Genomic DNA, 144,179 nt, shown 5'->3' on the forward strand with positions numbered 1-144,179 from the left:
ATTGGAAAGTGGAATTAAATTGTCTCATTTTATACACTGTGATTCTCTTACTACAGCTACCGTCCTTGAAATAGGAAAACACTTTCTACTCACTTGGAAGAAGTATTGTGGCATTTTATTTCCTTCCTTATAATCTGAGGTATGCTCTGATCTCCCTCCTGGTATAAAGCAAATAACACACTGCATCCTGTTTTTGTCCAGGAACTGTTACTTGAAGTTGCCAGGAGTTTTCTGTCAAAGAGTTCATGTTTTCACTGGAGTTCCTAATAACTGCAAAGAAGACAGAAGGAGAAAATTAAAGCCTTTTGTGTTTGATTAAAAAAACAAAGAACTGCTAGTTGAAGAACGTGCCAGTAAAAACTTATAGTTGTAGACAATATTTGTCACATTGCTTCTGATTACAGTTGCAGACTGCAAGAGTCATTTCCTGTGAAGTGACGTGTTTTGCCACTTTGTCTTTATTTGTGGTTTTATCTGTAACCGGAAGGGTAGACTTGGTTGCCATAGAGACAACGCTCAACATAGGAGTTCAGACACCAAATGCAGTCAAGCCTTCTTCACTTCTACAATGTCATTGCTTTTGGAAAAAGAGTGAAGGCGACAGAAGAGCAGATTTTTAGAGCTGTGTTTTTCCAATCAGTGAGGTTACCGCCCCTCAGGTAAGGAGTCAAATGCAGAAAACAAACTTCTATAGCTTTGATTTTAACTGGTACAATAAGATGATGGTTACAATAAGATATAGGATAGCAAAAACCACATAAAATGTAAAGCATGACCCTTTTTCCTTTTCTTGATTATTAATCATCAATTGCATTTTATTTTGAAATATCATCATTGCAGGTAGAATTTTGGATATTTGAAAGGTTGCTCTCATTAAAAAATACAAAATTCAATATGCAAATGGATGTAAAAAAAGTTTTTGTATCTATTTCAGTTTTCATGTCTTTTACTTTGATTTGGATAGTTGCACTCACAAGAGGAATGAGCTCTCTATTAGCTCTCCTCCATGACTCAGACCACCGAAAACCTGCAGCTTCAGCCTGGAGATGTTGAGGCGCATCTTAAAGGCGATGAAACCTTACAAAGCACTCGAACCAGACCAGAGCTGTGGAGGCCTCCTGAAAGCCTGCAGCCGCTAATTGTTCTTTGAATTGTTCAACCTATACCTGGTTGAACATTTTATCCCTACCATCTGGGGATCATCCATCATTTGTCCTGTTGCTAAAAGGAATAATCCCAAGTTCAGTAACTATTACGGGTCGGTAGCTTTAACATCTCTGGTCATGAAGATCTTTGAGAATCTTGTTGTAGCCCAGCTGCAGGCCGACACTTGCATGCACGCCGACCCCTTTAATGTGCATACTGGCAGCAGAGGGGGGGGGGGGGGGGGATTTGGAAAAAAGCCCAGGTTTCACGTTAGAGTGGTTTTATGTGGACTTCTTAAGTGCCTTTAGCACTCTGCAACCACACCTAATGGAACGTAAACTGCTTCCGATGGACGTTAACCCTCATCTGATCCTCTGGGTCATGTCCTTCCTGACAGCGAGACCTCAGTAGGTCAGAGTAAACGGCGACCTCAGCTCCGTCAAGACAATTGTCACAGGTGCTCCACAAGGCTCTGTGATTTCCCCACTTCTCATCACTCTTCTCACAAATGACTGCAGAAGCTCAACCCCAGGAATTATATAGATAAAATATTCAGACAATATCATCCTCATGGACATCATGAATACAGATGTGTTGCAGCATGAACACATTCTCTTCGTAGTTGCTTGGTCTTAAATGTGTCAAAAACCAAAGAAATGACCGTTTGTTTCCACCATGGGCACTCCATCATGCACAAACTCTGCTGATAATGAAATAATTGAAAAAGTCCACTCATATAAATACCGTAAATTCCGGACTATAAGCCGCTACTTTAATCCTGTGCTTACAGCCCTGCAGCTCATTCAGTGACGCGGCTAATTTGTGGATTTATTTGGCGGCCACCTTGAACGTACTTTTGATCTTGGAGCTGGGGTTGAATGCATAATCCAACTCCAAGCAGCAAGCCAATTATTTATCTACACACCATCATTATATTATTAAATATGTTTAATTTTGCTTTAACAACCTGTTCATTGTTTTGAAACAGCATTTTAAAATTGCCATGGTTGTGACATTTCCTTAATAAAGAGAAGAACCACACAGGAGATGATAACTTTTGTTAGACTTTTGCAGAAGGAGAATCAGTCTGTGACAGCACGAGAACTGGCTCAGAGGAGTTCTGCCTTCCTAGTGCATGGACCTTCTTTTTATTGAAAACTGAAGGTTGGAGGCATGAATGTGGGTCATTTAATCAGGAACAACAGGAACATCATATTCTTCTCTAATCAGAACTTTTCAGGTCATTGCTTTCTTATTGGAAGGTAGAACTCACACAATCATGTTATGGTGATTATAGCGTGTAAGCAAATGATAATTACATAACTAAAAAAAATATAAAAATTTTTCGCGTTGAAATTATTATAATTTTATGGCTTTTTTCAGAACCTTGGATTTCAAAATCACTATTTTCCATAGTATCTTTGTTTTTATTTCACATTGCTGTTTTTCAGAATGACTTATTTATTTCATGATGAGCTTTTTCAGCAGAATGAGTCTGTCTGTCAATCAAACCAAACAAGGTGGAGGCAGTTTTGTGATTGGCTACTCCTTTACTCAGACATAAGCAGCAGCACCCAAACTACATCGATCAAAGTCGCTTCGGCAAATGTGACGGAGCAATGCACACCCCTCAACACTAGGGTGAGTATGCACCTCAGCACATCCACAGTGTAGTATCTTCAATGATGAGACATTGTTGGTTTAGGTTGGCTCTTTATTCCACCATTATTACAACTCTTTTACAACCAGAATGCAGCGCGTGCTTATCCTTAACAGTGTAACATTCATGGCCTTACAATGAAATCAGAATTTTGTGATATGAACAATAACTAGTCAATATGCCACATTACCTCCCCTTTTAACTGGGACAATTTAACAACATCAATTTCTTCAAAATAGACCAAACAGGTTTCTTACAGTCTGTCCTAACGTCATTAATCTCAAAAAGAACTATTTAAATATCAAGTTTGAAATCTAAGGGGACGTTTAATTTCACGTTTTGAGCGTCTCAAAACCACTGGCTCAGGTGACTGGTTAGGAAAATCTCCCTTTTGTGGGGAACTTCTACAGCTCGTCTCCACTTCCAGACTTGCTTCTTTTGTCGAGACCACTCTGTCTCCCGCAGGTACAGCTCGCTCACGTAGCTGATCTCCATGTCGTCTGTGAACTGTGCCAGAATCCCGCTCTCGGACTTCGTTGGAAACTGGACCAGTCTGTCGCACCACCATACAGGGAATCCAATTGTGACCCCCACTCACAGTGCTACGCAGATACACTGCATCTTCCACTACAAATGAACGATCTGCTGCACTGTAATTATGGCAGTCTTTATGGTGATATTGCCTCTTCCTCACCCGCTCCTTGGTGCACGGCTGCAGAAAATCAAGCCTGGTACGAATGTCTCTGCGCAGAAACAGATCAGCAGGGGACTGTCCCGTGGTGCAGTGAGGATTGGATCTGTACTGCAACAAAAACAAGGAAATCTTTTCATCAATGCACAGATGAGTATGAGCCAGTCTCTTCATTACAGCTTTAAATGTCTGGACATATCGCTCCGCCAGACCATTTGATGCTGGGTGTCCTGGTGCACTTGTAGTGTGATGAATCCCATTCATTTTCACAAAAGTTTTGAACTCTGCTGATGTGAATGTAGTTGCATTGTCAGTCACAATTTGCTCTGGCAGTCCAAAAGAAGAAAACAATCTCCTTAGTCTTGTGATGGTAGCCTGGGTGGTGATTTGTGACATGCGAAATACTTCCAACCACTTTGTGTGTGCATCGACCACTATCATGAACATGGCACTCATGAAAGGTCCAGCAAAGTCTATGTGCAGTCTTTTCCATGGTTCTCCAGGAAACTCCCATGGATGTAGGGGAACTTAGCGGGGGGGGGGGGGGGGTGTTGGTTTGTCCAGCCGGCATATCTCACATTCTCTGCAAAGACGCTCTACATCCAAATCAAGACCATACATATTTACGGGCTAAGGCTTTTGTCTTGACGATGCCTTGATGTCCTACATGGATTTCTTTTAGGACTCTCCCCATCAGCTTGGTAGGTATGACAACCCTTGTACACCAAAGCACACAACCTTGTTCTGTGGAAAGTTCATTTTTCCTCATACTGAATGGCTTTAGGTTTTCGTCCTGTTTCCCATGCTAACCTTCCATCACGTACTTGTAGACTCGTGACAATTCACTGTCTGTACGTGTGGCTTGTGCAACCTGTTGTGCACTAAGTGGTGCCTCTTGAAGATGCTCTTCCAACAGTGAGTGAATTAGCGCTGAGGTTCCTGCTGTTCCATGATCACTAGTTTCCGGTAAGGGAACCCGGGAAAGACCATCTGCATTGCTATGCTCTTTTGACTTGCGATAAACAATGTGGTAGTCGTAAGCAGAGAGAATGATTGCCCACCGTTGGATGAGTGCAGCTGCCAAAGTTGGTAGACCTTTATGTTCACCGAACAGCGTCACCAGGGGGCGATGATCAGTCACCAGTGTAAAGTGTCTGCCCCACAAATACTGGTGAAATTTCTTCACACCATAAACCAGTCCCAATGCTTCTTTTTCTATCTGAGAATATTTCTTCTCAGCTGGGCTTAACGTCCGAGAAGCGTGGGCCACAGGGCGTTCTTCGCCATTTTGCATTGTATGCTGGATTACTGCTCCGATACCATATGCTGAAGCATCACAGGCCAGAGTGAGTGGGAGGTAAAGGTCATAATGAGCTAGAACTCGGTCACTTGCTAGTAGTTCCTTGCATTTAAGGAAAGCAGTGTCTTGCTCTTCCGTCCATTTCCATGTCACGTTTGCTTGCAGCAGTTTGTACAAAGGTGCTAACACTGTGCTTTGTTGCGGTACAAACCTCCCATAGTAATTGTATAATCCCAGGAACGCCTGTAACTCGCTGACATTGGTAGGGGCTGGAGCTTCGTGAATGGCTCTCACCTTCTCTTTTGAGGGTCTGACCCCATGCTCATCCAGTTCATGTCCCAAATACTCAATCGTTTTCCTGCCGAACGCACACTTTGAGCTTTTCACCCGCAGTCCATATCCTGTAAGAGTTGTAGAACTTTTTGCAGGTTTGACAGATGAGCCTCCTCTGTATTTCCTGTGACCAGCAGATCATCCAGGTAAACGACAACTGGTAAATCCTTCATCAGATTGTCCATAATACCCTGGAAAATGGCGGGTGCTGAGCTGATTCCAAAAGAAAGTCGATTGTATACATATAGTCCTCTATGAGTGTCAAGTACAACCTGCTGATAGGCTGCAGCCAAATCTATCTTGGAAAAGATTTTACCACCACTAAGGGTCGCCAACAGCTCCTCTAAACGTGGTAAAGGATATGACTCGGTCTCTATTGCTTGGTTGACTGACACTTTGTAATCTCCGCATAACCGGAGTGATCCATCTTTTTTTTGTACGGGCACTATGGATGCTGCCCATTCACTATGCTTCACTGGAGAGATTATTTTAGCATCTTCCAGTCTTTTAAGTTCCCTTTCAACTCGCTCTTTCATAGCAAATGGAAGTGGCCTGCTTTTTACAAAATTTGGGTGGCACATCAGGTTTCACCACTATTGCTGCTTTTATGTCTTTAAGCATGCCTAGCTCATCTGCAAAAACCTCTGAGTACTTTTCCAGCACCTCAGTGAGTGACTTACATGTGGGTGAAGTTAGCGATTTAATCTGCTGCCAGTTTAGACTGAACTCCAATCTCTGCCACACAAAGTTGATCCACCCCCTTTTACCACTAACAAGGATAACTCTTTGGTCTCCTGTCCATAGCTCACTGGTACTGTAATTTGACCTAAAACGGGGATGTGACCTCCATTGTAAGCCTTGAGTCTGACTGTTGCAGTCTGCAGTGAAAAATGTGAAGATTTCTCCTTGTACTTAACTTGTGGTATGACACTCCTGGCATCTCCAGTATCTATTTCCATCTCTAACTCTGTGTTAGCCACAATAAATGTCTCCTTATATAAGTCGATGTCATCATTTGTTACGGTCAGAATGCTAAACAGTCCTAGTTCAGCAGCATCTTCCACTTCCACATGTTTTGTGTGGTGAAGTGTTTTTTCCCTTGGCATTTTGTTTTTCTCTGCTCCCAGTTTAAGCTTTTGAGCAAAATGCCGTCTTGATGTGCCCCATTTTCCCGCAGTTATGGCATTTGGCATCCTTAAAATAGCACTCATTTGCTGTGTGGTTTTTTTCTGTTGCAGCTGTAGCAGTTTCTTGTCTTGTGTCGCGGCTCCACCTTGTGGACATTGGCTGTTCCTACACTCTCATGTCCAACCACCCGCAGCTGACGGGCTTCTCTATCCGCTGTTTCCATATTTAAGGCAATCTCAAAAGCTTTGGTGAAAGTAAGGTCGGTTTGTGAGAGTAATCTTCGCTGGCAAGCCTCATTGTTTATTCCACTCACAAAACGATCACGCAGTGAGGAGTCCAGGTTGGCACCAAACTCACAATGGGCTGCACTCCTTTTCAACTCCGCCGCATACACTGCCACCAGCTGGTCGTGCTTCTGATTACATCGGTTAAAACGAAATCTCTCTGCCACCAATATCGGCTTAGGCTCAAAATGTTCCTTTAATATTGTAACAATCTCATCAAACGTCTTGTCCTTAGGTTTACTAGGCTTCACCAGATTCCTTAGAAGTCCGTAAGTGGATGCGCCCATAGCAGCGTTGCCACTCGTTTTTTGTCGGCTACATCGTTAGCTTCGAAAAATTGTTCGATCCGTTCCACATCCGCCGACCATGGCTCACCGTCTGGCTTGAATTCATCAATTCTTCCAAATAGGGACATTGTGCTCACTAGCACCGTCACCGAGTGTCTCTCCCTCCGGAAACCAATAGGTTTTAGTCCTCGTCGCCAGTTGTAGTATCTTCAATGATGAGACGTTCTTGGTTTAGGTTGGCTCTTTATTCCGCCGTTATTACAACGCTTTTACAACCAGATGCAGCGCGTGCTTATCCTTAACAGTGTAACATTCACGGCCTTACAATAAAAATCAGACTTTAATGAATAATAATAATAATACATTTTATTTGTATAGCGCTTTAAATGGCACACAAAGACGCTTCACAACACATGAGCAAAAACAGTTAATAAGAACAGAGCTAATATAATAAAATAATTAATAAAAACATAGAAGACAGATTTAAAGATTAAAAGCTATTTTAAATAGATGAGTTTTAAGTGATTTTTTAAAAACTGTGAGGTCAGAGCAGTCTCTGAGATGTTGGGGCAGAGTGTTCCATAGGGTTGGAGCAGCAATGGAGAAGGCTCTGTCTCCCCAATTTCGACGCTTGGTCCGACAGGGGAGAGACAGAAGGTTAGCATCGGACGAGCGCAGAGAACGGGAAGGGGTGTGACGCTGGAGGAGATCGGTGAAGTATGTTGGGGCCAGGTTATGAAGGGCTTTGAAAGTGATGAGGAGAACTTTGAATTTGATACGCTGATCGATGGGGAGCCAGTGAAGGTCTTAAAGGACGGGGGTGATGTGTTCACGGGAGCGGGTGTGTGTGAGCAGACGGGCAGCAGAGTTCTGAATGTATTGCATCTTATTTATTATTCTGGAGGGTGTACCAAGGAGTATGCTATTGCAATAATCTAATCGGGAGGTAATAAAAGCATGAATGAGGGTTTCAGCAGCAGCAAAGGAGAGGGATGAACGGAGGCGGGCAATATTTTTCAGGTGGAAACAGGCGGACCGAGTGATTTGATTAACATGTTGTTCAAGTGATAGATTTGTGTCAAAGAGAAACCCAAGGTTGCGGATGACTGGTGACGAAGAAAGCGTGGTGTTATTGAAATTTAACTGAAAATTTTGTGTGGATTTTGTGATGGTTTTGGGGCCAATTATGATTATGTCGGTCTTATCACAGTTGAGTTTGAGGAAATTGTGCTCAAGCCATGTTTTGATGTCTGTTAGACAGCGGGTGAGTGTGAAATAAGTGGTGGAGCTGATGGATTTGGTGGAGATGTATAGTTGTATGTTATCAGCATAACAGTGAAAATTTAAGCCATGTTGTCGGATGATGTCACCAAGGGGAATGAGGTAAAGGATGAAGAGGAGTGGGCCAAGCACTGAGCCTTGGGGAACACCTTGCAACAGAGGAGCTGTGGAGGATGAGCAATTGTTTCCCTTGATAAACTGTTGATGGTTTGTGAGGTAGGACTGAAGCCAGGATAGAGCAGAGCCAGTGTTGTTGAGACCGTTCTTGAGACGGGAGAGCAGGATGGAGTGGCTGATGGTGTCAAATGCTGCAGTGAGGTCCAGGAGAATTAGGATGGAGAGCTGTCCAGAGTCGGAGGAGAGGAGGATGTCATTTGAGACTTTGAGCAGAGCTGTTTCAGTGCTGTGTTGTTTCCGAAAACCAGATTGAAAGGGTTCAAACAGATTATTTGAGTTTAGGTGTGATTTGAGCTGGGAGGCAACCACTCGTTCTAGTATTTTGGACAGAAATGGCAGGTTGGAGATGGGACGGAAATTTGCAATATTGTCAGGGTCAAGACCAGGTTTTTTCAGGATGGGTGTTATAGCTGCCAGTTTGAGAGACTGGGGCACAGTACCAGAGGACAGTGAAGAGTTAATTATTGTTGTGATGAGTGGAGAGATGATATGACAGCAACCTTTTACAAGGGTGGAGGGAATGGGGTCCAGAGTGCAGGTGGAGGCTTTGATAGCTATCAGCTGCTTGCCGATTTCCACAGAGGAGACTGGAGAGAATTCAGAGAGCTCCAGACTGGAGGAAGGGGCTAAAGTTTCTGGAGGGGGGTCTGGATTAGGAGTGAGGGAGCTGTAGATTGTGTCGATTTTGGATTGGAAGTGGGACAGGAAGGAGTTGCACTTTGCCACGGTGAAAGATGAAGAGGAGTTATCATTAGGCTTCAGGATTTTGTTTATGGTGGAAAACAAAGTTTTTGGATTATTGGAGTTGGTATGAATGATGTTGGAAAAATAGGATGACCGGGCAGTATTGAGGGCATTCTTGTACTGGTGAGTGAAATCCATGTACATCTGGAGATGTACAGTTAGTCCTGTTTTGTGATGTAGTCTCTCAAGCTGTCGTTTGCGGGATTTCATGGTGCGGAGTTCAGTAGTGTACCAGGGTGCTGTGTGGGTGAAGGAAACATTTTTCGTTTTAGTGGGAGCCAACTGATCAAGACAGGAGGAGAGGGGGCTATTGTAGAAGTTTACATGTTCGGTAGGATTGTTAGACTGGGGAGGAGGAGAGACGGACAATTTAGCAGCAAGGGAGGCTGACAGTACATCAGGAGAGACAGATTTGAGGTTACGAAAGGTTATTTTACGCTTGATTATAGGTGCAGGGAGAGAAAATTCAATGTCCAGGCTTATGGCTAGGTGATCGGATATATGAAGATTTTGACTGGAAAGATTGTAAACCGAGATGCCAGTTGTGCAGATGAGATCCAAAATGTGACCATGAATGTGAGTGGGGAAATCGACATGTTGAATGATGTTAATACACTGCAGTAAATCCAAGAAATCTGAAGCAGGTTTAGATTGTGAGTCATCAATATGAAAATTGAAGTCACCAATAAGGAGGATGGATGGTGACATGGAAGAGAGTTGGGTCAGAAAATCAGTCAGATCAGAGAGGAAAGTGGCGTTTGGTTTGGGAGGTCGATAGATTACAGCAGTGACAAGGGGGGTGGGGCCAGGTAGTGTTATGAACAATAACTAGTCAATATGCCACACACAGTGTGACCAGATCTGGCAGTTTTGGTTCTAAATTTGCGGGTAAAAATGGCTTTGGGTGGTTTTAGGGCCGGTTCTACGTTTATTTTTTTCTCGTGAAAATATAGTTGTGGTCTAGGCTGGGAGGCTGTTGGAGTGCAGCTAATGTATGTACTGGAGCTCCGTGAACGCACCAGGCCGCATGTGGGAGGAGCTACCAGCTACTGATTTTAGCCTGATGGCTACATGGAGAGTGGTGTCTGTGTTTATCTCAATTACAATGCATGGTAGACACACAGAATGTTGAGAGATTAGGTTTTAATTTTGAAGCGTTCTACATGGTAATCCTGTCTATGAGATCATCTCAGCTTCAGCTCTCTTGATGACGGCGGTTTTTCCGTCTATCTGACTGAGTTTGAAAGCTTCCTGTCCCGCTTTAACCTAAGAGGGGAAAAAAACCCAGAGGACCTGATTAATAATAATTGTCTCGATGAAAATAGAAAAATATAAGGTTCAGGAGTCCCGAGCAGGCTGGCACTGCTTTTGGGTCTCTGTCTGGCCGGCAGCTCACCTCCCGGGAGCCGCCACAGTGATGGCGTGTCAGGGAAACTTCTATGTGACGACAGACTGGATCTGTGAGCACAGACAGCAGAGCTGTGTTAGCCACACAGCAGATAAGAGCTCTGAGAGAATAGAGGGAGGATTTTCGGATAAAACCTGTGCATTTTCCAATGCAAAAAAACATTTTGCATTTTCATTGATCCGCGGTCATAGAAGGTTTTCTTGTTGGGTCTGACGGTTTTCAGATGACTTTTGGGCTGGAAAACTGGGACACTATCTGGTAATCATGCACAGAGAACAAGAGTCTGGAGTGTTTCAACTGGAACTTCAAAACGTGGACATCTGAAAGCTCCTCTGTGGTTCACATGAATCCTCAAACTACAAAAATAGAGTCGTCGATGTTTGCATCTTCAGCAGCAGACAGATAGTTTGTCTCTATTTGATTTTCTAATGTCAGCAAAGTTGTGCAGATGTTGCATAAATATGTCATCTTTCTAACTGGCACACCACAGAGCAGGTATCTAGGAATACGAGTGGACTTCCGCTGGCATGGCGGTTAGAGCGACACGCTTTAACTAAGCTCACCAGAACTCGCCCCGGATTGTTATTAAAATAATTACTTTGGGACTGAGATACTTATCATAAGTTTTTCCAATTTTTATTTTTTTTAATTCAAGCAAACCTTCCAGTGTGGCTGAGACGGTGTTTTAACCGTTGTGCTATCCTAGGCACTTTAACATACCTCTAAACAGTGCTCTGAACCTTTTTTCTTCAATGATTTGTGATCTTCACTGGTGTCCATGGATTACATGAAATCTTTCCACCTTTATCCACCTTTGTCATGGTGGGGAGAACACGTCAATGTAAGGGTGGGGTCATCTAAGATAGCACAAGGGTTAAAAATGAAAAAGCCGACGCTAAGCTAGCAACAGCGCCACAGACGAGCACCACTGACCACGACTACACACCGATGGAGGCAGGTAGTAATATGAAAAGGAAACCTGCTCCGAGTACCCCTACTAAAGCTTCAGCTCCCCCTTCCAACATGAAAACTGTTCAAGAGTCTGCTGTATCTCTGAACGAAACTCTAATCACCACCATTGAAAAATTAACCTGCAGAATTGAAGACTTTGTACATCAGCTAAAAGAAAACTCTGTCATGGTGGCAAACCTCCCGACTCGTGGAAAAGAATGCAGCTGAAATCAAAGAATGCAAGCGGAAGATTATAGAGATGGAAAAAGAAGTTCCACAACTTGTTAAATGAGCTAAAAGAAAAAGTAGCTGAAATGGAAAGATAAGAACGGCGATGGAACCTAAAAATTCAAGGATTAAAAGAAAGAAACGTTGAGAACATCTGAGATGTCATCATAGGAATCCTGACCCAGATCGCTCCTGATTGGAAAGAGAAGATGGACATGGTGGTGGATTCAGTTAATCGGTTGGGGAGAAAGGAGGAGGGCCAACACCGACAGGTCATCATACAATTTGTTATGGGACACCACAGAGATGCCATCTGGAGAAAAACCAAGAATTGTTAAACCTGTAAGAATCTGGGAATCGTCTTCAAGGAGGATATCTCCAAAGCTGACAGAGAAGCTCGAGTAGCAGCCTGGCCGAAGATGGAAGAAGCTCGAGCAGTGGGGAAACACATGTCCTACAGACGACCGGTGGGCTACATCAACATCAACCCTAACCCCCAAAAAAAACTGCCAATCAAGCTTTCTGCCTTTCATCAACAAGTTTTATTGCACTGGAAACTAATTTATAAGCATAACTTTAGTCCGCACACCACGACTCTCTGGAACTGCCGTTATGTGTTACGGAGGAACAAATCCTTGTTTTACAATAACTGGCTGACCAAAGGGATATGGTCTGTTCTGCATCTACTGGATCATTCTGGAAACATTTTGACGTTTGAACATTTTAGTTCTAAATTTCAATTATTTGATCGGAAACAATATGATGCTGTGATCAAAGCTCTTCCACGATCGTTGATCCAATTATAACAAAATCTACTGTTAAACAAAGTTCAATTAGAACTTCCTTCACTTTTATTGGATGGGCAGCCGGTTACAATGACAGAACTCTCAAACAGCTTCATACGCAGACTGTTTGTGAAAGAACTCTTCCAAACATCTCATCAGAAAAAAAGCATTTCTAAACACTTCTCTAAAGAAGAAGTATTTAAATTAAGGTTGAATTACTTAAAATTTTGTATTTTACCAAAAGTAAAAGACATTCATTTTAAAAATAATTAGTGATGTTTACCCATCCAAGGAATTTTTGAGACTTCGTTTTGGGTTTTTTTTTGTTTAAAGGACGTTGAGACTGTGGATCTTTTATTCTTTAACTGTGGAGTTATAAAAACTTTCTGTGAAGAGTTCTGCTTTTGGTGTTCTTCCAAAATTGCAATGCCTGTTCGTTTAGACGCAAAAAAAATTTTTTCGGGGTGCTATAATCTCATAGACCAGAAATTATTGTTCTTAATGTCCTGAAATTGCAAGGAAAGTTTTATATTCCCAAAAATAAATATTGAATATCCAACCACTTTTGATTACATTTCATAAAGAGCTCTGGGGGGTATTCCAGAAAGGATGTTATGCTAGCTCCCACGGTAAGTTTGATAACCTCAGTTTTCAGAGGTATGTTTCAGGGTAGGTCAAGTTGCCATGCCAAATCATGCTCTGAACATAAACTGGTCTGGAGCAGGTTTTGTTGAAGGTTAGTTTGTTTTCAGAGAGGTGAAGCAGCATGGCGTGTCCATTTGAAGATGATTTAGTGGATGAAGAAGCTCAGATAATACTTTTTCCACCATGAGAGGGTGATAAGACCATGTATGGATGTTGGAAAGATAAACTTTTTTACTTTGATCTAACTTTTTATTTTTGCTTCAGTTAGGATAAATCATTTTTTAGTTAAGTCAGTTTAAAAATAACACGTAGTTTTCAGACAGTTATTTTACTTTTATTCAAATTAATTCAACTAAGTAGGTATAACTTTGGTGCTGCTGTTAGATCGGCACCGCAAGGGATTGTGGGATACCATTCCCTTTGCCTGTCTGGACGGTTTTTGGTTTAAGTGTGGGTTTTTGGCCAAATGTGTTAAGTTGTTTTGCTGTTTGACTGTGTTTTGCCGAGTTATTTTGTCCTGTTATGTTTAAGACTCAGCACCATGAGTGAGAGGGAGGGAGAGTTTGTGTATAGATAGCACCTCTATCACTGATTCTGATAGTGACAGTGATGGAAAGTTCCTGAATGAATTTATGAACTTTGTACATATTATTTGGTCCTTTTCATTGTTTTAAAAATGAGTATATCTGCCGGCTCAAACTTAGACGTATGAGAGATCAAGAATTATAGGAAATTAAGATGGCAAAAATTTTAATTGAATTGGAGTAATATGACATTTAGTTAGAAAAATATGTAAATTTTAGTTGAATAAACAATTATTGAGTTTTATAGACGTAAGAAATTAGGTTGAATAAATTTAACTCAATTACTTGTTACCAATAGAAGTAATTCATTTAAGCTGGCAAAATTGGATAAGTCATATATATATGCGTCACAAGGAAAATGGAAATAGATTAGAAACTTGTGCGTTTACTTTGTCTGTTCTTCTACAAAAAGCAGAAACTCTTTCTTTTGCTGATGCAGCTGTATTACTTTTTTGATGGACGTATAATCTTTATACGCCGTCATTAAAAGCTCAGACTCCATCTCACTGAAGTGTAGCGCTCTCTTTTTTTTCACCACGCGTTTACATGGTGACTCCGGAAATCGGCGATCTATTGAGAATAGCCGCGGTTACATGGGCAAAATATCTTGATCGGATCAATGGTCGGGTTAAAATTCACCCGTGCACATGGGCACAGAAAACCTTTTTTCGATTAGAAGAAACGTTCACATTAGCCGCGGTTACATGGGCAGAATATCTTGATCGGATCAATGGTCGGGTTACAATTCACCCGTGCACATGGGATCAGAAAACCTTTTTTCGATTAGAAGAAACGTTCACAACGTTCTCTCTGTGTGGGGTGGGTGGTGCTGGGCCTGGGGTGTCGGCGCCTCCGGGGGTGGGGCCCCTGGGCTGGGTGGGCCTGGCCCCCTTGTTGGGGGGGGGGGGACGGCTGTTTGACCACCGGGGGACAGTCTACCAGCTGTCCCCAACTTACCCCCTTCCTCATATAACCTCATATTAGGGTGAGGGGGTGGGGGGCTTAGCCTGCGATGGGCCTGGGGGGGGGTTACTAGGCAGTGGCCCCCCCTCCTATGGTTGCCGTATGGAGTGGCCCCCCCCTCTTTCGGTTTTATTTGCACCTTAGACATGTAGGGCCCTTGGTAGGGGGGGTGCTTGGACATCACTGCCAGCAAGCAGCAGATGTCCTCCTAGCACCCTACCCGCCAATTTTAACCGCACCTTAGACATTTAGGGCCCCTTGGTGGGGAGGGTGAGGGGACGTCACTGTGAGTAATCAGGAGATGTCCCCTTAGTGCCCTACCCGCCAATTTTAACTGCACCGCCCTTAGTACACACACCCCTCCCTCCTCAATATATACATCCCAACATAAACACACGGTTGGTCCCTGGACCAACCGTGTGTAAACTGGCGGCTCGAGCTCTGCTTGGTTCTCGTGAGTCCGGCAGCCGCTAACCCAGACCGGCCGGTCGGCTCGCAGTCCGAATTCTTACACATAACAAAACAACAAAACGCACATGTAACAAAGCACCCTCTCCTCAAACACATTAATAAATCCAGCTGTTCTGCTAAGAGAGGTTCACTCGGTCCACTGGCACCGGAGCCCGAACGCAGAGCTCGGGTGCTGGTTCCAGACGTCAGTGGGCACGCAACCCCCCCCCCCCCCCCCCATCTCCCTTGTGAGCGGTGAAAGAGAGGGGAGAGCCAGCGGGGTGAGAGCGGGGCGAGAGCGGAGCAGCGCTTTTCACTGGGCCTCCGCAGAGCAGCTGGTCGGTCCCGTATGCGCTCCAAAGCTTTCTCTCAGCGAAACACCGTCCATGCATGATGTAAACCAGGGCAGTAGTGACACACGATCGGAATGACCGTTTACATGCACCACGATCGGATAAACGATCGGTATAACCCACCTATCTCGATCGGAAAGAAATTCTGATCCGAACGAGTCTGATCGGGGAAGAGTATTCCGAACGGCGCGTTTACATGACGCATTTTCTTTCCAATCAGGCGTTCATTCCGATTACTTTTGCCCATGTAAACGCGGCTGTTGTGACACTTTCGGTCGGAATAAATCATTTGGGCATGCGCAGTAGTGTTAAAAAATCCCGGAAGAGGAAATAGGTCCCGTTGTAAACAAACAGCTGCCACATTCATTTATGCAGCAGCTCGGTAATAAACAAGACGATCTTCCAAAAATGCTTTTATTAATGTTATGAATATTATGAAGGGCCTGTTCGCTCATCATTTTATTTAATCCGTGTGATCAGTGCTTTTTTTGTGGAAGAACGGAGCTGGAAGAAGGGTTAGGACAGACTAACACGGGCTAACAACATTAGCCTTTGATGGACACAAATCCAGGACCATGCGGGAAAAGCTGCAATCTGCAGCTTGGCTGCACGTAGATGTCTGGGAATAACATCAGTCTTTATTTTGTTGGGACACAACTGGAAACACAAATCCACGTGATTGTTTGAACAGTTTCTAAGGACTGAGCGACATTTATTTCTGCTCTGAAAAGTTCACACATCGCCCCAAAGCCGTTGTGTGAGCTGACGGCCCGAGCTCTGCTCGGACGCGGCTCTCCTGAGTCCTGCAGCCGCTAACCCAGAGCGGCGGGACGGCTCCCAGTCCGAAGTCTCCCACACATAACAAAACAACAAAACACACGTAACAAAGCATCCTCCCACCCCTCAAACAGAAAGTTATTAATCCGGCTGCTCTGCTCACTCGGTCCACTGGCACCCGAGCCCGGAGCTCCCTCGTGAGGGGTGTAAGAAAGGCGAAGAGCCAGCGGAGCGAGTGCAGAGCTTTTTAACAGGGCGTCCGCAGAGCAGCTGGTCGGTCCCGTATGCGCTCCAAAGCTTTCTCTCAGTAAAAGACCGTCTATGCATGACGCAAACCAGAGCAGTAGTGACACACGATCGGAATGAACCGTTTACATGCTCCACGATTCGGATAAACAATCGGTATAACCCACCTATCTCGATCGGAAAGAAATTTTTATCCGCACGAGTCTGATCGGGGCAGGCTATTCCGAACGGCGTGTTTCCATCCATCCATCTTCCTCTGCTTATCCGGACCGGGTCGCGGGGCCAGCAGTCTAAGCAGAGATGCCCAGACTTCCCTCGCCCCAGCCACTTCCTCCAGCTCCTCTGGGGGACCCCAAGGCATTCCCAGACCAGCCGAGAGTTGTAGTCTCTCCAACGTGTCCTGGGTCTTCCCCGGGGCCTCCGCCCAGTGGGACATGCCCGGAATACCTCTCCAGTGAGGCGTCCAGGAGGCATCCGGACTAGATGCCCGAGCCACCTCAACTGGCTCCTTTCGACGTGAAAGAGAAGCGGTTCTACTCCGAGCTCTCCGAAGGTGACCGAGCTTCTCACCCTATCTCTAAGGGAGCACCCCGCCACCCTATGGAGGAAGCTCATTACAGCCGTTTGTATTCGGGACCTCGTTCTTTCGGTCAAGACCCATAGCTCATGACCATAGGTGAGTCTTGGAACAAAGATCGACCGGTAAGAATAGAATAGAATAGAATGGCTTTATTGTCATTGTGCATAGTACAATGAGATTTAAGCATCACCATCAGTGCAAGAACAGTAAGGAAGGGAAAAGTAGTAAAGATAACATTGTAATATAATAAAATCAAACAAGCAAACAAACAGTATATACAAGTGTGCAATATAAGCTGTAAAGTGTATTGGAGAGTGCCGAGATAATTGTTCAAAAATTGCGTATGAAAAAACTGTGCGTAGACATGTCAAAGTGCAGAGGTGGCAATGAGGTAGATAGATGACACTGTGGACAGTTTGTGGACAGAGTTAACAGGAATATATTTTTTTTGTTTTTTTTGTTTCTTATCTGTGCATTCGGGAATTGAGGATTGTTATTGCCTTTGGAAATAAGCTGTTTTTTAGTCTGTTCGTTTTGCTTCTGATGCCTCTGTAGCGCCTCCCGGAGGGCATCAGGTTGAACAGGTCTGAGCCGGGGTGTGAGCTGTCCTTAATGATGTTCTGAGCCCTAGTGAGACAGCGCGCAGAGTAGATGTCCGTCAGGGTGGGGAGAGGGCACCCAATGATTTTCTCAGCTGTCTCTACAACTCTCTGCAGTCTCTTTTTATCCGCGGCCGTGCAGCTGCCGAACCAAACAGTTATGCAGTATGTGAGCAGGCTCTGGATGGATGACTGGTAAAAGGTCAGCAGCAGGTTGGTTTTAATTTTGTTCTTCCTGAGGACCCTCAGGAAGTGCAGACGCTGCTGAGCCTTCTTGATGATGGCGGTGGTGTTGGCTGTCCAGGAAAGGTCTGCAGAGATGATGATGCCGAGGAACTTGAAGGTGTGGACCCTCTCCACATGCTCCCCATTAATAAGGAGGGGGGCTGGGCCCGCGCCATGTTTCCTGAAGTCGACTATGATCTCCCTGGTTTTGCTGGTGTTCAGGGTGAGGTTGTTTTCTGAGGACCAGGTTGTCAACTTCAGGACCTCCTCTCTGTAGGCAGACTCCTTCCCCCTGGGAATGAGTCCGACCACCGTGGTGTCGTCGGCAAACTTTATGATGCAGTTGTTGTTGTGGGCTGGACTGCAGTCGTAAGTGTATAGGCAGTACAGCAGGGGGCTTAGCACACAGCCCTGTGGGGCCCCAATGTTCAGTGTGCGGGTGGAGGAGTGGTGGGGGCCAAGTCTCACAGTTTGTGTTCTGTTTGTGAGGAAGTTGTTAATCCAATTGCATGTGAGGGGTGGGAGGCCGAGAGTGAGCAGTTTATTGCAGAGTCTGTCCGGGATTATTGTGTTAAAAGCAGAACTGTAATCCACAAAGAGCATCCGGACGTAGCTCTGCTGCTGCTCCAGGTGGTTCAGTGCGGAGTGGAGAGCCACGGCTACGGCGTCCTCTGTGGATCTGTTCTTGCGGTATGCGAACTGGTGGGTGTCCAAGTCAGTGGGAAGGTGGTCTCTGATGTGCTGGAGCATCAGCCTTTCAAAGCACTTCATTATGACTGGTGTGAGGGCCACTGGGCGATAGTCATTGAGGCTGGTGGTAGGAGATGTTTTTGGCACAGGGATTATGGTTGCTGATTTCAGGCAGGATGGTATTGCTGCCTGGGCCAGGGAGAAGTTGAAGATATTTGTGAAGGTGGGGGCGAGCTGATGGGAACACGCCCTGAGCACTTTGCCTGGAACTTTGAGAAATTGAGAGCTTTGCTTTTCGGCTCAGCTCTCTCTTCACCACAACGGACCGATACATCGACTGCTTAACTACTGACGCCGCTCCGATCCGCCTGTCAATCTCACGCTCCGGTCTTCCCTCACTAGTGAACAAGACCCCCAGATATTTAAACTCCTCCACCTGGGGCAAGGACACTCCACCCACCGAGAGATGGCAATCTACCTTTCTCCGGTCAAGAACTATGGCCTCGGATTTAGCGTGTTTACATGACGCATTTTCCTTCCGATCAGGCAGTCTTTCCGATTACTTTTGCCCATGTAAACGCAGCTAATATCGTGCATTGACCCAGGGTTACCAAGTGGAGCGTAATTACGCTAACTCATATCCAGTCTTTTAGAACCGACATACCCAGAGTAAGCAAGTTCAGGCGGATTTCAGCCAGAGTTCAGGGTTACAGTCAGGGTAGTTTAATCATGCTTCCTGGAATACCCCCCTGTTTTTATTTTCAATCCCTTCATTATATGAAAAAGAAGAATGGCTTGAAATTGCTTAGTTTTGCTCAGAAATACAAACTTAATGAGGACCCCTAACCAGTATTAAACTATTTTGATGGATCTCTGTTCTTTTATTTTATTTATTTATTTTTAATTTTGTGTGTGTGTTATGTTCATTCATTTTTTCTATGTTTTTATTTTTTTATGTTTATATGTTATGTTCGGCAAGTGTGATTGCTATTCGAGGTAATGTTGATTATGTCATTACTGTTAGTTATTTTATGTATGATACCTCAATTGTCAAAGTTTTGGAAAAAATATAGAATAAATAAACATACATGTATGCGCTTAAAAAAAACTATGAATACGAGTCGATTTCCATGGATCAGCCAATGTGCGTTTAGATCCCACCCACTTTCACTGATTGACAGACAGACTCATTCTGCTGGAAAAGCTCTTCATGAAATAAATAAGCCATTCTGAAAAACAGCAACGTAAAATAAAAACAAAGATACTTTGAAAAATATGTATTTTGAAATCCGAAGTTCTGAAAAAAGACTTAGAATTATAATAATATACAACATTATTAAAATTAATCATTTAAAATGCTGTCTTAAAATAATGGACAGGTTTTTTAAGCAAAATCAAACACATTTAATAATAAAATTAATAATTTAAAATCTGTGTGCAGATTTTTCACAATTTCATGATCTTTTTATATATCTATGATAGATTTATTGAATGATTGTGTATTTGCAGAGGGTCATATTTATTTAATTATGAACAGTTTGAGACTCCATATATAAGTAGCCAACTTTGAATTTGAATAAGATGACTGGTGCATAATTCCAGGCCTTGGATAGTATATCCTCGTTCTACAAGTCATCCACTATCACCTCACACAGTCTTGTGTACTTTTACTGAATAGTTTTCAAAATACTAGTAGGCCAGGTTATCAGTAGTATGAATATATTAATACGTGTATAACACCATTTTAATAACTGACAGTACAAATATGTGAATAAGGTTCACATGGTTTTGTTGGGGGGATTGTTTTTTCTTTTGCATTTCTATTTTAGTAGTACAGTATTGAGAACAGATCAGACGTTTTAGTGTGCAAACATGAAGGGCTCCCATCCCGTGTGGTGCAGGCGCACGGCATGTCTCTCTGCTGCCCCCTGTAGGGTGAAGCGGGAACAACCCGCAGGAACGGCACATGGAGAACAGTCACTTCCCGGAACCGCAGAGGTTCGGTATGAGCTGCTGGAAGACATAGAAAGAATGGAAGAAAACTTTTGTCCCATGAGCGGAGAGTTGTCGTTGTTTTCTTGAGGACTGGTGTCGCTGCGCTGAAGCTCTGGGCTGGTAGAAGAAGCAGATCCCGTTTTTTTCTGACTTAGAAGAAGAAAGCTAAGTTGGATTCTTACATCATCATACCACAGCTGCACGATGGATGCAAACACGTAAGTAGACCTGCTGTTGCGCAGAAAAAGCATAGCTGATGTTGGCATGATGGTCGTAAATGTAGTTTCCAGTACGACGCTGAAGTTGGCTTCCGATTCACAGCTTCCGATTCGCGAGGGCACTAAAAGGAACATTCCGCTGCATTTTTCGCACTAAGATCACCTAAAACCGGGTCCTGTAAAACTACTGGACCTAAATTGCTCAAACCTGGATTGAACTATAATTTATATAGCAAAAAACGCATTAAACACAGTTTCTGATCTGTGGAACCTTCTTCTGATTTGTGAAAATGTGAAATAGGTTGATTTTTATCGCATTTTTACGCACTGTGTGAGTCCACCTCAGACCAGGTCCTGTTCCTGACATTTTGGGGGACATTTAATTTTTAATAATTCCTTTACATTTTTCTATTTTTTTTAACCCTTGTGCTATCTTAGATGACCCCCCCCCTTGCATTGACGTGTTCTCCCTACCATGACAAAGGTGGATAAAGGTGGAAAGATTTCATGTGATCCATGGACACCAGTGAAGATCACAAATCATTGAAGAAAAAAGGTTCAGAGCACTGTCTAGTGGGTCTGGATGACCCAACTCCCAATGTTAAAGTGCCTAGGATAGCACAAGGGTTATACAGGATTTTATTATTGTGTTTATTTACAGAGCCATAATAACATATCACCTGGGTGCGCAAAATCACTTTGTTGCATTGAACAGACTCGGCACAGACAAAAGCTGACACTTTTACTATGGACTACAGGAACCCAAGAAGGCTGACGAGGCAACATCAAAATCTCAGACATCAACAAAAGAAACTGGAAAACAGATGTCAGATTGGACACTTAGGCTACGTTCACACTGCAGGGCTTAATGCTCAATTCGGATTTTTTGAAAAAATCCGAATTGTTTGCTAGACCGTTCACATTTCCAAGTAAATCCGAACTTTTGTGATCTCCAGTGTGACCGTGACACGACCCAAACGAGACCCGCATGCGCAGAAGCCAGAAGAATACTCAACGGTGAACGACGTCACTCGTTTGCGGAGCCAACGTTAACAATGGATGTCAACAACAGTGTTGTCAAAAGCGGAGCTCTTTTTGTAATATTAAATTTATTTTCACAAAGGAGCAGCACAATTACAATCTTCTCATTTTAAGAAGGCATTGGAGTCGGGATCGTCTGTACCCACTGTAGTGGAAGAGGAATGTGTATGTGCTGGGGCCGCGCGCCCGCGTGTGTGCAAGCGCGTGCCGCGATAGAGAATAGGGGGGGGCAGTGTGGGCGCGCATTCATGTTGTGTGTTACGGAGGACGGTAATAAAAGAAGGTTTCCCCCAAAATAAATGCTATGGACTCTTTATTAACCCGTTCTGGAGAATCTAAGGATCAGAACAGGGAGGAGGAGGAGGGGGATTGCCTGGGTCCCCCGCGCTTCTGAGCACGGTCAAAGGGGAGAAAGAAAAAAAAGTTATCGCGGTAAAGGTTCAACACCACGCTCTGCCATTTATCTGGAATTTTTTTCAAAAACCGCCCAGTTGCGATCAGAGCCCTGGAGTTTGGCCTGAAAAGAGCGATCAGCCCAAATATTAATCCAATCGGTGACCTCTCTTCCCTTCTACTGACTGATCTCAGCAGCATCGTCCACCATGGTTGATGTTTACGTTCTCGTTCCCGCCTACTTCAACGCAAAATGATGACGTTTGTTGCGTGTCGATGACGTACAGTTCGGAATCAAGTCGCCTGGCCGGTCAGACGGCGGTCGCAATTGAAAAGATCGGCTACAATTCGGAATCAGGCCGGCAAACCCACGGGGCCTGGGTCGCATTTGAAAAGATCGGATCTGTGTCATTCAGACTGTCATGAAAAGATCGGAATTGGGCCGCTTAGGGGCAAAAAATTCGGAATTGGGTCGTTTCAGCCTGCAGTGTGAACGTAGCCATAGTTATGGTCAGGGTTAGCATGTGCCCCTGATTTAAGTTTTAGTTATTGTTAAAATTTTTCATGGTTTGTTTCCTGATTTACTTTAAAGTTTCTGTTTTGGTGTTTTGCTTTCAGTTGTCCTTCCCTCGTCCTGATTAATCTTCAATTGCATAAAATGCGATAAAATGATACTATTTCACACAGCAGTTTTTTTAACAGGACCTGGTCTGAGGTGGACTCAGTGCATAAAATGCGATAAAAAATCCCTCTATTTCACATTTTCACAAATCAGAAGAAGGTTTCACAAATCAGAAACTGTGTTTAATGTATTCTTCACTATCTAAATCATAATTTAATCCAGGTTTGAGCAGTCCAGGTCCAGAGTTTTTGAACAGGACCTGGTCTGAGGTGATCTTAGTGCGAAAAATGCAGCGGAATGTTCCTTTAGTGCCCTCGCGAATCGGACGCTGTGAATCGGAAGCACACTTCAGCGTTGTTTCACGACAGGTTCCTGAGTGAAGTGGGTTTCAGGCTGAGGGTCTCGCACACCTCCAGCAGACGGAGATCCACGCATCTGTCTGCCCCCCTGTGTGAACTTCCATTCCATACAAACTCTTTTCTACCACATAAAAAACTATGTCGATCTTTTTTTAAATCTTTAAGCTGTATTGGAAAAAAATCTTTTTGCGATTTCTATCAGTTTAAGTCTTTAAGTCTCTTTAGCTGGAGGTCAGAGGAGAATCCAGAATCAGCGGACATCAGAAGGAGGTTAAATTTACAAGTAAAACAGTCTTTATTACTGATCCTAGAAAATGAACGCTTTTAAGATCTGGATTAGCAAGATTTTAAAATCTGTGCAGACAGAGGTGGTATGTGAAAGGCTCAAATGGGGTGGGCTGGTGTCTTCTCATGGTGTAATTACCCCTTGTGCTATCCTATGACCCCACCCTTACTTTGACGTGTTATCTAGGGATGGGTATCGTTAAGGTTTTAACGGTACTACTACTCTTATTTATACTGCTTATCGATCCGGTATTTTAATGGTATTCATCGATACTATTTGAGGACAAAAAATAAATAAATAAATAACAAATTAAGAACATAAAGTGTTTTATTTCCTCATTATACAGCAACTTTTTTTTAACAAAACTTTTTACTTTATACATGATAATAGGGTTGTGCCGATGGACGATACCATCGTCCATCGTGATGGGTGACTGACATCACAATGGAGAGACACCATCGTGATGCCACGCCCCCGCCACGCTGCGAGTCTGCACCATAAGACGCGGTTACATGTGCAAAATATCTTGATAAGGATTATTGGTCGGATTAGAATCCAACCGTGTAGATGGGGCCCAGAAAAACGTTTTCAGATTATAAAAAACATTCACATGGGTCACACTTTCGGTCGGAATAAATCATTCGCACATGAGCAGTAGTGTTTTTAAAAACCGGAAGAGAAACGTAGTTCCACCGAGCGGCTACATACGTCAGCTTGGTATTATACAACATGATCTCCTAATTGTGCTTTTATTAATGTTACGGTTATGAAGCGCCTGTTTGCTCATTATTTTAATTTTATTCCGTGTGGTCAGTGCTTTTTCTGTTGAAAAACGGAGCCGGACAGAAGCCAGGATTAGCAGTATGCTAACAACATTAGCATGAACATAAAATCCATGCGTGAAACGCTGCAATCTGCATCCTGGCTGCACGTAAACATGTGGGAATAACATCAGCCTTTATTTTGTGTGGACACGACTGGAAACACAAATCCACATGATTGTTTGAACGGTTTCTAAGGACTGAGCGGCCTTTCTGCTTCGAAGCTTACACACTGCGTTAGCTATCGCTCCGAGCTCTGCCCTGACACACACTTTTACCGGGAGACCCGGTTCTAAATTCCGGTTGCTCGTTCACGTAGAGCTGCGGGACAGATCACAGTCCTAAGTCTCCCACACGTTACAAAGCATCCTTACTTCCCCTAAAACACAAAACTGTAAGACGGTCGCTTGCTCCACGGGTCCACTTGACTAATCAAGTGCAGGACCGGACCACTTCTTTTCATTTTGTTTATTTTATTTTTTTTAAAGTCACTTCCCTTAGTTTAGACTGGATTATCGCGGATGAGTCATTATTTTGGAAAAATAAAATAAATAAAGTAATAAAGTAAAATAATGAATAATATTTATATAATAACAACCCCCCCCAACGATATCATCGTCTGACTGCAAACATTGTCAACTGCCAATTTAGGGGAAGTCGCCCAACCCTACATGATAATGTTACAATACAAACCTGGAACGCACGAGGATGTGCTAGACCAGGGGTCTAACCTGTACCTCTCAAAGAGCTATTTGGATCAGTTTCCCACTGAGATGGATAAAGGTGGAAAGATTTCATGTAATCAATGGTAGCCAGTGAAGATCACATATCATTGAAGAAAAAAGATTCAGAGCACTGTCTAGTGGGTCTAGATGACCCAACTCCCAATGGTAAAGTGCCTAGGATAGCACAAGGGTTACATGGGGTGTTAGAAAAAAGCAATTTCTGCAACATATATATATATATATCTATATATATATATATAGATAGATAGATATCTATCTATATATATCTATATATATATATATGTCTGTTGCTGCCAGCAACATATAAAAACGCAGATTGCAGTGTTTTGTAGCGGACTCGGATATGAACGAGTGATGCACGGCGGCTAATAGGTTAATGCACTCAGCGTCAACCAAAATACTATCGGCAAAGTGGGCCAAAGTTCTGCAGAACCTCCCGGCAATGGATTCTAGATCAGCGACCTGATGGATCAGAGTGATGTCCACAACACTCTGCAATAAAGCCAAAAAAATCAGCTTTAGTTTATTTCCATGTGAGAAAGCGTGGATGCAGCGGTGCAGTGCTGATATGCAAACAAAGCATCTTTGTCACATTACAGGAACTTTCCTTCACCCTGTCATGCTGCCTCATCAACCCACTTTATTGTTCCTGGAAAGAATTAGTGTGTGTGCCCCACCACACACTTTATTTTTGAAGCACCATTCAGCCTCCTGAACCATTTAAAAGTACTGGAGAAGCTGCATTTAATTCAATTCAATTCAATTTTACTAGTACAGCCCAAATTCACAACAACAGTCGTCTCGATGGGCTTTGTAGACGTAATTGAAAAAGTAATACTTAAAATCAAAAGGATCATGAATACATAGAGTTAAATTGGAAAATACTAAAATGAACTAACTAACTTACTAAACTAAACTGGACATTGCTGCCCTTAGACCTCCCTTGGCGGTAAGGAAAAACTCCTAAAAAAAACGGATTCCGGAAAAAAGGAAGAAACCCCAGGGATGTAAACATGAAGGAGGGATCCTCTCCCATGATGAACAGGCGATTTACCAGAACTCTTAGAGAAGAATTAACTTATCTAACTCTACAACTACATATTTGAAGTCCAGCAGACGAGCTTCATCCAGATGGAGTTGGGGGGACGGCCGGGGAGCGAGTCGAGCCGAAGACAGGATCCACAGCCAGGTGTAGGAGCAGTTGTGGAGGCGAGCCAGAGCCAGGAAGGGAGAGGGAAAGAGGGACAGTACGTGAATCGCACTGCACCGAACAGAGGCATGGAGACCTAAATGATAAATAAATGATCAAGAATAGAGAAGGAGGGTAGAAGTAGATGAGAGAAGAGGACAGAACCCCAGTGAATTTAGCAATGCTAAAAATTAAAAGCGCTTTATTTCCCCAATCATACTTTTTACAACCTTATTGGTTAAGGCACATTTATTCAAATTTTTTTTTCATATACTAAAATGTATTTTGTGGTGTAAATCAGGCAATGCTGACAGTTCCCTTCCTATATTTTAAGTTACCAAAAAACTTAACATTTGGATCATTAAACAAACTGAATTTGACCATTTTATTACAACGAAAGACATATTGAAATTCAGCTTGAGTTTTTTCCAAGTCATAATTAAAAAAAAAAGACAAAAATGTTTTCCGATACAATATCGGGATACGTATCGTATCGCCAGACTATTGCCAATACACACCCCTAGTAATTTGTGGTTTTCTCTCCTGGTGTGATTGGTGAGGTCTTCTTGTGGTGTAATCGATGACGTATTCTTATGGTGTAATTCGTGGTTTTTTCTCTTTGTGTGATTGCTGATGTCTTGTCGTTGTGTGGTAATTGGCGTCTGCTTGTGTAACAGGTTCAGTATGGTCGCCGATGTACAATTAGGAGGACGAGACTCCCAACTCCGGTCACTGTGTCTTTATTGCCTTCAAAACAGCGCAAGAAAACACAGCATTAGTCGACAACAAGAGTGCAGCTCCCCATATGATAAAAAGGAAAAAAAAGGTGCGATCAAAACTGGCACAAAAGAAGACAACAAAGAAAAAGATAGTTGAAAATAAATGTAAATGATTCTACAGCAGTTTCATGTCAATAGCATCAACTTTTAACATATTTAAGGAGCTAATACCAATCTTGCAACAACTAACTTACAATATTGGGAGACCGCAGAAAACACAACTCACCAGTACAAACTGCTCATTCAAACTGAAAAGGAGGGGCATGGTGAAGGGAGGGTGTGTCTCACTAATTACCTTCCCTGCGCAACAGGTAACAGTGTGGAGCTAATTTATTTAATAAAAGAATTGGAAAATTAACAAAACACATATTTGTATAATGTGTTAACTCGGAATAAAATACTTTCAAAATTAAATCATCACTGTGAAGTTTTAAGAATTTTCATACATAAAAATCAACTCGCTACACTTGTTGTGTGATTGCTGGTGTCTTCTCATGGTGTGATTGTTTATGTCCTCTTTTGGTGCAATCGGTGACATCATCTCATGGTGTAATTGGTGGTTTCCTTTCTTGGTGTGATTGCTGTCTTGATGTTGATGATGTCTTTTCGTGGTGTGATAATTGGGGTCTGCTTGTCGTGTGATTGCTGATGTCTTCTTGTGGTGTGAAAATTGGTGACTGGTTGTCACGTGATTACTGATGTCTTTCTGTGGTGTGAAAATTGGTGTCTGCTTGTCGTGTGATTGCTGATGTCATTCCGTGGTGTGATAATTGGTGTCTGCTTGTCGTGTGATTGCTGGTGACAAGCGGGTGAAATGAGCTTCCTCCGTAGGGTGGCTGGGAAGAAGCTTGGTCACCTGGAGAGAGGTCTGATTAGAACATCTTCTCCTTCACATAGAGAGGAGCCAGTTGAGGTGGCTCAGGCATCTGGTCCAAATGCCGCTTAGACTCCTCCCTGGGGAGGTATTTTGGGCATGTTCCACTGAGCAATGCCCCTGGGGAAGACTGCTGGAGAGACTATGTCTCCCAGCTGGCCTGGGAACGTCTCAGGGTCCCCCCAGAGGAGCTGGGGGACGTGGCCGGGGAGAGGGAAGTTTGGGCATCTTTGCTTAGAGTGCTTCCCCTGCTACCTGGTCCCAGATAAGCGGAAGAAGATGGATGGATGGATGGCAGTGGCTCAGGCGGTTGAGCAGGTTGTCCAATGATCAAAGGGTGGGCGGTTCGATCCCCGCTCCCACCAGCCAAAATGTCTTTGTGTCCTTGGGCAAGACACTTCACCCTCCTTGCCTCCAGTGTGGCTCCACTGGCATGTGAATGTGCATGAATGTCCAGGTGATGGTCAGAGGGGCCGTAGGCGCGAAATGGCAGCCACGCCTCTGTCAGTCTGCCCCAGGACAGCTGTGGCTACAACAGTAGATACCATCATCAAATATGAATGAATGATGGACACACTGTAAGCACTTTGTGCATCTGGAAAAGCGCAGAAAAATCCAATTATTATTATGAATGAATGAACATCTTCTGAGTGGGTTTGTTTGGCTCTGTTTATTCAGGGGTTGCTTTATTTTGAGAAATTCATATTCTTTCTTGAATATAAGCTGCACTGTGATTATATTTGCATCATAATAATTAAAAGGAGATTAACTTTAAGACCTTGTTGAAGGGTTTGTTACATTTTGTACTGTTGGATCTATTCCCTGGGCCTAAATGTCTACTTAAATCCACTTTAGTTTTATGTTCAATTGACCGGAACCAAGGCCCCCAGACTCTTTCTATTAAAGTTTCCTTCTTTCCTTCTATAGCCCTCTGCATTTATCCTGACTTGGTACTGGCACACACAAGTTCTGGATAGTTCCTGCTCCTGTTTGCAATTAAATTGCTTTTTTTTCCAGGACTTTCATGGAAGAAATGGAAGAATGCAATCAGACAATTTCTCTGGACACCTTCTTTCATTTTTCGCTCATTCCAGCTGTAAGTTGACCTTTGATTTAACTTCTTAAAATCAGAAAGCAAGAGTAACAAATCAGAAAATGGTGACGTAAGAACCTTAAACTGCTGAACCTTGTAGGTAATTACTTTTTTTTCTGAGGCGTGATTAAATGTTGATTCATTTTGCAGCAGTAATAGTTTATGTAAAGGATGTAGAGTGGATCCACAGATGATGATTACTAGGGCTGTTGCTGTAACTTTATGTTCGTGGGGGGGGGGGTCATATGTTCACCAGGTGCTGATTGCAGGAGTGCTGTCATTCCTCCAAACTCGAGGCCGTGAGCTCTTCATCGACAACAGGGTGCCCTTCCTGGGAAGACGTTTTGCAGTGGTGGTGTAATTTGAAAGCAGCAACGATTTTTAAAAAGCCTTCAATCTTTTAGAACTTAGAGCCCCCCTTTAACAATTTATTTAAATAAAAACGTTCCCAGTGGTTTTTTAATTATTAATTCAATTTAATAATTATGATCAGGAAGTTTTTAACCAAAATCCCACAAACTAAATGTCTTCAAAAATCAATATTTCATGTTTATCTGAAGCCTCTGTTTCCAAAATCTCTCTACATGGGTGTGGCCATTGGTGCTGAGCTGAGTATCCCTGCCCTCTTTCCCCCCCTTCTGCAAGCTGTGTCTTGCCTGAGTGAAGAGCTTGACACAAGTGGGGGGGGGCACAAACGTCACCGACTGACTGTCTCAGAAAATGTGAAAATTGTTGAATTCACTTGAACAGCAAGTCTGAAAAAAAAATGTTTTGTTTCTTGGACATAGTAGTTTCTGCAGAGCAGCAGGAGTTTATAAGAAAATCACCTCAGAGTCCTTGGAGGGACTGTTGGTGCGGTGTGAGCCTGCCTTCATTTCCCTACTTCCCCCTTTTTCGACACGTTCTCCCACTAGCTTACAGCCCCTCACACCCCAACCTAACATTAGCAGCACAACAAAAACAGTGAGCGGGAATTTAAAACATGTCTTTGAATTTATTTAAGTACAAAAGCAGAATAGATACTTTGAAGACCCACTCAGATGAAAACTGCGTTTTTTGATGTTTTTGATGTTTTTGACATTTTTGATGTCAAAAATGTCAGCTGCAATATTGCTCCCCATTGTTGTTGCACTGGTAGTGTTGGCTTGGCTTACTCCCCACCACCAGTCCCGCCCACAACTCTGAGGTGAATTTCTAATGAACTCCTGCTGCTCTGCAGAAACTATGTCCTAGAAAACGACACATGGCTTTAGATTTTGGTTAAAAATGGCAAAATCATAAATAAAAAACCCCCGGGAATGCCTTGAAAATTAGATCAAAAGAAAATTGGAGTGGGACTTAAAAGAAAAACTTCCAGAAATCTTTATGGTCTCATCTGTGCTGTTGTGTAATCAATCTTTCAGATTTTTTGATGTTTTGTCTTCTCGATGACGCAGGCCTTTGGACACTTTGAGCAGCTTCAGTAACCGCTGGTCCTACGGCTTTGCATTTGGTGCCATGGCAAACATGGCATTTGTGTTTTTTCGCCAAGAATTCCGGCCTTTTAAACTTCCTTCATGGGCAATAGGTACCCAGTTAGGTTTTATCACCACCTCAGTGTACAGGCGGCTTGTACTAATTAAAATGAATGCATCTTTCCCTGAATATTCAGCTATAGAAATCCTGCTTGGAGCTTTAGAATTGGGGCTGGTGTATTTCCCCTTTTTTGCCTGTCTGTCAACACCATTTCGGCTGCCTGGATCGGTGATGGGCATACTTTACTCTGTGTTCTGGTAAGTATTTCTTATATGGGTTTCATAGTTCACCACTGTGTGTACCTTATACAATTAAAAAAAAGAAAAGATGAAAACATTTCAAATGTGCTCCTTTCTAGGATTGCCATCACAGTCTGGGATGTAGTCACCTGTCCTAACGTTTGGGTGAAGGTGGGTGTGTGATCAAGCATTATTTGGTATGTGTAGTGCCCCCCCCCCCACACCAACTGCACCCCCCTCAAAAAAGTTTTACACTTCACATTTTAGTTTGGTTTTACCATATTTTTACCATAATTTGGCTATTGATCGCAGGCCATCAAAAATAAATATTTTTTTTGTGAATGCCATCAGAAAATAATAATCCTCACAGAAAAGTATGTCACTTGATTGACATGCAGATCGACTATTTGAACATCCTCTGAGACATACGTCACTGCACATGTGTGTTTAACTACACTGCCTACCATCATCTGCGCGCACGGTCCCCAGCAGAGATCTACTCTTGCCCGCAAGAGCGTTTATTGAAACCCGAGCCCGTGCTTCCTCGATTGGAATCCAGACAGAGACGCCCCATTTGACCCAGACGTCCTGCCACGGCGCCTGCTGCCAGCTGTGCATTATTACCCAGCAGAGTAGGCTTATAGTCTCATCTTATTACTACATCGTGTGATGGCTAAGAGCAGCAGTGACAGTTAAGCTGGAACCGAGGGAGACATTGTACAAACAGAAGATAATTTTGTTTCCGATTTGTTGGATAACGCGCAGCAACAGAAGTCTGTGGACAACGAAGGACTCCGACTCGGCAAGGATAAGCTCACTTAATTGACAGGCAATCTTGCAGATAACTGGAAACAAAGATTTTTTTTTTTCAAATTTGTTTTTATTGCAAACAAAGAGAGAGTTGTTACATACATAAAATACAATGAAACAAAGATATACCGTAATTTCCGGGTTATAGAGCGCACCCGATTACAAGCCGCACCCACTAATTTTCACGTATTAAGCTTGCGTCCTACATACATAACCCGCGTCAGTGTACAAGCCGCATGCATTACGCAACGCCGTCAGCCCGACAAAGCACGTCCTGACTCCCAGATTGGGTGCAAATGTAGGAGTAGAAAGCCTTGCGTCAGCTCATTAACTTGAATACACCAACATCTGCCAAACAGCAAGGATGTCACTTCTGTTCACAAGTTCCTCAGTTATGTTTTTTTGTTTTTTTTGTTTTTTTACTCATTGACAATTGAGGTATCATACATAAAATTACAAACAGTAACCATATAATCAACATTACATCCCTCAGTTATGATGAGGACATTTACCTCCGCGATTCCCCATTTCCCATGAGTCTTAGGGGCTAAAGGCGGGGCCAATGCCTGCCAATGCCTGGGTCGCCACACTGTTGTACGTGTTTAAGAATGAGCAAGGAGCAGCATTGGATGGAGGGGCGAACGGGGACAGCTCTCCTTCCGCTTGTGTCGGGGCAGCAATATGGTAGGAACAGGGCTGGTTAAAAAAACACACCAGTAAAATAAAGCAGCGGCAACTGAAAAGCGCGCGCCTCAGCGCGGCGCGTGCGTCAGAAGTTTCTTTCCACAACAAACACTGTTGCTCCGGGGCTGCCTATGCGCTCCGCGCTCGCCCCGCGCGCTCCTTGTCTCCCCTTCCTATCTTCTCCGACACCCCTGGCCAGGGCGGCTCCAGGGATGAGCGCTTCGTCCCCATTGCGCCGGTGGACGGAGCGAATTGTATCTGTGCAGAGCAATCGGACTTAATACTTTACGTTTTGTGGATGCGTTGTTACGTGTGGGAGCCTTCAGACTGCCATCGGTCCTGCAGCTCTATGTGAACGAACAGCAGGGGAACTTCTCTCCAGCTCACATGGCGGCTGTGGGGCAGGATGAGCTTTTCAAAGTAAAATTTCGCTCAGTCCCTAGAAACCGTTAAAACGATCACGTCAATTTGTGTTTCCAGTAGTGTCCCGAAAAAATAAAGGCTGATGTTATTCCCACATATTTACGTGCAGCCAAGCTGCAGATTGCAGCTTTTCCGTCACGCAGCTGACCGGCTTTTCCAAACCCGTTGGTGATGGTGGATTTTTTCACGCTGCTCTTAACGATTGCTTTTAACTTGAAAGCTGCATCATATTGTAGTGGCGATCACGTGCACGTTGGGTCTAATGGCACCAAAGGATTCTAGGATGCGGCTGGGCATGCGTGTTTCTTTTTGTTGAACCATGACTGAAGTGTCTAATGTTAAAAATTATTAATTAAGAAGAGTTGGAATGTTTTAAACTATAAACTGGATTGTGATGGGTTGTGATGGTAAGGGCGACAGTGGCTCAGGTGGTTGAGTGGGTCGTCCAATGATCGAAGGGTTGGCCCTGCTCCCACCAGCCAAAATGTCTTTGTGTCCTTGGGCAAGACACTTCACCCTCCTTGCCTCCAGTGTGGCTCCACTGGCGTGTGAATGTGCATGAATGATCCCGGTGATGGTCAGAGGGGCCGTAGGCGCGAACTGGCAGACACGCCTCTGTCAGTCTGCCCCAGGGCAGCTGTGGCTACAACTGTAGCTTACCATCACCAAGTCTGAATGAGGAGTGTATGAATAATGGACACAATGTAAGTGCTTTGATTGTCTTGAAAAGCGCAGTCCATTATTATTATTATAAAATGTGAGGAGGCCTCAGGTAGAATTCTGAGTTTGCCAAAGTGATCTAAAACCGGACCCCAGACAGAGAAAAATTTGTCCCTCGATCCCCGAGCTGCATATTTACAGATACAAGGGAGTTGCAGTAGTCTAGACGAGAGGTGATGAGACTGTGGACTAGAATGGCTGTGGAGTGAGGACTGAGATAGGGGCGGAGACGGCGGTTGTTTCGGAGGTGGAAATAGGCCGTCCTGGTGATGCTATTTATGTGGGCAGTAAAGAAGAGAGTGCTATCGAGGATGACACCCAGACTCTTAACTTGTAGGGAGGGAAGGATGGAGCAGTTATTGAAGGAAATGGAGAAGTTAGGGAGTTTATTTAGGGTGGTCTTTGTTCCTACGATGAGAAGTTCAGTTTTGTTGCTATTTAATTTAAGGAAGTTTGCAGTGAACCAGGATTTTATTTCAAGAAGGCATTTGGAGAGGGAGGCAGGTGGAAGTGGATGTTGTGTTTAGGGAGATATAACCAAGGGGGAGAAAGTAAATGATGAATAGCAGGGGCCCTAGGACAGAGCCTTGGGGCGCACCTGTGGTAATTGGAACTGTGGGAGAGGTGAATGACTTTAATTGTATAAATTGCGTGCGGCCTGAAAGATAGGACTGGAACCAGCTTAGGGGTAACACAGTGATGCCAATGGTTGAAAGTCTTTCCAGAAGGATGGGGTGTGAGATTGTATGAAAGGCAGCAGTCATATCAAGTAGAAGGAGGATGGAGGCTAAACCAGAGTCAACGGCAAGTAGAAGGTTGTTAGTAATTTTAAGGAGGCCTGCTTCTGTACTGTGAAATTGACGGAAGCCAGACTGGCGTTATTCATATAAATTATTGGAAGAGAGGTGGGTGTGGACTTGACAGGCGACAGTTTTTTCAAGGATTTTTGCAACGAGTGGAACATTAGAGATTGGGCGGTAGTTATGGAGATTGGTGGGATCAGAACTTGTTTTTTTCAGTATGGGGGTGACAGCTGCAGTTTTGAGAACAGGAGGAACAGTTCCAGTCTTAAGGGAGGCGTGAATGATGCTAGTAATGAGGGGAAATAAAGAGCGGAGAGTAGCCTTGACCAGAGAGAGCAGTGGGAATTGGGTCAAGTTGGCGAGGATAAATTCTTGACAGTCTTACTTTAGAGAAGTGAGCCCTATGTATAATAAACTGTATTATATTTAACTCGGCACAAGAAGTACTGTGGTTAACTTTCTGTAAGGCCCTGTTCCATACATTATCATCCAAAATTCGCCCAAGCTCCTCCTCCCAGCTACCTCTTATTTTCAGAAGAGCTACGCTGTCATGAAGTGATATGCAGTCTTTGATTTTGGAAATTAATCTTTTTGAATTAAGTGGGCACTCAAACACCTCATCTAACATGGAGACTGGAGGTATGTTAGGGAAGTTAGGGTCATGCTGCTGAAGGAAGTGACGCACTTGAAGGTACCGAAAAAAGTGAGAGTGAGGCAGATTAAATGTGGATGCAAGATCATTGAAGCTTGCAAATATACCATTTAGGTACATGTCCTTAAAGTTTATAATACCTTTCTCTTCACAAATTGTGAATGCGAAGTCTGTCTGACCAGGGAGAAAAAGGTGATTTTTGCGTATAGGACTGGTGGTAAGCACTTGAGTGAGTCTGTACGTCTGTCTGAATTGAAATATAATTTTAAAGGTATTTGTAACTATAGGATTGTGTGTAATATAGTGTGAAATGACACAGGGGAGAGTACCGTATTTTCCGGACTATAAGTCGCACCGGAGTATAAGTCGCACCAGCCCAAAAATGCATTATAAAGTAGAAAAAAACACAGATAAGTCGCACTGGACTATAAGTCGCATTTTAACTTTCACAACCTTATATGACACAATCATAGCAGACTGTTTATCTAATAATTTCACAGTAATTCTTTCTCAAACTTATTTATTTATTCCTTTCATGAAGCATCATTGGCTAACTAATACTCTGTTTTCATCCTGTATTTGTAGAAACAGTTTTCACTTTTATTGCATTTCTGAATCTATGAAATCATTGGAAAATAGAATATTATGTTGTTAGCCTTCAAGATCTTACTGTAAAAAAAAGTTTGCTGATTCTCTGAGTCACTTAACATCCTCTTAACACTTAACATACCTCATACATCAAATTGACCCAGAAACATCATCTCTGTTCCTCACAAATGAACATAACAGGAGGGTTAACAATGTATTTATTTCAATTTATTTCTAATATAAGTCGCTGCGGAGTATAAGTCGCACCCCTTGCCAAACTATGAAAAAAAGTGCGACTTATAGTCCGGAAAATACGGTAGATCCAATTAGGGCTCTCAGAGTTGTGGTTTTACAGGAGGAGGCTTCGAGTCGACACCAGTTAATATCAGAAGCTTGGAGCCAATGCATAATTTTTTTAATATTAGAGGCCCAGTAGTGATGACACAGGTTTGGTAGGCCTAAGCAACCTTGATGTTTAGGTCTTTGTAATAATTTTAAACAGACTCTTGGGTTCTTGGCGCTCCAGATGAATGAAGAAAAGCTTTTGTCGACTGATTTAAAAAAAGATTTAGGGATGTAGAGGGGGATGCACTGGAACAGGTAAAGGAATCTGGGAAGTATATTCATTATTATACTTTCCCTGCAAAACACAGGTTAAGAACTTCCCTGTTCTTCGGGTCTGTCTTAACCTTCTCCAGTAAGGCAAGGAAATGTTCTTGATACAGACTTTGCAAGTCTCTTGTGATATTAATTCCCAAGTACTTAAAACTGTTTCTGGACATCTGAAATGGTAAGGCAATGTCTTGTAATTGAAGCGCTAAGATGTTGAGAGGAAAGCACTGACTTTTATTGAAGTTTAATTTATATCCAGATATAGGCCCAAACTTCTGTAGGACATCAATGATGTGGGGAACAGTTGGGACAGGGTCAGAAATATACACTAAAAGGTCATCTGCGTATAAGTAAGTAAGTAAGAAAGTAAGTAAATTTTATTTGTCACAGGTTAAAATATGTATTTATACACATATAAAATATAACAAATATATAACGAAACTCTGAGCTCTTCCCCTCCCCTGTGGATGCCTTTCATTGAAGTTGATGATTTAAGGATAATAGATAAAGTTTCTATAGCTAAAGGAAATAAGAGAGGACTAATTGGACAGCCTTGTCGTGTTCCTCTGAATAACTGAAAATACTTGGATTGTTTGCCTTTTTTGATCCCAGAAGCTACAGGAGAAGTATACAAGAGCCCGATCCAGGAGATGAAATTTGGCCCATATCCAAATGTTCTTAGACATTCAAATAGATATTCCCATTCAATCCCGTCGAAGGCTTTCTCTGCGTCCAATGAAACAACCACCTCAGGTACCCCAGTGGACGCCAGAGAATAAACGGCGTTCAAAAGACTACGTATGTTAGTGAAAGACTGCCGTCCAGAGATGAAACAAGTCTGGTCAACTGAAATAATATTATGTATTCTTGGGTCTAAACGCCGGGCTAGGATTTTGGCAAAATTTTTTACATCACTGTTTGAAAGGGAAATAGGACGGAATGAGCCCCATTCAGAGCTATCCCTTCCAGGTTTAAGAAGGAGAGTGATGATAGCTTCAGTAAGTGTTCTTGGAAGTGAACCATGGGAAAAGGAGTCGTTGTCGGGCTAGAAAACCTTTTGAAAAACTCCAGGGGGTAGCCATCTGGGCCAGGTGCCTTTCCACTTTGCATTTCAGTTATTGCATCAGTTACTTCCACCAGTTGCAGTGGGCGTTCAGTCTTATTCCTGTGGTGAGGTGTTATGCTTGGGGCATTGAGATTATTATTTTCACTGTGGGCATTTTTTATTCTGATTTATAAATATTTGAGTAAAATGAGGAGAATGTAGCATTTATTTAATCTGGATCCATTGTTAAGACAACATGGGATTTCCTGATTTGAAGAATTTGTCGACTGGCTGTTTGTCGTTTAAGTTGGTGTGCAAGGAGACGACCTGCCTTTTCCCCATGCTCATAGTGAGAGACATTAGCAATAAACGTTCTGTTTTAGCTGTGGACAAGAGATTATATTTAGTCTGGAGGTCGATCCTCCTTGTTACGGTTCTGGAGAAGGGGCAGTAGCATATAATGAATCGACTTTGTTTAATGATGATATGAGCTGGTCTTGTTCAAGCCTCTGCGACTTATTGAGTCGAGCAGTGTATGAGATTATTTCACCTCTAATTCCAACTTTTAGAGTTTTTCCCAAAGTAATGATGGAGTGGCATCTTTTTTATTTAATTCTACATATTCGTCAATTTTTTTAGCAATGAATTTACAGAACTCGCTGTCCCCTAGTAAGGTTTTATCTAGTTTCCAGGGGGAGGCGACATTTCCATTGTAGAGACATTTTTAGGTCTAAAAGCACGGGGGCATGATCTGATTCAAGTATAGTTGAGTAATTAACATCAGAAACCAACGGGACAATGCTTTTATCAATAAAAAATAATCTATTCTGCTAAATGAAGGATGTACAGGTGAGAAGAAGGAGAAGGAGCAACCTTGTGGGTAAAGAGGTGCACCAAGGGTCAACACACCCTGTTTGTTCCATAATAACTGTTATAGATCTAGCCATTCTTGGTTGTTTTGTGGGTTTGGGATTTGACCGGTCAAGTTTAGGATCAATTACGCAGTTTAAGCCACCTCCAAAGATTATTTTGTGCAAATTTATATCAGGTATTAGTGAGGTAGTTTTCGTTATGAAATTCCCCATCGTCCCAGTTGGCAGCATAAACATTTACCAAAACAACAGGTTCATTATAAAGGACCCCGGAGACCATTACAAAGTGACCTTGTGGGTCTGATATGATCCTGGTAGGCCTGAATTGAATTTTTTGTGTACCAGATGGCAGAGGCCCTGGATCTAGAATTAAAATTTGAGTGGAAAATCTGCCCAATTCACGATTTTCGGAGTCTGATCTGATCCTTGGAGAAAAGCAATTTCACATTTTAAAGATTTGAGATGATTAAAGAGTCTTGCTCGTTTTACAGGACCATTTAGCCCCCTCACATTCCAACTAACAAACCTCACACCAGCGTGTCTCTTATCAGCGCTCATTTATAGAGAGAAAAATAAAATAAAAAATAAATGAGTGAAGTGTTATAACAAAAAGGAGGAAATATAGGAAGATATACTATATGGCCTTGCAGAGAGTTTAAAAGCTTGTTGAGGCTCCTGTAAAACAACAATTGCAAGATTCAAACGTAAAACCAGAGGACACTTGCACAACTGCTGGTCGTGTGTAAGAATGTGCAACCGATTCTAGGACTAAGCATGACTGTAAAGCTAAACCTAGTTAAAAGTGTTTGCAGTGACATCATCAAAATTTGATTTAATTTGATTTTTTTAAAATGGTTTATGTCAAGCAATCAAAAAAGAATAATGCACAAAACAATCATCAGTTATACATTTATACAATGACGAATCAAACTTAGGATAATTACACATATTAATACATATTGCTTGAAAGGGAGTGGAAGGAAATAAACTTACATATTCCCTCCCCTTTTCTATTATAACCATTTTATTACATGATTTATCATTATCTGGTTCATAACTTTATCAGACAGAATTAAAAATCCTGAAATATCAATAAAGCACATGACAAAGATGAATTACTTAATTATTATGTAAAAAAATAACTATTTCAGAAATAAACATGGCAAATGCAGATCAGTTATCCAAAATATATGCGGATTAGGTTACTTATTAAAGTCGTGTAAAAGATTAGAAAAAATAATACTATATCAGTAAAATAGATCTAGTTTTAAAAGTTCAGATATGTGCAAAATTATGTTATATTAGGAAAAATCATTGATACATTTTTGGAAGAAGTGGCAAATGATAATGGCCCTGCTCATAAAATTGTACAAAGATTGCTTTGAAAGATTATGATGTTTACCTGGAGTGCTTAGATAAAAGCGTCCCTCCTGTTGTGCATCCCTATAGTATTCGTATTTGTGATACGAAGAAATCTGAAAGACGAGCTATCACGCATGGAGAAACTTGAGCTCATCAAAAAGATAGATGAATGAATGGGTCAGGTGACTGGTAGTCATACAAAAGAAAACAGGTGCTCTAAGAGCATGTCTAGACCAAAGAGACTTAAACAAAGCAATCAAAATGGAACATTTCAAGTTGGCAACCAGAGAAAAAAATCATGGCACAGTTTGCTGAAGCTAAGTGGTTTAGTAAACTAGATGCCTCGTCAGGGTTCTGGCAGCTGAGGTTATAAGAAGAGAGCTCAAAACTTTGTACATTCAACACGCTTGAGGACAGGTACAGGTTTCTTCACTTACGATATGCAACTTGATTTTGAAGTCTATCACAAAACTATACACATGATCTACAAACACATTCCAGGAGTAAAGACCATGATGGATGACATCATTGTCTGGGGAGCTACTCGAGAAGATCATGACAAAAGACTGAGACAAGTGTTGGACAAGACAAGAGAAGTCAATCTGAAACTAAAAAAAGACAAATGCGAGTTTGGAGTGAAGACACTTACCTTTGTGGGAAACGTCGTCAGTGAACAGCGAGTGAGGCCGGACCCAAAAAGACGTCAGCTTTAAACAACGTGGAATGCCATGCAGCAAAGATGAAGTTCCTTGGGTAACCTATCTGGTCAAGTTTGTCTCACAACTGGCAACCCTGAGAACACCCCTTAAGAGTCTTCTTGAACAGAAGAAGACACAAGAACCTGGGCTAAAGTTCCATGATTCAGAGAAGAGGACCAGCATTTCAGTGGACGCGGGAGTTTCTAATCATATTTCCAATTACATTGTGAAGCAAAATGCTTTTGGGAATATATATATCCAACTTAAATGAATTACTTCAATTGGTAACAAGTGATTGAGTTTATTCAACCTCATTTCTTATGTCTATCCAACTCAATAATTGTTTATACAACTCAAATTTACTATTTATCCATCTAATTGTCATTTTACTCCAATTCAATTTAATGTTTATCCATCTTAATTTATTGTTTTTCTTGAACTCTCATATGCATAAGTTTAAACCCGCAGGTATTCTCATTTTTATAACATAAAAATTAGTGACACAGTGTGGATTTGCACTGTGTTCAATTAGACAAAATTCTGATTACTTTTATTCTGATTGGACTTCAACTCTTGCAAAATTATTCAGCACAAGGGGTTTGGTCATCCTCCTCTCCCTCCCTCTCACTCATGGTGAAGAAAGAATTAAACACAACCGGACACAATGACAAGGAAAAACACGGTAAAACAGCTATGCAACTAAACACATTTGGACAAAAACCCACACTTAAATCTCAACCCGTCCAGACAGGCAAAGGGAATGGTATCCCACAATCCCTTGGGGTGCCGATCAAACAGCAGCACCAAAGTTACACCTACTTACTAGAAATAATTTGAATGAAAGTAAAATAAATGTCTGAAAACTACGTGTTATTTTTAAGGTAACTTAACTAAAAAAATGATGGCGGAGCATTATCTGAGCTTCTTCATCCAACAAATAATCTTCAAATGGACTCGCCATGCTGCTTCACCTCTCTGTAAACAAACTAACCTTCAACTAAACCTGCTCCAGACCAGGTTATGTTCAGAGCATGAGTTGTTTTGGCAACTTGACATACCCAGAAACATACCTCCATTTCTGGAACCGAAAGCTGAGGTTATAAACTTCCTTAGCCTAAAGTCTATCGAGGTAACTCACATAATTTGCTTTCTGGAACAGAGCCCTGTTCCTCAGATTCATTCCTGATTGTATCCATCCTGGTCACTCCCAAAGAGAACCTCACAATAAGCACTATCTAAATAAATCATATTGCAAAGGAAATGTGGTTTAATGGTTTGCCAATAATGTTCAGTGGCCAAAGCAATGCTGTGCCTTTAATTTCAAAGGCTTTTATTTCAGACGCTTACATCATACATTGCTTTGCTGCCGCTTACCATGAGTGTTTCAGCAAATTGCAGATCTGAACTCTGTTTAAATTCGATTCCTTTTCTCTGCAGTCTTTAGTGTTGAGTGGTTTAGGAGTTAGATCAATAGATCTATGACTATGATCTATCTATGAACTATAGATCTATAGACATGACTATGTGGTAGAAGGAGGAGGAAGGACACTGCCTGAACAATGTAAGAGATGCAGAAGTAGTTTATGGAGTGTTGGGCAGTGGAGACACCTTCTGTGGACTAGGTCATAAGACTATAAAGGTTAAAAGAGTAGAAGGTTACAAGGTTTTAAGATTTAAAGTTTTAAAATTATAGGTGTTATCAAGTTATCAGCTTATACATGTTATATGATTTTAAGGTTATAAGGTTATAGGTTTAAAATATTATAAAGTTAAAATTTATATAAGTTATAAGGTTAGATTATAGGGTTATAAGTATATAAGGTTATACGATTATAAGGGTATAGGATTAATGGGGTGTTTAAGCTTTAGGGTTACACAGTTATAAGAAAAGGCTAAATGGTTTTAAGATGTAGGGTTTTATGGTTGTAAAGGTTTGAAGATAAGAAGATTATAAGATTAGAAGAAGTTAAATTATTGTCTGCATATCCCGTCAGTGGTCACCACAGTGACTGACCTCACGATGGAGAGACACCATCGTGATGCCACACCCCTACCTGTCACGGTTTTAGGTTCTTTGCCTTTATGTTCTAGTTGTTTTATGTTCGGGCCTGTTTGAGTTACTTCCTGTTTTATTTTGTAGCATTTCCTGTTTTGTTGTTGTCTCAAGTTTTACCTTTCCCCATCGGTCCTGAGTGTTTCCACCTGTGTCTTGTTCCCTTGTATGTATTTAAGTCTTGTCTTTCCCTTTCCTCCTGTGCTGGTCCATATTCTCCTCTTCCCCAGTTTTGCGTGTTAAGTGTTTCGAGTTTCGAGTTGTGGTTTGCCTGCTTTTGCAGTGGTTTTTGGTTTCCTTAGTTTAGTTATTAAAGCTCCTGTTTCCCTGCAACCTCCTGCCTCCTCTCCTCTCTGCACCTGGGTACTCCCTCATCCTCTCCCCGTAACACTACCACGCTGCGAGTTGACACCATAAGCCGCGGTTACATGTGCAAAATATCTTGATCGGATCCATGGTCGGATTAGAATCCAACCGTGTACGTGGACCCAGAAAAACGTTTTCCGATTATAACAAACGTTCAAATCGGTCTCACTTTCGGTCGGAATAAATCATTTGCACATGCGCAGTAGTGTTTGAAATACCGGAAGGGGAAAGGAGTTCTACTGAGAGGCTACATACATTGATATCTGGCAGCTCCGTAATATACTAGATTATCTTCTAAACGTGCTTTTTGTCATGGCGTCGTGGACGTGGCAGACCCAGTTGCTGAAACCCGGAAGTAAACTCTCGACCAGAAATAGTTTGTAAAGAGTATTTAATTCTCCAGGGGCTTTACAGAGTCTCCAAGAGAGCGTAGCTTGAGAAATCTTTGGATGACGCTTTGACGTCCCAGGAGCGCGGCGGACCGTGGAACCTGAGGAGCGTAATGTGGGGGAGCCGAGGACGGCGGGACCAACTTGAGGTGGAGCAGGACGCCGAGGACGGCGGGATCGATGTGGAGCGAGGCGTGGGCGCCGAGGACGGCGGGACCAGCGTGGAACGTGGAGAGGAGCTCAACCGCGGGAACCAGCATGACCAGTGGGAGATGAACCTGAAGGTGAGTACAAGCGAGGTAAGTAACAACGTGACTTGACAAGGTTTAGAGAATACTAAAGGGCCAGACATAAGCACCGGAGTAAGTATAACAAACTGGCGCTGGATACTGGAGAAGACAACCCTTATGAAGGCAGGCAGGAGATGAGGAGATGCAGGACAGCTGGTTCCAATCAGCAGAGCAGGAGCAGGAGTGCTGGGAGGGGGAGGTGGCTGACACAGCCACCATGACAGTACCCCCCCCTCAACGACCGCCTCCAGGCGGTCCAGGACGGCGATCCGGGTGGGCCCGGAAGAAGTCGTCCAGGAGGGAACGGTCCAGAATCAGGGAGCGCGAGATCCATGAACGCTCCTCCGGACCGTACCCCTCCCAGTCCACCAGGTACTGGAAGCCGCGACCCCGGCGGCGGATGTCCAGGATCCGACTAACGGTGAAAGCAGGAGCGCCGTCGATGACCCGGGCGGGAGGCGGGGAAGCGGATGGCGGGCAAAGTGGACTTTCCTGAAAGGGCTTGATGTTCGAGATATGGAACGAGGGATGTACCTTTAAAGCCGCCGGGAGCCGCAGTCTGACACAGGTTGGGTTAATGATTCTCTCAATAGTATATGGACCAATATAGCGGGGCGCCAGTTTACGAGAGGTAGATTGCAGGGGTATATTCTTGGAGGAAAGCCAGACTTTTTGACCGGGTTGGTAGTCGGGACCCGCTCTCCTGCGACGGTTGGCGATCCGACAATTACTGTCCCGTGTACGCAGGAGAGCGGCCTTGGCCTGGCGCCAAACGCGTTGAACGCGTTGGAGGTGGTGTTGCACAGAAGGGACGGCCAAATCCAGTTCATGAGAGGGGAACAGAGGTGGAGAATAACCGAGAGAGGCTTCGAAGGGTGACATACCGGTGGCAGCGGAGGGATGGTTATTATGTGCGTACTCAATCCAAACGAGGAACTTGGACCAACTGGACGGGTTCTGGGCCGCCAGACAACGGAGTGCGGCCTCCAACTCCTGATTTGCACGTTCAGCTTGGCCGTTAGATTGGGGGTGGTATCCTGAGGTCAGGCTTACCGTGGCGCCAAGAGCAGAGCAAAAAGAACGCCAAACCTGGGACACGAACTGGGGTCCCCGGTCTGAAACAATGTCTGTGGGTATCCCGTGATGCCTGAAGACCTGGTGAACTAGAACGTCAGCCATTTCGGTGGCCGTAGGAAGTTTAGGTAGGGGAATGAACTGAACGGCTTTGGAAAAACGATCGATTACGGTGAGAATAACTGTATTACCTTGGGAAGGAGGTAACCCAGTGACGAAGTCTAATGCGAGGTGGGACCAAGGGCGCCCGGCGACGGGCAGAGGGTGGAGGAGGCCGGCGGGAGGTGAATTGGAGGACTTAGATCTGGCACACACCGTACAGGCGGCGACGAACTCCCTGGTATCCTGCTCCATGGAAGGCCAGAAAAACCTGCGTCTAATGAGATTTAGAGTCCTTTGGACACCCCCATGGCAGGATACCCGGGACGCGTGCCCCCACACCAGGACATCGGAACGGAGTGAGGAGGGAACATACAGAGTGTTAGCGGGGGGAGGAGGATGGTCGGGTTCTTCGCCTTGGGCCTGCTGGACACGGGTCTCGATATCCCAGGTGAGGTTACCAATGACACATGTGGGGGGTATGATGGGAACCGCCTCATGATGATCGTGGGCGCTGAATATTCGCGAGAGGGCATCAGGTTTTACATTGCGACTACCGGGACGATATGTGATGGTGAAAGTGAAGCGATCGAAGAAAAGACACCAACGGGCCTGACGAGAGTTAAGGCGTTTAGCTGTACGGAGATAAGCTACGTTTTTATGGTCGGTCCATACAATGAAGGGATGCTCAGCCCCCTCAAGCCAATGACGCCACTCCTCCAGCGCGAGCTTAATGGCAAGGAGTTCGCGGTTGCCCACGTCATAATTTTGTTCCGCGGGGGAGAGTTTACGCGAGAAAAAGGCGCATGGCTTGAGTTTGCCTGTGGTGTCTTCACGTTGAGAAAGGACGGCTCCGACCCCAGAATCGGAGGCGTCAACCTCCACGATAAATTGACGTCGCGGGTCGGGTTGTATTAGAATAGGAGCAGTGACGAACATTCTCTTTAGGGTCTCAAAGGCATTTTGAGCCTCTGGGCTCCAAATGAACGGTTGATTGATGGACGTGAGTCTGGTGAGAGGGGCGGCGAGACTGCTATAGTTCCGAATGAACCTTCGATAAAAATTAGCGAAACCAAGGAAACGTTGCAATTGTTTACGTGAGCTGGGAGTCTCCCATTCAGCGACTGCAGAGACCTTTGCCGGATCAGGACGGATGTTGCCGGCTTCAATAATAAAACCGAGAAAGGAAACGGTGGAGACATGAAATTCACACTTCTCGGCTTTAACAAAAAGTCGGTTCTCTAGGAGACGTTCGAGAACCTGGCGTACGTGGAAGGTGTGGAGTTCAGAATTAGGTGAATAAATGAGAATGTCGTCGAGATAGACAAAAACAAATCTATTAAGAAAGTCACGGAGGACGTCATTGACTAGGTGTTGGAAGACTGCTGGGGCGTTAGTGAGCCCAAAGGGCATCACCAAATACTCAAAATGCCCAAGCGGGGTGTTAAACGCAGTCTTCCATTCGTCCCCCTCCTTCATGCGAACCAGGTGATACGCGTTACGGAGATCCAATTTCGAAAACACACGCGCTTCCTGAACAGAGTCTAAGGCGGAGCTGATGAGTGGCAGGGAGTATTTGTTTTTAACAGTGATTTGGTTTAACTCACGGTAGTCGATGCAAGGGCGCAGGGTCTTGTCTTTCTTCTGGACGAAGAAAAACCCTGCGCCGACGGGAGAGGATGAGGGGCGAATATGACCTGAGGCGAGAGACTCGTGAATGTATTTCTCCATAGCGAGCTTTTCTGGACCGGACAGATTAAATAAATGGCCCTTGGGAAGGGTGGCGCCATTTAGTAGCTCGATGGAGCAGTCGTAAGGTCGGTGAGCGGGTAAGGCACCCACCTTACTTTTGCTAAAAACAGCCTTGAGGTCGTGATAACAAGGGGGTACCTTGGAGAGGTCGATTTCTTCTGGAGTGGAATAATGATCAGGGGGAACCGCGGGGATGGCGGAGCGGAGGCAGTTGGCGAGACAGTGAGTGCTCCAGTTGGTGATGTGATGGTTCACCCAGTCGAACTGAGGGTTGTGACGGCGTAGCCATGGAAATCCTAGAATGACAGGAGACTGAAGAGATTGCATAATATAGAATTGGGTGACTTCATGGTGATTGCCGGAGGTGATGAGATGTACCGGCTTGGTGCGGTGGGTGATGCGTGTGAGTAGCTGGCCACCCAGGCCTGCCGCTTTGACAGGGTGATCCAGCGGTTCAATGGGGAGACTGAGCTTGGACACCAGTAGACAGTCAATAAAACTCTGTTCAGCTCCAGAGTCGATGAGAGCTCGACATTCATGTGTGCGAGATTGATGAAGTAATTTGACAGGTACATAAAGGAAATTACTTTCCTGACTAGCAGTAGGTGAAGCCTCCCGCGGCCTGTCTTCTAACGGGGGGGCTCTTGAGTTTAACCGCAGCGTGCATTGTTGTACATGGTGACCAGATTGACCACAATAAAAACAGGTACCCTCCTCCTTGCGTCTGCGTCGCTCCTCAGGGGTGAGTTGGGAATGACCGATCTGCATCGGTTCCTCTAAAGAGCGGCTGATGTTTTCTCGTGGGTGGAAGGAAGATGGTTCTGACCTGGGAAGCTGAGGGGCAGAGTTAGTAGTGGTCTTCTTTTCAGAACGAGTACGTTCAACCTGTCGTTCCCGAAGCCGCACATCCGAACGTAGGGCCGCAGTGACCAGCTCCTCGAAGGTGCGAGCCTCGGGCTGTGAACATAGATGGTCTTTGATTTGGTCGTTCAACGACTGGTAAAAAATCCCTTTAAGGGCAATGTCCGGCCAACCAGCCTCTACCGCTAGGATACGAAAGTCAATGAGGTGATCACTTACAGATCGGCTGTATTGTTTTAACCCCAGAAGGCGGCGAGTAGCCTCCTCTGCTTTGCGGGGTTGGTCGAAGACCAGGCGAAACTCCCTGATGAAGCGTTCAAAAAGCATTTGGAAAATGGGGTTAGCTGATAAATAGGCTTGGGCCCATTGAAGGGCCTTACCTCGTAAGGAGTTAACTATCAGCGTTATTTTACAGTGGTCTGCGTGGTAGTACCGCGGGGCCTGCTGAAAAATTAACTGACACTGCAGCAAAAAGCCACCACAAGCGCTTACATCACCATGGAAGGGCTCTGGTTGCAGACGAAAGTTTTCCTGGGTCCATAACGTGGTGGCTTGGTGGGAGCTCCCGGCTGCGGAGGCTGAGGAAGTTGAGCTGGAGTTAGTTGACTGCTGGCTGGTTAGTTCAACCAGAGCTTGAGAGATGCTATCCAAGCGGTGAAACAGATCTTGCTGTGCAGATGCCATCTGGTGGAGAGTTTCAGCTTGACGGCTGAGGGCTGCGCCTTGATGCGTGACGGCGAGGCGGAGTCCCTCCGGGTCAGCTGGGTCTGGGCGTTGGCCAGTTTGTTCTGTCATGGCGTCGTGGACGTGGCAGACCCAGTTGCTGAAACCCGGAAGTAAACTCTCGACCAGAAATAGTTTGTAAAGAGTATTTAATTCTCCAGGGGCTTTACAGAGTCTCCAAGAGAGCGTAGCTTGAGAAATCTTTGGATGACGCTTTGACGTCCCAGGAGCGCGGCGGACCGTGGAACCTGAGGAGCGTAATGTGGGGGAGCCGAGGACGGCGGGACCAACTTGAGGTGGAGCAGGACGCCGAGGACGGCGGGATCGATGTGGAGCGAGGCGTGGGCGCCGAGGACGGCGGGACCAGCGTGGAACGTGGAGAGGAGCTCAACCGCGGGAACCAGCATGACCAGTGGGAGATGAACCTGAAGGTGAGTACAAGCGAGGTAAGTAACAACGTGACTTGACAAGGTTTAGAGAATACTAAAGGGCCAGACATAAGCACCGGAGTAAGTATAACAAACTGGCGCTGGATACTGGAGAAGACAACCCTTATGAAGGCAGGCAGGAGATGAGGAGATGCAGGACAGCTGGTTCCAATCAGCAGAGCAGGAGCAGGAGTGCTGGGAGGGGGAGGTGGCTGACACAGCCACCATGACACTTTTATTAATGCTACGGTTATTATGAGGCACCTGTTCGCTCATCATTTTAATTTTAATCTGTGTGGTCAGTGCTTTTTCTGCTGAAGAACAAGGCTGGAAGAAGCCAGGGCTAGAAAGGCTAACACGCGCTAACAACATTTAGCTTGATGAAGCTAAATGTTTGATGAACTTAAAATCCATGCGGGAAAAGCTGCAATCTGCATCCTGGCTGCACGTACATATGTGGGAATAACATCAGGCTTTATTTTGTCGGGACACGACTGGAAACACAAATCCAGGTGATTGTTTAAACGGTTTCTAAGGACTGAGCGACATTTCTGCTTTGAAAAGCTCACACACCGCCCCAAAGCCGCATTGTGAGCTGACGGCCTGAGCTCTGCCCGGAAACACACTTTTACCGGAAGAACCGGTTCTCCTGAGTTTGGTGGCTCGTTCACCTAGAGCTGCGGGACATATCACAGTCTGAAGTCTCCATATAACATAGCGCACACGTTACAAAGCATCCTCCCTTCCCCTCAAACACAAATCTGTAAGTCTGTCTGGTCTGCTCAGACTCAGAGACACGGTCGCTCGGTCCACCTGACTAGTTCAATGCAAGAGCAGACTACTTCTTTTCTATTTTGTTTATTTAGTTATTTTTGTTAAAGTCACTTCCCTCAGTTTATACTGGATCATCGCGGATGAGTCATTAGTTGGGAAATAAAGAAAATGAAGTAATAAAGTAAAATGACGAATAATAATTATATCAAAACGACGATATCCCCCCCCCCCCGACGATATCCCGATGGTTTACAGCAAACATTGTCAACTGCCAATTTAAGGGACATCGCCCAACCCTAATTATAAGGTTAAAATATTTCAGGATTATGAGATTATAAAGTTATAAAATTACAAGAATTTAAAACAAGATTTTAAAATTAAAAGGTCGTAGTTGCTAGCAGAAAGACAACATATAATGTTTTAAGTTGTGTGAGTGTGGTTGATAGAGATAGACACAATGAGTTGACATTAGCTTATATTCAGATGCTTTGTAATGTCTTTGTCTTTATTTAGGGTGACAATTGCTATAAAACTTTCCTAAAACATGATTTCTTTTTAGGATTTTGCAAAAAGAGAGAGGATCATTTTCCAGTGGCCCTCCATTCTGTCTCTCATCTTCCTGCTGGGACAATATCTTCACCTGCTTCTCATAGACATCCGGATTCGATTAAACCTGGCAGAAAAGGTCAGTTTAACTAAAACTACTTGGTTTCTTAGCTTTCAATCAGTCTCAGTTTCTCACTGGCATGTTCACTCTGACACACTGACCATCACTTTCACATATATGTAAAGATTGCAGACAAAGTAAACAGATTTATATTTAGTGGAAGACTTCTTTTTTGTTAGAATGGTTTCTAGCAATGGACGGTTAAAAACTGGATAACCTGTTTACATTTGTTTTAAATGAATCCACATTTGTTACAAGCATGCATTGGTGGGATGAACAGTTGAGATTCTGGTTTTTGCTCCTGCAAACTTTGCCAAAACCTCTCTGCCCCACACATCACAGGAAAAGGTTACTCTATTAGTGCAACAGTCAGGAAACAGTTTAAGATGAACTGCTTTGGATAATTGCTCCTACAAAGAAGTAGCATGCCAAAGACAAGTGTCTTTAAAGCACTGATCCATGTTTGTCAAATGTTTTGGCAGGAATCAGACACCCTGGTTGTCACACACCAAGTGCAGCATGTTAAGAGGTTGCTTGGCAGAGGAAGCGAGCAAAGGTAAGGCAAAACGACGTAGTGTTTACATCAACTGCACACTTTAAGGGTTGATTAGCATCTTTATAACTCTAAAATCTAGGTCACATATACCAAAATGCCACCACGCAGCAACCTAAGCATTGCATATGCATTTTTCTGTTTTGTGAAGCACCTTGAATTACTTTGTGTACGAATTGTGCTATACAAATAAACTTGCCTTGCCTAAATGCAAGTTTTTCAGCAAATTCGGCAGGTGGACGCGTGGCAGCATCTGTAATTGGAGGCGGCAGTCACATTTTGGCTCACCTCGTGGTGACTGCAGGGGTTTTAGCAAAAAACTTAAGATCAAACGGCGACTGGATGATTCTTTGACAACGGTCAGTGGCTGCCCAGGCACATTGGAGGTCGCATGGTGGCAGCTCAGTGATAGGTGTGGCAGGAAGGCAGCAGCGATAATTGGCTGATAGGATGGTGTTTAGCCTGTTCGCTACATGGAGCTGTGTCTGTCTGTGTATATCTAATTTACAATGCATGGACGACACAGAAGATATTTAGAGATCAGGTTTATTTATTTAATGAAGTTCCGCCAAATAATCTGTAATCACGTCCCCATATCTGGCTTCATGCGATCATTCAGCGTCTCTCCCGGTGCTGAGAGCTGCACTCCTGCTGTGGCCGCTGATCTGAATCACAGCTGACTTCTGCTGTGTTTCTGTGCCTCTGTGCCCCCATATGTGTGCAGCTTTTTATATACCCCCAGGCTACAGGGCGGCTGGTGGCCGGTGGAACTTGATTAATGGTAAATGGTAAATGGTGTATACTTATACAGCGCTTTTCTGCCTACAAGGCCCAAAGCGCTTTACAGTCACAGACTGTAGACCGCCGGTCGCCTACCACCAGAGGCAAGGTGGGGTTCAGTGTCTTGCCCAAGGACACTTCGACTCATGGGCGTGCAAGGCGGGAATTGAATCTGCAATCTTACGATCATGGGTCGACCAGCCTGTACTGTACCAAGGTACAGGGTATGATATGGACAATCGCCTTCTGGAGACGTTTACGCATTGTGTAATCAGACCTGCTGGCGGTTGCTGATCCGGCTGCCCCTGCCCTGTGGCCGCCTGATTTTGTAACGAAATCATCCCCACCTGACTACCGGCCACCTGACTGCTGCTGTCTACATTGATGACCACACCAACCATTTTTCAAAGAATCGGGTTGTGGCAGCTAATCTTGAAGGTTCTGTTGCTGCCCTCCCATCACGCTGTGGCAGTTGTATATGTGACCGTAGCATAACAGATCATGCAGCAGATATGTTTTTGTTAACCTACTAAGTCTTTGTTTTTCCTGAATTTACTCTAGAATCAACCTCTGTAAAGCATTTTCTTTATTCTAACCTTTTATTTAACCTTTGTTGAACAATGCAGGGTTGGTTTTTGTGTTGCAGTAAACCATTCAGCTGGTTCCAGAGATGGGTGTATGAGTGGGACCCCTTCTTCAAGTTCCCAACTCGGATCATTGGCACGGTCATCATATCCGTCATAGGCCTGTACAGGGTAACTTTTCATTCTTTATTCTAAGCTATGCATTCTCTGAAGTTATGACTTTGTTGCTAGTTTTAGAAAAACATAATAACATCTGTGATCTTTCTGCTGTAGCTGACTTCTGAAGACCTCTTTTGGAGTTATACTATCTTCGATTTTCTTTCAAATCTCTATGACGAAGCATGGTATGTGGAGTTCATGGAAGTTGTGAAAGGTGAGTTGTTACGTCTAACCTTTTAGGGGGTGGATGGTGATTGGGGGCATTGATCTGTTTGTTTAAATGCAGTTAGCAGAGCCAGTCTGTCGTAGGTCCCGCGCTTTGGTCAAAAGTTTGGCTCTTCACAAAACTTTTTCATCTCCTAAGAATGTCTTATGACACACTGAGTGTAAAGAAACCAACCATAATACTTGTTGTGGCAAAACCCACAACTGTTATTATAGTAACCTTTGTTGCTGTTGTTCCTGCTCTCTTCAGGTCATGGGCCAGTTCCCCCATGTAGTTTTAGACTTTTGCCTCGTTGTTCCACCAGGGGAGATCTTTCATGGATCTTGGGGTGAAGGGAGATTGTACATGATCTAACAATTGGTTCACCAGCTGATCTCTTCTTTCTAGGCTGCTTGAATGTTGGTTTATCCCATTCTTGGCTGCTCTTTGGTCTTGGTCATGGTGGAAAGGTTGCAGTCTGACTTTTACAGGGTGTGGACTAGTGTTTGTGACATAAATAACTTGTTTTAACAGGTGACATTAATATAGGTAATCAGTGGAGGATAAAAGAACAAGTGACTTGCTAAATTTCTCTTTTTGTCTTTTCGGCCCTTCTGTTCAGGGGTTGCCAGTCGCCACAAGGAATCATCTTCCTCCTCCTAACCCTGCCTTCTGCATGGTCTCCTCTAACACCAGCTACCTTCATGTCTTCCTTCACTGCATCTATAAACCTTCTCTTTGGGTTTCCTTTAGACTTTTTGCCTGGCAGCTCTAGACTTAGCATCCTTCTACCAATTTAATATACCTGTCCATCACCATTGCAAACAGTAAGGGGCTCAAAGCTGATCCCCGATGTATCCCACCTCCACCCTGAACTCTTGTGTCACCCCTACAGCACCTCACCACTGTCTTACAGCCCTCATACATGTCCTGCACTGTTCTAACATACTTCTCTGTCACTCAAGACTTCCTTATACCAGTTCCTCTCTGGACACCCTGTCATAAGCTTTCTCCAGATTTGCAAAGACACAGTGTTGCACCTCCTCATTCCACCACCAAGTCTCCATATCAACTTTCTTTCCTCGTGACACACCAAGTACACGCCTACCTGTGTCCCTAAAAACATTAGATGTAGTTATCCAGTCATCTGGGAGGACCTCCTAACTACCCAGAGCCTGTTTCTGTTCTTTTTTCAGCTTCCACCGGTTTGTCTTCTTCTCTGCCTTTGCCGTTTCTTTCTTCATCTTCTTCATCACCTGAGTCATCCTACACACCACCGTCCTATGCTGTCTGGAAACACTCACCTACAACTGCTTTGCAGTCACTGATCTACAGATTACACCGTCTGCACAAGATGTACTCAATGTGAGTTTCTGCCTCCAATCTTATAGGTCACCTTATGTTCCTTTCTCTTCTCAAAGAAGATATGCACTAGAGCCATTTCCATCTTCTTTTCCCACCTGTCCTATGTATCTCTCCTTGATACCAAACCTGCCCATCACCTCCTCATCATCTCTGTTTCCTGCACCAGCATGTTCATTGAAATCTGCACCAATGACAACTCTAGAGGGATGCTTATTATCACTTCATTAAGGTCCAACCAGATTTTCTCCTTCTCCTCCAGCTCACATCCTACCTTTGGGGCACACCCCTCCAAAAAAATGACCCATCACACCTTCCATTTCTATCTTTAGACTTATCACTATCTGACACTCTTTTACTTTCACAACACTCCTAACAAACTACTCCTTTAAGATAACTCCTGATCTATTTCTCTTTCTATCTCCATATTGATAGAACACTCTCATATCTTTAAGTGGGATAGTGACTAGAACCAAATAATTTTTGCCTCATTGCATGTACCTGGTTCCTGGGCCCAGTCATACAAAAGACCTTTTTATTTAGAACGTTTGAGAAATATTTCCTCTCTTTTAGTCAGAAAAAATGACATTGTTAATAATCACTGAAATTTTGCCACATTAGGATCAAAAGGTTTTTTAAATAATATCAACACCCTAATGTGTTTCTTCACTTTTTTAACCCAAAGTTTCACAAAGGTGAAGTAAACCTGGTCGATCTAATAAAAACCGTTTACAAAAAACATAATATTCAGTAAAAGTTTAGATTTGGGAATTGAATTACAGAAATGAATACCCTTCCATAAATATAATGTGAATAGTTTACTATCCCAGAGTAAAAATCACATTCATAAAGCACAGACCGAGTGTAATCATTTTTCAACCTTTTTTTTAAGTTTCATGGTTTGCCGCCACCATCTTGACTTGTCTCACTTCATGCGGCTACATTCTCCACATCTTGGCGTGTTACAGGTAAAAAAAAGAAAAACGACCACATTTCTAATTAAATTGCATTTCCCTTTAACCTCATAAAAGCATTGTTGTCATAGGAAGCATCTGAGGAGATTTAGGACTGGACAGAAGAGCTTTCTTCCATTGAAGCTTCAAAATCCCAAGGCTGCTTTCTGTTTAGTAAGTAAAAACACACAGAAGATAAGTTGGACCAAATTTCAACAGCATGTTGGGTGTCCATCATGGCGCAGAGGAAGAGCGGTTGACCACCTACCGATGGGTCCTTGGGGGACGCTGAACCCTACATTGGCCCCAGTGGCCTGGTTTGTGCCCCACATCTCACTTTGTCCCCTTCAGTGTGTGAAGATGAATGGATGTGTGGCTTATACCTAGAGGAATGAATGGTGGGAAAGTGCTGTGATTGAGACTGAGACAAAATACTGAGTCTAAAAAGCAAGTCTTCGTTCTGTTCTTCTGTTCACCTCTGCTGCATTACTGAAACCATTATTTTAAAGAAAGCCTGTTTGTTGTCCCTCACACAAAGGCAGCTGGTTCTGATTGGAGTGTGGAAGAAGGACCACATTAGGCCGATTTGGGCTTCTCTTCCTTCGTTCATTTATTGGGATTTTTCATTTATGTTGACTCTGATGACCCTGCTCTGCTGCACTTCCTTCTTCCCTTCCTTCAGTCTGCTGTCTCAGGTCAAGTCTGTTAGAGATACCCAAATACTGTTGAATGAGCTTTTTGGATTTGTGCATTGCAGCTGTGGGACACTTCACCACTGAACGTTTGACTGTTGCTTTTAAAACAAGTCTTAATATCCATTTTTAAAGCTGACAAAAACGTTTCGTTTTTTAAAACTTGTTTATTGATGTTTTTATCTACACTGAGTGAAAACTATTTGTCAGTGAAAGATTCTGCAAGTTGAGAAGATAACAGAGAACTGTAATGATCTTCTCTTCCTAAAGAGGAAACGTTCCTGCTTGTTTTTAGGAGCTAAATACTTATGTTCTGCATATTTTACAAATGCATTCTTTAAAAATCCTTCAAAGTTCCAGATTCACCTATTTTCACATTCTGCCTCTCACTATAATGAACATTACACACCAAATTCCTATTTTAAAGGGGAAACATTTACAGAATCAGTGACAGAGAAATCTCCCTGTTCCCCCAAACCATTTGTTTTTCCTTTCTGCGTCGCCTTTTGTTTTAATTTTTAATGTACAGCACCTTACTTGACTATGCTTGTTTTATCCGGCCATATAACTAAAATAAATTCAAACTGGCCTTACTGCTGTTTTACAGCCAGACACAGCATCTCTTAGTATTGTTTTTTTTTTTCTTTTTTTCACAGGCTTCCATTGCTCAGTATTCTGGATGCCAGATAGCATTTACTTTGTGGGGTAAGATTTATTTTTTAGGAAAACTATGTTAACAATTGATTTTCTTCTTTAGAGATTCTAAAAAGCATATTTTTGTTTGTTTTCAGGCTACGTTATTGTCCATGTTGTCCTTTTCTTGTTTGCTGTGACTTTTGCATATGCATTGGTTATTCCCATCAAGAATGGCATGGGGCTGTCCCTGCTCCAGACCTGGGGCACCGGAATGTAAGGATCCTTCTGTTACTGAGGTTTTAATTGGATAGAAAACCTTGTGTGAATTCTGTTGTGCATTTCAGACTGAATATCGGGCTGATCGTGGCTTTAAAAGCTGCTCAGGTAGTTTTCGTTCAGATCTTCTTCCTCCAGGACAAAATCTCTCCCACAGACAAACAGAAGCCTCTGTCTCTGAACAACAGGTAGGTCAAAACTTTCTGATTTTTTAAACTCATAGAAAAGTGAATTACCGTAGCTGATCATGATAGGAAAATTATGTTTACTAAAGCTGAGGAACAGAATTCCTCACTCATTAAGTCAACCAGCTTTTCTAGGTTTAGACACAGAATAAATATTGTGATATAAATACAAGTTTTTCTAGTTTATCTCCAGGTTGGTCTACATTATGTTTTATTCCAGTTCATTCCAACTTTGTTTTATTGAATTTCTTTATACACATTTGAGAATATACACTGTTTGTTAGAGTTAAGAGTTTTGCAACATTAATACAGCTCTGTGTTTCCCACATCCCTCCCAACCCCAAACATATCCACATCCAGGTCATGCGTATACATACTTTCTCCCACACTCACACACACGCACGCACCACACACACACACACACAACGCCCTGCCTGATAAATAAATGTGCAAATCAATGACAAATGAAACTAAATTAAACTTGCAAACATTTGTGATTGTTACAAGAATTTGGAGTTAACTTCCCTTTTTCTCCTGAAACTTCCACTAGCCATCAATATCCGCACATTTACTGTCATTCACGTGTGCAAAACACAATGAAATTCTAAGAATCTTTTCCTGGGTGGCTGCCTGAATTTTGTGGCAAAACCTGCCTTCTTCCTGATTTTGATGGGGCGCCATCAGTGACCAAACTGGTATCATGTGACCAATTCATTCCAACATCGTCCAGCGTAGTAACTGGAGTGCTGACTATGTCATCAACTGTTGTTGTGTCCATCAACTCCAGAAACTCCGCTGTAATGGTCTCTTCAACAATTCTAAATAATATTTACAGTTGTATTTATCAGTGATGTCGGTGCTTTCATCAATAGTGACTGGAAATACAATAAATGACTGGATTCCTTCATTTGGCGCCCTCAGAGATGTTGTATCTATAATCATAATCCTTGACAGACTCATGTTGGCATAGGTCAGCTGCTTTTTGGGCACAAGCCTTCAGCATTTTTCCACTATTTCAGCATCTGAAAATGGTTTGGATGTTTGCACCAACTTGTCTGCAATACAGTAGCTGTCACTCCTCCATCACTGACGTCACTGACAGCTGCAGTAAAAGCAGACAGTTGTTTTTTGCAATTCTAAAGGAGAAGAAACACATAACCACAATGCAAGAAAAAAAAATTCTGTACTTTGAAAAAACTAACTGCTCATGTGAGATTTCTGCTCTTTCGTCAACCTTTGTGGTTTGGGGCACGCTTCCTGTTTTTCAACAACAGCTCCCCTTCATTGGGTGCACAGCCTCTGCAATAGGGTATCTTAAAACGTTTTTGGGGTTAGGTAAGAGTTAGGGTCGTTTCTTCACAAAATCTCCAATGTTTAGAAGGATGAGGTTGTGGACCGAGTACCAGCTCAAATAGAACTGGTGCATGATCCGATATGGCTATTGTGTTGTAATTTAAAGTTTTAATTCCAGAAACCAGTCTAAGATCAATGAGAACACAATCTATGCATGTGTAAGCTTGGTGGATATGGGAGAGGATGGAGAATGTTGTCGTAGTGGGATTTTTGTATCTCCACGGGTCTATCAGCCCTAGTTCTGTTTTAAAGAAATCAAGAACACAAAATGACCTGGTTGGTGGAGCAGTCTTAGTGGAACATTTATCCAGTATAACATCTTGTACTAGATTAAAATCTCCCCCAATAACAAGGTGGTAATTTTCATATCCTGAAATTATGGAAATGAATTTCCGTATGGAAGCGTCATCATCAAAGTTTGGCCCATAGAAACTTGCCAGCACCACCAAAAATCACTGTTTATTCCCTGATACAATAACAAAGCGGCCGTCTGTATATACTATGATTTTGTGTTGCTCAATTAAAACGTAATAAGAATAAGTATAGCAGATCCTCTGCCTTGGCATTGAATTTTGAATGGTATATTTGAGCAATCCAGTTTCTTTTTACACACATTACTTCTTTTATACGCAGGTGGGAAAAATAATGTCACCTTTAGCTGTTGCAAGTGAGTAAAGACCTAACTGGCTTTAATTGAAGTTCCAAACCCCCCACATTACAAGATATAAATCCAAGAGTGTTAGCTAAACCTTATGATGTGTTGAAGTGTTTGTAAGCAAGTTCTGTGGTAGGCCGGCACTGGAAGATGGAATATCTGATTTTATGGAACGAGGCAGGGGGAGAAGAAAAAAAGAAAGGAAAAAACAAACAAACCCACACAGTAACACACAAATGCTGACAATGACACTGGACCTGGATCCCCAGGAAACAAAATAACATCTTGAGTGTCCATTGCACTGCAGGCGTGGCCTTCACCCAACACTATAAACATAGAAAAATAGTAAAAGAGAAAGAAGTAAAAAAGGGCTTCCTGTCAATAAAGACTCACAAAAGTGATACAAGAAATATTACTGTATGCAAATGCAATCCAACAAAGAGAGAAGCAAAACAATCCGAGAATTACCTGAAAAGACAGTTGAAGCTTCTTCCATCTATCTCCATCCATCTTCCTCCACTTATCCGGGACCGGGTCACGGCTTCAAAATAAACTTTAATAATTATAATAATAAACTTTAATTGTATAGCACCTAACAAGATAAAAAAATCACAAAGTGCTTCACAGGCCTTTTATGTAGAACGGTGCTTGGCTCTTAAGAGCTGTGTGTGTTAAAACCAGGATTTTAAAATGCACTCTGTAGCTGATGGGGGGCCAGTGCAGCTGGATTAACAACGGGGTGACGTGTGAAAACTTAGATGATTTAGTTAAAAGCCTTGCAGCAGTGTTTTAGACAACCTGGAGCCGTTTAGAGATTTTTTGCTTAAATATGTGGAGATGGAGTTGCAGTAATCAAGACAAGATGATATAAATGCGTTGATTAGCATCTCCATCTCAGAACGTGACACAATTGGACTCAGTTTTGCAATATTTTTAAGATGCTAAAAACGAGCGAACTAGTGACCCGACGTGAGAATCAAGGGATAAAATCGGGTCTCAATTTACCCCGAGGTTCCTGACAGAGGGCTTCATACAGGAAGAAAGTGGACCGAGCCCCTGGACGATCTGGGGGAGGCAACTATCAGGAGCAGAGACCAGGGGCCTCATTTATAAACGTTACGTACGCACAAAAGAAGGCGTACGCCACTCTCTACGCAATAGTTGATATTTATAAAAAGCAAACTTGACGGGAAAATGTGCGGTCCTTCACGCAAGCTCTGATCCAGGCGTACGCACAAAAACGGATGAAATGAGAAACGGCGACGCCGTCGGCAGATGGAAGAAACACGTGAAAGTCAAAATGACAATACTGCCTCTCAGAAATAACATGAAGACTTCACAAAGCAAGTCTTACAATTAACAGCCTACATGAACACCCGTTTGATCGATCAGCAGTGAAACAAACAAAAAAAATCAAACGAAAATTACAACAGAAATTCAAATGAACACTTATTTGCAGAAAGAAAAGTGAAATTGTCATGGCTACAGAACACTTTTCGAACCCAGATGCTGGAACCCAGAAGAAACACAGCGGGAGGCGAGCGTTGGCGGGTAAGAGTTTTAATACGAGGAGCAGAGAGCAGAACGTGAGCAGGTCCAGATGTCGGTTCCGAACTGGAAGACAGAAGTTAGCGGCGTCACTGGTGGATTTCTCCGTAGGCCGATGTTGACGAAGGTGGAGACACTTGATGAGGCAGAGGCTCGTGGTGGGACCGCAGGAGAGGACAGACTGATGAGAACGGCTGGGAACTGATTCGAGCGACCACTCGTGGTACTGGATTCCTGAGGGTGAGTAGAGAGAGAGAGACAGGTTTAGTCACAGGCTTGACGTAGCGAAAACGAACAATAGCTTGACTTGACGACCAACTATGCACCATCAGGGGCAACGGACTGGCGAAGACTGATGATCCTGTGGCTCCTTATGAAGGCGGATGAGGTGATGAGGTAAGTGGTCGCAGGTGTTGAGAATCAGCAGCCAAGCGGAGAGGAGAGGGGGAGGAGGCCGACAGAGGCACCATGTCAGTACCCCCCCCTCAACGACCGCCTCCAGGCGGTCAAGGGCGGCGATCAGGGTGGGCACGGTAGAAATCCTCAATGAGAGAGGGGTCCAAAATAAACGAGCGGGGAATCCATGAGCGCTCCTCCGGACCGTAGCCCACCCAGTCGACCAGGAACTGGAATCCACGACCCCTCCGACGGACGTCCAAAATCCGGCTGACGTCATAGGCCGGAGCGCCGTCGATGACCCGGGCGGGCGGTGGGGAAGTGGACGGCGGGCACAGAGGACTGTCCTGGACTGGCTTGATCTGGGAGATGTGAAACGACGGGTGGACCTTCAGGGCTTTGGGCAAACGAAGACGGACACAGGTAGGGTTGATGAGTTTGTCTATGACGTAAGGACCGATGAATCGGGGAGCCAGTTTCTTGGAAGATGCCTGAATGGGGATATTGCGAGTAGAGAGCCAAACCCTCTGACCTGGTTGATAGTCGGGTCCCACCACCCTGCGACGGTTGGCGATCCGGCAGTTGCTCTCCTTGGTGCGGAGGAGAGCGGCCTTCGTCTGAGTCCAGACGCGTTGACAACGCTGGAGGTGATGTTGGACGGAAGGCACTGCCAGATCCAACTCCTGGGATGGAAACAGAGGTGGTGAGTACCCTAGGGCGGCCTCAAAAGGAGAGATCCCGGTGGCAGATGAAGGATGAGTGTTATGGGCGTACTCTATCCATACCAGGAAGGTGGACCAGTCCTTTTCATTCTGTGCCGCCAGACAGCGAAGAGCTGCCTCCAGCTCCTGGTTCGCTCTCTCCGCTTGACCGTTCGACTGGGGATGATAGCCTGACGAGAGACTGACCGTGGCCCCCAAGGCCGAGCAGAAGGCCTTCCACACTTGTGACGTGAATTGGGGGCCGCGGTCGGAGACAATGTCCATAGGGATGCCATGGTGGCGAAAAACATGGTTGACCATCAGGTCAGCAGTCACAGTGGCCGTGGGGAGTTGAGGAAGGGGAATGAAGTGAGCCATTTTCGAAAAACGATCAATAACAGTGAGGACGGTAGTGTTACCGTGTGACGGGGGAAGACCTGTGACGAAATCCATGGCCAGATGGGACCAGGGTCGATCGGGAGTGGAGAGTGGATGAAGCAGACCTGCCGGAGCTGAGGATGAAGATTTCGATCGGGCGCACGTGGAGCAGGCTGCGACATAATCTCGCACGTCCTTTTCCATGGCAGGCCAATGGAACCTTTTGCGGATGAGGTTAAGAGTCCGGTGAACCCCCCCATGGCAAGCCAAGCGGGATGCATGCCCCCAGGTGATGACCTCGGACCGGAGATTAGCTGGGACGAACAAGGTACCCCTGGGGACAGGAGGGTGGTCATCATTGTCTCTCAGGGCTTGGAGTACCTTGTTCTCGATGTCCCACGTGAGGGCTCCGATGACGCAGGTGGAAGGAAGGATGGTGGCCGGGGCGCGTTCTGATGGACTGTACTTTCGGGACAGGGCGTCAGGCTTGATATTTCGGGATCCGGGTCTGTAGGTGATTACAAAATTGAAGCGGTCAAAAAAAAGACACCAACGAGCTTGCCTGGAGTTGAGTCGTTTGGCTGAGCGGAGATAGGCCAGGTTCTTGTGGTCTGTCCACACGATGAACGGCTGTTCTGCTCCCTCCAACCAGTGACGCCATTCCTCCAATGCCAGCTTGATGGCAAGTAGTTCCCGGTTGCCGACATCATAGTTTCTTTCTGCTGGTGATAGTTTTCGTGAAAAATAAGCACAAGGTTTTAATTTGTCAGTTGAGGCCTCTTTTTGGGAGAGGACGGCACCCACACCGGTATCAGAAGCGTCCACCTCGACAATGAATTGACGAGATGGGTCAGGTTGGATGAGGATGGGTGCGGATACGAAAAGGTCCTTCAGTTTGTCGAAGGCTTGTTGGGCTTCAGTAGACAAGGCAAAGGGATGAGTAGTGGAAGTAAGGCGTGTGAGAGGAGAAGCGATGCTGCTGTAATTCCTGATAAATCGCCTATAAAAGTTGGCGAAGCCTAAGAACTGCTGAAGTTTTTTCCGTGTGTCTGGAGGTGCCCAGTTGGCGACGGCCTCTATCTTAGAGGGGTCAGGTCGGATGCGACCTGCCTCGATGACGTAGCCGAGAAACTGAACGGTTGGAACATGAAATTCGCATTTCTCGAATTTTACATAGAGTTGGTTTTCCAGAAGTCTCTCAAGCACGAGACGTACGTGATGTTCATGCTGGGCCTGATCATGGGAATAGATGAGAATGTCATCAAGGTAGACGAAGATGAAGCGATTAAGGAAGTCACGGAGAATGTCATTGACCAACCGCTGGAAGACTGCAGGGGCGTTGGTGAGGCCAAAGGGCATGACCAAATATTCATAGTGCCCTAAGGGGGTTTTAAATGCAGTCTTCCATTCGTCGCCTTCCTTGATACGAACCAGATGGTACGCATTGCGGAGGTCTAATTTCGTGAAGATACGGGCTTGTTGAAGAGAGTCAAAAACAGACGTGATTAAAGGCAAGGAATATTTATCTTTGACGGTGATCTGATTTAGTTCGCGGTAGTCGATGCAAGGCCTGAGTGTCTTATCTTTCTTAGCCACGAAGAAAAAACCAGCCCCCACAGGGGAGGAAGAGGGTCGTATGTGACCTAACGAGAGCGCTTCCTGGATGTACTGTTCCATGGCGCTTCTTTCGGGACCGGACAGGTTGAACAGCCGCCCCTTAGGTAAAGGAGCGCCAGGAAGGAGAGTAATGGCGCAATCGTAAGGTCTATGCGGGGGAAGAGCGCTAGCCTTAGATTTGCTGAAAACTGCTTTTAAGTCGTGATAACAAGACGGAATGGAAGCCAGATCTACTGAGGCGGGACTCTCGGTATCTATGGGGGGAACACGGGGAACAGCGGACAGTAAACAGTTTGCAAGGCAATAAGGACTCCACTGAGTGACAGATCCCTGAGCCCAGTTAAATTGGGGATTATGTAATCTGAGCCAGGTGAACCCTAACACTATGGGGGTATGGGCGGACTGGGTGATGTAAAACTGAACTGATTCCCTATGATTACCTGACGTGACGAGGAGAATGGGCTTGGTGCGATGGGTAATACGGGACAGGTGTTGTCCCCCGAGGCCCGAGGCTTCAATGGGGTTTTCTAGGGGCTCTGTGGGGATAGACAAGTGGTTAACCACACGAAAGTCAATTAAGCTCTGTTCCGCCCCAGAATCTACGAGGGCCCTGAGATCATGAACTTGGCGATCGAGGCATAACTTGACAGGTAAATACATGAATTCTTTACCAGAATCTGTGGCAGATAACTCCCCTCGCGGCCTGTCGTCTAGCGAGGGGCTGGGAAGTTTAAACGAACTGGGCATCCCGAGACTAGATGGCCTTTAGCCCCGCAGTAAAAACAGGCTCCAGCTTCGCGTCTTTTGCGCCGTTCCTCTTCTGACAGCCTTGAGTGGCCGATCTGCATGGGTTCCTCCATAGTCTTGGAGGGGACAGCATACAGGCCTGGATCGATCGGTGGAGCGTGGATGGACTTGGTCGGGGGACGTGGAGCCGGATGACCTCGTTCTTTTTGGCGCTCACGTATCCTAACGTCCGACCGGAGAGCGGCGGACACTAACTCCTCAAAGGATCGTGCTTCCGGTTGAGAACAAAGGTGGTCTTTAATTTGTTCATTCAAGGACTGGTAAAAAACGCCTTTGAGGGCCACATCGGGCCAGCCAGCTTCAACCGCTAGAATGCGGAAATCGATGACGTGATCGCTAACAGCACGGTTCCGCTGTTTGAGCGCGAGCAGCCGCCGGGTTGCCTCTTCCTGTTTACGAGGTTGGTCGAATATCAGGCGGAATTCGCCGAGGAATCGCTCGTAAGACAGGTGAGAGATGGGATTGGCAGAGAGAAAAGCTTGGGCCCACTGGAGAGCTTTACTTCGTAGAGAATTAATGACAAGGGTGATCTTACTGTGGTCGGACTGGTAGAATCGGGGAGCTTGTTGACATATTAACTGGCACTGCAGCAAAAATCCTCCGCAGGCTTCCACCTCCCCGAAGAAAGGTTCCGGTTGGAGTCGGATGTTTTCGGTTGCGGACGGCACTCCGGAAGCGGAAGGAGCTGGGACGACAGGAGTATGGACTGTGGCAGGCGAAACCTGGGAAAACTGGCTGGTTAGTTCATGTAAGGTCTGGGTCATACCATCTAGGCGATGAAAGAGATCCTGCTGGGCAGCCGCCATTTGCGACAGAGCGTCCGCTTGACGTCCCAGCATAATGCCTTGTTGGGAAACGGCTAATCTGAGTCCTTCTGGGTCAGCTGGGTTGGGATTATGGCCAGTCCGTTCTGTCATGGCTACAGAACACTTTTTGAACCCAGATGCTGGAACCCAGAAGAAACACAGCGGGAGGCGAGCGTTGGCGGGTAAGAGTTTTAATACGAGGAGTAGAGAGCAGAACGTGAGCAGGTCCAGATGTCGGTTCCGAACTGGAAGACAGAAGTTAGCGGCGTCACTGGTGGATTTCTCCGTAGGCCGATGTTGACGAAGGTGGAGACACTTGATGAGGCAGAGGCTCGTGGTGGGACCGCAGGAGAGGACAGACTGATGAGAACGGCTGGGAACTGATTCGAGCGACCACTCGTGGTACTGGATTCCTGAGGGTGAGTAGAGAGAGAGAGACAGGTTTAGTCACAGGCTTGACGTAGCGAAAACGAACAATAGCTTGACTTGACGACCAACTATGCACCATCAGGGGCAACGGACTGGCGAAGACTGATGATCCTGTGGCTCCTTATGAAGGCGGATGAGGTGATGAGGTAAGTGGTCGCAGGTGTTGAGAATCAGCAGCCAAGCGGAGAGGAGAGGGGGAGGAGGCCGACAGAGGCACCATGTCAGAAATATCCGTCTCGTGCCTCAATGATTACCGGCCGGTCGCTCTGACACCGGTGATCATGAAGTGCTTTGAGAGGATCATCCTGAACCACATCAAGGACATCATCCCTGCTACTCTGGACAGTCATCAGTTCGCTTACAGGGAGAACCGATCGACAGAGGACGCAGTCTCACTAGCCCTGCATGCTACCCTGTCCCACCTGGAGCATCCTGACACCTATGTCAGGATGTTATTTGTGGACTTCAGTTCAGCCTTCAACACGGTGATCCCGGACAAGCTGACACTGAAGCTCCACAACCTGGGTCTGCCTGCCTCCCTGTGCCTCTGGATCAAAGACTTTCTCACCAACAGGCCCCAAGTGGTGAGAATCGGGGACTCAACATCATCCACTCTGATCCTGAGCACAGGAACACCACAGGGGTGTGTCCTCAGCCCCGCCCTCTTCACTCTGTTCACCCACGACTGCTCCGCTATTCATTCCACAAATCTGGTTTTAAAGTTCGCCGACGACACCACCGTAGTGGGTCTCATATCCAACAATGATGAGACTCACTACAGAGAGGAAGTTCAGCACCTGACAGGATGGTGTGCTGACAACAACCTCATCCTGAACACCTCCAAGACCAAAGAGATCATTGTGGATTTTAGAAGGACTAGAAAGGTGGCACACACCCCCCTCCTCATTAACGGGGAGGAGGTGGAGCAGGTGGACCACATCAAGTTCCTGGGAATCCACATCACATCTGACCTCACCTGGTCGCTGCACACATCCCACCTGGTGAAGAAGGCTCAGCAGAGACTCTTCTTTCTCAGGAAGCTTAAAAGGACTGGACTTTCATCACAACTTCTGGGGAACTTCTACAAGGCAACCATAGAGAGCATCCTCTGTCTGAGTGCTACGGTGTGGTACGGGAGCTGCACCGCTCAAGACAGGAAGGACTTGGCCCGGGTGGTGAAAACCGCACAGGAGATTGTGGGAGGACCTCTCCCACAACTCGACTCAGTGTATGACAGCCGGGTCCGACGGAAGGCTGGTCGTATTGCTGCAGACCCCACCCACCCAGGACATAACCTGTTTGTACCTCTTCCCTCTGGGAAGAGATACAGGAGCATCAGAACTCACACAAACAGACTGAGGAACAGCTTCTTCCCAAGAGCAGTGAGGTCCATCCACCCCCCACCCCCCCCACACATCACACAACTGGGTCAACGAAACCGCCCCCTCCCCCCAGACTTAACATAACCCACTAACCCCTGTCAGCACACAGCTGACAATGCTCTGACTCTATTTTAAACTGTGTGCAATATTCATGCTGTATGTGCAATATCCATTCTAATGTGGAATACCCACTCGTGCAATATTCACCCCACTCTACTGTACAGTATTTAAGTATTTATGCCTTATATAGCTCCTTATTCTTATTTTATTTTATTCTACCTTTTTTATATCGAGAGTTGCTGGAAAAAATTTCATTGTGCTCTGCAGAATGATAATAAAGATTCTGATATGTTCTGCAATATTGGCATGTTGTGCAATTCATCCTCATAAATAATACAGTTAACAGAACGAAATAATGTACAAAACTGATATTCTTGTTAATGTGTCCATCTGGCGGAGCAGATATAGGTGCAATTAGATAGGTAGATAGATAGATAGATAGATAGATAGATAGATAGATAGATAGATAGATAGATAGATAGATAGATAGATAGATAGATAGATAGATAGATAGATAAATTGTCCACTGGGGAAAGTTGTTTTCATAGTAAAAAAATTTTTTTCATAAGCTATGGAATTATGGTATTCATACATATGCCTTTAGTTTGTTTTATTTTTGATAAAACACTGTATGGCGTATGTCTCAACCATTCAGAAAGCAACAAGACATTACATTTGCGCTGAACAATTTCCCATTTCCACGTCGATTATTACCGACATCCGTAGCTTGTCAGATGTAATTAAATGGAGGGAAATAAAATGCCCCGTCACAATGCGTAATGACGCACAATGGCTGATCTTGCGCTCTTAGAAGATGTGGCAAATGGAAGAATTTGGAGTGAACGCATCTTTAGACAGCAAGAAGACTTGCTGGCAAACGAGGACGACTGGCTTATGAGCCGGTTCAGACTTCCTCGAGCCGTCCTGTTGGACCTCTGCAGGCTTTTGGGCCCGGCGTTACAGAAGAGCACTCGGAGGAACCACGCGTGTCACCCGGTGCATCTGGCGCTCCGGTGCCCCCCGGTGGCAGAGACACTCTGGCGATGGAGCGCTAGACGTTGTTCTGCCTCGACTTTGATTGATGTCCGACCATTTCTTTTTCATTTCGGCCACGGTCCGAGGTTGTGAGGCTACAGCATTTACGGCGTCTGCCACCGTTTGCCACTCACGTGCCTTTACGGCATTAGTAATGTCCACACTGTGCCCTCCAAACAAAACTTTTCTCCTCTTTTCCAACTCGCCAACGATAACTTCTACTTCACATTGAGTGAAGTTAGTTTTTTTTAATTTCCTCTCTGTGTTGCCATGATTTCCCAATCAATGAATATTCATTTGTGGGCGTATCACGGACTATTTATGGGCAACTATGGGCGTGTCATGTAACCGCAAAAGCTGCGTTGCATTTAGAATCGGTTGTGATTTATTAAGGGAAAGATGCGTAGGATGTGCGTGCGCACGGTTTTATGAATCTGAATATTTCTGTGCGTACGCACGTCCTATGTTTCATCCGTACGCCACTTCTGACGCAAATCCTACGCAAAGTTTTATAAATGAGACCCCTGTACCTCAGTTTTGGCTTCATTTAGGTGGAGAAAATTATCATTCATCCAACTCTTGACTGAATCCAGATCAATCCAAAACATCCTGGGGTTTTAAAGACACATAAAGCTGAATATCATCAGCATAAAAATGATAGGAAATATTATTAAAAGAACTTAAACTATGCTGCAAAGGCAGCAGATATAAAATAAACAATAAAGGTCCAGGAGTGAGGGAAGCAGAACAGGACTTAAACTTTGAGAAAAACAACAGAAACAGATCTACCAGTCAGATAAGAGGAGAACCAATTTAGAGCAGATCCGGACACCCCAACCCAGTTTTTTTGCCTGTCCAAGAAGACGTAATGGTCAACAGTTTCAGAGGCTGCGGTCAAGACCAGTAGCAGTAACACAGATGGACTGGAAGACATCTTTGAGCAGAGATGTTGGCAGCACATCGAGAGAGCAAGAAGATGACTTCATTGTGCTGACTAATCTGATTAGCTCAGGGAGAGAAACAGGTGATAACATGTCTAAAATCACAAGCCGAGGTAGACTAGGAACAGAAACAAGACCAGCAGTGTGACACAGAGAGCTTCCCACTGATCTGACTTTTCAATAAAAAATTATAAAAACTTTTCACAATCATCATGTGAATGAGTGGGAACCGCAGATGGACTGGGCACCACAATACCACTAATGGTGTTGAAAACCACCGTTAGGATTACCTCTGCTTTTGGAAATGAGATTGATGAAGTATAGAGCCCTCGCATCTTTAACCGTTGTGCTATCCTAGGCACTTTAACATTGAGAGTTGGGTCATCTAGACCAGTGGTCCCCAACCACCGGGCCGCGGACCGGTACTGGGCCGCGGGACACTTGGCACCGGGACGCACAGAAAGAAAAAATAATTTCCATTTTATTGTTTTCTTCGAAAAAAACGTTTTATTTTAAAATTAAACCCAAACAACCACAATGAGCAAAAAACAAACTTTGACAAGTTGCTTTGACAAGGGAGAAACGATCCAATGAAGGGACAGAAGAGGAACCTGCACCCGCTAAAAAAGGGAGATCTGCCTTTAATAGGCAGCGGTAAACGTGCCTTGCGTTGCACCTCAACACGCCCCACCCCCCACCCCCCACCGCGTAGACAAAAGGGTTGGGGACCTCTGATCTAGACCCACTAGACCAGGGGTGTCAAACATACGGCCCACGAGTTTATTCCGGCCCACACATGAAGAGTCAAAATCACAAGGATGTTTAAAAAAGAAAGCAAGTTTCTAGTCCATTCCTGTGGCGAGTTATGATTTTTTAAAGAAATAACCGAAATGCGCAATTCCGCCACTAGGGGAGCAAAAGAAAAGCTTAACAGGTGAAACAACATAACTCTGCATGTGCCAAAAACGAAACCTAACAGCTCTGTGTCTGGGTAGGCAGTAGTTTGGTTCCCTGTGAGCCTCACCACTGAAGGACGATCAGTAGTGACACCCCAATGACCAAAATGTTGTCAAAAAGAAAAAAAGGTTGAAGTGAAGTCCTGAGCTTTCCAGGAAAATGGAAAGCGTTTTATTTGTTCACGGAGCTGAATGCAAACCTGCATGCTTGGTATGTCATCAACAGGTTCTCCAAGAATATAACATTCAGCTCCATTATGAGACTCTCCACAAAGAAAAGTTTCACCATCTGCAGTTAAGAAAAAAAAGATTTAGCAAATATTAGCTGGACTGATAAATAACCACCTGGATTTACTGCAGCCGTGATGTCAGTGATAGAGCAGTGAAAGCTAGCTACCTTATTGCAAACAAGTTGGAGCAAACATCCAATCCTTTTTTTTGATGGTGAACTTATTGAAAAATGCTGAAGGCTGCAGAAGTCTTGTTCCCAAAAAGCAGTCGACCTTAAACATGAGTCTGTCAAGAATTACAACTCCAGATTCAACATCTCTGAGGAAACATGGGCAGCCATATGAAGGAATCCAGTCATTTATTGTATTTTCAGTCACTATTGATGTACAGCTGTACATATTTATTAGAGGTGATGAAGAGACCGTCAAGTGGAGTTTCTTGAGTTGATGGTCACAACAACAACTGATGATATAGTCAGTTCTCTAGTTACTGTGCTGGACGATGCTGAAGTGAACTGGTCACATGAAGTAATTTTGGTCACTGATGGCGCCCCATCAAAGGTCAGGATGAAGGCAGGTGTTGCCACAAAATTCAGGTAGAAACCAGGAAAAGATTCTTATAATAATGAATGAAAATAATAATGGACATTTCATTGTGTTTTGCACACTGGAATGACAGTAAATGTGTTTCTGCAAATGTATTTCTGATTTGAATCCTGATATTAACGGTCTTGTGAAGTTTCAGGAGAGAAAGAAGGTTAACTCCAAACTCTTATGTTCACAAATGTTTGCAAGTTTAATTTAGTGTAATTTTGTCATCGTTTGGACGTTTACATTTTAGGAAGATGTTTCATATTTTTTGTAGCCCTTCTTGAATTTATTATCAGGATTGCTTCAGTGTCAGATTTAAAATATTCAGGCTGTATAAAATTGAATAAACCGATATTTTTTAAAGTGAAATTAATTTTATATAAGATCCATTGGCCTCTGTGAATGAATGTGTAATAAGAAATGATTAGGCTACCATAGGTTAAAAGGTTAATTGGCAACTCTAAATTTTCCATAGGTGTGAGTGTGAGAGTGAATGGATGTGTGATTGAGGATATTCTACCCTGCGACAGACTGGCGACCAGTCCAGGGAATAAACGGTTAAGAAGATGAATGAATGAATAGGCTACCATGTTGGTTGAGGCATGTTTTCCAATTGGGTAAAAAAACAAGAATAAAGCTGTTGTTTTGCCTTTACGCTACTGGTCCGGCCCAGTTGAGATCAGACGGGTTGAATGTGGACCCTGAACCAAAATGAGTTTGACACCCCTGCACTAGACAGTACGCTGAACCTTTTTTCTTCAATGATTTGTGATCTTCACTGGTGTCCATGGATTACATGAAATCTTTCCACCTTTATCCACCTTTGTCATGGCAGGGAGAACACGTCAGTGTAAGGGTGGGGTCATAGGATAGCACGAGGGTTATTGGGGTTCTTGGCATCTTCAAGTGAAGCTAGCCGCTTCCAATCCCCCTCTTTGGTCACAATGAAAAGCCTGGCCAGGTAGCCGAGAGGGGGCCTGAGGCCTAAGTTGAGCAGCTCTTTCATAACTCCACGATAGGCAGAACGTTGCTCAAGGACCTCCGGGCAGTAGTCTTCAACGATTTGTGGGATTTTTGGTGATGAACCAGCAGGGGGCGCGGTGTAGTGGTTAACCGCAGCCCCCCCCCCAAAGAAAAAAAAAACCCACAAAATCCCCCAGCAGCTGCATCGGAAATAAATACAATGACAACGCACTATTCTTTATTAACAAATAACAGTAACAACTAACTACTACCTATCTAACTAATTAACTAACTATATAGGTGTTGTAGATTGACTGTGTGTGTGTGAGCGCTGTCCGTCTTGTGTAGGGGGGGGGGTGTTGATTCTTCTACAGCGGACCGCTCTGGAGCTGCAAGCGAGTTTCACCTGTGCTCTCTGGTACAGATATCTTCTCAAATATTATGTATTGCCCAGTAATAAACAGACTGCAGACACTTTGTCACCCTTCCGGCAGCCATGAAGCCTGACACCCATGAAGAAGGCGGGGCAGGAGGCTCCGCCTTTATTTATACAGACACGTAACGTTGCGCTGCACAAAATAGTTCCCAAACAAAACATGTAGTGATATTCATGGAAATCTAACAGTGCACATTCATGTTTGGTGTTACGGAGTGAAGGAGAACAGTAATAAACACCCCCCCAACACAAAATCCTCCAGCGGGCGGCCATGTTGTGCACTCAAGAACGCACGCAGCTTGTAATGGAAATGAATACAATGGAAATGAATGGTTAGAATGCAGTAAATTTGTCGTATTTCCTCCTAAGACGGAAACGTCTGTTGTAGAATGAGGATGTGTGTGTGTTTTTGAAACCGCGCGTGTGTGTAAGAGTGAGCTGCGTGCCAGACGAGGCTCTAAGAGGGAGTGACAGCCGCACGCAGCGCAAAAGGTGAGAGGCGCAGCGCACGGAGTGTAGGAGAAGATTAATAAAAGGTTTTCCCCAGAAACCCTTGAAGTCTGAACACAGGACTAGCAGAAAAAGTAAATTATCAACAAAGATGAATGTGTTCAATGTTTTTTTTATAGTTCCAATCACGCACCAAATGCAAAACTTAAAAAAAAAAAAAAACTTTAAAAAAAAGTGATGAGGTTATCCTCACACCCCTAGTTATAAGGTTCACTAGTTTCCCATAATTTCAATAAACCCGACTTTAAAAATAGTGCATTTCTATGTCCCATAGTCCACACCATGAACTATTCTAATAGCTTTTTTTGCATAAAATTCAAATACTGTAGATTTGTTTTAGTATTTCCCCAAACTTCAACACTGTATTGTAAATGTGGTAGTATTATGGATGAATATATTGGTAGTCCACCAATATAGTATGCGTTTTTTCCAACAATGCTACACTTTTAGCAAGTTTAGCTCTGACTTGCTTTATTTGTGGCTTCCAACTTATTTTGTCGTTCATAATTACTTCAAGGAACTCAGTCACTCTTTCCAGAACATAATTATCAATAGGAACTTTTATTTCTAAATCTGCAGGAATGGGGTGATTTCCAAAAATCATAATTTTTTTTATTTGAAATGGTTTATTTCAAGCAATCAAATAAGAATAATACACAAAAAACATTCATACAAAGACAAATCAAACTTAGGATAATTAGACTTATTAATAAATATTGCTTGAAAGGGAGTGGAAGGAAGCCAACTTATATAATCCCACCCTTGTTCTACTGTAACCATTTTATTACATGATTTATCATTATCTGGTTCACAACTTTTATCAGACAGATCTTTAAATATCAATAAAGCACATGACAAAGATGAATTACTTAATTATTATGTAAGGTCTTCGTAGTCCTGGTTTTTCTTGGGGGCCAGGGTCAGCTCTCTTTTTTTGGATAGCCGCCGTCAGCCCCCACGTGTCCGTGCTGTAACCCAGAACCGGAAGTTTGAGTGAGGGTTTATTTTTGTCAAACCATTGTTTCAGTTTCCCCATTTCTTTTTTTTTTTTTTTTTTTTTTTTTTTTTAACTTGTTCTGTCCAACAGCTGAGCAAACAGATTAGAGCTGAAGGCTTTTTGTGTTGGACAGGTTTTACTATCACAAAAAGAGGTTATATAGCTTCAAGAAACTAGAGTGTAGATTTGTATAAACCCCTTTTTGTCGTATTATTTTTTATTTATTTGTTACATTTAGTGTGTGTGGGGAGGGAGAGGGGAAGAATGTGAGGGGAGGGTGGAAGAGAGTAAAAGGAAGAAAGGTGAAAAGGTGGGGGATACAAGCACTGATTTGACTAAGTTATTAATTTAAGCTGTAACAATTATACCAGATCTGCTGGAAAGACGAATGTTACATCAAAGGTGAAAATCTGACACTAAGATGAGCGAGAAAAAAAAACTGTCCATCAATACACTGTAGGTAAGGAGGAGGGATGAAGCAGACAGGGAGCAGTGTGCACGTGCACGTGGGGGTGGAGATACATGCATGCTGCCGACGTGAACCGTGTGTTCATAAAGGGAGCCAGATCCTACCCAGCCAGACCAGCCAGACCAGGAGAGGGGAGGAGAGCCCCCCAGGCCAGAAGCCCCCCCAGCATCCGGACCCAGGCAGCCCGGGAGGGGAGGAGGAGGGGACCGCCCACCCCACCAGCCAGGCACAGAGAGGGCCCCCCTACAGGGGCCCCCCCAATGCCCAGAGGCACAAGCGAACCCAGTGTCCGGCCCCCAGGCCACAAGACAAGAGCGCTTAGCCGTACCAGGCGGCAGCCATGGGGGCCACCGGGCGCCGGACACCGAGACAAAGGCCAGGGACGAAGCCAGGGCCCCCGGAACCCAAGAGCCGGCCACCACCCGACCGGCGCCCCGTCCCCGCAAGCCAGCCCAGGCCCGCGACCTTAGCAACCCAGGAATCGCCACGCACCCACAGCCACAGCCACCCCCCTAAAACCCTACGCACTACCACCCCCCCCGCCATAATATCTGACCCCCCCTCCCCAACCCTCTCAGTGCCCTCCCCTCTCTGTGATGGGGAGGGAAAGCCCCAGAGGGTCCCAGCGAGCCAGCCCCCAGGTCGGTCCTACCCATGCACTCACACACACATACTCACAATCATCTGGTTACCCTCCCTACCCCCGCCGCCAAGCAGCAACCCCCCCCCCCAGCCGGCCGACCCCCAGCGCCGCATGCCCGACCCCTCCCGCAGCCGACAGGACACCCATAAGCCCGGCCGCCCCGAGAGGACCAGGCGGGTGAAGACCGGCCGCCCCCCCCCGACCCCACCCATGTATGGAGGTGTGGGAGTGCTGTGTGTGTGCTGCAGGTAAAATAGGAGGTCACCAGTGTGGGGGGATCCACCGCTGCCAAGCCGCAAAGCCCCCCACTCCGGAGTCCCTCTGTGAGTGGTGTGTATTTGCTGTGTGTGTGCTGCTAGCATGCAGTGTGTGTGTCTACAGAGGAAGTTAAAATTGTGGGGGGGCCAGCGAAAGGTGAGCACGGATGTTTCACCGTGCCCCCCTCCACCAGACCCTCTCCACAAGGCCCTAGATGAATCAGAGTGTCTAATATGCAAGTAAAAAGCGGGGAGGAGGGCGGGTGCCAACGAGAACCCAGAGAGGGGCATCCCCAGTGAGCCCCGCCAGCATACCCCTCCCATCCAGATCCCGGGGCCCTATGTGCCTGTGTGCAATATTTGTTTGGGTGAGAGCGGGGAGGAGCGGGCGGATGGGCACAACCGGGGGAGAAGGCTCCCCCGAGCGACCGGCCCCCCAGCCGGCCGCGGTAGGCGCCCCCCCTCCCAGAGCGGCCGGGCAGCCAGAAACGCCAAGCCAGCCGCAGTTGGAGGCCAGATCCTCGCGGCGCCGAGAGACAACCAGCAAGGAAGGGTCCCGGTGCCAGAACGGGGGGGCAGGGGGTCCAGCCCCACCATTCATACCCTGGCCCCCCTAAGGACTAGCACACTGCCCCCCCAGGCCCCCCCCCCCAAAAATAAATAAATAAGTAATAATAATAATAATAATAATAATAATAATAATAATAATAATAATAATAATAAAATAATTAATATAATAATAATAATAATAATAATAATAATAATGAAATAAACCCACCCAAGTGAACCCATTAACCCCTGCTGTGACTGCGGCGCCGACCCCCGGGGGGCCAGGCCACGCGCCAACTACCGGCCACGGGCGAAACACCGGCCACGGGCAGACGACCCCAGGTCCCAGAGCCCCAAGCCCCCCCCCCAGCCCCCGCCACGGCGACCAGCCACCCAGCACGGCACCCGGCCGCCGTTCCCGGTCAGCCACACTGCCTACCCTGCGCCCAGCAGGCACCCGCCCAGGAACCCCTGCCAAGTTGCCGGCAGAGTGTGCGCCCCCACCACCACCCCACCCAGGCAACCAGAGCCCCGAGCCGGGAGAACGACAGGCCCGGCAGAGCCCACCCCCCCAAACCCACCCCGGCCCACCCAACCAGCCAGGACCCGGCTCAACCTATCACCATCCCACCCCCACTAGGTGATGTGACTAACCAGCTGGAGCCAGGGAGAGTCTGAAGCCGACAGGTTTTTTGTGGAGGACATTATCTCTGAACTAATATGCTCTGACATGAGGTTTCTGTAGTGGTTGATGCTAAGATTATTTTTAGATTTCCAGTTTAGGAGGATAGTTTTCTTTGCGATACATACAGCGGTGAGAACCATATAAGCCTTGTTAGATTCCATGTTGATGTTATTCAGGTCACCTAATAAGCAGAATTTGGGGCAAGCAGGAATCTTATGATTAAACCAGATTGATAAATCCTCACAAACCTTACGCCAGAATGATTGGACAGGTGGACAGACCCACAGGGCATGCAAATAGTCGTCTATGTTGTTACCTATGCACTGTGTGCATGTAGCAGACTGATTGAGACCCATTTTAAATAACCTCTGTCCGGTGTAGTGAGTTCTGTGGAGAATCTTGTATTGAATAAGTTGCAGATTAGGGCTTTTGGTCATATTAAAGGCATTCAAACAGATCTGTAGCCAAAATTGATCACTAGAATTCAATGATAGCTCAGACTCCCATTTTGTCATGGGTAAGTAAATGGTTTCATCTATGTCTGATAACATCTTATAAATTTTGGAGGTGAGTTTGGGATTTTTAAGGTCCATGAAATGTGTTACTGCAAGGGGAGGGTCTAGGTCTATTTGGGTCAGGCAGTATTTAGTGCTTATAGCTGATTTAAGCTGCTGATATTCTAGAAATTTGTTTATATTAATTCCATAGGTTGAGGATAACGTTGAGAGGGACATAAATTTTCTATTCTGAATTATATGCTGGAACTGCTCGATTCCTTTGTTCTTCCATGAAGCAAAATGAATCATGTTTTTGTTAAACAAAATGTCAGGGTTATTCCAAATGGGGGTAAGTTTACATGGAAATAATGTGAGGTTGTTTTTTTTAAGAAAATCCCACCAGGCTGTTAAGGATGAGCTGATGTTTAAACTTCTGAAGCATTTGTGTTGTTTAATTTTAGAACTGAAGAAAGGTAAATTAGAAATATCTAGGTTATCACAGAGATTTTGTTCAATGTCTAGCCAGGATTCATCCAGCACACCAGGATTCAGCCATTTTTGTACATAACACAATCTGTTCGCGGAGTAGTAGTCCTGGAAGTCTGGAAGGCCTAGTCCTCCTCTATCTTTAGGTTTTTTAATAGTTTTTAAACTAATCCGTGGGGGTTTACCTTCCCAGAGGTATTGGGAAATGAATGAGTCTAATGATTTGAACCAAGTAGTTGGAGGTTTGGAAGGAATCATTGAAAATAGGTAGTTAATTTTTGGGAGAATCATCATTTTTATGGCTGCAACTCTCCCGATTAGAGAAATGGGTAGAGTTTTCCATCTAGTGAGATCAGCCTCGGTTGTTTTAAGTAGTTGGGTGTGGTTTAGCTTGAGTAGATCAGAAAGCCTAGAGGAGATATTTATACCTAAGTACTTTATGTTGCCTGTTTGTATTTTAATAGATGACGGATTTAGATAATTGCAATTAATTGGTAGAATTGTGCTTTTAGACCAGTTTATGGAGTATTCTGAAACTGAGGAAAATCTATTAATTAGGGAGATGATTTGGCAGATGGAAGATTGTGAATTAGGAGTAAATAGTAAAACATCATCTGCATAAAGACTTATTTTGTGTTCTAAATTTTTGGTTTGAATGCCTTCAATGTCTCGACTTTGCCTAATTGCAGCAGCTAGAGGTTCAATAAATAGTGCAAATAAAGACGGAGATAGTGGACAGCCTTGTCTGGTTCCTCTTTGTAAATTAAAGCTTGGAGATGTTTGATCATTTGTTCTGATACGAGCATTAGGAGAGGCATATAGTATTTTAATCCAGTTAATAAATGATTTTCCAAAGCCAAATTTGTTCAGGGTGGCTATTAAAAATTTCCAGTTGACCCGATCAAATGCCTTTTCTGCGTCCAGTGACAAAATGGTTGCTTCTCGGTTGTTGATGGTTGTATAATCTATGAGGTTGATTAATCTGCGCATGTTGGTAGATGAATGTCTACCCTTTATAAAACCTGTTTGGTCAGGATGTATTAGAGAGGGAACTACCTTCTCCAGCCTTCCCGCCAAAGCTTTGCAGATTATTTTAAGATCTGCATTAATCAGCGATATGGGTCGATAGCTGGATGGTGATGTGGGATCTTTCCCAGGTTTCAGAAGTAAGATTATATTAGCAGAATTCATATTTGGAGGTAGATAATTGTTGTCCTTAATTTCTATTGTCATTCTGAGAAAAATGGGAGCTAAGATTTGCCAAAACTCTTTATAAAATTCTGCTGGGAAGCCGTCTGGTCCTGGGGCTTTTTTACTAGGCATGTTGGTTAATGCTTTATGTAGCTCTTCTTTAGTAAAAGGGGACTCCAGGGCTGTGATTTGTTCCTCTGTTGGTCTAGGCAAATCTATGCTATTGAGAAAACTGTTGATGTCATTGTCAGAGGGATTAATTTGGGATGAGTAGAGAGATTGGTAAAAGTTTTTAAAAACTGAATTTATTGCAGCTGGATCATGTGTTGAATTTCCTGTTAGGTCTATGACTGATGAAATAGTTGTCTTCTCTTTGTTTATTTTGAGTTGATTTGCCAAATATTTCCCAGATTTATTACTGTGATCAAACCTCTCCAAGCGTAGTCTCTGTAATAAAAACTGTGTTCTTTGATTAGTTATTTCATTTAATTCGATTCTTACTTTCCTTATTTGTTGTAGAGTTTGTTCATCCGGAGAGTTGCTGTAGGTTTCCTCTAACAGTCTGATTTTTTGCTCTAAATCCACTAGTTTAGAGTTTTCTTTTCTTTTTTTGTGGGATGAGAAGGCGATTATTTTTCCTCTCATGACTGCTTTCCCGGCCTCCCATAAAAGGCACGAGGAAATACCTGGGTGGTCATTATTTTGAAGATATGAGGACCATTCTTTAGCAAGGAAATCTATAAAGTTAGGGTCTCTGAGCAACGATGTATTGAACCTCCAGCTCCTTAATGAAGGTGGTGATGTTTTGTTTTTAAGAGTCAGGGAAACTGGTGCGTGGTCGCTGATAGTAATGGGGTGGATCTGTGCTTCCGTAGCTATGCTCAACAAGGAGCTGTTAACCAAGAAATAATCTAGCCTGGAGTATGATTGATGAACTGTGGAGAAAAAGGTATAAGTTCTTTTCGTGGGGTGGAATAAACGCCAAACATCACAAAGACCAAAATCCTCCATGTACTGTTTAACAGTGTTTGTGGATTGCCAGAGTCTAAGATTTCCTGTGTTATTTAGCCTATCCATCTCTGGATCTAAACACATGTTGAGGTCACCTGCAATGATTAGCGATTTGTCTGTATGTTCAGATAGCGCAGAGAAGAAGGAATGAAAGAATTTAGGGTCATCTACATTGGGGGCGTACACATTAGCTAAACACAGCTGCATATTTTGAGTGGAAAGAGTGACTATTATAAATCTTCCCTCTGGGTCTATGACTGTACTAGTTTCTGTGAATTTAATTTCCCTATTTATCATAATTGTTACTCCTCTCTGTCTAGAATTATAACAGGCTGAATATACGTTGGGAAAATCTGCTGTGGCGAGAATATTCACTGAGGAACTAGACATATGAGTTTCTTGAAGAAACGCAAAATCAGTTTTGAGATCTTTTAATTTGCTCATTACTTTCAGTCTCTTCTCTCTGGTTCCAGCTCCGTGCACATTCCAAGTAACTAACCTTAGGGTGGACATGCTGCTGTTGAGGTGAATGCTAGAAACTGTATGTTGTTGATGGAGGCAAAAATGAGTATATATGTACACATAATTGTGTGCTTGATGTTGCTATGAGGCTTAATGTGTAATGCACAGTGCATGTGATGTAATGCTGGACATCCTGAGTGTCTGAGTGTGTTGTGCAGATCAGTACTATTGTAGAGTGGCTGGGTTATGTGGCAGCTTAGGTGAGGGGGAGGGAATAGTGTGTGAAAAAAGAAAAAAGGGAAAGGAGTGCAGAGGGGGGGATAAATAAGGAAACAGGGAGGGTAGAAACAGAACAAACCTATCATAAACAGGCTTGAAGCTGCTGAGGAGACTGGTGGTGATTTTACCTAAAGTGGAAACCTTTATGCCCCGTGAGTTATGCCCAGTGTGTCACATATAAGCATAAACTAACACCTGTGCAGAGAGTGTAAAGGGTGTGGATACATATCTGGTTTAGAAGAGCCAGGGAGTGACGTTTGGGTCGCGATGGAGCTGTCCATTCACATAGAGTCGGTCCACAGATATGACAGCGCGGGCCCCTTCGCTCAGAAATTTCTTCCTGATGGGGAACAGGATCCTTCGGCGCTCCAAGATTTCTTTGGGGAACTGATCATCCATCCTGAAGTCGGTTCCCCGGAGCTCCCTGCCACGGCGCCTCACCTCTTCCTTCTCCTTGTGAAGGACAAACTTGGCCACGATGGGTCTGGGCCTGCGGTTCCCAGGTCTCACTGCTCCCATGCGATGCACACGGTGAAAGTTTATGGTTTTAACTTTTTCCTCTGGAAGCTTTAGCTGGCTTTGAATAAAGTTTTTAATTTTTTCCTCGGCGTTTTCTTCTGGTGTTTCTGGTATTCCCATGACCACTAGGTTATCTCTCATGGATCTTGATTGAAGATCCAGAATGGACTCCTTGATCTTCTTATTTTCTTCAGAGAGTTGGCTCATTCCATCAGTGATGGACTTTACCGACTCCCTCAGCGCTGAATTCTCCGCGGTCAGGGTTTCCACTTGTTTTTGGGAAAATTCTAGAGCATCCTTGATCTCTTGAAATTCCCGGTGAAGAACTTCCAGGAGGGAAAGACGGCTGTCGAAGCTGGATAGTTTGGCATCAATGCTAAGAAGCATATCCCACGCGTTAGATTCAAACTCCGTCTTCGGTGGAGAAGCTCCCGGTGATTCTTCGGGTCGGCTCCGCTTGGTGGGGGCGGCTGGCTTGGCTGACTGAGGGGTTTTTCCCATGACGAGACGCTCGTATTGCTCGTCGATGTAGCTTGTCAGGCTGTCCAGATCCTCCTCGCTGCTGCAGCTCTCCAGGACGTTCGGAGTTTACTTTGGAAAAAAATCGGGGAGGGGAATGGCACTGGGACGGTGTATTTATCCCAAAAAAGAAGAAAAATAGAGAAAAAAAGATATTCCGCTGGCTTGTTTGTTGTTTTAGTTTCCCAGGATTAAATCATCTTATTTTCCACCAGGTCTCGAGCCGGTCCGCGTCACAGCATCATGCTAACCCGGAAGTGTGTCCTCAACCCGGAAGTGTGTCCTCATTTCTGTGTTTACTATTTTTACTACTTCACTGAGATTCTCCCCTGTACATATCATACTTGTGTCGTCGGCATATAAAAGGTATTTGAATGTATTTGACACCATGTGTATGTCATTAATGTATAGGATGAAGTGTTGGGCCTAATATTGACCCTTGTGGTACTCCACAGCTTAAATTTAGCAGGGATGATTTAAAATCTCCCAGTTGTACAAACGGTTGTTTGATGCGGGGGCTTGATACACACAAGTGGAAATGATGTTACTCTGTTTCTCCATATATATTCCATGACATCATCAATACAGCCAGACATTGTCTCTACATCTTCGTGTTTAAGACTGTTGTGTATGTAAAGAGCCAAGAGTGAAAATCAAAGTCCTAAATCTCCAAACTGTCTTTTTTTCACAGGAAGGCATTCAGTTTCTTCAGCTACTTCTTTTTTCTCTACAATGTTGGAGTGGGTCTCACCGCATGCATACTAAGACTGCTGTTGAACATGGTCATTGGAACAGCACTGGTGTCTCGCATTGACAGAAGCATCATGCAGAAAGGATATGAAAGGCTGGATTTAGGTGAGACACAACAGACCGAAAAACATGTCTGGACCATGTTTAGAACAACTATAATGAGCATTTAGTTAAAATCATAACAACAATAGAATATTATTCCATGTTTGCTTCTTAAATCTTCCTGGATTGGAATTCCTAACAAAGCTGGTTACTTTGTAAAACACTGTATTTTTCTGTTCTTGTTTTGACCGTCTTTTTCAGGTCACATGACATGGGTGGGGATGATCTTTGCTGATCATTACCACAACAACCCTGTCATGCTGTGTTTCTGTCAGTTGCTGTGGTCCAACACTGTGAAGGACCAAAGGAAACCTGCATATTCCTTACTTCATAACACTACGTCTGGTGAGTGTTTTGCAGAGTGACTTACATACCCAAAAGATTTCTGTTTACTTGTTTGTGTTAAAATCTTTATCATCTGTCATACCCACAAGTCCCAGTTGTCCTTACGGTGGATAGGGGCTGTCTGCAGATGAAAAATGATCAAACTTTTATGAAGCATCCAAGTGATCCGCACCAAATGTTAAAGTTGTGGAACGCGCAGTGAACTTATAGCAAAAAAAAATATTCTTGTACATTTTTTTCTGGGGGTGTGCTGCGGGCGACAGGTCCTAGTGAACACTTATTCAGCACATAGGAGTAAATAGGCAGGAAGTTGTTGGGACGCAGTTGTTATTGTCATGCCGTGCTTACGTTCAGCCTGTTAAAAATGAGGAAATTAGACAATCAGAGTTTTTGTGGTTTACAGGCACTTTTGTATCATATGCACATCCTGTGCAGCAGCAAAACAGTACTTCATAAGTTAGTGTAACTTCCTGTTTTGATTTAACCATTGTGCTATCCTATGCACTTTAACATTGGGAGTGGGGTAATCTAGACCAGTGGTCCCCAACCTTTTTCATGCCACGGACTGGTATGACATATATATATATATATATATATATATATATATATATATATATATATATATATATATATATATATATATATATATATATATATACTATTAGTAAATGTTTGTTTATTAGTTACATGTTTATTTGTACATTGTTGTTTATGTACTGATGATTAAAAACTACACAGTAAGATTACACAAATATACTTTTGTGCTAATAGATATGGCGTTTTATTACAGAGACAGAAAGCAGCGACTATCGTATGTCATGCTCTGTTGTAAACCGTGCAATGCGGGGAGCATGGGCGGCATGGCATTTCAAAGGCGCTGATGGCTCCGTACGAAGCGCGTGCCATGGAAAAAACACAGCTTCCTTCCCTTTGATTGGCTGGTGGATTGTTTAGAAGTACTTTTTTTTTTGTTATTGATCTTTGCTGGCCTGCGATCTACCCTCATGTCCTTGAAGATCGACCGGTCGATCGCGATCGTCGTAATGAGCCCCCCCTTATAGACTGATGTTCCAGAGAATCGGGCAATTTTTCAAAATTGAACGTCTTTCAGATTCCGAAATAAATAAAATGGAAGTAATGCAAGTTATTTAATCTTTCTGTGCGGCCTGGTACCAAATGACCCACAGACCGGTACCGGTCCGTGGCCCTGGGGTTGGGGACCACTGATCTAGACCCACTAGACAGTGCGCTGAACCGTTTTTCTTCAATGATTTGTGATCTTCACTGGTGTCCATATATAGCATGAAATCTTTCCACCTTTTTCCACCTTTGTCATGGTAGGGAGAACACGTCAATGTAAGTATCGGGTCATCTGGACCCCATAGGATAACGCAAGGGTTAATGAGGACCCAAGTTAAGGCACGTACAGGGTATGAAAAAGTTATTGAGGAGAGTTACATAAAATGTCCAAAGTCCAATTTAAGACTGCTGCTACGTCCTGCTGAGCTTGTGAGGAAGCGTGACGTCACAGACGGGGGGGAGGATTTTGTGAGAGGTGAGACAGCCGGCTCCGTGCATGAAAGACAAGAGGAGAGAAGCAGACAGCTTCCATGAGTGCCTGGCAAAGGGAGGGGCAGGCTCCTTACATGAACGTTGAGCGTTGACAGACACAGGCTCCTTGCGTGAGAAGCATGTGGGGCCAGTAGGAACAGAAACGCAATCTGTGCGCTTAAGCCTGAAATGCAACTAGGAGAAGAGTCATGAACTGGTAGAGAATGAGTGGACACACCCACCTCATACACCCACTTCATGTACCCCGGGGCACATCTGAAGCCATTCATTAGTCAGGGAACAGGTGAGTGGGAGAACAGCGGAAATGGCCATGTCCTGACACTTCCATTATCCTTACAAATACTTCACAATACATTGACATTAAATGGTACCTTCCATTTTCATGGCGTCCCTTGAGGTCGCAGTACGAGCCTCAGCTTCAAGACACACATGTTCCCCTCTTGAGATTCAGCCTCTCCTCTCTATGACCCTCCACGGACCTGGACAACCGAAAAACCTGCAGTACTTGTACGGATCAACCCCCTGTCCTGGTGTGTCACAGGAACAGGCAGACAGCTGGTTCCAAGTGCAGCAGGTTTATTAGTTTAGCTAATAAACTAGCTTAGCTAATATGTTAGCTTATCAGGGTCAGGCAGCAAGGTTATAATAGTTTCGGATTTTTTATTAGTTTTAGTTTTTATTTCGATTTGAATTTTTGTTTTTAAATTTATTTAGTTTTAATTAGTTTTTAGAGGCAGCTTTACTAGTTTTTATTAGTTTTTATTTTTTGAAATTGCTTCGTTTTAGTTTAGTTTTTATTAGTTTTAGTGTTAGTTTTAGTTTTTTCTTTTTTTTTGTAAATTAGGATATTTGTCAGGTGCATGATTCAAAATCACAAGAATAAGTGTTGTATAATAAAAACTCAATCAAAGATACATTTTGAAACACTTATTATTCAGAGGACACAAGGACAACCATCGTTAAATTAAAATACAACAGCCGATAACAGCATTACGTTACCTGCTCTCGCTTCTTTTTCGGGGGAGGGCGGGCGACAAGCTTGCTTGTCTAGGTACTGTTGATTTGGGTTTTTGTGTGCGCTTTTTAGATGTACTTTTAGATTCGTAGGGTTTTTCCCTTTGAGGAGCGTTCCACAAATTTTGTCTCCTGCTTCGACTACAAGGCACTTACTTTAGTTTTCAACGCTGTTATATTCAAAAAAGTCCCAAATAGGACTCTCCCGCTTTCTCCCAACTTTTAATGCAGCCATCACGCTCATGTAAATGTCTATGACCACGCTAGCCGGCAGTGTCTGACAGACATCATGTGACGTCACAGACAACGTGATGCCGTAGGGGTCAAATACACAGTAAAACTAGCAGCGTGAAGTAAATAGATTTTATTTCAACCCAAAAGACTTATGTATTAACAAAGACGAAAACTAAGTATTTTTTAGGGGTTAATATTAGTTAGTTTCATTTCGTTTTATACACACAACAAACAGTTTTATTTAGTTTTTGTTTTCTTTTTAACTCTCGTTTTTATTTTTATTTCAGTTAACGAAAATGTTTTTCCAGTTCTAGTTTTAGTTTTTTCATTCGTTTTCGTTAACTATAATAACCTTGTCAGGCAGGGAGAGGTCAATAACAGGCATAAGATCATCAGAGGGGAGACGGGGAAGACCAGGCGAGAGTCGGGGCAGGCGGCAGTCAAACAGAGTCCGAAACGGGGTCAGGAGATCAGGTCCAGACATAACGCTCGGTAATGAAGGCAGAGTGGCACAAACACTACTTTGCCCCGAGTGAGGCTCTGTGCAGTGCTTAAAATATAAGAAAAAGAGGGAAATTCAAGTCTTCATAGAAAAAGAAGTCCAGTATTCTAGAAAGAAAACAATCAGATTTTTGGGAAATGTGACGAGCTCAGCACAGGAGAGACGGCACGAAGGAGATTGAAGGACACAGATGTACAGCCAACCAGGATGAAGAACACATCCTGGTTGGCTTATCTCTTGGCTAAACACGTGGTGCTTAATATTAAATAAATAAAGCAACATTGCACTGACAAAAACTCTTCGAGACCATGAAAGGCAAACCTGGAAACAGCGAGGGAACACTGTAGTACAATGTGGCAGTACTTTAAAGGATCCTACACAGAACAACTGTATGTGATCATCAAGAACTATTTGTACCATCAAGAACCCGGGCTGTGCTGACCGCTGCAAATTTCTCAAATGTGGAATCTGGATTATTTAGTGGGTAGTGGGGGACTGCGATCATGCTCTTCCCTGTAGTTACAGTAAAACATTTCCCTGTCGTGGGATCAATTAAAGTTCTATCTAATTCCTTTTCAAAATGCACAATCTTCTTTCTGTTCCAACGCTCTGTACCTAATCATCCCCCTGTTAATATTTTATTGCTTTTTCCCTTTTGCTTAGGATCCTTTGTGAAAGTCCGAGCCTGGAAGCGCTGGATGTTGTCTTACACCCTACTGAGGAACCCACAGTTGATTCTGCTTCGGAAGCACCACCTGTCGTCATCGTCCAAGCAGTCAGAGACGGCAGTGCAGGCTTGGGTCATGGTGTCTCAGATGCAGGGCCGTATAACACAGGGCTCACAATAGGACAGGGATGCATGTAATTATTTTGGACCATGAGCAAATCATGTGAAGGGTTCTATTACAAATATCCATCCCATAGTTGGCTCAATCATATAATCCTGGCTTGATTGCACACATTTAATAGTCTCATTTAACCCTTGTGCTATTCTATGACGGTAGGGTAGAACACGTCAATGTGAGGGTGGGCCTCACATTGACGTGTTCTCCATACCATGACAAAGGTGGATGAAGGTGGAAAGATTTCATGTAATCCATGGACACCAGTGAAGATCACAAATCATTGAAGAAAAAAGGTTCAGAGCACTGTCTAGTGGGTCTAGATGACCCAACTCCCAATGTTAAAGTGCCTAGGATAGCACAAGGGGTGCTGCATGCAGCATGAGGTGCATGGAATTTCTGCTCTTATGTACTTTCATAAAGAGCTCACTATTGCTGCATTCAGGTCTGCTGGGAATTTCTAGCATTTGCACACATTTATCTCAGCACAAACACACACACCTGTTATTTCTTGTCATTGTAACTCTTTGAAATGAGTAAGACGCACAACAACAACTGTCAGAACAAACAATAATGCAAAACGTGCATACATGCATGTTTTTTCAATGCATGACATTAAAAAAATATATTTTTTGGTGTATCACTATTTTTATTGTTTACTTTTCTGTTGTACAATTAAAAAAATATGTGATTTGAACAAGGTTAATTTCTTCCAAAATGTTCCTGTTGTAAATAAATGACCAAGACTAGAAATAAACAATTTGATCTTGAAGTTCCTACATCCCCATTTATGAAGTTATGTTTCCATATGGCGATCTTTTGTACCAGGGCTTGCTGGTTTGATCGGGGCTGTTGCTGCTGTGCTTACCCTTGCTGGGGCAGCTGGGGCCCAGCATCACAGCCTCATGGCTGTGGTGTGAACCCCGTTGCTGTCTGGTGCGGGTGGGCGCTGTGGTGACATTCTGTGGATGAGCTGCTCCTGGTATAACAGATTCCAGACATATTGTTTCCTCACAGCAGAGCCAAGCCGTATGTCTGTTTTATTATTATAATCATTTCTTCCTGCCTGTATGCATAAAGTTTGGGGTCATTGGGTGTATGTATGGCAGGGAGGGGAGGGAGGGCAATGGGGTGGGTTGGGTTTTTTTCTCTTTTTTGCATTTTGTTGATTGTTTTTAATTCTAAAGTGCTTTGAGCAGCAGGCATGTTAAGAGCTTTTTATAAATAAAGTTTGATTGATTGATCAATCAGTTTGTTAAATGAAAACCAATCAGTAGCTGCGTTTACATGGACTAAAGTAATCAGAAAGAACGCCTGATCTGAAGAAAAATGCGTCATGTAAACACTCCGTTCAAAATAGTCTGCCCAAATCAGACTCGTTTGGATCAAAATTTCTTTCTGATGGAGATAGGTGGGTTATGCCGATTGTTGATCCGACCGTGCTGCATGTAAGCGGTTCATTCCGGTCGTGTGTCACTACTGCTCCACCTCAGGCCTGTAGGAGACGGTTGAGTCTGTTATAGTCTTGTAACTGCTGTATGTCTGTCAGTTCCTGACTGTCCCTCAAGGTGTCAGTGTATGTACACACTCACACACACAGTAGTGTCAGCAATTCAGCAAGTTGTTCTATTTACAATGAACCGTCTGTAATGTTCATTATAGATGAACTTTAACTATGAAAGATTTTTAAAACAAACTTGTGCATTTCCAAGTTTGTTTCTAAATTGTGAAAATGTACTACAGGCAAAATTACAGTTTTTTTCCATAGAATATCATTTTAGCACTATAACGACTCAATGCAGTCTCAGATCAGTGTTAAAAACAATGTATCCGTTTTTTTTTTAAATTATCCATTGTTTGACCCTGTAAAGCCCTCTATATCAAAGAATTCAACAGAAAATTCACATTCTTGGATTTCAAATGTTTTTGTTTTTTTTTACTTTTGAATAAAATTCACAAAAGCAAAGTTTGATCCGTTGGGTGATTTGTTTTTGCTCACAACAATATTAGTTTACGATGCAAAAAGGTTGATATGAGTGTATAGAGAAAAAAAGGCCCCTACTAAGGTCTACCCACTGTTTCAAGACATTTTAACATGGCGTTTAATAAAGAATTAATTAAGACATTTGAATTCTTTCAAAACAGCAAATAATCATTTAAGAAAATGAAAAATAAAGATGAGTTCTTCTTACTATAAAGCTTTAAAAATTAACTAAATTCTTCCCGCCAAAAGTGTATATGAGATTCTATGAAAGCATCCATTTTGAAATTAGCCAAAAAAAGCCTTTCTGCTGCCTCTAGTGGATTAATGATTAAGTAGAAAACATTGACCAAGGGGGGACTGCATGACAGAAGGGAATTGACTGATTTGCTTCCAGTTCCAACATAAGTCAATAAGCCAAAATGTTGGAACCAGACGTCATCAGTAAGTAGTGATTGCTCCATGATTGCTCCATGTCGGTCTGAGTGTATATTTCTATGGCAACCACTCTATCCAATCAGCTTGAGCTTGTTAGAAAATCCCACCCCTATTTAGAATCTGTCAAACTCTTTAAACGTGAGACGTGAGACCACATAGTTTTATTGAGGCGTCCGATTATAACTTGAAGTAGAGAAAGAATACGATGAAAAAATTAGGATTATCAAGGACATGTTTAAAAAAAAAAGGGAGCAAAGCATTAATAGTTATTCTGACCAATAGAATGACTGAGTAACAGCTGTTTTTTCTTCATGGAAGTCTATGGATTTCAGCTTCTTCGGACCAGAGGGTTTTGAACGCCTGGGGGGGCGGGGTCACTCAGTCCAGTTGTCCTTTACAGTCAATAGTGTTGACATACATCAAGTGTTAGTCATAGTTTTACAAAATAAAACTGCCTTCAGAATAATATGGTAAATAAAAAAACAAACAAACATATTTATTAGTACTGGTCTGTGACCTGGGGATTGGGGACCATGGAGAATCTGTGGAGGGAGTTGAAGGTCGGTGTTGCTGAGTAACATTCCCGAAGCATCATAGCAATCTGCATGGGCCAAAATTACCAGCAGCATTGCAAACCTGCTGAAGACCTACAAGCAAACTTTGACCCGTCATTAAAAACCTGTATCACATTATACAGAATTTGAAAGATTTTTTGTAATGCAAATGCTTCTGTTCTGCTCCATTACACAAATTAATTCTTTAATAAAATCAAGCAATGTGATTTCCTGGATTCTTTTTGTTTTTACATTCTGTCTCTAATACCTAAAGTGTTTCAATAATGGGCTAAACTTGCAGAATCGCTGATTGCCAAACACTTTTCTGTCCCATTGTATAAATCTGCATACATGTGTGTGCGTGCACGTGCATGCATGAATGAAAAGGGCAACAGGAAGCAAACAGCTTCCATGATCATATCTATCAAGGGGAATAAAGGATTTCCTCAGGAGTGGCCTCTGACAATTACAGGCTTGACATTAAAGGAGAGTGGGAAAGGAGTAAAGAAAGCTGGAAGGTTGTTAAACATTCCTTTTATCCACTCACCTCCTTACCAATATGATTCACACTAAAGTAATGTAACATTATTTTCAACCTGGAATACAGCACTTTTTTCCAAATTAATGTTTAAAAAAATGTATAAAATTGTATATGAGTAAAAGGATTTTAAGATCTTCTGGTGTCTAGAAAACTAATAAAAAGTAACAATAATTATGTTTGAACATAAATGATCCTGAGGAAATTTGCTCCAGGGTTAGTTGGTAAACCTTGTTTGAGGGGGATTTTTTTGAGGTTTACAAAGAATATTTAGCGAACTGAACGTCCAATAATACAGTGCTGTTGTTTCCTTCACTGCTCCACTGTTGTAATGGCCAGCTATATTTTTGGCTCCTTCTGAGATGTTGATGTCATTGTTTACATGTGGAATGTGTGTTAGAGCAGAATGGGACGTGCTGATCTTTTTCTTAACGTGCAATGACCTCAGTGATGATGTGTGTTGCTGTGAAGCACATTCTATCCTCTGATCCCTCCTTCCAACAATAGATCTTGAACTGTAGAGAGAAACAGAAATTATCTGTGTTCAACAAGAATGACTGATTAAACAAAACCCATTTTGTGTTGCTTTTTGCCTGAACTACACAAGCAAAATATCTTTTTTTGACAATTTTTCAAATGACTTTTATGTGCTTTCATAAATTCCTGCTAATTTTCGTGTCAACACAGCTTCTTGTTTAGACAGGATTTACTGAAGAAAAAAACCTTTCATAAACATCTTGGAGAATGACGAGCTTACAGAAACTAAAGGAGAGACTGTTGGATCATTTCTATTGAAAAGGGTTTTCTAAGAGTTGATATAGACCAGCCAGTGACAACTAACATCACATTCTTTACTGTGTGATGGCATATGCTATTCCAATGAGAGGATTTGTTTTTAACGCACTTATCTTTTCAATTGAATGTTAACTAGGATTGACCAAACTGTCTGAGGAATCTTTAGCACCTTTTTGAATATATGCCACTGATTAACGTAGTTCTGATGGCAAAAGTGGGTCCAACCTGGTACTAGCAAGGTCAACTTAACAAAGTGGACGGTGAATGTATGTTTGTGTTCTGTCTTATTCTTGTTCAAGTTAAGAGAGCTAATAATCTTCCACTCAACAATCATCAGGCACAACGTGGTATAAATTGTTCTGATTAGCTGAAATTGCTGGATGTGATATACAGTGGTGTACAATATGTGAGTTGGCCAGTCGAAGGCCTGAAACAGGTGTAACCAGAAGGATGAAGACAAGGATTTGAAATAAATAATCAACTGATGCAGGAATATTTCTTAGAATCTAGTATGACTGAGTCTGTAGAAGGGAAAAGTCCACTCACCTGTCCATCATTTATCTTTTCATGCTTTATCCTGAAGAGGGTCTGTGGGATCACAGGTCACACCATGGCAATGTCCTATAGACCATTGAAACATGCAGACTGGGGGAAGTTGTGGAGCTGCGGGTGACCTGACTTGACACAGCATTGCAATGGCCCCAGGGCTTTCCTTCATTGTTGCCTCCTGCTGAGTTTGTTGGCCTATCTTTCTCAGGAAGCTGTGGGAGGAGAAGAGATGCAGCACACCTGTTTAGATTGCCCACAGGATCCAGAGGGCCAAATGCAAAAAGCTGAGGAGGGCATTTGCCTGACTGACATTTTGGGCCCTGAGCTTCTCTGCACTTTTGTAGTAAACAAATGTCTCAGCAAATCATCTGATTTTTCTTTCCTTTTTGAACCATGCTGTTAGATGACTTAAAAAGATTTGCTGGAGTGGCCATGTTCTTCTGATGTGAACAGTAGTAGACTCAAAGGTAGTTCACTTATGAGCAGGAACTTCAACGGTTCATACACTCCAGCATAACTTTACCAGAACCAGACAAACAGACACAGAAAAACATAACTGAAGACTGAAAACAAGCGGCTAAAACCAAAGATTAAAATAGAATACAGGACAGTTAACAGAAAAAGGAACAGATGTGGATGACTGACAGTAAACTTGGTGGGACTGTGCTACTTGACTGCTGGGCACTTCTCTAGGATTTGAAGTCAAGGAGAGCCAAGTCAATGGATGTGGAGAAATGTAGGCCTAACGGGGTGTTTAACGGAATTCAGAACTTTTGACAAGTTTTTCAGTCAAATGAATTGCATTCGTTACTTGTTTTAGGCAGTTAGAAAAAGAAGCTTTTTCATTTGGTGGCTTCACCTTAAAAAGGAAAATCTAAAAACCAAAATTCTTACAATTCTTCTTTAAGTTATGAATTCAGGCAGGGAAAAAGGGACTGCATACATTCATATTTTCTCTGCCGTCTGCACATTGTCCAGTTTCTTTTATCAATGACTCCCTTTGCAGGCTGACAGGCTGAGACTCTCCATGTCTGTGAAAAGTAGCCTCAGTCTAAACAAGAGGCTTGTCCTTGTTTTTGGACCTGACATCAATCTGACCAGTTTTTTCTTTCATCCTTCATATTGTTCATACAATGGAAGCTGATTCTAGCAAAGCCAAAATAGTGAAAATGTCACAAAGGACACATTCTCAAAGGAAAGTCTGAAGTGTGTGATCTTCAAGTGTGGCGTCTCAGATACTAAATCAGGAAAATAATGAAATAAGAACTTTGTAATGTTAACTATCTTTTTTAATTTGAATGATCATCAGAAACAATAACACAGTTGGGCAGAGCAACAAAATAAAGTGTCAGTGTTGATGCTTGATGTTGTTTTAGTTCTGAGCAAGAACCCCCGGTTGGGAGAGAGGAGCACATAAAGAGCTCAGGAGGAAAATTATCGGTCATTTAAAAAGGACATTTATTTCAATATGAATTCAAGTCAGCTTCAAAGACATGAACAAAAGTAAAAAGGTTGGATTATTTTACTTTCAGAGACTGAAGTGAAATACTTTAATGCATAGTGTTGTCTAGTTTTCTGTTGGGTGAAATTGTGGCTTTTTAACGTCTCTATCTGGTGCCGCTGCTATCTAAAACCAAAAAGAAATTTTTGGAAAAAAGTAATTAACAAGCAGAATTCCAACATGATGGAATAAAGAAAAGATAAAGTTATGATAGCATGTCTTTGGCATGAAGAAACTGCAGCTTCTGGTGTTTTGACCTTTTTCTTCTTGATAACAGTGTCTTTTCAGAGCTTTCGCGCCGTCTAATCTGCTTTGTGAAGCGATTAGCTGCCATGTTTTCCGCACTATAGGGCACAACAGGTTACAAGGTGCACTGTCAATGAATGATCTGTTGTGAAAACATTTCATATACAGTTTATGGCGCACCAAACTATAAGGTGCATTAAGCGACACAAGAGAGTCTGTCAGTCAGTTAGATTTTATTAAATGTGTTCATAGTAACTCTAGAACGTGTTTGAAACAAAACTACACGTTAGCCTCTTTATTAACAATAACACCCATTGACTGGACTGAGCATGTGTGACATCACCCATAGAAAACGCCATCCTTCCAGCTCCAGCGAAATGAAGCTGATTCAGTTGCCATTTTTCCCACAATGTGGTTGCTTCCATTTGGAGCTGGACGACAGTGATTGGTCCAAGTCCGTCTGAGTCACTGTTTCTATGGCAACTACTGTCACCACTCAGGAGTGAGCTCGTTCAAAGTTCACACCCCGTTCCACTGAAACCAGTTCAGGAGAATCTGTCTCAGATGCGGGCACTGCATGAGGCATCTGACTGGTCAGTTTATAATGTGATTAACTTCTGATCATAAATAAAAAAAACATGATAAAAAAGGGCAAAAATGGTTATTCTGACCAATACAATGACTGAATAACAGTTGTTTGTTTCTCTGTAGGAACTTTGGCTTTTTGGAGCTAGCAACTTCCTGTTTGGAACCCCAGGGGGGAGGGGTCACTTAGTCCAGTTCACCTCTGCAGTCAATGATAACACCCAACCTGTGTACCCTTCAAAACCGCTTTGACATCAGTAACCCCACCAGAATGATCTCATATGTAAGGCGCTCTAGATTATAAGGCCCACTGTTGTTTTTTTGTGGGCTGCACGGTGGCGCAGTGGTTAGCGCTCTTGCCTCACAGCAAGAAGGCCCCCGGTTCAAGTCCCGGCTGGGGGACATGAAAAACAGAACACCAGTGGGGGGCCTTTCTGTGTGGAGTTTGCATGTTCTCCCCGTGCATGCGTGGGTTTTCTCCGGGGTCTCCGGCTTCCTCCCACCATCCCAAAACATGCTTCATAGGTTAATTGGCAACTCTAAATTGACCATAGGTGTGAATGCGAAGTGAATGGGTGTGTGAGTGAGGACATTCTACCCTGCAACAAACTGGTGACTTGTTCAGGGTGTCCCCCCTGCCTTCGCCCACAAGTGGCCGGGATAGGCTCCGGCAGCCCCGTGACCCCGAAAGGGATAAAACGGTTAAGAAAATGAATGAATGTTGTTTTTTTTGTAAAAAATTAAGGCGTTTAAATGCACCATGTGTTGGAATAATGTATATAAGTTATCTCATATTTGCTTTTTATGCATTACCTAGCTATATAGGTGTTAGAATCATGTTTGCAGAAGTGTGTGTGTCCAACTCTGTTTCACAGGAAGGTGGAGAAGTAACCCTTGGAGGAAACCGACTATCTTTGCGTCTTTCCAGCACTTGTGTGTTAATTATCCGCGAGAAAAAGCTTTGCAGGTCCGAAGATGATGTGGGAAGGCTGTGAAAGGACGGACATGTCGTAATTAATGTTTTCTGATCGTGCTGCAGCTGTGTTCTGTTTCCCCTCCTTAGAGCACAATGCATGTGTAAATTAGGGAATACCCAACAAACAGAATAGGAGGCGACAGAATATGCGCCAGAGTGGAGAGAGATTATTGCTGAGTATTGTCTCTGTTCGCTCTCCTCGTAAAAGGTACCTTTGGTCTGTTGTCTTTCTTTCCTTATGTTGTTATTCTGATGTTGCAGGTTGATTTAACCCAACACCATACTTTGGGGAAAATAAAGTATTTTTAGTCTGTGGTGAGTAGATTCGTAAAGACCTGCTCATTTTCTATGTTGGTGACTTTTTTCTTTAATAAAAACTGAACTTCTGACTTCCTAAATAATTTACACAAATGCAAAATAGTTTACAAAAATGCACTTCAATTATTTAATCTGTGGTGTTGTTGTTATTTTATAACTAGAATAACATCTTATTCATCTTTGATCCTTTTGCAACTCTGCAACACATGCGGTTGCAAAACCAATTTCCTGCTTCAAAACAGCTCAGTTCAGACTGAAAAGAACTTAATACAGTCAGATTGGAAAGTCTGATGATACAATAATGTCTTTTCTTAAAATTATTATTACAATTATAATACCTCTATTGAAGAACCTGATAAGTCTTCCATGTAGTTTTGGTTTTTTGTGTATGATGGAATCAGCGAGGACAGCTTCATGTCACGGTGCTCTAAGAAACTTTTCCATGCATGGCTCCAGGGTGACTTGAGGAAGGGAAGGGCTGGGTCTCAGTTTCATTATTGCTTTTTTTTTTATTCTTAAAAATAGTGAACCGTGTTTGAAAAATGCCAAAAATGTCATAATTCATTGAAAAAATCAATATTTGGTAGAAATGTGATATTTTTGGTACACAGAAAGTAATTGGACACACCAAGTAAATGAAAAAGCCTACCTGGTATGATTATTTTAAATCTTAGAATAACAATAACCAAAAAGGTGATATCTTTATAATAACATAGCAAACCCATTCGTTGGTATTTCCTGCAAGAAGGTAATGAAAGACAGAATCGCTCACTTCTCTCTTGCAATTTCTGCTCATTTTAATTTAGTCTAACTGGGTGGAGACAGCTGAACCTGTTTTTATGGAGGGAGCTTCTCAAAATGCTAAAAGTTTTCCAATTTCTATCTGCGATTTTAGAGCTTTCTCACATAATTATCGTTATAAATCAGGTTCTGCTTTAACTCGTGACAGGCTTCAATAAAGAAATTGCCAGATATAAGGGTGAAAATAAAACTGTCAGAAACCGCATAGCCATCATGACAAGAAATCTGGGTCGGTCAAAACCAAATTAACATCTTTTCAATGGTGGTAAGAGATGAGTCTAAAATATTTGAGAGGAAATCTTAGAAAGTTTATGATGCTCATCAAATTCGTATCTGCCGCCATTCTTTCGACATGCGTCAAATTTGCTGCTGAACGCTTGTCTGAAAAATCTGTTTATAAACTTGATAGTCCTTCTATACGTGTGGGAGGAGCTACCACCACAAAAGTTTGTAGCTTCATCACTACATGGAAGCATTGACTGTATATCTCATTTACAATGCACGGAAGACAAGGATGGTGTTGAGAGATAAGGTACTTCTATTAGAAAGAGCTCTACGACTTCCAGTTATGGCGACCACCTGAGCAGACGCAATAGTCACTGCTCTGCTATCCCGACACTTAAATCCTGCGAAAATACTCCAATCTCCCCCAAAACTTAGGTAAAGGGGTTTGAGAACATAAAAGGAATGCCGAGGGGCAACAAACAAAGGCCGAATACCAACAACCAGCCAAAGCTGACGGACTTTCAAACTCGGAGCAGTTCCCAAAGAACTGAGGCTGGCAACATGGCTGAAGGTAAAGGAGAACGGAACCCAGAGTTGGAGAGATCCAAAGCTGATGAGATCCTGGCTGCCATTGGAGCTATGAGGGATGAGTTCACAACTCGTTTTGATGGAATCGGGACCGCAATCGGAGATATAAAAAAAGAAATGAGTGAGTTCACAGAACGAATCTCGCAAGTGGAGATGCGCACATCACGTGCAGAAGAGGATGTCGCCAGCCTACAGGCCAAAGTGAGCGCGCTGGAGTCCAAACAAAGAGGGATGGAAGACAAACTCCTGGACTTGGAAACCAGATCCAGACAAAATAATCTGAGGCTGGTCGGGCTGCCGGAGGGGGCCGAAGGAGAAGACCCGTACACATTCCTGGAGAAGTGGATCCCGGAGGCATTAAATATGCAGGCGCGAGAAGCGACGGTGAAGATCGAGCGAGCACACCGGGTCGGACCAGCGAGGGAACCTGGAGCGCCACCGAGAACATTAATAATGAAGTTCGCCGATTACAGGGAGAAGCAAGCGGTCGCGGTGGCAGCAAAAAACAGCAAAGACATAAAATATAAAGGAAAACTGGTTCGATTTAGCCACGGGGCTTCACCAGCTGAGGAAGCAGTTTGACCCGGTGCGCCGGGAGCTGCGTAACCGGGGCATTCGGCACGGGCTGATTCATCCTGCAAAACTGCTGGTGACCTACAAAGATCGCACCCACACCTTCAAAAGTCCAGCTGAAGCACAGAAGTTTGTCGAGAATATCCAGGAGGACACAGCGTAAATATATACCCACGGAGATGTCATATATGTGTATTATTATTTAGTGAATAAGCAAGTAATATCAGGGATACCTTTAAAGTTTGTGGCAACAGTTAACGGGGGAGGGAAAGATCATGTTGATAATGAAGATAAGTGGAAAATAATCAGTGAATAAATCTGTTAGAGAACATTTCAGGGTAGAGCATGGAGTGTTACTACACGAGATAGCACCAGTGTTCAAACAAAGACGATGGTGAGTGGAGGGACCGATCCTCGCAGGCGTGGAACGGTCCAAGGCGATAACGGGAGACGACTTTCAGGGGGGAGGGGGAGGGTTTTCTTATTTAAACAAAGGGAAAGGGGATTTGTTTTGATGCATGTTCAAGCATCCAGGGTTTTCTGTGCCTCTCTACAAAAAAGTGTCAAGTTAATATGTATGTCGTAGTTGAAAATGACACAAGAAGTAAAAATTAAGTTTGTTTCTTGGAACTGCAGAGGTCTTCAAAATCCAAACAAAGTTAAACAAGTCATGAACAGAATAAAAGATATGGATGGTCAGGTGGTATTTCTGCAGGAAACTCATCTTCTTGATAAAGATTTGAAAAGTATTAAAAGAAGATGGCAAGGCAGTGTATTTACAGCCCCATTTTCCTCTAATGCAAGAGGAGTTATGATATTAATCCGTAATACAGTTCCTTTTCAAGTAAAAAATATAATAAAAGATAAATGGGGAAGATATCTAATCATTCAAGGTCAATTACTTTCAGAGGATTTATGTTTTGTAAATGCTTATGGCCCTAACATAGATGATGCTAATTTTTTTGAGGATGTTTTTCTTACAATAGCAGCACTCACAGGACAATATATCATAGCAGGTGACTTTAACTGTACTCTAGACCCTAAAATAGACAGATCAACAGGAACAGATCAATCTCACAATAAATGCAGAACGGTTATTCAAGGTTATATTAAAGAGTTGAACTAACTAGACATATGGAGAGAATTAAATCTTAATGATAAGGGCTACTCCTGCTACTCTAGTAAATATAAGACATTTTCCAGGATTGATTATTTCCTAATCTCTTTAGAATTATGTCATAAAATTAACAGGTGTTTTTATGAGTCCATTGTGATCTCAGACCATGCTCCATGTTGTTTAGTATATATGGATAAAAATATTATTAAAGACCCACCCCGGTGGCATTTCCAGCATAAATGGTTACAGGACAAAGAATTTATCAAATATATAGGAAAACATATTGATGAGTATTTCAAATTGAACACGGCGCAGACGTCTGCATGTATAAGATGGGAAGCTTTCAAAGCGGTTCTTAGAGGTCACATCATTAGCTATACAGGTTCAAAATCAAAAAAGTGGAGAGGGGAGAGACAACAGTTGGAACACAAGATTAAAACGCTTCAGGAAAAGGTCAACAAAGAAAATAATTTGCAACTGATAAACGAGTTAGCAACTTTAAGAGCAGAATATAATAAACAATCAGCTGGTCGAGCAGCAGCAAGTCTCTTAAGGCTGAAACAATCCTTCTATGATCAAGGTGACAAGGCAGGCAAACTGCTGGCTTGGCAGATAAAACAATTGGAGTTTAAAACACCAATAACATCTATTATATCAAATGACACAACTCTTGTAAATCCCACTGAAATTAATGAAGCATTTAGAGAATACTATAGTGAGTTATTCAATGCAGAAGAGAAAACAAATACTGAAAACATAAACAATTTCTTAGATCAGTTAACCATTCCACCTATATCTGATGACAAAAGAGAGGCTTTAAATTTGGAAATCAGCAAAGAGGAGATTGGACATGCTATTGATAGTCTCAAATCAGGAAAAAAAGCAGGTCCAGATGGTCTCCCAGTTGATTTGTATAAAGAATTTAAAAATAAACTAATAACACCCATATTTGAAATGCTCCAAGAAGCATTTAGAAATAACAATCTCCCCCCATCAATGAACAGTGCGTTGATAATTCTATTACCTAAACCAGGAAAACCCTCAAATAAATGGGAAAATTTTAGACCAATAAGTTTGTTAAACGCTGACCTTAAAATAATCTGTAAACTCTTGGCAACACGACTACAGAATGTGTTGCCAAGCATTATTGATAGAGACCAAAATGGCTTTATATCTGGAAGGCAAGGATTTCACAACGTGAGAAGGGTTTTAAATATTATTCATTATAACACAAATAAAGCAGAAACAGGTTTATTGGCACTAGATGCTGAAAAGGCCGTTGATAAGGTCCATTGGCCTTTTCTTTTTAAGGTTATGGACAAATTTGGATGTGGAACCAACTTTAAAATGTGGGTCCAGATCATATATAAAAATGCCAAGGCAAAAATCTTGACTAACAGGAACACTTCACAGTCAATAAACATAACAAAAGGCTGCAGGCAGGGGTGTCCATTGTCACCTTTGCTATTCACAATGGCAATCGAACCACTAGCAGTAGCAATACGATCCCACACTGGGCTACATGGAATCACGGTGGGTTCAGTAGGACACAAAATAGCTTTATATGCAGATGATGTGATTGTGTTTCTCTCTCAATTAAGAAAATCAATACCTTCTTTAATGGAAATAATCAGAAAATATGGTGATGTCTCTGGATACAGGGTGAACCAAACAAAATCCTCTATTTTATTACTTAATGAAGAAGAAAGAAAAAATCCAACTTCTGAAATTATCCAATTTAATGTAGTTGACAATTTCAAATATCTGGGAATTAACATCAGACCAAGACTAGAACAGGTAGTAGAATCAAATTATGATCCTTTAATGGAAAAGATAAACAGCTCCATAGAGAAATGGATGACACTACCAATTTCAATAATGGGAAGAATAAATATATTAAAGATGAGTGTACTCCCAAAACTGATTTATCTTTTTCAAAACATACCCCTGCCACCACCTCTAGACTTATTTTCAAAACTAAAGAAACTTTTCGCCAGGTTTATATGGAACAACAAAAAAGCAAGACTCCGTCTGACGTTACTATATCTTCCCTTTGACAGAGGAGGACTAAAAAGTCCAAACATTGAATGGTACCACTGGGCTGCACAGATTAGATCTATAATGTTTCATTTTACAGTCAAAAATACACCTCATTGGGTTGAAATGGAATCCCATGATCTAAAGCTGCCCCTCCCATTATTTCTTAACTCAAACACCTCAAAAAAGCTGCGCAAAGAGACAAAGAACCCAATTCTTAAACACATGATACACATATGGTTCAGAGTCTTAAATTACATGAACCAAACTCAACCATTATCACAATACAGCCCAATTTGGGGGAACAAATTCTTCACCCCAGGTAGAGCGGATGCCACCTTTAAAATATGGGCAGCAAAGGGTCTTTCCGCCATCCGGGACTTATATTCTCCAGATTCTGATATCATGATGTCATTTGAAGAATTAAAAAATAAATATGACTTAAGCAAAAAACATTTTTATAAATTTCTCCAGGTCAGAAACTTTGTTAGGAAAACACAGAAGACCCTCAATAAACCACCAAGCTCAATTTTAGAAAAGTTCATGGTGAGAGACAGTTCCAAAAAAGGTGCCATTTCTGAATTTTATAATCTGTTTTTGTCAAATTCAAATGAAAGTTCACAATACAAAGTAAATGCTTGGAAAGAAGATCTCCAAAAACAAATTACAAATGAGGAATGGGAGGCTGCTTGTGCTGGAGCTCAAAAGGTGTCAATTAACTCGAGACTAAAATTAACACAATACAAATGGTTGATGCGTACATATGTAACACCAGCGGATTTAAATAAATATAACAGAAATATACCAGATGTTTGCTCCAAATGTATGGAAATGAAAGGAACATTCTTCCACTGTACTTGGGAATGCAAATGTATACAAACTTTTTGGGAAGAGGTGAAAGTCACAATAGAGAAAATTACTTTAAAACAGATCCCACTGGAGCCAAAGCTTTTCTTATTAGGTATATTTCCTAAAATACATCACTACAACAAAGGTGAGAGGGCATTTATAAATCTCAGCTTGATTCATGCTAAAATGTGTATTGCTAAACGCTGGAAAAACACTCACAGTCCAAGCATAAACCAATGGTTCCAACAAATGCTGTCAGGGGTCCCTTTAGAAAGAATTACATATATTTTGAAAGACAAAGTAGAAGAATTTGAAAATATATGGCAACCTTTCATACACTTTGTAAAGAATATGGATCCTCTGGAATAGAATGTTGATTGTTAATTTTGGATGGTACACAGACCTCTGTTTTTTAATTTTTATTTATTATTTTTTCTTCTCTTAATTTTAAGTGTGTTAAGGTTATATTCTTCATTTTGTCAATATCCAAGGAGAGGCACTCTTGTTCTTGAGGTGGGGAGGCGGGGGGGGGGGGGGGGGGGGGTTAAAAAAGACTGTGAATAAGAGAAAGCATTACCTAAAAACTGTTGATAAAGTTGCAATTTTTGTAATGGCTGACTCAAGTGAAATTTATAATTGTAAATTGTGTTTCTGTATTTTTATGACTTTGAAAATTCAATAAAAAGAATGTGGCAAAAAAAAAGAAAGAGCTCTACAAAAGCATCGGTGATCACACCTCTGAATTCTCTTATAAACTCAGACATGGAGACGTGTTTACAGATGGGTTTGTAGAGCTCTTTAAAATGCACCCCTGGAACTACAAGAAAAACGTGGAATAAATAATTTCTTGGAATATCAGCAACTTAAACCTATAATTACAAAGACAATGACTTAAAGCTACCAGATCTAGTTACCTCTTTGATTAATTTTTTAATGAATAATTGTTAATTATTGAATCATACAATCTCCTTTGCAACCATTGATGATAATATTTCAATTCAGATAACAAAATGGGATGCAGACTTTTGCAGCAGCACAGATCATAGCTCCTGGTCAGAAATTTGTCTAAAAACCTTAAGGCTTGTTGTCAGGATCCTGGTCACCTCCCACACCTACAGATTGACGATCTGCTTCCTGCAGAATTCCTGCCCACCTCGTCTCCATCACATCCAACCACTCATCATACCACGGGAAAGCAGTCCAGGCTCCAAATCTTCTGTCATCGCAGTTTTCACCAGACCAGCAGCTCATCCGCCCCATCACCCATCCAAGCCACACCGATTGCAATCCAGAATTCTCCACCACAGAGGCGGTTGTACCCTGAATTACTCCCTGGGCGAGACCCCCCCTCCCCCTATAGAGTCACTTTGTCCATATCAACTGATTTGTTTTATTGTCATTGAAAATAAGGAATTGATACAGAAGACGTTTATCTGAATTTTGCCCCGCATTAGAACAGTTTTTATTAACATAAAAATAAAAGACCATAAGCTTGGCAAAAATACAGCTATGTTGGAAAAGTAAAGTAACGGCCAATCTGAAGTTATTTGCCCCATAAGCATGTTGCAGCAGCAGCAGCAGCAGCAGCAGCATGCTGTATATCCATCACAGCTCATTTAACATTTATGAACTAAGTACACAACAACAAAACACAACAAATCTTTGTGTTACAGCAGAGCAGACAGACACACGAATCACAACAAATGTTACAAGTTAAGGCAGGGCAAACGAATAAGAAGAAAATCTTAAAAAATAAACAATGACGTCATTTGCAACATTTGGGCCAACTTCAGTTTTGGTCATCAACCAAAATAAAGTTTTCTTCGGCAGCGTTGTTGTTGCAGGGCCCAAAACGATGAGGCTCAGAAATTGGAATCTGTCTAAGAATGTTTCTACAAAATGCAGAAATCTGGGGGGGATCTTTGATACTGATTTGAATTTGGAGATTCATGTCAAATCGATGGTCAAATCTTGTTTCTGGCAAATACAGATTATTCAGGATAACCCCTCTCCTATCTAAGAAATGTCTCGAGATGGTGATTTACGCTTTTATTTGTTCCCGTTTGGACTATTGTAACGCACTCTACACATGCCTTTCACAGCAGATGGTGTATAAACTCCAGTTAGTCCAAAATACTGCTGCCAGACTCCTAACGGGTTCTAGCGTCTCTGCACTGGCTCCCAGTCCGTTTTACAATAGATTTGAAGATTTTAATGATTGTTTTTAAAGCCCGCTGTGGTCTGGCCCCTAAGTATCTAGTTGTTCTCCTCGTTCCTTATATACCTGGTCGCAATCTTCGATCTTCGGCAAAAGGCTTTATAACAACCCCCACGATCCAGATTCAAGACCAAGGGAGACGGGGCCTTTGCTATAAGAGCCCCAAAACTCTGGAACACTATCCCAGAACTTTGATCCTTTTTTATACTTTATCGCTCGTTTAAAACAGGTGGTTAAAGCTGGTTTATATCATCTTAGAAATCATGCTAGGGTCCACCCACTACTCTCTCTTGCTAATATGGAGATGCTATAATGCATGCTTTTATTATCAGTAAAATTGATTACTGTAACGCCCTGCCTGCTGGTCTTCTGAAAACTAACATTAAGAACCTTCAGCTCCTCCAGAAAAATCCCTGCATTGGCTCCCCATATGCTTCAGGATTGATTTTAAGATACTTCTAACAGTTTTTAAATGTCTTAACGGTCAGACCTTTTAGTAAAATATGAACCCTCGTGGAACCTGAGATCCTCTGGCACTTGTCTATTAACCATTCAACCGGTAAAAACCAAAACCTACGGAGAGGCATCTTTTCAGTACCATGGCCCCCGTTTGTTGAACAGTCTGCCTGAGGACCTGAGAGCCGCAGAGAGCATTAATGCTTTGAAGAAAATGCTCAAAACCCATCTGTTTAACCTGGCCTTCAGCTCATTTTACTACTTTTATTCTATTATTTATTGATTTAATTATAATTTTGTATTGATTTATCCATTTTACCTTGTTTTATGAATTTGAGGTTATCAATGATTTATTTTAATTGACCTTGTTTCAATGTTTATTTGTTCATTGCTTTTATCAGTATGTCTACTCTTTAATTATCTTTCATTTTTGTTTGGGGTGCTTCTTCAGTTGTGTCCTCTCCCTCTGGATCGGCTGCTGTTCAGCCGCTGCAGCTCTAGATGGGGACCTGCATCCCCACTTAGCTGTGGTGGAGCGGTCCCCGCCTGTGATGCTGCGTTTGGCTGGCTATGCAGCTGTTCACAGAGAGGGAGGTTCTAAATATTTTTAGCTTTTCCAATAACAAACATTCTGTTTTCGTGCTCAGCCTATTTTCTCATTGTCTTCCCCATCAGTTAGGGGTGGGAGGTGTGAGAAGTGGAAGGATGTGTGTGATACGGGGAGGGGGTTCTTTTAATTTCATGCCTTTTTTTTATTATTTCTTTTGTTTTTATGTAAAGCACTTTGTCTTATGCTTTCATAGGAAAGTGCTACAAAATTACAGTTTGATTTGATTTGATTTGAAGAGATCAGTCTCGCTGAATCCTTACCAGTATTTGAATCTCTTTTAAAAACATACCTCCATAGGCGTGCTTTTAATGATTTTGCTGGTTCTTAAGTTTAAACTTATGATATTATTGATTTTAGTGATTTGATTGATTTTAACCACTATCACTGTTTTGTGTGTGTGCTGTGTTTTATTTTGTCGTACTGTATGCTGCTTTTAATCCTGCTCTTTTGTCTTGTGTTAATTGTTCAGCACTTTGTAATAATGATTTCGAAAAGTGCTATATAAATAAAGTTTAATAATAATGGATTGGATTTATCTGCACTTTTCCAGACGCTCAAAGCGCTTACAGTGTGTCCATTATTCATTCATACTTGGTGATGGTTACCTACTGTTGTAGCCACAGCTGCCCTGGGGCAGACTGACAGAGGCGTGGCTGCAAGTATGCGCCTACGGCCCCTCTGACCATCACCGGGATCATTCATGCACATTCACACTCCAGTGGAGCCACACTGGAGGCAAGGAGGGTGAAGTATCTTGCCCAAGGACAGAGCGACATTTGACCCTCGATCATTGGACAACCTGCTCAACTGCCTGAACCCCTGCCGCCCATTATTATAGCGTTTATTATTATTGTTTATTATAATAACAATTTAACCAACAATAGGATAAATAGCAACAACAGCAATAATAATAATACTGATATAATAATATTAATTGAACATAGATTATATATTAATTTATTGATTGATTTGAAAATAAAACAAAAATAAATTAAAAAAATACAATTAAAAGTAAAAGAACAAAAAAGAATGGAAATGGACACGTGTGTATGCATGTACAATAACCTACATACAGGCATACAGTTGTCAACATGGAACAGTAAAGTACATAATAATAAATCATACAATAATAGTAATAGAAACAACAGCACTAATAATAAATAAATGAATAAATAAATAAATAAATAAATAAATAAATAAATAAATAAATAAATAAATAAATTTATTGATTTAATTTTCAAAAGGACATTTCATCGATCAAGTCCTGTATTTGGGGACTTTCTTTGAATAGCGGCTTGTATTTGAATCTGGTCCTGCCTTTGATAGGGTGGTTGTCTTTGAATGCTAGTCCAACTTTGACTATGTTCCTGTCTTTGGACAGAGGCCTGTGTTTGGACGAAGGCGTGTTCTGGAACAGGGTGCTGTTTTGGAACAGGTTCATTTCTTTAAGCTGAGGCTTCTATTTGCATTGGGGCAGGAATTTGGCTAGGCGGTTCTCTTTGGATCAGACGTCGTTTAGGAATGAGAACCTTTCTTTGGATAGGGGCTTGGTTTAGGTTGGAGGCATTTCTTTGAATGGTAGTCCGGCTTTGACTATGTTCCTGTCTTTGGACAGAGGCCTGTGTTTGGACGAAGACCTGTTCTGGAACAGGGTGCTGTAATTGGACAGGTTCATTTCTTTGGGGTGAGGCTTCTATTTGCATTGGGGCAGGCATTTGGCTAGGCGGTTCTCTTTGGTTCAGGCGTCGGTTAGGAATCAGAACCTTTCTTTGGATGGGGGCTTGGTTTAGGTTGGAGACATTTCTTTGAATGGTAGTCCGACTTTGACTATGTTCCTGTCTTTGGACAGAGGCCTGTGTTTGGACGAAGACCTGTTCTGGAACAGGGTGCTGTTTTTGGACAGGTCCATTTCTTTGGGCTGAGGCTTCCGTTTGCATTGGGGCAGGAATTTGGCTAGGCGGTTCTCCTTGGTTCAGGCGTCGGTTAGGAATCAGAACCTTTCTTTGGATGGGGGCTTGGTTTAGGTTGGAGGCATGTCTTTGAACCTGTATGTGGGTAGGGTCCTGTCTTTTAATACAGTCCTTTCTTTGAAAGGGGGCCTGTCGTTGACTCTGGTCGTTGCTTTGATAGGTGTTGTGTCTTTGAATGTAAAAATTTCTTTGAAATGTACTCTGTTTTTGAGTTTGTTGTTGCCTTTGGATATATGCCGGTTTTTGAAAATTTGTATCTGTTTGGCAAGAGATCTGGAATTGGACAGGATGAGGACTTTGGGCTGAGGCTTGTTTTTGCATTGGCCTGGTTTTTTCCACTGTGGCCTGTCTTTGGATCTGCCAATGTCTTTTAATAGGGACCTGTCTTTCAATCTGGTAATTCCTTTGATAGGTGTTGTATCTTTGATTGTGGTTATTCCTTTGATAGGTGTTGTATCTTTGATTGTGGTCATTCCTTTGATAGGTGTTGTATCTTTGATTGTGGTCATTCCTTTGACAGGTGTTGTATCTTTGATTGTGGTCCCTCCTTTTATAGGTGTTGTATCTTTGATTGTGGTCCCTCCTTTGATAGGTGTTGTATCTTTGGTTGTATGGCTGCCTTTGATAGGTGTTGTATCTTTGATTGTGGTCCCTCCTTTGATAGGTGTTGTATCTTTGGTTGTGGAACTTTCTTTGATAAGTGTTGTATCTTTGATTGTGCACCTGGCTTTGGATAAACACCTTTTTTTGAACAGGGCCCTTTGTATGCACTGAAGATTGGATTTTGCCTGGTATCTTATTTTTAACCGGGTCACTTATCCTTAGAAGGGCCATTCTATCACACAAATCATCCATAATAGAAGGGGGACTCATTCTAGGTCTAGCTGCTGAGGTATCAGCCACAGGTGAAATCCAGACAGTTTTAGAAGAACTGATTTGGTCACGAATATTTGCTCTGTAGCTTCGTCTCAACATTTCACTTGTTCTTTCTTCTTTTGTGTACACGGGTTCACTGATTCCTCGGAAACGAGCAAGTAATTGATCCTTGCTAAATTTACGCTGAACCCACTGTTTGGAAGAATTCTTGTCATTGATTGAATCTATGTTTCCAAAACTAAAGGAGAACACATTCTGGGTGTCCACTTGGTTCTTGGATGTTGCCGTTCCTTGGTTTGAAATCACAGCTGTGTCAATTCTTCGGAAGTGAGCCAGCAGCTGAAATCTGCAATCTTTGCGGTGAGCCCAAAGTTCAAAGGATCTCTTTGAATGGATAAAAGAGCAATACTTAAAATGGAAGGAAAAATGTTTGGCGCCTGAAATCTTGGCCATAGTTAATTCAGGCATGAATACTTTAGGGTTATTCATCTTTTTGCTTTGATAACTCAGAAAGAACTCGTAAAAATTCACTGTGCGTAACTTGGGTCTCTACTGGTGAAAGGTTCACTTAACTGCTAAGTTAGGATTATTTTTCCTGAATTTCGAAGATCTATAAAGGGAAAAATCTGATTTGGTAATATGAGCAAAAATTACATCACTTATGACATCATAGTGTTAGAGTATTATGTCAGATGATGATGTCAGATGACATGACTAATGATGACATCACTGATCATGACGTAATAAAGACATAAAACAAACAAAAAGACATTTAAATATATATAGATATATTGAACATAGATTGGATATTAGATCATTAATTAAATGAAAATAAAACAAAAATAAATAAATAAATACAATCAAAAAGTAAAAGAATAAATGAGAATGGAAATGGACACATGCATGTGCATAGAAAATAGCCTACATATCCAGAGAAATTCCTTTAGATATGAATAATTTCTATATCTAGATGTACTAAAACACCGAAAAAGTTTTTACTCTATGACTGTAGCAGCACTAAATAATGTTAAAAGCTGCTACTATTTGAAGAAGATGGGAGAAGTATGTGTGATGGTGGGTTAAATGGTGTTTTTGTTTCTTTCTATATTGTTAAATTTGTAATAAATTATTGTTTTTTTTAGTCACTATTTAGTTTACAGCTTTTTGCTTTTAATATCACTTTGGCTGAACAACAATTTGGATTTTAGCTGAACATTTGGAGATATTTGACAACAATAAAGAAAAGACCCCTTGGTGCACCGTTGTCCAAGAGCGGTACCACAGCCGGGATTTCCGGGGATCATGTGTGTGCTCTGTACACAGTTCAGTGACGGCCATTCATCCACGCACTGGAGAGCGGCGTGACGTAGCCGGATCGAGAGCTATCGAAGGGGTTCCCCCTTCCGGTCTTCTATCGCCCCCGGCCACAACCAGAGCCCAGTGTCCCACCACCTTGGACTGGCACTGGTTACTGCCACTGGACGCAAGGAGCGCAGAATTGAGCCTGCAACAGAGTGCACAGCTGGGTGCAGCTGACTGTGTGGGGTGGGCATGATCGCCCTTGTGGTTTGGTTAACTCTTTTCGGGTGTCTCTTAGAATAGGAATTTTAATACTATTTGTAATAAAGGTTTTCTATTTTCTTAAACCCACAGTCTTGGTTTCCTATGTCGGAGAGTCCTGTGCTTTTGGTTTTTAGTTTTCTGCTGGCGGCCTCCAAGGGGAAACCATAATGCCACATATTTTATCCCACCACTAACTGATATCCAACAAAAATGTCATTTACAATAAAAAACTATTTTCTATTTTTACATATAATTTAGGCACTGTATTCTTTTTAAATCTTCCTAACACAAAGTTTATATCATACAGCTTTGAGGATGGAGAGAAAGATGAGAAGAGAGAGAAAAAGAATCAGGACAGATGGAGGAAAGAAACAGGCTGGTCTTTTGGTGGACGTTCAGGGCAAAGCCAGTTAATACCCCATTTTGAAATAGTATTCTTCATTCAGAGGCGGTTGTACCCTGAATACCCCCCCCCCCCCCATAGAGTCATTTTGTCCATATCAACTGACTGGTTTTATCTTAATTGAAATTAAAAAATTGATACAAAAGACGTTTATAAGAATTCTGCACCACATCAGAACAGTTTTCTTAACATAAAAATAAAAGACCATAAGCATGGCAAAAATACAGCTACGTAGGATAATATTTAATTAAACACAATATTGAATAAATAATATAAAATAAATATTATAAAGCACAAATCTTTTATCACACAAATAACACGCTAAAATAAATATAACTGCAGCACCTTTGCACTTATAACAGAAAACACTGACTAAAACCTGACTAAGCCTTTCTAGCCTTCCCTGATGCAAACTCGTCAATAACGTCATTATATAAAATCTGATCCCATGAATGATTGATACTAACAACGGCAAGGTTAGTGAGCCGCTCCTGAGACATTGTTGACCTTAGGTATGACTTGATCAACTTGAGTTTTGAAAAGCTCCTCTCTTCTTGAGTCACAGTGACTGGCAAGGTGAGTGCAACCCTGAGAGCAGTCCAAAGGTCAGGATATATTTCTGATAGATCCTCATCAGACATGAAAGTGATAAGCTCAAGGAGACTTAGAGTCGGTGATGGCAAGTTAGGCAAGTTCTTGATTTCCTGAACAAGTTCTCTACTGTCCAAATCACAGTTCCCTTCAAAATGCAGTATGTTGCCTATTGCCTCGCATTGCTCCGTCAGCTCCTCATCTGCAATATAAGCCTTATAAAAAACATTTATGAATTGGAAATTTAAATTGTCATGTTCTACTGTATATCAATCTCTACTTCAGAGAAGAAAAAATTAGCTGATGTTTGCTGTCTTCAAAACGTTTAAGCTGACACAAATGTTTATTAGAGTAATGGTCAATCTGAAGTTATTTGCCCCATTAGCATGTTATGGCTGCAGCAGCAGCAGCAGCACCAGCAGCAGCAGCAGCAACAGCAGCAGCAACAGCAGCAGCAACAGCAGCAGCAACAGCAGTAGCAGCAGCAGCAGTATGGTGTATAACCATTACAGCTCATTTAACATTTATGAACTAATTATACAACAACAAAACCTTCGTGTTACAGCAGAGCAGACAGACACACGAATCACAACTAATGTTACAAGTTAAGGCAGAGCAAACGTTTAAGAAGAAAATCTTAAAAAATAAAAAATGACGTAATTTGCAAGATTTGGGCCTACTTCAGTTTTGGTCATCAACCAAAAAATGCTGGGCCCCCTCTCTTCTCTTTCTTTGGTTGACACTCTCCTTCTTTGCGTCTACTTCTCAAAGTCAGGAGAGAGAGCGCGCAGCTGCGGGGCGGGGCGCCGCCAGGTTTCAGGCTGTTACAAACTCTGTGATATAAGTAAAGCAATAGTGGTGCATACATTTTTTTACACGCACTGAGCCAATGGCGCCGCCCCCCTTCAATGTCCTCCCCGGGCCATTGGCCGTATTGCCCGTGCCTAAAACCGCTACTGCTTCACCACAACTGGGACTCAATAAAACAGCTTTCAACTCACTACAGTCTCTGTCCTGCTTCTGGGTCCAGCCCCTGTCCAACATAACAGAACAGACTGAGCAGTATGGACTCAGCAGGTACAGATTCCATTAATCAGACTCTGTCTTCCCATGCCATCACCCTGGACCAACAGGGACAGATGATCGCGTTTTCGCACAATCAACAGACCATCATGCAGCAATTAGCCTAACTCCAGTCCTTGCTCCAAACCAACACTACTCCTTCTCCTAAGCCGCCTCCTAAAAGTTCTCCTTCACTCGTCCAGGAAGCTTGTATCCCTAACCCGGATCCATACTCCGGAACCACAGATCATTCCAGAGGTTTTTCTTCTTCAATGTCTCTGGTTTTTTCACAAAAATCTGTCATGTACTCCTGGGATAAAGGGAAGATAGCCTTCATCGTAGGATTATTGCACAACCGGGTCAGGAATGGGCGAGGCATTCTTAGCTAATCACAGTTCTGCTCCGTTATCTTTTTAAGCTTTTCTGGGTCATTTCAAACAAGTATTTGAAAGACCAGAAAAATGACATGATGCCTCTCCGAAGCTACTTAGTCTGTGACAGGACAAACGCTCCATAGCTGATTACTCTCTTGACTTCCGCATCCTAGCTTCAGAAGCGAGGTGGGACACAAGAGCCTCACAAGAAGTTGTCTATAAAGGACGACTGACTCTATCAAAGACGAATTACTACATTATGAGAAACCGGCCTCACTTGACTCTTTGATCATGCTTTCAATCAGAATTGATAACCGTCCTCTTGAGAACCGGTTTACCTCAGCACCTGGGGTTGACGCCTCTGATACTGGGATGGGGCGGTCCTCTCTCAACACACAGATAAAGGGAAGCTCCACCCATGTGCTTACTTTTCATGCAAACTGTCCGCCCTTGAACATAATCATGATGTGGGAAGCAGGGAATTGCTGGCCATTATATTGGTCTTTGAAGAATGGCACCATTGGTTGAATGGTGCTGACCATCCCTTCCTAGTCTGGACAGTTCACAAGAATCTCCATCCATCCTCTATCCTCATCAGGTCTGTTGGGCCTTATTTTTTAGTAGATTCAACTTCAGAGTTTCCTTTCACCCTGGGTCGTGCAACCTTAAGCCGGATGCTCTTTCCCGCTTACATACCCCCGAAGACCTTGACAGCCCCTCAAGTCCTCCTGTGTGGTAGCTAGTCTCACCTGGGAGATTGAGACCGCCATCTATCATGCTCTGGCCACTGATCCAGACCCCAGCTATGGACCACTCAACCGCCAATATGTTCCAGCTTCTGTTTCGATCCCAGGTGTTGTCCTGGGTCGATGCCTCTCAGTTCTCTTTCCATCCTGGTTTCCGTCACACTCTACCCCAACTCTAATGCTACTTCTGGTGGCCCTCCGTCATCACAGAAACTAGGGTCTATGTCGCTGCTTGTACCATTTGTGCCACTAGGAAATTGACCCATCAAGCACCTCCTGGTCTTCTTAAACCACTTCCCATACCCTCCTGGCCTTGAACTCATACTGCAGTGGATTTTGTTACCAGACTCCCAGGACCAAAAGGAAATACTGTTATCTTGACCATCATGGACTGTTTTCCCAAATCTGGTCACTTAGTGGCTTTGCCCATGCTGCCTACTGTTGCTGAGACTGCCAGAACCCTTATAGATAATGTATTCCATCTCCATGGAACCTTTTTGACATTGTTTCAGGCCATGGCCCCCAGTTCGCCTCCCAGGTCTAAAAATGTTTCTGCTGGGCATTGGGGGCCACTGCCCGCCTATCTTCTGGTTTCCATCCTCAGACCAATGGTCAATCTGAACGCACTTACCAAGATTTGGTTTCCCCTCCCAGGATTCCTCAGCCACTGGACGGTCCCCTAATGAAGCCTCTTTGGGTTACCAGACTCATTTTTTCCCCTCTGAGGAGTTGCACTTAGCAGTTTCATCTGTGGTGGCCCATATCCACAGCTGTCACACAATCTCCCAGCTCCCCGACCCTGCTTACAGTCCTGGAAAGAAGAATTGGCTTTCGACTAAGGACCTTCCTTTTTGCGCGGACTCTCGGAAATTGCATTGGCCCTTTTGTTGCGGACTCAATTATCAATCCTGCATGTGTCAAACTATTTCTACCACGCTCTATGACGGTTCATCTCATCTCAAGTAGATGGTCACCAGTCCGTTGTGTCCTCCATCCGTGCCCCCTCCTCCCATCCGCCTGATGGTTGGACATCCGGTCTTCACTGTTCATCACCTCCTGGATGTGCACCACCAGGGCTGTAGTCTCCAGTTCTTGGTTGATTGGGAGGGCTATAGCCCGGAAGAACGCTGTTGAGTGCCCTGTTCGTTTATTATGAACCCTGCCCTGGTGCGGGATTTTCGTCGCCAGCATCCAGATCTGTTTCGGCCACCGGGTGGTGTCCCTTGAGGGGGGGTCCCGTTAGGATCCTGATCACCTTCCACACCGATCGGTTGACGATCTGCTTGCGGAATTCCTACCAACCGCTTCTCCACCACTTTCAACCACTCATTATACCACTACCTGCACTCTGTTTAATTAATAACTGTCACTTTTTTCACACTGTAAATACTTGTTAATACCTGCCAATACTATTTATTCTACAATGTTCATTTGTATATTCAATTAGATTTGCTAAAGCACTCTAAATGAATGCAAACTGCATTTTCTTGCTGTGTACTGTACTTGAGACGTGCAATGACAATAAAGTTAAATTCTGGCCACTGCACATCTTTTAACTGTCTTTTATTTATTTATTTGTTTATTTTAGATTCACTTTTTTCCACAAGTCTTTATTTCTGCAGACATATTTTGCTATTTTTATTAAAACGTTATCCAGAAGGCTCCAACCATTCATCATACTGATGTGTTTTTTTAGACAGATAATCCTGAATGATATCAGACGTTGAACTTTAGTAGTTGTTGGATCCCACATGTAACGCTTGAGACAAAATAGACATGATTCTCACCTTACAGTTCAAAGTTCATCAAACAAGTTTGTCTTTGTTGGCGAGTTTTCATTTTGCGGAAGGTTTTTTTTTCCAGCCTTTTTTGTACATGTCTTTAGACTTCCAGAGTCTTTCATAAAATATGCCACTTCAGAAGAATAAAATTGAAGCTTTTATTAGGTGAAGGTTCCATCACAGCACCATTTTAGATTGTCAGGAAGCTTAGCATGCACTTTGTTGGACTATGCAGGAAACTAGAATAACAAAGTACTCTGTACTTTCAACCAGATTGTAAACATTACACAGAAAAAAGACAGCTGGGATTTTAATCAGCAACTATGTTTTGTGTTTACTGAAGAAAAAAATGGCTGCTTGCATGTTAAGTTTGTTTAATAGTAAAACCTATTTAGGTCTTTAGCTAGAACTGAAATTAGATGAGAGTTTGAATCCCAGCTTGTTCCTCCGTTACTCTTCCTGTTTGTCTTCTTGGTGATCACTGTTCACCTTCAGTCATTTCCAGACCTTCGTCTGCCTCTTCTTCATTTCTCTCGTTTCAGCTCCTCCTCCTCCTTCTTCTCCTGCTCCTCCTCCCACAGCTTTCATGACTCAGACAGCTACTTCTGAAGTCCCTCCCCTTTGTTCTGCTCAGCTGGAGAAGCTGCTTACACTCAAACAATCTCACAGTCTTGCTCACAATCTGGCAGAAGTCAAGCTGCAGGAGACAGGTACCATGGCTTGGGTTTATCTTTCGACATCACCCTCTGCAACAGAACTTTTTAAAATGCTTTGAGAGATCTCTAAGGAAGTTTTAGTTTTTGAAACCTCAAATTGAAATTTAAGTGATTATTTCATCAAGATGAGCGTGAAAAGGAAAAAGTCTGGGCTGGTCATCAGCTGGAGGAAGTCATTCTCTATCCTGGCTCCTTGGAGGAAGGGTAAAGTCATCTTCTACTTCTGCGATTACATATTTACCAACTGTGCTGTTAATTAGGATAATTAAGATATAAAACTTATCTTACATTCGTGATGTGGTTTATTTTACACCTTTAAAGAAGCCTTTATCCTTTTTCATTTGAACAGTAATGTTGGTAGAAAACAGTCTGTTGTACTTTCTGCTGCAAAAAGTATGAAACTCCCTCATGCTTTAACTTACAGGGACCAGATGATTAAAAAGCAAATGTTGTGTTAGTCAAGAGAAATAAATAGTTCCATCATAGTCTGCCAAGAGTTAAGTCATCTGAAAGCAAATCAGTGACATCAAAGAGGTTCCAGCAGTTTTTATCATCTCTGTTAATTATGAAACATTCTTTTTTCCCTTTCATTCTATTTTAAGACACAGCTTTTAATGAGAGTTGGTGTGTTTGTTGCAGCTGCCTGAAATAACAGATATTAAAAACACGTGTGCGTCATTCTCTTTCTTTAAAAACAAAAAAAAGAAGTTGCTGGTCGGTATGTTCATTACTGACAGTTATCCTAGAAAAGAAGTGAAAAACAAGATTCCAAGAGTGCTTTCATATTTTGGCTACTTGGGTAAAAATAAAGAAGTTCTAGTATAACAAATTTAGTTGAAACCTTTTGTGGTTGTTACTGAAAACACTTATCTTTGGTATTTGAGAGCTTTCTTCTTTTTCCTTTAAACAGCTAAAATCTGTCATTTTTTCTGTTCTGATACAAACTGGCTTCAAACAGCAGAGTGGACTTTTACAGCAGCAAAATGTTGTGCTAAATCTCATTATGTCATTTTTAGCCAAAAAAACAGGGACATAGTTTCTGCAGAGTGGCAGTAGTTCATAAAAAATGTCCCTCTGTAAAACCCCCATCCCCCGTAACTGAGAGCTGTCTGTTTACACTTTCTACAGCTAGCTTACAGCCCCTTACAACCCCAATCTAACACTAGTGGCACAACAAAAATGATGATACAGTATAGATCCACCTCAGACATGGAAAGCTAATCTGTTAATGGATCCATTAGTCTGGGAGTGGATGCATCGGAATGAAGTGGAGCAGGGAGATTATGGCCCACCCAGTGTTTTTTCTGCATCACAAATAAGCTCTTTTTCCAAAGGCATTTTCTCATCCTGATTCCCAAAAATGTGAATAAAGAAATACCCAGAAATGTAATTTTCATCTTATTTATACATGTCCACCATCATCAGACCACAAGAACATGTCAAAAACACCAAAAACACAATTTTTATTGGAGTGGGTCTTTAAAAATTGCTTACATTGCTGTTAACTATTTGCTGTGGTCAAATAACTGCTTTTTTTACATTTTTGCCCTGATTTTTTGAGCAGCAGCATCCATATGGATTAAACAACAAAAACTGCTCCATCCCCATCAAGCTTTAAGCAAATAAACGTCCACACAGAAACACTGGCTGAAGTTTATGGGAGTCAATTAAATATATGGTTCTGTATGGTTTCCTTCCATTCTTGTTCACCTCCAGGTGAAGCGGAGATTTCTGTCAGGACAATACCCAGACTACCTCGACCTATCAGCTCTGCTCTGTCCTATCAGACACCATTAAGATAAGACAAGAATGTGCCAAAGCACTGTCCCTTAAGTTGTGATTCCCCTAAAATAATGCCTTTTATTTTCTTCATGCCTCTGAATATAGATGTTTTTCTCTCAATTTCCTCCAAGGTCAGGCATATTTTCTGTAATTTACTCAAACTATAAATATCTTCAAAACAGACTGGATCTTTGAGTCAGCATTGCCTCTGACCCAAAAGAAAATAATTAATTTTATTGTTTTCTTCTGTGCACTAAATTGTGATGGGAAATGTTGACTGATCACATATTGCACATCCTGTTTGCCTCTTGTCCACACAACAAAACCAGCCTCTATGGGCCACCTGCAGTTTACAGGCAAATGGTGTTGAAAATGCAACACTTCTGATTTCATAGATATTCTTTAAACAGGAAGATTTGGTTGCAGTTGTTTTTTTTGCGTTCATCCAGCCTCATCTAACCAAATATGTCGATGCTTGATGAGAGCCAGGTGGACGAAACCCACTCCTCTCCTACAAGTCACACCTATCGCACTCATCTCTGCCTGCAAAATTCCTCATTTATGAGTAATGGCTGACTATTCCCTCATGATGCAGCCCAGCACTGAACTGAATCTGCTTCCATGCTGCAGAACAACTTGCCCTGGAATGTTTGGAGGGAAATCTGAGAGCTCTCTTGTCTCTTCAGATTTTACAAATAGTAATTTCAGCTCCTGCTCTCCTCTGAAAGTGCAACAAAAAAATGATAACAGACATTCGAGCTTGCGGTCACAGATCACTCCTTGTTTTGAAGCATACAGTGTTTATCCTTACAATGGTCCTTTCTTCTTAGTAACAGGGCAAACAGTGTGGCTGATTTCAAAGACGCTCCCTCACAGCAGCAACAATGAGTAGATTTGTCAGCCCTCCCACTGCCAACATCTGTGGGATTTGCTCGTGAGCAGGTGTGGAAGCTCATACTGTACGGGAGCAGCATTCCAGGCTGAGCAAGGATGTGGTGTAACTCAACACCAGGATTAGAAAGAGAAGACAGATAAAACTAAAAGTGTTCAAGGCGCTGCAGCAGCTGAAGCAAGTCATTATGAGGTGAAGGTAGAGCAATCAACGAGCAGAAAATGAAACTCAGGAAATAAAAAAGTAGGCTTGTGCTTATTTATAAAACTAATTTCTTAAAACAAACCTAAATAACTGGCACGCCTCACAGGAACTTAGTAACAACAGTATTGAATGTCTGACTATTTTACATGAGCACGTTGGTGACAGAGAAAACGACATGAAAACATTTGCAAACACTAACTAAATATGGAGCCTCCTCCATTAAGGATGTTTACAATTTGTTGTAGCTGCTGTATGCTGTAGCCCACTACGTACACTAGAGTTTCGAGGTCTGTTCTATTGTGAAGAAAAGATTTAGGATGTATTCAGACTTCAGACATTTGGTTTGCTTAAATGAACCAGAGTTCATTTCCCCCAATTATCTGGAACAAGTTTTCAGTCTGAATATACACCCAGGCGGACCGTGGTCCGGAACCAGAAACCGATGACTGACCCATCTTTGGAGGTGGTCTCTGTTTGTTTCCAATGGGACTGAGCTTCGGTTTGCTCTGAGATTCGCCCATCAAAAAAGTAATACGGCTGCATCATCAAAAGAAAGAGTTTCTGCTTGGAGAAAAAGAACGGACAAAGTAAACGCACGAGTTTCTATCTCATTTCTATTTTCATTGTGATGCGTATATATATATATATATATATATATATATATATATATATATATATATATATATATATATATATATATATAACTTATCCAACTTAAATGAATGTCTTCAATTGGTAACAGCTAATTGGGTTAATTTTTTTCTACTTAATTTCTTAAAACTACCCAACTCAATAATTGTTTATACAACTCAAATTTACATATTTATCTAACTAAATGTCATTTTACTCCAATTCAATTAAATGTTTTTCCATCTTAATTTATTGTACTTGAATTCTCATTTGTCTAAGTTTGAGCCTTCAGATATACTCATTTGTATAACAATGAAATGATTGAAACAAAATGGATTCACAACATGAAACATTACATCATTTCCCATTTCCACATGATCAAGACGTGACATTTTCCCCCCTTCCGCAGTCTTTGCTCCAACCTGAAACCCTCTAAAATCTCTGTCAGATAGAACAGAAGACAGTCTTTCCTTTCTACGTAGAAGTTAATCTTTCCCGGTTTAGCTCATTCTTTTAGAGCATGTGTCAAGCTCAAAGCCCGCGAGAGCATAAAGGTTTTAAATTTCTTAAAATAAAAATAAAACATTGTTGTGTATTTATTCATATCTAAGGGGAATCGGACTTGAAATATTGGATTGGGCAACTATACATTAGGACCTAAACACTGTCTATATAACTTAACTTGACAGAATCAATGAATTAATTAACATCAAGGAGTAAGTACATATTTTTTCTATTACGTTTAGTTACATGTATAAGTTACATTTGGCCCTTTGAAGACAGCCACTATGCTGATGTGGCCCTCAGTGAAAATGAGTTTGACACCCTTGCTTTAGAGCAATTATGCTGCTTTTTAAAAAAAAACAGCATACCCTGTTCTGTGTCCTGATTGGCTGGACACCCTGTCAATCAATCTCCTCCGTGTCTCCTGTACAGAAATGCGCAGCTCTTCAGATCAGAAATCTGTGATCGATCAGATCTTTGTTTTCATTCTAAGATCCTGGACCTATTTTCTATGAAGGTTTGAGAATTTAAACAAGAGAGAAATGTGAAAATGTTCATGTCTGTCAGAGAAAAGTATAGAAAGTCTGCAGTGAGGAGTTTTACTGCCATAAACGTCTGTAATCAGATTCCGTAGATTTCACCGATCACGGTTATTTTTAAAATGTAACTCTGCGCTCATATTATTTACATTTGATAAGTCCATTCATATATTTACAATGGCACCCCATGTAGCGCCCTTTGCCCGTAAACGCAGAGGCGGCTCCAACTCAAGATCTCCTTCCAAAAAAAACACCAAAAAACTGAAATGATCTTATCCAGTCCGTCAGGTCAATGCCAGGGAGTCTCACTCTGATCTTGGTCTCTTTCCAGCCACGTCCATCCCCGAAAGAAAATAATTTGATAATAATTTCATTATTGTGCCCCACGGTCTCAGTCAGATCCTCCTCTGTAACTCCCGTGGTCTGTATCTGGGTGTAACTCCACTGGTAGATGCTCCTTGGAAGGGCCCTCTTAGTGTCCCTTTCTGTTTTTAGAGTTTTTTCTCTTATTAGGAGATCCCCACCTTTTCTGTATAGTTCTTATCTAACCCAGAAGTGATGCTGTGAGGAAATTCACCCAGTTAATTACATCCAGCTGTGCAGGAAGGACGTCAGCGGCATCACGAGTACACACATATACAAAATACACATACACTAAAATAAAACAGAAAACAATGGAACTTTTCACTCTACAGGCTTAAAAAAACATTGGATACCTTTATGTGTCCTTCATATAGCACTCTTAGGATTCAGACTTTCTTTTTTTCCCCATATTTCCTCAACAATTCTTCAGGTTTAATTGTTCTTTTCAATGTTTCTCATGTAACTTATTTTCAGTTTCACAACTTATTTTGCTGGAATCAACATTTGGAAATGCAGCAGATTCAAATAATTACCAGGTGTATTTGGACAGTACATTTAAAAAGGAACCTGTTTTCAATCTCCTAAAAAACTGGCCAGGTACCAAAATTCAACAAAACAAGCTAATAAGGACCACAAAATTTGTTTTCAAAAGTTCATAAGACCCTGGAGACTCATTACTTAGACATTCTTTGAAACCTTTTAGGTTTTTGGAGGAAAAAAACTTTTTTCTTGTTTTTATCAAAAACGCTTTTCCATATTTTTGGTCTTGTCACAGCTGGAAGTAATTCAACTGAAGCCCTGTTTTTGGAAAACAAGTGAGACAAAGAACTGTTAACAGGTGCTGGAACCATTGACTGTATATGAGAAGTAGATTGAGTGACCCCTCCCCTTTGGCGTTCCAAACAGAAAGTGCCCGCTGATCCCAAGAAGCCAAAATCTCATTGACTTCTTTAGAGAAATAAACTGCTGTTACTCAGTCATTCTATTGGTCAGAATAACCATTCTTGATCTGATACCTTTTAAACATGTTATTGATAATCTAATGTATTCATGTTATTCTTTTCTATAGTTCAAGTAATTTAAGTTATAAGCTGACCAATCAGGTCCCTCAAAAAAGTAGGTGGTCTCAGGTCGAGTATTCAAAACATTTGACCTGCTTTGAAGTGGTAGGGGTCTAGTCTTCCAAAAAGCTCACTTCTTCTTCTTCTTCTTCTTCTGGTTGCCATAGAAACAATGGCTCAGACCAAGTTGGACAAACCACTGCTTGCCAACATCATCTGGCTCCCACATGGCCGCATCCATATTGTGAAAAAATAGTGCCTGAATTGTTGGGTTGGAGCTGGAAGTAAACCCTTTTCTGTTGGTGACATCACACCGACTTGGTGCACTTCTCAGAGACAGTCTATGGCTGGAACATATTCAGTAATCATTTTGGCTCTGAAGATTTGAATATCACCCGTTGACAAAAATATAACACCCGTGTTATTGTAGAGGTCTAACCTCAGGTTTGACATAAAACAATAATATCAGAAATCTGAATAAATGTTCAGGCTATTTATTTTGGTTCTTATCAGAATATTACTTTTGTTTCTTGGGAGAAACAACACCTGTTCTTGTATTTTTATCTTAGTCTGGTTCATTTATGTCCACAAACATTCACAATTATGACATTTTTGCTTTACATCTCTTAATGAGATCTTTGTTGTTATTCCTTTTGTGCAGTTTGTTTTTGATACTGAACTGGACTTTGACCAAATCTATATTTCATCATACTAGGTGTCCTCTTTATTTGACAGAAGTAAGCTGTCACGAGGTTTATAAGCACACTTGTTGTATGTGCTTTATCTGGATGGTATGTAGTTTTAATCACACCAATAGAAACACAAAACAGTCAGGTTGTTTTTACAAATGTGAGGTAAAAGTGGAATTTACAAATAACACAAGCTGCAGAAATTGGATCAATGTTCTAAAACGTCTCCTTTCCTGAAATATTAAAACTGCTTCCAAATGTAAAACTGTATAAATGTTATTTATGTTTCTTTTTCAAACCTATTGTGAAAACAGCGATGAATGAAATAATGTTTTTGGAAATATTTGTCAAACACATCCACCCTGGCAAAGTGTAATGATCTTGAAGTATCAGAGCTCTTTGTTGGATTGCAGGACATCAGCACTCAGTCTGAAGTATTGATCACCTTGACTCCCTGACTTACTCATAACCTGCTTGGGCTGTAAAAATAGCTGGCTTGTCAAAGCCTGTTTTTGACCTCTTTTCCCAGTAAAATAGCAACTATGTTGAGTGAGTCAAATGTTTAACTTGAATGTTTAGACATGTATCAGAAAACCTCCAAATTCACCACTTGTTGGTCACACTTAAAATTACAACCAGTATTACATTCAAACATTAGAATTCTAACTCAGTGCCATAGCTTTAAAAAACGTCTTTTTAGTTGAATATTTCTTTTATAACCACCTCTTTGTGTTACAAGAACAAAAACTCAGATTGGAAGTCTGCTTAAGCATCAACACACTCTATCCAGTTATTGAACCCACTCGGAAATTGTTGCTAAAATGATCCACATATTTATAAGGTAGATGACACCAACCCGTCACCCAACAAATAATATGTGGATCGTTTTCATTTCTGATGATGCACACTTCATCTGGCATTATCCCTTACATATTTATTTTTTTGATGGAATTTTTTTACCCAACAAGTGATGCAAAAATGAACAACAGAAATCGGAGCAGTTTTATTTGAGTTCAGATCCATCATCACAGTTCCATCCATTCCTTTCACCCTCATGTTTCAACAAGCTCTTCCTCTGAGCTGACTCTTTGACCTTTGGCACAGTGGCTGAATTCTCATTTTCTTTGAAACAATATAACCTCTGAAACATCTGTGTCTGATCCCAGTCTAGATGGAATTTGAATCAAGGATACAGAACCAAACCCATCCTTTTTTTCTTCATTCTACACATTCTTTCTTGATGAACCTAACTTGTCCACGTTGCAGAGTGCTCACTCGTGAATAAGCTTGAGACTGGAATGCTTCATGCTGAAAAAAAGCTGTGATTCAGTGAGATTCATAAAGGCTCTGGAGGCTTAAAGGAACAACTTTTAAACAATAAAACATTTAAATATGTTAAGTGAGTCCACTTCTTGAGCCTGTTTAGAGGTTTTTTGGTATTTATGTGTATGTCTATGGACAGTTTAAATGAAGGATCTTTAAATATCCCAACATCCCTCGGATGTCTGTAAACCTTTTTGTTTGGAAGGTGACCTTTTTATTTTTTGGCTCTGGGCAGTTTACAACTTGTTTTTGTAGAAGTTGAGCCTTAGGCATCAGCAATAGCCGACAGGGTAGTATACTCACCCTCCTTTTACTAACCCTGAGACTTCACAAAAGACAAGGGTGGTCTGGAATGTGAAATGAACATGACAGGAAATGGGATGCTATTTATTTTTTAAGCAGAAAACAAGCTTTAAGATGAGTTTGAGATGAGCTGGGGGAGGTGTACCATCTGTAATGACATGTTGTTGGGTTTAGTCAGACACAGAGGCCCTAAATAGGCTGAGTCAGTCAATGCTGGCAATTACAGGATAGAACATAATTGTGTTGCTTGTGGTGGGTGATGAAAAGCAGATCAGGGTAACACCTGTCCAGGTTGTGGTGACTGGTCTAAATGAAGGGGGACTGTGTGTGTGTGGGGGGGGGGGGGGGGGGACACAGACTGACTCAGGGGCAAGAAGTTAGATTATAAGGTTGAGTTGGCTAAGAGTTCAGCATGTAATTAGAGGCAAACCTCCCCTCCCTCCCGTTGTCTGCTGCGGCTCTACAAGAAAAGGCATGTTATGAAAAAATCTGTTAAAGTTGAGTTTGTTTTCCAGTAAAAAAAACATCTGAATTAGGCGGAATTGAGCAGTTCTTGAACTGAATTCAGTTCTTTACTTGAGACATTTGTGATCTTTTGAATTTATTTGTTTTATGTTTTTCTGTGTTGTTTTGCTTGTATATAACTGCAACAGTGCACAAGAAAACTGGATAAACAGGTACTTTCAGAAAAATCTAGATGGACTTTATTAATTGTTAGCCCTTAACTATGAGTTATGTAGGCTGCAAATATTAAGTAATATTGTGTGGTAAATGCTATGGAAGGTGTGCAGTTATCCTTGCAATTATCCACATGTTTATTTGCACTATCTACATCATTTGTACGTTCATTCATCCATCCATCCATCTTCCTCCGCTTATCCGGGACCGGGCTGCGGGGCATCAGTCTAACCAAAGATGCCCAGACTTCCCATGCCACTTCCCCCAGCTCCTCTGGCGGGACCCCGAGGCACTCCCAGGCCAGCAGAGAGACGTAGTCTCTCCAGCGTGTCCTGGGTCTTTCCTGGGGCCTCCGCCCAGTGGGACACCAGGAAGGCGTCCCGGAGGCATCCGGACTAGATGCCCGAGCCACCTCAACTGGCTCCTTTCAATGTGGAGGAGAAGCGGTTCTACTCCCAGCTCTCTGCGGGTGACCAAGCTTCTCACCCTATCTCTATGGTAGCGCCCAGCCACCCTACAGAGGAAGCTCATTTGAGTTGCTTGTACCCGGGACCTCGTTCTTTCGGTCATGACCCAGAGCTCATGATCATAAGCGAGTATTGGGATGAAGATCGACCGGTTAATTGAGAGCTTTGTGTTTTGGCTCAGCTCTCTCTTTACCACAATGGACCGATACAGCGACCGCTAACTACGGACGCTGCTCCGATCCGCCTGTCAACCTCACGCTCCAATGAACAAGACCCCAAGATTTTTAAACTCCTCCACCTGGGGCAGGGACACTCCACCCACAGAGAGATGGCAAACTACCTTTCTTGTCGAGAACCTTGGCCTCAGATTTACCGGTGCTGACCCTCATCCCAACCGCTTGACACTCGTCCACAAACCGCCCCAGTGCACACCGGAGGTCCCGGCTCGATGAAGCCAACAGGACAACATCATCTGCAAAGACCAGAGAGGAAATCCTGTGGTCCCCAAACCAGACCCCTTCCGGCTCATGGCTGCGCCTAGAAATTCTGTCCATAAAAACCCCATACTCCCAGAGCACCCTCCACATGATACCACGGGGGATGCGGTCGAACGCCTTCTCCAAATCCACAAAACACATGTGGACTGGATGAACTCCTACGAACCCTCTAGCACCCTAAAGACTGCACTGTTGTTCTTGGATCTGAGGTACGACTATCGGATGGACTCTCCACTCCAGTACCCTGGCCATTGACTTACAAAGGGAACACAACCTCTCGTCCCCTGGGGTGAACTGCAACAATGGCGGCTGAGATGGGGGCTCACGAGTAAGTCCACACCAGCCCGCCATCTCTCACCATGAGCAACTCCAGAGTTGTAGAGAGTCCAACCCCTCTCTAAGGACTTAGCTTCAGAGCCCAGGCTATGTGTGGAGGTGAGCCCGACTATATCTAGACAGTATTTCTCAACCTCTTGCACAAGTTCAGGCTTTTTCCCTCCCAGAGAGGTGACGTTCCATGTCCCAAAAGCCAAGTTCCACGACCGGGGTATGGGCCGCCGAGGCACTCGCCTTTGACTGCCACCCAAACCACATTGCACCTTGCTTTTGAGGTCTCCTATGGGTGGTGGGCCCATGGGAGAGTGCTCCCACGTCGCTCTGACCGGGGTCCCTGGGAAGAGGCGCTCGCCTGCAAGCCCCAACCCCAGGCCTGGTTCTTGAAGGGGGGCCCCGGTGACGCCAATCCGGATGAAGTAATTGGGTTCTTTGTACATTCACGTACATCATAATTACACTAAAATGATTACCACCTTTTCTGACTTTAAGTTGCTGTGGAGTGAGAACCACAGAAGCAGCAAAAAAAAAAAAAAAAGAGCACAGTAAAGAAAAAAGAATAACTGATACGTTGCACTGGAGCACAAGTCACACTTTGGGGAGAAACTTCTTTAACAAAATGGGAAACATTTCAACTTAAAGGGCAAATCATAATAAAAGAACAGAAAACAATAATAGACTGAATATATGCGCACTTCACTACCATAACACGGTCTTGATTAGTTTCATGAAACAGGAAGAAAATAGTATAGGGCTGGACATATGAACAATTATTTAGATAGCCATAAAATAAAGACAATACTAACAACTCAACTGAACTCCTTATATTACTTTAAAGACCCACTCCAATGAAAATGGTGTTTTTTATGTTTTTAACATGATCTTGTGACATTTTTCTGATGGAGGACATGTATAAAAGAAATTTAGCTCACATTTGCATTTCTGAGTATTTCTTTTTTTCACACTGTTGTGACTCAGAGGCAGACAAAAAAAATCCAGTTGAAAAAAGCTTTTAGGAGTGACTTAGGTGGCCCAGTTGGTGGGCTACCAGCTCTCCGCTCCATTCTGATGCTTCCACTGTCAGACAAGTAGATCCATGAACGTCTTTGTTGTCCTCGTCTGAACTGGAATCTGGATCTGTATGGCTGGATAGCTCTGATGTTGCTGACCCTTTTTGTTACACAGCTAATGTTAGCTTGGGATGGTCTGTAAGCTACCGGGAGAGAGTGTACACGAAAGGATGAAGGGAAGTGAGGAAAGGCTTTCTCTGCACCAACGGTTCTGCTCACATCTCAGAGATGAATTTCAAATGAATTCCTGCTGCTCAGCAGAAACCGTGACCTAGAAATATTCCATCAGAGTCCTATAAATGACACAGCATAATCAGAATTAAAGAAACACTGGGAACAAATTTACATAAGATTGAAAGAGGATTGGAGTGATGCTTTCAATCTTAAGTCTGTTGCATTCTTCATTTTCTGTGCTGGGTTGGAACAATTCCGCCAGACTCTGTGCAAGTGCTTCTTCTGCATTGCTTTCAGTAGCAAATACTGATGCCAAAACCTCAAAACAAAAAACACAGACTGTATATCACAGTAAACTAACACATTTACAGCTTAGTTTATGTTTGTAAGGGTCATTAAGTGGGTTTTTTGTATTGGCTTTCTTTGTGTTTCAGTTTTGCGTGAAGGCTTCTCTGAACATCCTTTTTTGCCTCTGCTCTGTCAGTAGATCACCTGTTCTGAGTTGTTGTCCACACCTGCTGCATGTTTTGTGTTTGCCGTATTCTATGTATCACCTTTTTCATTTACAAGGTCTTACTGTTTTTTTTAAACAGGCCTTTAATTTGTGCTTTTGTACGTTTTGCTCTATTCATTAACTTTCTGTTTGTCTGCAATCATCCATGACAACAGCCGCTAGTTTTAGAGGCTGGACTCGAGTGTCTCTGAAAAGAAAAAACTGAATAATTACAGGTCAGTTTTCCGCTGGTAACTTCTCCAAGAAGAAAAAGTTGGTTTGGACGTTGTCAAGGGACTACCTGGATCATGTAAATCCTGATCAAACCAACTAACCATAATGTTCTCTTTTCTCTATCTTTATTTTGGGAAAAATACATGAAGAACTCTCTAAATGTGGGTTTCTAAACGCGCATTTAACCCGTGGTGTTCACACTGGACAAGCAAGGAGGGGCATCGTCTTCTTTATTTCTGCTGTTTACTAGCGCATGTCTGCCACCTACAGTTGGAAGAGGCGTGGTGTGAAGTGCCAAATGCTGAATTCTGAAATGCTTATCAATTATTAATTGCTCCTCCATGATCAATTTTCAAACGGTTGGTACTTCTGTAAATCAAAAGGGACGCCATCAAACTGTCACAGCCAAATCCAAGTCCCTGATTGGTCAAAGTTCAATGTGGTTTAACTTGCAATGCGCTTTCAGTGGCCGTACGTTTTGTATGCAGAGCGTGAAACAGTCATAAGAACTTGTGAGTTTTGGATAGAGAAGCCTGAAGTACATTTTACGCACGTTTCCGTAGACTTTTTATTAAAAGTGATCCTTGAAGGCGCGTTTTAAACGTATCTTTATCTTCATTTCTTCACATTCAGGATGTGTAAACCAAACTTCCACAATACTGATTACATACCAGACTGGAGACTGTCTGAAAGCAGTTCAGAGCTTTTCAAGAGATACTGTTGTAGTTTTTGCTGAGCTTTGTAACCTGTTATGCGTTTCACAGTTTTGTTTAAATCAATTGCAGGAGGTTTAACCGTATAGGCTGACAGTTACAAAACCTTTAACACGACAAAGCTTGTTTCAGGTCTTTTCACTTATTTGATCAATACGTTGTTCATTGAAAGTCAAGCTGAGGATGCTCCAGAGACATCATGACCCCAAACAGGACTTCACAGGTTTATTAAATGGATGGATGGACAGACGGATGATTGGAACTCTGTGCTATGATGGAATAATTATACTATTTAGATTTTGTTTAAGTGATGTTTTCTTTGAGTTAGAGAGTTAGATTTGAAGTTAAGATCCAGTAGGGTTTTATTTTAAAGCAAACCGAACAAGATCTATAATAAATTTAGGTTAACATAGAGACAAAAAATTGTCATTGTCCTTCCAAAGAAATATTTCACAGCTTAATACTTGTTTAGCTGTGGGCTCTAAAATCAAACTGGTCCGTTTTACAAACCAGTTTAGTTAAAAGTTAAAGACAAAAAAAAGGTTCAAGAAGTTCTGATAAAATAAGATTGCTGTAGAATCTGTTCAGTCTTGAAAGCTCATCTTACATAAAGCTCTTTGTAAACAAAAGACAACTTTTGTTCTAAGTCAGGAGTGTCCAACTCATTTTCACTGGGGGCCACATCAGCATAGTGTCTGTCCTCAAAGGGCCAGATATAACTTATACATGTAACTAAATGTAATGAAAAATAAATGTAACTACTCCTTAATGTTAAATAACTCATTATTTATTCTGGCTTTTTAAACTGACAATTACAGTTGCATAGAGAACATATGTTTGCTTGTTACTTTAGCATAAATCCTTTTAAATTTGATTCTGTCTGGTTAGGTTATATGGACAGTGTTTAAGTCCTAATGTATTGTTGCCCAATCCGATATTTCAAGTCCGATTCCCCCTAGATATGAATAAATACACACCAATTTTTATTTCAAGAAATTAAAAACTCTTATGCTCTCGTGGGCCACATAAAATGACACGACGGGCCACATTTGGACCGCGGGCCTTGAGTTTGACACACGTGTTCTAAAGTTTTACCGTGAATCTTTGGAGGTGTTTGGGTTGTGCGACGTGGCATCAACTCGGTCTTCAAAGACATTTTTAGATGAGAGGCAAAAGTTTTTTTATCCATGATGTCATAGATCCTTTTTTTGTCTGTCAGTAAGTATTGTTTTCATGGTTGCTGACAAAACGGCTGCAGGGAACCTTTAGAGTGAGAGTAAACACACATTTACCTTGCAAAACTGAACATAAACAGTGTCTTGGTAGTAGTGACAAATGATCTCTGTACAGAAAACAAAAGTTTAGCAGCTGAACTAAATTTGTTTTTAACTTCTGTGTTTGAGAAGAACAAAAAAGGCTTTCAGTTCCAGACAGAGTTATGCAGACTAAAGCAGAGCATGTTGTCTGTGTTTGCCGTCAGCTTACGGTAAATTTCCATTTTTGGGGGTAGTCTTCACCTTGACGATAGGAATGTTAACACCTACTTGCTACAAATATGTTCTGCAGACTTTATGGGGTCTCGTTATTTCCTTCACCCCATGGCTGCTTGCACCCTGTTGTTAAGTGTTGTGTTGTCTCTGGGGCATCTGTCCTGCACCGTGGTTCCTCCCTGGTGTTATCACGCCAGGTTTTTTGGTTCTGTACTCAGAACCTCATGAATACTTTTGTGGTACCCCTCAGTCAAGCCATTGGGGAGATTTTCTGATAAATAACCATTTCTTGTAGTTAGAACACACACTGCAGAGACTTGCTCTGACATGATAGTAAATCTGTTGTTCTCCCTTAATTTTTGCTGTCTGAGGTATTCACTGAGCACTTTATTGTTATTGGTTACTTGCTGGTTTACTGATGGATTTGTGTTTTATTTTGACAGAATAACCTTGCGCTTTTCCGTTCTCTTCTTTTGTTCATTTTATTCTTCAATTGATATTCATACTCACTCCAGAATTAAGGCCAATGGAAAACAGCAATGAGGAAAGGGCAGAGGACACATTTGACAGTGATTTGGGGATTTGGTCTAAAGCTGGCCGGAAATGTCTTCTTTAGATTAAAAGTTAAGCTTTTGGATAAAGTTCTACATTTTTTGATGTGAGAAGTTGAGTCACAGGCCTTCATGTAATCCAGTCTTTGCTGGTCAATAAAGCATGCTGTCTTATTTATTTAGGTTTGATGTCTGTAACCAGTGGAGTACAACAGGACTGACTCAACTCTGATTCAAGTTTCTGATGATTTACTGCTTTTCTCACTTGTTCTTGGTCTAAAGTTGAGCAGTACATTTAGATACTGAATATAAAAGGTCTAGTATGGAAAATTTTGACCATTACATTTTTTAAAAAACAAGATAAAAACGGACTAGCAAAAAGGGGATACTGAATTTAAAGTCCTAACCTATGTTAATGATTTAAATAGGAAACTTAGTGTCCTTTGAGACAGATTTGTTCTTCACAAATTGAGAGATAGGATACTACTGATATTAAAAGAGATGCACTACATGGGATACTTATGAAATAATTATTTTTTTTGTATTCTCAAGCACCAGATATTTTTTGTTGTTTTTGTCTTAAGGTCCATTCTTAGTGGCTGAATAAGGAAAACAACAAAACTATCACCTTTCTCCAAACTCAGGGTAGAAAGTTGAACGTCCTTCTAGTTTCACCTTTGCACTCGTTGTCAGTATTTTAAATAATTTAAGTAATAACAGAATGATATGAACATGTGACTTTTAAAAACATCTTTGAAAAATGCAGAAAAAAGCAAAAACGTATGTATTTTCTCACATCTTTGCACTCTAACTCTGTTTAGTGAAAGTTCAAAGATTTGAGCAAAGGCTTTTTCCTTTTGCTCTTTAAAGTGCAGGCATGGAAAAGGAGAAAAAGGGGGAACTTAATTCCATTCAGATCAGGTCAGATCAAGTTACTTGTAGTGGAAAAGGCAGGAGGACACATACGACTGCTCCCTGTAATGATTTTAGGTGAGGCTTCAGATCAAAGCTGGACAGTCGTGTAGAAGGCAGACAACAACTGAATTGTCTCACTCATTTGGTATTTCAGAGAATAAATTCAAGATTATATAAAGACTCACTGGACATCATTCAAACATCGAGTCTCTCTGTGTGTTTCTGATGTGTTTCTTCCAGTTAAATGTTGGTAATTTGATGTTGGCAAAGTATGTAGAAGTTAAATACCTGTGTTTCTGCAGCCTTTAATTTTCTTCCATAATGCCGTTTAAATTAATCACAGCTAAACCTCAGCCATTGTGTAATTAAAGTGTTTGAAATCTCTCAGTCAGGCGAAGGACACTTTCATATCTGCTGGCTTCAGTGAATGTGAAAACAGCCAAGTTGGAGGAATTTGAGGAGTTGTGGCCACTTGGTCTTTCTGCCTACCTACTTGAGCTTTAGTCACAACTGAACTTGACAGGCCAGGTAAAAAAGTGGCAGACCTCTATGGGACAGGCAGGTGGGCCGCACAAGATATCAAGGTCGTTGACCACTCTGTGAGCCCGCAGACTGAAAAGGTTTATGCTCATGTTTATGTGAACATGTTTTTTTAAAGGCAAATGCTTTTTCTCTATTTCGTGATAGGATTTAGGAGATGAAGAATAAGGATCGTGTCGTTGCTGCAAAGTAGTTGCATTGTTTTAAAGAGATTATGGTCTGAACCACTAAGACATTACTCAGAATTTACTCTTTGGTCACATCTAGAGTGTGGGCCCCCATTTGAATAGCCTTGCTCTAATACCTCGTGGTGTTCCTGCCTTTTGTTTGTTTTCAAGGAATATTGTCTTTTTGGTGTTTTTAACATGTCCTTTAGGCATTTTTCGTATGATGGAGGACATATGTCAAGAAAAGTAATCTTAAAGTTTCATCTCTGAGTATTTCATTCATTTTCTAAACCTGTTTCATCCCTTTTGGCGTCACGAGGTTGCCGGACCCTAACCTGTTGGGTAAAGGCGGGGTACAGCAGCCCGTCACAGGGCCAAAATCACACACCGATCCACACCTAGGGACAATTTTGAGTAATCAATTAAGCTATGAAGTATGAAGCATGTTTTTGGAGGGTGGGAGGAAGCCGGAGGAGAAACCCATGAGGAGAACATGAAAAAAATTAAATGAAATTTATTTAACTTTTCTGCAGTCACTGAATGCTTTTTAAAAATGGACTGCAAACATCAGATAGGACAATTGTTTCCAATAAAGAAATAATGACATTAATAACCCAATGGTCTGTCCTTCAGGTAAAGGAGACGGGGATGCAGTGACGGGAAGTGATGTCATCCTGACTAAAATGAAGCTCTTCAACAACTTCAATGAAAGACCGCTTAAGGCTGATGACTGTATGTCCACCATCTCTACAGTGTCAGATTCCGATCAGCAGATCTTAAACAATATCAAAGTCTCTGAGGTGAACTCTGACCTCGACGACAAGTCCTCACAGTACCACACGAAGTCCAGCTCAGACTACCTGTCGGCTATTTTTTCAAACTCTCAGCTTCCTAGGTTGTACAAATTTGAATCAGAGGACTCTGGAGTGGAGCTCAACAGTGGAGCCAATTCGCCATTGACCCCAACAAGTTCAGAGAAGAGTTTTGTGGTGCACAGTCGAGAGCCTTCCTGTGATTCCTGCAAAACCAACTCTGATCATACCTCCCCGCCCAACACATTCATTATAAATGTGCAAAGCTCTGAGATAAAGCAGACTATGGATAACAATCTGAACACAAGAGAGGATACTCAAAGCAACTTGCTGATATACCGAGATGAACACAGCGCTCTGTTGGAGGAAACAGAACTGCATATAAATAAGGTAGAGGAGAAGAACAGACCTTCAGGAACAAGCCCTGGAGTCCTTTCTGAAGAGACCAGCGTATTGACAGACATGGGCTGTTCTGCGGACATCAGGTCAGTCCAAGAACCTTTCGTGGGACTGCAAGATGACAGCAGGAGCTCAGAAAAAGATACTTACTCCATGAGGAGGTGCAACACCAGTGACAGCCTCGAGGAATACATGGAGGAATGCTACAGACTGAGTCAGGTTGGTTCTGTTTACTTTATAAGACTACATCGTTTTTGAGAAAACAGTCTAATGCTGTGATCACATCGAAAGCAATTTGTGGTTTAAATTCACGTCAGATGCCTCTCTTTAGACACGCGTCACGTGACTGCTGGACGCTTGTTTAAAAAAAACTTGACGGTCCTGATGCATGTGGGAGGAGCTACCAGCAAAAGTTTTTAGCCTCATCATGGAACATGTAAGCACCAACTGTATATTTAATTTATTCACAATGATGGAAGACGAGGATGATGCTGGGAGATCAGGTTTATTTCTTTTAACCCTTGTGCTATCCTAGGCACTTTAACATTGGGAGTTGGGTCATCTAGACCCACTAGACAGTGCTCTAAACCTTTTTTCTTCACTGATTTGTGATCTTCACTGGTGTCCATGGATTACATGAAATCTTTCCACCTTTATCCACCTTTGTCATGGTAGGGAGAACACGTCAATGTAAGGGGGGGGTCATCTAAGATAGCACAAGGGTTAAAAAGCTCTATAAAAACATTGGTAATCACGTTTCCATCTCTGGATTAATGAAATCATTCAGAGACTCTCCCAGTACTGTGAGCTTCACAATCTACTGCAAGAGCAGTAGAGAGCAGGACAATGACGGATGCTTTCAGTAGTCCGAGGAGGAAAAAAATAAAAAACAAAGTAATATTGTTTGATAAAATACCATAAAGCTCAAGAGGAGAACAAGATTCTCCTCCATGTTGGTTTTGGACTCCATCCACTGATCAGGTCATTGACACATCACGAGCCAAAGTTTAGTCCCTGATTGGTTGATGTGATGCATCGTCTCTACCAAAGTTCAGATATTTCAACTCTTGATGCACCACGACACTCAAATCGCGCTGCGACGCTCAAAACACATTTACTCTTGTTTATTGCCAAGAGTAAATGAGAGTAAATCACTGTTAGGAATTCGTGTTTAGGAATGTTTATTTGATGGTTTAAATCTAAGATGAAAGAGCTTCTTGGTCTCTGTGAGAGCACCTGCCAGCTGGGAAAGCTGCAAAGTCAATACCACCTATTTGATGGTCCTGAAAACATTGCTGCTGGTCTTTCATTATCGTCAACGATTAGAGAGAATGTGATACAGCTTTGACATTCTTCAAATGAATGCCTTGTGCTGATGAAAGCAAAGGGGAGGCAGGCAGGGGACATTCTACTGACAGAAAGTTCAGTACATTTAAGTGCAATGATTTAGTTCACCCCTGAAAGGCGATTTAACACCCAAAATATTTTGAAAACAGTTTTTTCACTTCATCATTCTTTTCGACATGTGAAAAAAAGACTGAAAGAGATTCTGCAGAACACATCTGCTGATCTAATGATCACTTTTCTATTCGCAAATTTCAATACCCACTGCTTCTTTTCTAAAAGGTCCTGAATTTTTACAGTGATTCTATTCAAGTATGGTAAGAGAGCCTTTGGACTTGCATCTGAAGTTTTTTGCTTTCCAATACATTTGCACCACGCACATAATCCAAAGCTGCTTTGTTTGCAATACTAAAAACTTGTAGAGAAAATGACAATCTGCTGTCAGAGAGAAACTGTATATGTTTGACTTGTATGCAAGGAGAAAACCTAGCCTCTAAAGCTGTGCCCACACTGTCAATGTACAGACACGATCAGAGGTCCTGCTGCATGATTTGAGCAGTCGCAGCGCAACCAGAGTTCAAACGTCTGAAATTTGTGGTTGAATTTGTATCAAGTCAACCAATCAGGAACTCAGCTTTGGGGCTTGACGTCTAGTTGTCATCATCAGTGGGTGGAGTCTAAAACCAACACAGAAGAGAATCTGATCGTTCTCATCCTGAACTTTATAAAATTCTCCTAGCATCAAGACAATAATACAGTGTTCCTCTAATTTAATTCCCTTTTTCCCCCCCTTATCTGACTAATGCGGGACAGCAAGTCTTTAAGAGAGACCACAGTACCAATGAAATCAGTGCGAATGATGTCTTTAATTCAGAGATGGAGATGTGTTTATCAATGCTCTTATAGAAGTCTTCAATAAATAAAGCTGATCTCTCAACATCATCCGTCTTTCATGCATTGTAAATGAGATATTCAGACTATGCTTCTATGTAGCAATGAGGCTAAAAACAATTGTCTGGAACATTAAGTTTATGAGCACAATTTTGGACAAACATCCAGCAACAAGTTTGATGCGCATCAAAAGAGAGAGGGGGGGGGGGATTGCGTTCAGTGTGAACGCAGCATGAGGGAAGCACCAAGACCAAGACCAAACTGAAAGTGAATGCTAACAAAACCCTTGACTTCTGGAATCATGTTTTCTAGACAGATGGTCCCAACAGTTATTTATTTAGAGACACCAAAAAAGAGGACATGTTTGGTTTTAACAGTATTACAAAGTGAAACTTGAAGTTGGCTTTTAGAACAACGCCAGGCATGGATAAATGGCTGCATTCATTCCAAAGGTTAGGACATGCATTTTTGTAGAGGGACATTACCAGAAGATCTTGAAGACTCTTTTCTTGTGTTTCAGTTTTTTTTTGTTGCTTACTTCTTACTATTGGAATTGAGATTAAACACAAAAATATGAAACAACGTATATAAATCTTCTAAAATTCAAAAAACTTTCATGGGGTATCCTGATTTATATTAAAATGAAAGAGTGGAAAGGAATTGGACAACGGATAATTGAAATAGATTTCTTTTTTTTTGGTGGATATTTCCAATTGTAGATTGTATACTTGATTAGACATATTAGACAGATATCTGTTTTGTTCACACTAAGACATGCATGCATTCATCAATCTTTGATTTGATCCACTCAAGGGTTAGGTTTGGTTTTACCCTTGTAGTTTTTCATCTGTTTCTCAACCGTTTGGTGTGGAATACAGGATTTCCCATTACTCATGTGATCAGTGGAAACTGAGAGGAAGTGCAGCAGGGTGTGTGTTTGTGTATGTGTGTTTGTTTACATGGCGTGTTCACTTCGAAATGGGCCTGCACACGCAAAAAAAGGGCAATTCTGTATATACCACACATTCTCCCTGGCTGTGAGATCCCTGTGAGATTTGAGGAGTGACAGATAAGATCGGTGCCAGGCTGGAAGGGCCTCTGATTATGGACCCCCACCCCCGCTACGCACAAGTCGCTAAGGAAGTCAGCAACCTTTTAGGAGAAGTGGCCTGAGGAGGAAATTGGTTCTTTTACTGTTGGTGACCGCCAATCAAGCCCATACATTTATTGAAAAATAACAGTGTAAAAATTCAAACCTCTTTTCCCTTTTATGCTAAATTTTGTGGAGGTCTTCTTGTTTCGCAGGTGCTGTTTGTGTTAGAATTGTGGAATTTGTCAGAGGAAATGAATGAAGTCAGCTCCCAGTTGATTTGGCCATTGTTTCCAGCTGCATCACTGGAAGCTTTATGTCTGCTGCATAGGAAGGAGAGACCCTGATCTAAGTGTGCATCCTGCTTTTGTTGTTTCACCTTGTTGATAGAAGCAATAAATATATGCTTTGATTTTTTCATTTAATGATAATGATGGTCCTCTTCTGCACTTCTTTATACCACAAGACAAATTCGTATTTTGTTATAAAACTTGCAACTAGATTAGTTTTTTAATCACTTCAACATCTCAAAGTTCATTGGGGTTTTTTTTTGACTGAAAAACGAAAAATTTCTACATTTCCTCTTAGTGAATTTACCTCCAATTTGTGGACTCTTAACCGATTTGCACATTTCATGTTCATACAGGCACAGCAGCAGAGCCCTGGTCATGTCTGCTCAGGTCTAAGCTACCTGCAGCACATCTGCCATCTCATTGAAAATATTGGGAAGCTGCAGGAGACAAACCTGAGGCTGCAGGAGCAGATCTGCACTTTGCAGAGCGATCATAGAAGGACACAAAGTAAAGAGGTTAGTAAACCGGTTTAATAATAAACAATTTCACCTGTTTCACAAAGACAACACATCAATAGTTGTAAAGCTGCATGTCTGGACTCGCAAGATGCTCCTCCACCTGCTCCCCACTCTCACTGCAAATCACAATGTCATCTGCAAACATTGTGGTCCACAGAGGTTCTTGTCTGACCTCATCTGTCAGTCTGTCCATCACCAGAGATTCCCACCTCAACCATAACTCCTCTGTCACTCCTCCAGGACTTCTTACCACTGTCTTAACGCAGTTACACATTTCCTTAACAACTCCAACGTTCTTCTCTGTCACTTCAGACTTTCTCATCTAAACCACAGCTCCCTCTCTCTGGATCCTGTCACAGCTTTTCTCTAGATACACAAAGACACAATGAAGTTCCCTCAGACCTTCTCTATTCCTCTAAAGAAACATCCTCAAAGCAAGTATTGCATTTGTGGCTCTCTTTGTTGCCCGTGCTCACAGCAGTTCAGTTTCCCCTGACCCTCTGTAGCTCCACAGGACAGGTGATGCCGTTGACTGATCCGGTATGAAAGTTCTGTTAGTGACTTGCATAACTGATTTGGGTTTTTTGTTATGTCAAATTCCCCTCCTAACACAAGCCTCTGGATTTATCCAGGCTCGGAAGTGACACATTGAAGCACTGCACTTTTAATGCTTTACACAGGGTCTTTCTGACCCGGGCCTTCATGCCTCAAAAATCTACATTAAAACTGACAAAATCTAAAATAGATTCATTAAAGCTGTGGATGAATATTCTACATAAATGTAGGATTTTATGTTTTTTAAAAAAAGGGGAATGTCAAAGATAGAGTAAATATGTATCATACCTTTGATAATTTCACCAAAAGTTAGCAAAATGTTTAATTTAGTCATAAATTGTCAACGTAAGGATTCTCAAAGAAGTTGAGACATGCTGTGATGTTTTTGGCCAGGGAGCATACAACACACACACACTCTACTATTTGTGGTATGTCTGACATCTAGTTCACTTTCAAAAAAGAAGCAAACAAGCAGCAGCATCTTTCCAATGACAGTAACATCTACCAACAGTGTTGCCAGGAAAGATTTCAGACTCATGTGTTAACTATGGCTGAATTTCCACCTGTTGTCGGCAACCGTCTTTAATTATTCTAAGAAAGGAAGCAGTTTCTCCTTCACTGACTTTGTAATATCTGGAAGGGCTGTCTTCCCTCTGAATGGATTAAAGGTCAGTGGTTAACAGGGGGTTACCCCTTTAGAACTCCAGCGGAGAGGTGAACTCCTGTGTGTGGCCTCACCACACAAAAAGGGAAGATTCTTTCAAGTTACGGCTACTTGTGGTCCTATTAAATGAAAATAAACTTGAATAGGCAACAATGTTTTGAGTCAGTGAACATTTCAGTGATGTCACACAGGAGAGCACTGTGACACCCGAGCCCCTCTCTGGGGGATTTTCTTTGTCAGGTTAGAATGTTGTTTACACAGAAAAGTAAAGGATTTTGGAGAATTGATTCATTCTAACTTTTACATTACAAATGTGTGATAAATGACCACACTCAACACTCTATTTTACTTATCATCTCACATGACCAAGAAATTGGGATTTTTTTATGAGAAATATTCACAATCTATTTTGAAAATGTATTTCATAACACAGGATTGAGCACATGCGACATATAAATTCAGTAAATCTATCAAACCTCACCTCACAAAAAGCAATTCAGCAAAAGAATTTCCTCTAAAAGGAAAACACAATTAAAATAAAATGTTATAATGTACTAACATTATATTAAAAAATAATTTTCTTTTACAGGATTTTTTCCAGGAGCACTGCAGCTGTGGAGAAGCAATCTTAGCATATCATGAGATTCAGAAAAAGTCCTCCAGAAGTGAAATCTCGTCTCCAACTGGCACTCTATCTGATCTGTCCACAATACCTGAGGTCACTCAGCAGCCTCTTGCATCCACCAGGACAGGTAATTTATACACAGCATGCTGTAATGTGAATTATAGAAATAGAAAAGCTGCTGAAAGGCGTTAACACTTTTGCATGCTTTATTAAACATGTTTTTTTGCCTTTCTTCAAGTCTGTTTTTGTGTTTTGTATCTAATTGATTTTCACCTCTGAGATTATTTCTTGCTCCATTTAAAATGTACTCATTTATTTACATTTATGGATTCAGCCTATTATTATATTAATTCTAAAAAACAGAAAATGGTCATTTGTTGAATTTGTTGAATTAGGTCATATTTACTAAAATCTAAAGCTATTCCAATTCAAAACATCGCAAAAGATCAAGTTCCTTGTGAGTTTTTGGAGAGTTTCTGTTTGAATTTCTCTGCAGGATGTCAGAATAGCCTCCCAGAGCTGCTGTCTGGATGTGAACTGCTTTCCACCCTCATAGATATTTTGCATAACCCTTGTGCTATCCTATGGGGTCCAGATGACCCCCCCCCCTTACATTGACGTGTTCTCCCTACCATGACAAAGGTGGATAAAGGTGGGAAGATTTCATGTAATCCATGGACACCAGTGAAGATCACAAATCATTGAAGAAAAAAGGTTCAGAGCACTGTCTAGTGGGTCTAGATGACCCAACTCCCAACGTTAAAGTGCCTAGGATAGCACAAGGTTAAGGATGCTCCAAAGGTTTTTAATAGTATTGAGGTCATGTTTTTAAGTTGTAGTTTACAGCTGAATGCCCCTGGCCTTTATTGAAACTACCCCAAGTTAACCTTTAGTGTTTAATTACTTAAAGGAGAAGCCGTTATTAACCTACTCCAGTGATATGTCAGCAAACACTCCCTCGCACAGCGCAGGCTTTCCTTGAAACTGAAATGTACCTGTGTTTTTTGGATGGTTTTGGTTTCACCTCTTGACCTAAAAACAACCTTGAAGGTTTTCTGCTTTGATATTTACCCTGTCGACAGCTACACGCTCCAGACGGGCATGTGCACATGACTATAGAGGAGCATGGGCTCAAAGTCAGAAAAGGGCCGCTTGCAGCATTTTATTGTACATTAACCCGTAAAACAAAAAATGTGCAACAATAACAGAATGTGAAATTCAGGCTTTCCCAACAGCAGTAGCCTAACCTTCTGGGTGCCATGTCTGTATAGATATGAATCCCCTGTGAATCATTGTGATTTATGGGTATGTCTTTTTCAATGGAGAGGAGACACACACGCACGCATGCACGCACACACACACACACACACACAAAACAAGGATTGAAAGTTTTCCATCTTTCAATTTGTTGGATTTCCAGTACATCTTTCTTTTAAATGTCAGTGGAGGTTGTCATAGTTAAAAGCTGTTAAAGGCCTGTCCAAATCTGACAGAGGCCTCATTTTCATGATCTCTGAAACTCTGTGGTATTTGTTTCAGGAATGAGCAATGAATGTGTGACATCTGTCTCTCGGGGGAAGAGAAGCCTGAATCGAAGGAGTTACAATGAGGGGGGCACCCACTTCCTACATGACAGGGAACAACAAGGGTCCATCCCCCATCGCAGAGTGAGTGAGCACATTTATAGCAGGAATGATTGTGGCTAAAGGAGACACGGTTTACAAAACAATGGTATTCTCCACAACAGACTGACTTCTTCTCTGACTTATGCCTTTGACCTATGCCAATTTGTTGCTACATATGAAGTACCACTCAAAAAAACTGAGGATACTGAATGTGTGATAAATTGTTAAAACCAGAGAAAATAATGGTAATAATAAATAATAGATATGAAGAAAATGTCCTCTGTATCACATTTTACAGGAAGAGGATACTGAAGACGAGAAACTTTGTGCTGATATTGCTGGGATTAGTAAAAGGTTAAGTCATCAATTCATCCAACACTATAGTGTTAATGCAATCAACGTAAACCAACTGATTCTGACCCAGCGAACAGCTGCCTTTTCAGAATCTGTTGGAAAAACTACATTACTAGGAATATTCTATGATACATTCTATGTTCGACTACTGAGTGTAATATTGGGCTATTTTGGTGTGCCCCAAGGTCATTTAATTGAAAAAATGTGCTGTGGCTCTGTAAAAGATGACAAACATTGTTTTATAAGTACTGTCTGCCTGTTACATTGACAAATAAACACCCACTGTTTTTAAGTTTGACAAAATGATTCCAAACTGAAATGTTTTTCTTGTGTTTTCTTACACCCAGCTGAGTGAAAACTACACTTGGGGCAGAGTCAAAGACATTGTAAGGAAAGCTAAAGTAGGGAATCAGAACCGTCTTGGATTGACTTCCAGTTCTCTAAAGATGTCCTGTCCACAGCTGTACAGGTAAGGCCTCATCCACATGTTCTATACTATTGGTATATTTTAATAGTTTCTAAAAGATGGGAAACAATAATCAAAACTGCCCCCCCCCCTTTTTTGGATGATAATTGGTCTTCAGCGGAAAATAAGAATCTGAAAGTAGAGCTATGCAAAACTCCAAGATCTAAAAGTATAACCACTTAAAAGGCGGCATTCTTCTTTCTGTTGTTTCTGAAGAAAAAACGTTTGAAAGTGGAGAAAGGAATGCCAGTTATCTAACTACAGTGAATCAAAGCCAGAGTGAGGGGGGAAAAAAGCATTTTTGGGGGTAAAAAACTGTTGACCAAGAGTTGGGCAAGAGGGAGAGATTGGCAGGCTTTTGGCAGAAGGAGATAGAAGCAGCTCCTTAGTTTTTGCCTGTGAGATAAGAGGGCTGAGTGAAAGTAAAGCATGGCCTTTCTTTAGCTGGGAGCTACACAGCAGAACGCTGTGTTGTGGAGGACTGCTGGTCTTTCAGCCTCCCCCTCCATTCTGATCTAAGTTTGGCACCAGCCCAAACGCAGAAGGAGGTTAAAGAGGCAGACCTTAGGTATGCCTGAAGGAGTGGGAGAATTCTCTGTAGACTGAAGCCTGGTGAATTATGGATACAGGTCACTTTTTGCTAAGAGTTACCCTCCTCTATGAATAATACTCATAACAGTACCAAAGCCAATTGTTCTTAGTTTTAAATACACTGTTTGTTCACAGGCCGGATCTGAACCTGGCAGAACCAGCTGTGAGGAACAGGAACTCCATGATTGCTCTGGGCCATCAAACCAAATTGGACTTGCCTTGGCTGCAGTGAACACGCAGGTAAAATACAGTGCTGTTGCTTTGTCTGTTGTCTTTTCTTTGATCCTTTAACAGTAGTGAAGACAGGAAATTAGCTTTTGTTCCACATTGTTATCACTTTATTTGGACCTTCACGTCAACTTGTTATAAATGTGTTCTTTTTGGTTTTAAATCTGTCTTAAATTCAATTAAAAAGTGAGATTTAGCACAGCTGCAAGTACCAACTCAGTCTTTAACTGATCAACAAATCACAAGTAGAGGACTGTATCAAGCTTCACTTGAACTCTTTCTTCATGTATTTAGAAACCACACCAGATATAGGCAACATAGAAACTACAGATATGTTCCAGTTGCTTTACATTTGTAGACAAGCGTTCCCTTATTGAGAATACAGTTAAGTCTTTAAAGAAAAAAAAACATTAAAATGTGATTTTTAAAATAAAGTGAAAATGTCAAAAACAAGGTAAATTTGATGCAGTTAGTTAATGTTATGTGACATAAAGACTTTCACGTATAATGAAAATTTTGATTTTACTGTGTTGCCAGTTACGTTGACCAGTTTATTCGTTTATTTATTCCTCATAAATTCTGTCTCTGTATCCTTTGCAGGTCCTTAAAGTGCAAAGTCAAGGAGATGTCCTGTCATACAGACAACATTCAAGAACAAAGAAAACTCTAGGGGGAAATGGAATGAAAAAATGAGAGGACAGGAGCAGCTGCTGCTGCTTACTAGGCAGAGAGAGAGAAGAATAACTGCATGTAAGATATAAATTGTAAAATATTTTTTACAAGTATGGAGTATATGAGTGATCCTGTTATGAAGTGAAGAGGATATAGCAAATAAGAGACCAAGAGGTTGTTTTTTTTAATACTTGTTATGCCAATAAACTTGGTTTTATTAAGACGCAACAAAATCAGTTATGAACGACACTGTCAATATTTTATATTTAACTTAACGTGATAATGTTGATTAATTACACCAAAAGAAAACTCCTTTGTATGTAAAGTGTACGAAACACCTTGTTTGGGGATGTTCAAAGACCATGTAAAGAATGTTCTTATATGAGAAGAGAAAGCCTGTATCATCAGACCAGCTGTTTCTTTTTTTTTTGATATTCTGTCGTTAAATATTCATAGATTTTTGTAAGATCAGTCATTGTTTGGTAATATTTAAAATGAGAAGTCTGCGTTTGTTTGACACATTCCTTCCTGTGGTTTACTTTCCTACTGGCAAACTGTTCAGGGTGGATCCCACCTTTAACTTTGAGTACCTGGGAGAAGCCCCCAGTAATCGCTGTGACCCTGAACAGGTCCAGGCAGCAACAGAAGTGAATAAATGGGTTTACCGTTTGTATTGGGTGAGTTCTTTTTAAGATTAGATGAAAGAAATTAGTATTTTATACCACATAGTCTCTTAGACTCTGCTGACAATAAAGCAACAATTTTCAAAAAGTTGTTTTCTGTTTTCAAAATTCATACGAAGAGGTTCATGTTTGACAATAGGAAATTGAATGTTCTCCTTGGTGGCTCCTCAAAGTACTGCTGAGGACAATCATATCGAGAAGGGGGCATCAAAGTGTTTAAATCTTGATGGCCCATCAAAATGATGACATGGGTTTGTCCACATAAAAAAACTTAGTACTTCTACAATAACAGGGTCTCAAAATGTGAGGTCGATATGTTTCATTTTCCTATTCATTTTCTATGAGCCTTTCAGGATCACGTGACTTGAGTTTTTGCCTGCCCTGAACAAACAATTTGGTGGATATTTGCTTGTTTTTCAGTGGAAAATCCCACAAAATAAGATATTTTAAGGACTAATCTTAGTTTTGAAAACATTTCTAACGAGAAATATGCCCTTTACTTTTGAAACATGCATTTATTTTGGACATACAGTTTCTAGTTTCTTTGTTTCCTTCAACTTTTTCTCCAAAAGGCTCTGATATCGTAGAAAAACGTTTATTGTCATTCATATCTGCAGACGTGCGGATGAGTCACGTGACTAAAATGTTTCTCTTTTTTTTAAGCAGAAAATGCCATAAAATATGATCGATTGCAGATTAATATTTATTTTTGATAACATTTCTAGCAGCACTTATACCCTTTATTTTCAGACCATCCATTCATTGCAGACAGGCAGTTCGTAGTATGTTTGTGTGTTACGTTCAACGTTTGATCTTTTTCATTCATATCTGCGGACTGACGTGGGGTCACGAGACGTGACATGAGTTACTCTTTTTTTAAATGTAGAAAATCTCGTTAAAAGGTATGTTCCAATTTAATAATTACTTTTACTTCAATTTCTACGGACCCGTGTACAGGTTTCATGTTATGTGTTGATGCGACATTGAATGACATTTGACAACAAACCGGAAGAATGTTGAGTTCAGGAACGGACCAAAGAGTTCTTTAAGTTTATTTTGCGATTTATTTTTTTCAAATTCTTGTACATTTTAATGTATTCACAACGTTTGATCTTTTCCATTCATATCTGTGGGCTGATGGGGGGGTCACGTGACGTGAGTTTCTCTTTTTTTCTGTGGAAAATCTCGTAAAAATAAGATCGATTGAGGCTTAATATTTACATTTATAACATTTCTAGGGACCCATGTAATAAACTTTATTTGTATAGCACCTTTCCAGATAAAAATCACAAAGTGCTTCACAGTACAACACGATAAAACAACAGTAAAACACAGTAAAAACACATGTTAAAAAGAAATTAAGAAAAAGCTATTTTAAAAAGATATGTTTTTAGCTGCTTTTTAAAAGAAAACACTGAGTCCACAGATCTGAGGCTGAGAGGAAGAGAGTTCCAGAGGGATGGGGCCACCGTGGCAAAGGCTCTGTCTCCTTTAGTTTTTCAACGGGTTCTCTTAACAGCCAGCAGACCCTGGTCACATGACCTCAGTGACCTGCTGGGAGTGTATGGCTGCACCAGGTCTTTTATGTAGACTGGTGCTTGGTCATTAAGAGCTCTGTATGTTAAGACCAGGATTTTAAAATGCACTCTGTAGTGAATGGGGAGCCAGTGCAGCTGCATTAACAACGGGGTGATGTGTGAGAACTTGGATGAATTGGTTAAAAGCCTAGCAGCAGCGTTCTGGACAATCTGGACCCGTTCTAGAGATTTTTTACTTAAACATGTGAAGATGGAGTTGCAATAGTCGAGACGGGAGGATATAAAACTGTGAATGAGCATCTCCATCTCAGAACGGGACACAACTGGACTCAATTTTGCAATGTTTTTTAGATGATAAAAACAAGAGCGAACGAGTGACCCGACATGGGAGTCCAGGGATAAAACCGGGTCTAAAGTTACACCTAGGTTCCTGACAGAGGGCTTGATAAAAGAAGCAAGTGAGCCGAGCTCATGGATTACATGGATGTACTATGACATTACCTCCATTCAAGCGTATTTTTTTCAACATTAACCAATTGAGTTTAGAAACACACTGAGAATAATAATAATAATAAAAAAAACATTTGGGTGACGGACTGAGGAGCACTTAAAACTGGTTTTGTGATTGGTCCCACGTTTATCGGGAGG

The 144,179-nt window shown here is 42.2% G+C and overlaps 2 protein-coding genes across 7 annotated transcripts; both read left to right on the top strand.

Moving 5' to 3' along the window:
* Positions 1–525: 525 nt before the first annotated feature.
* On the top strand, positions 526–87,500 carry LOC101165497 (stimulated by retinoic acid gene 6 protein-like). 6 transcript variants are annotated; one of them, XR_013647883.1, is made up of 18 exons: positions 526–659; positions 28,856–28,934; positions 29,188–29,288; positions 30,368–30,498; positions 30,583–30,703; positions 30,805–30,856; positions 49,323–49,448; positions 49,913–49,986; positions 51,410–51,518; positions 51,621–51,720; positions 53,966–54,041; positions 54,119–54,200; positions 55,375–55,423; positions 55,510–55,627; positions 55,699–55,818; positions 80,389–80,539; positions 80,865–81,028; positions 81,227–81,286. XR_013647883.1 is itself a non-coding variant. In XM_023963039.1 (18 exons), exons 1-18 carry the CDS (start codon positions 541–543, stop codon positions 85,538–85,540), a joined length of 1,950 nt encoding a protein of 649 aa, XP_023818807.1. In that variant the 5' UTR covers positions 526–540; the 3' UTR covers positions 85,541–87,500. The 6 variants fall into 6 exon arrangements, 5 of the variants coding, with proteins under 5 accessions (XP_023818807.1, XP_011482358.1, XP_078788352.1 ...); XM_023963039.1 differs by lacking the exon at positions 80,389–80,539 and adding an exon at positions 85,356–87,500 and having other exon boundaries at positions 81,227–81,370; XM_011484056.4 differs by lacking the exons at positions 526–659; positions 80,389–80,539 and adding exons at positions 20,448–20,728; positions 85,356–87,500 and having other exon boundaries at positions 81,227–81,370.
* A 25,971-nt stretch (positions 87,501–113,471) lies between these two features.
* si:ch211-250c4.3 (uncharacterized) lies at positions 113,472–142,081 on the top strand. Its single transcript, XM_004076915.5, has 8 exons — positions 113,472–113,775; positions 130,817–131,613; positions 135,366–135,527; positions 137,339–137,501; positions 138,914–139,041; positions 139,701–139,822; positions 140,546–140,650; positions 141,239–142,081. The coding sequence occupies exons 1-7, from the start codon at positions 113,697–113,699 to the stop codon at positions 140,640–140,642; spliced, it is 1,548 nt and encodes a 515-aa protein (XP_004076963.1). The 5' UTR covers positions 113,472–113,696; the 3' UTR covers positions 140,643–140,650; positions 141,239–142,081.
* Positions 142,082–144,179: the final 2,098 nt, after the last annotated feature.

The sequence above is a fragment of the Oryzias latipes genome, chromosome 15, assembly GCF_053564925.1.
Source record: "Oryzias latipes strain Hd-rR chromosome 15, Olatipes_Hd-rR_3.1".
NCBI lineage: Eukaryota > Metazoa > Chordata > Actinopteri > Beloniformes > Adrianichthyidae > Oryzias > Oryzias latipes.

Coding starts and splice junctions, on each gene's coding strand:
- LOC101165497 (XM_023963039.1), top strand. CDS start 541: ATGCAGTCAAGCCTTCTTCACTTCTACAATGTCATTGCTTTTGGAAAA. Junction 55,424..55,509: donor GATAGCATTTACTTTGTGGG/GTAAGATTTATT, acceptor GTTTGTTTTCAG/GCTACGTTATTGTCCATGTT. Junction 81,371..85,355: donor ACTTCATAACACTACGTCTG/GTGAGTGTTTTG, acceptor CCTTTTGCTTAG/GATCCTTTGTGAAAGTCCGA.
- si:ch211-250c4.3 (XM_004076915.5), top strand. CDS start 113,697: ATGAGCGTGAAAAGGAAAAAGTCTGGGCTGGTCATCAGCTGGAGGAAG. Junction 113,776..130,816: donor CCTGGCTCCTTGGAGGAAGG/GTAAAGTCATCT, acceptor TCTGTCCTTCAG/GTAAAGGAGACGGGGATGCA. Junction 131,614..135,365: donor AATGCTACAGACTGAGTCAG/GTTGGTTCTGTT, acceptor ATGTTCATACAG/GCACAGCAGCAGAGCCCTGG.